The sequence below is a fragment of the Oncorhynchus nerka genome, linkage group LG14 (genome assembly GCF_034236695.1).
Source record: "Oncorhynchus nerka isolate Pitt River linkage group LG14, Oner_Uvic_2.0, whole genome shotgun sequence".
Lineage (NCBI taxonomy): Eukaryota > Metazoa > Chordata > Actinopteri > Salmoniformes > Salmonidae > Oncorhynchus > Oncorhynchus nerka.
In genome coordinates, this window is record NC_088409.1 from 60,234,803 (window position 1) to 60,344,499 (window position 109,697).

General features: G+C 44.1%; 5 protein-coding genes, 1 long non-coding RNA gene and 1 pseudogene across 9 annotated transcripts; 5 read left to right on the top strand and 2 right to left on the bottom strand.

The window, feature by feature from the left end:
- Positions 1–14,166: 14,166 nt before the first annotated feature.
- Positions 14,167–35,507, top strand: LOC115141583 (smoothelin-like protein 2). 2 transcript variants are annotated; one of them, XM_029680595.2, is made up of 10 exons: positions 14,167–14,485; positions 15,000–15,786; positions 30,899–30,980; positions 31,096–31,338; positions 31,419–31,481; positions 31,593–31,659; positions 31,803–31,946; positions 32,246–32,366; positions 33,546–33,697; positions 34,497–35,507. In XM_029680595.2, the coding sequence occupies exons 2-10, from the start codon at positions 15,256–15,258 to the stop codon at positions 34,621–34,623; spliced, it is 1,530 nt and encodes a 509-aa protein (XP_029536455.1). In that variant the 5' UTR covers positions 14,167–14,485; positions 15,000–15,255; the 3' UTR covers positions 34,624–35,507. The 2 variants fall into 2 exon arrangements, with proteins under 2 accessions (XP_029536455.1, XP_029536451.1); XM_029680591.2 differs by having other exon boundaries at positions 14,170–14,485; positions 32,243–32,366.
- Positions 35,508–36,963: 1,456 nt separating this feature from the next.
- Positions 36,964–38,450, top strand: LOC135575000 (homeobox protein SEBOX-like). Its single transcript, XM_065027135.1, has 3 exons — positions 36,964–37,063; positions 37,514–37,716; positions 37,824–38,450. Exons 1-3 carry the CDS (start codon positions 36,964–36,966, stop codon positions 38,448–38,450), a joined length of 930 nt encoding a protein of 309 aa, XP_064883207.1.
- A 3,439-nt stretch (positions 38,451–41,889) lies between these two features.
- Positions 41,890–44,266, bottom strand: LOC115141584 (transmembrane protein 199-like). Of its 2 annotated transcripts, XM_029680597.2 has the most exons (6): positions 43,687–44,265; positions 43,520–43,593; positions 43,360–43,449; positions 43,180–43,222; positions 42,930–43,042; positions 41,890–42,685 (listed from the first exon to the last, which is right to left on the bottom strand). In XM_029680597.2, exons 1-6 carry the CDS (start codon positions 43,868–43,870, stop codon positions 42,590–42,592), a joined length of 600 nt encoding a protein of 199 aa, XP_029536457.2. In that variant the 5' UTR covers positions 43,871–44,265; the 3' UTR covers positions 41,890–42,589. The 2 variants fall into 2 exon arrangements, with proteins under 2 accessions (XP_029536457.2, XP_029536456.2); XM_029680596.2 differs by having other exon boundaries at positions 43,520–44,266.
- Positions 44,267–46,302: 2,036 nt separating this feature from the next.
- Positions 46,303–50,867, top strand: LOC135575056 (putative nuclease HARBI1; annotated as a pseudogene).
- Positions 50,868–53,262: 2,395 nt separating this feature from the next.
- On the bottom strand, positions 53,263–56,291 carry LOC115141587 (uncharacterized). Its single transcript, XR_003865384.2, has 3 exons — positions 55,977–56,291; positions 53,916–53,980; positions 53,263–53,646 (listed from the first exon to the last, which is right to left on the bottom strand). It is a non-coding gene; the product is annotated as an uncharacterized LOC115141587 (long non-coding RNA).
- On the top strand, positions 55,221–70,521 carry LOC115141586 (polymerase delta-interacting protein 2-like). 2 transcript variants are annotated; one of them, XM_029680598.2, is made up of 11 exons: positions 55,221–55,609; positions 65,340–65,421; positions 65,555–65,652; positions 65,750–65,849; positions 65,965–66,040; positions 66,305–66,412; positions 67,172–67,317; positions 68,148–68,174; positions 68,335–68,460; positions 68,739–68,818; positions 69,193–70,521. In XM_029680598.2, the coding sequence occupies exons 1-11, from the start codon at positions 55,428–55,430 to the stop codon at positions 69,305–69,307; spliced, it is 1,140 nt and encodes a 379-aa protein (XP_029536458.1). In that variant the 5' UTR covers positions 55,221–55,427; the 3' UTR covers positions 69,308–70,521. The 2 variants fall into 2 exon arrangements, with proteins under 2 accessions (XP_029536458.1, XP_029536459.1); XM_029680599.2 differs by having other exon boundaries at positions 55,222–55,609; positions 65,346–65,421.
- A 1,210-nt stretch (positions 70,522–71,731) lies between these two features.
- On the top strand, positions 71,732–107,228 carry LOC115141589 (leucine-rich repeat-containing protein 75A-like). Its single transcript, XM_029680601.2, is given in 5 exon segments — positions 71,732–73,292; positions 81,838–81,975; positions 91,235–91,347; positions 100,934–101,130; positions 101,133–107,228. Coding segments are annotated over 5 exon segments (1,335 nt in total). The 5' UTR covers positions 71,732–73,037; the 3' UTR covers positions 101,765–107,228.
- The last annotated feature ends 2,469 nt before the right edge of the window (positions 107,229–109,697 follow it).

Consider the following 109,697-nt stretch of genomic DNA (forward strand, 5'->3'; position numbering starts at 1 on the left):
AGGATTATCACCACAGCAAACAAGGTGATGAGATCTTTAAAGTCAGTGCCCTCAGCAAGACTCACAAAATAATTTTAGACCAAAGCCACCCCCTGTACCTGAACTTTGAACTACTCCCCTCTGGGTGCAGGTAGGAAAGCTGCTAGGAAAGCTGCCGTTAGGAAAGCTGCCGTTACCGTCAATATTACTCGCCAACATGCAATCATTGGACAATAAACTAGACGAGGTACGATCACAAACATCCTACCAAAGGACATCAAACTGTAATATCCTATGTTTCGCGGAATCGTGGCTGAATGACGACATGGATATTCAGCTAGCAGGATACACTCTGCACCGGCAGGATAGAACAGCACACTCCGGTAAGACGAGGGGGGGTGGTCTGTGCATATTTGTAAACAACAGCTGGTGCACAACATCTAAGGAAGTCTCTAGATTTTGCTCGCCTGAAGTTGAGTATATTGTGATAAACTGCAGGCCACACTACTTGCCGGGAGAGTTCTCAGCTATACTTTTCGTGGCTGTTTATTTACCACCACAGACAGATGCTGGCAATAAGACCACACTCAGTCAGCTGTATAAGGAAATAAGCAAACAGGAAACCACCCACCCAGAGGCGGCGCTCCTAGTGGCCGGAGACTTTAATGCAGGGAAACTTAAATCAGTTCTACCAAATCTCTATCAACATGTTAAATGTGCAACCAGAGGGGAAAAAAATCTAGATCACCTGTACGCCACACACAGAGACGTGTACAAAGCTCTCCCTCTCCCCCCATTTGGTAAATCCGACCACAACTCTATCCTCCTGATTCCTGCTTACAAGCAAAAATTAAAGCAGGAAGTACCAGTGACTCGGTCTATAAAAAAATGGTCAGATGAAGCAGATGCTAAACTACAGGACTGCTTTGCTATCACAGACTCGAACATGTTCCGGGATTCTTCCAATGACATTGAGGAATACACCACATCAGTCACTGACTTGATCAATAAGTGCATTGAGGACGTCGTCCTCACAGTGACTGTACGTACATACCCCAACCAGAAGCCATGGATTACAGGCAACATTCTCACTGAGCTAAAGGGTAGAGCTGTCGCTTTCAAGGTGCGGGACTCTAACCCGGAAGCTTACAAGAAATCCCGCTATGCCCTGCGACGAACCATCAAACAGGCAAAGTGTCAATACGGGGCTAAGATTGAATCATACTACACCGGCTCCGACGCTCATCAGATGTGGCAGGGCTTGCAAACTATTACAGACTACAAAGGGAAGCACAGCCGCGAGCTGCCCAGTGACACGAGCCTACCAGACGAGCTAAATAACTTCTATGCTCGCTTCGAGGCAAGCAATACTGAGGCATGCATGAAAGCATTAGCTGTTCCAGACGACTCTGTGATCACGCTCTCCATAGCCGACGTGAGTAAGACCTTTAAGGTCAACATACACAAGGCTGCGGGGCCAGACGGATTACCAGGACGTATGCTCCGTGTGCTGACCAACTGGCAGGTGTCTTTACTGACATTTGAACATGTCCCTGATTTGAGTCTGTAATACCAACATGCTTCAAGCAGGCCACCATAGTCCCAGTGCCCAAGAACACAAAGGCAACCTGCCTAAATGACTACAGACCCGTAGCACTCACGTCCGTAGCCATGAAGTGCTTTGAAAGGCTGGTAATGGCTCACATCAACACCATTATCCCAGAAACCCTAGACCCACTCCAATTTGCATACCGCCCAAATAGATCCACAGATGATGCAATCTCTATTGCACTCCACACTGCCCTTTCCCACCTGGACAAAAGGAACACCTATGTGAGAATGCTGTTCATTGACTACAGCTCAGCGTTCAACACCATAGGTACCCTCTAAGGCACATATGTCAGAGTCAAGGCCCGCGGGCCACATCCGGCCCGCAAGAAGGTTTTTTACGGCCCCTGGGATGATCTTGATTTATTATTAGAACCGGCCCGCAGCAAGCCGGCAGCCCGCAGATCTTTTACACGCACCAATACTACATTTCCCACAATGCAAAGGTGACGCACCGAGCAGTAGGCTGCTTCATTTCAATATTTATTGGCACAGCAGTCGTCAGCATCACAGTAAAATTAACTTTCAGATACCCATCAAAAATGGCAAAACGGAAGGTGGATACTGAGAACCGGGGTTTCAAACAAGGTGGGAGTCGGAGTATATGTTCACGAAGGTAGCTGGAAAACCTGTGTGTCTTCTGTGTGGAGAAAGTGTGGCGGTACTGAAAGAGTATAATCTGAGACGACATTATGAAACGAAACACGCGGACAAAAACAAGAATATGGACATGGAACAAAGGCTACAAAAGGCAGAGGAATTAAAACGAGGCCTCAAATCTCGACAGGCTCTGTTCAAAAAAGCCAAATCACAAGGCCAGGCTGCTGTCAAGGCCAGTTTTATTTTGGCAGAAGAGATCGCTAAATCAGCCCGGCCATTTACGGAGGGGGATTTCATCAAAAACTGCATGATTAAAGTTTGTGACGAAGTTTGCCCAGAAAAAGGCAACTCTTTTTAAATGTGAGTCTGAGCAGAAACACCATTGCCGAGAGAGTAGACCAGTTGTCCATCAATCTAAAAGAGCAGCTTGTGAAAAAGGGAAAAGATTTTATTGCATATTCCTTGGCTGTGGATGAGAGCACCGACATTTCTGACATTGCCCAGTTGTCAATTTTCATCCGCGGAGTGGACTCCAACCTAAGCGTGACAGAGGAGTTTTTGGCTTTACGTCCTATGCATGGCACAACTACGGGGCATGATTTGTATGAAGAGGTGTCAAGATGTGTAAATGAGATGGAGCTGCCTTTGGGAAAAACTCGTGGGTTTGACAACCGACGGAGCACCTGCGATGTGTGGACACAGGAGCGGACTGGTGGCGAAGATACGGGAAAGATGCAAGAGGAAAACGCGACAGGTGAGCTGACAGCTTATCATTGTATCATACACCAGGAAGCGTTGTGCGGTAAAGCCTTGAAAATGGAGCATGTAATGAGCATCATCACGCGCAGTTAACTTTATCAGAGCCAAAGGTTTGAATCACCGCCAGTTCAAGGCATTTCTGACAGTTAGAAACGGAGCATGGTGATTTGCCTTATCACACAGAGGTGCGATGGCTAAGCCAGGGAAAGGTGCTTCAAAGATGTTTCGAGCTTCGTGAGGAGATTTGTCTGTTCTTGGACAGCAAAGGGAAAGACACAACACAACTCCGAGACAAATGTTTCTGTGTGAAATGGCTTTTCTGTGTGACATTACGAGTCATCTGAATGCAATAAACTTGCAGCTGCAGGGTTCGTGTCATCTCTGATATGTACAGTACAGTGAAGGCATTTAAAACCAAACTGACTCTGTGGGAGACGAGATGCGGAAAGAAAATTTGAGCCACTTTCCCAGCTGCCAGACCATGAAAGAGAAGCTCTCTACCAGTGCGTTCCAGCACACAGTTGGCTGATAAAATAGGTATGCTTGCCGCTGACTTTCGCCTGCACTTTGAAGCACAAAAAGCAGGTTGGAACTGCTCGGTAACCCATTTGCTGTTGACGTGGAAAGCTCACCACCAAACCTCCAAATGGAGTTGATTGACCTCCAATGCAATGATGCACTGAGGGCAAAATATGCGGCAGTGGGTGCTGCGGAGTTCGCCCGTTTCCTCCCGGCACAATGCCCCAGCTGCGCATCCAGGCTGCTCAAACGTTGTCTATGTTTGGCAGCACATACCTGTGTGAACAACTGTTTTCTTTGATGAACCTGAACAAAACATCACACAGAAGTCGACTTACTGCTGAACACCTCCACTCAATTCTGAGGATTTCTTCAGCTCAGAGCCTTACCCCGAACATTGATGAACTTGTGGAAAAGATGGGACACCACCAAGTATCACCCTCAACCTCAAACAAGTGAACATTACTGTGCAATCACATATTTAGAGTTTTTACTCAGTTCAAGTTTAAAAGTTAAAATTTAATATTTGTTTTCACTGCATGTTACTTCTCCTTAAACAAAGTGTTGTTTTTGATTAATAGATTTTGCACTTTATTTTTTTGTATTTCAATCCAATTATATTTTAAAAATATTTCAGTTGAGTGGATGATAGAAAATTGCTATTATTGTTTTTTCTTTGAAGTAAATTTAGCCCACTTTTGCTAAAATAGAAAATATAGTCTACTGATGGTGCCTTGAATACCGGTTTCTTTCATTTAATGTTCATGTTATGGGGATATTTATATAAAGGAAATTTGTCTTTTGTGTCTGTTGAAAATTAAAGATTACTGACAGAGCCATAAGAAAATATTGCTTTATTTATCTGATCATATTGTAATATATTTGTTAGGTTTTCAGTAGGTTCAATTAGGTTCACTAGACTATATGCGTCATTTAAAAAATTTTCAATGAACATTCGAACAGTCCGGCCCTCGTCTTGTAGCTGATTTTTTTATTTGGCCCTCCGTCCATTTGACTTTGACACCCCTGCTCTAAGGTCATCACCAAGCTAAGGATCCTGGGACTAAACACCTCCCTCTGCAACTGGATCCTGGACTACCTGACAGGCCGCCCCCAGGTGGTGAAGGTAGGTAGAAACACATCTGCTACGCCGATCCTCAACACTGCAGCTCCCCAGGGGTGCGTGCTCAGTCCCCTCCTGTACTCCCTGTTCACCCACGACTGCATGGCCAGGCGTGACTCCAACACCATCATTAAGTTTGCTGACGACACAACAGTGGTAGGCCTGATCACCGACAACGACAAGACAGCCTATAGGTCAGAGACCTGGCCGGGTGGTGCCAGAATAACAACCTATCCCTCAATGTAACCAAGACTAAAGAGATGATTGTGGACTACAGGAAAAGGAGCACCAAGCACGTCCCCATTCTCATCGACGGGGCTGTAGTGGAGCAGGTTGAGAGCTTCAAATTCCTTGGTGTCCACATCAACAACAAACTAGATTGGTCCAAACACACCGAGACAGTCGTGAAGAGGGCACGACAAAGCCTATTCCCCCTCAGGAAACTAAAAAGATTTGTCATGTGTCCTGAGATCCTCAAAAGGTTCTACAGCTGCAACATCGAGAGCATCCTGACCGGTTGCATCACTGCCTGGTACGCAATTGCTCGGCCTCCGACCGCAAGGCACTTCAGAGGGTAGTGCGTACGGCCCAGTACATCACTGGGGCAAAGCTGCCTGCCACCCAGGACCTCTATACCAGGCGGTGTCAGAGGAAGGCCATAAAATTGTCAAAGACCCCAGCCACCCCAGTCATAGACTGTTCTCTCTACTACCGCATGGCAAGCGGTACCGGAGTGCTCCCGCACATTGGCTAACCGGGCTATCTGCATTGTGTCCCACCACCCGCCAACCCCTCTTTTACGCTTCTGCTACTCACTGTTCATCATATATGCACAGTCACTTTAACGATACCTACATGCACATACTACCTCAGTAAGCCTGACTAACAGGTGTCTGTATATAGCATTGCTACTCTTTTTTTCAAATGTCTTTCTACTGTTGTTTTATTTATTTTACTTACCCACACACACACACACACACACACACATACCTTTTTTGGCACCGTTGGTTAGAGCCTGTAAGTAAGCATTTCACTGTAAGGTTTACACCTGTTGTATTCGGCGCATGTGACAAATAAACTTTTTGATTTGATTTGAGGTATAGAACACTCCCTGGCAGGTAAAACAGAATTAGATAATCATTTCTGCCAGGTGTGATATCCCTCCTAAACAGTTCGGGCTAATATTCCTATCCACCAGTAAAGCCAGCAGGCTAGTCTCTTTCATTGGTATATACTGTATGTAACATTATGAATTTTGTATTGTCAATTTTTTTGTCTTTAAAAATGTACGATGGGCCCCCCGAGAGGCGCAGCGGTCTAAGGCACTGCATCGCGGTGCTTGAGGCGTCACTACAGACCCAGGTTCGATCCCAGGCTGTGCCGCGACCAGGAGACCCGTAAGGCGGCGCACAATTGGCCCAGCGTCATCCGGGTTAGAGGAGGGTTTGGCTGGCCGGGGTGTCCTTGTCCCATCTCGCTTTAGCGACTCCTTGTGGCGGGCCGGGCACATGCATGCTGACTTCGGGTGCCAGTTGTACGGTGTTTCCTCAGACACATTGGTGGGTTAAGCAAACAGTGTTTAGAGAAGCAGTGCGGCTTGGCATGGTCGTGTTTCGGAGGATGCACGTACGGGAGTTGCAGCGATGGGACAAAGCTATAACTACCAATTTGGATATCACGAAAGGGGTAAAAAGTACCAAAAAATGTAATGATAATGGGGACAATAAAGGCAGTGAGATTCTCAGTGTGTTTCATGCTTAACAGACCCACCATAGACACAGTGTCAACACCGCTGTCTGACCACTCAGCTTCATCTCTGTAGAAACATCTCATTCAGACCTAAGACATGGGCAGTGTTCATATACTCATACTAACCATACTAACCGTACTATTTGTGACGTAAATTGAGTATATAGTATGCTTATTGGTCATAGTATGGATATAGTTAGTATGCCAACAGTTCCCGGATGTCTCCCCACATTCGACTAAATATGAAGTATACAAACAGTGGACATTATTTTTGTGGTTTTAGGGCCCATCATGCAATACTTCGTGGCTTCACATTTTCAGATTTGAAGAAAATGGCGGAAAATATGCAGCCGAAGTCCGAGAGCGGATACAAATTCATTGCTTTAACTAATTATGACAAATGTTAAGAAAATGTTGAGCAATGTAATAAAGTAATTACTTTTCAAATAACTTGCCTTACACATTATGCTGGCTGACAATTTGTTAGCAACGCTATCCTTACAAACCACATAGCATATCATTACAGCAGTTTGTACAGGTTTGTTAGCTAACTATCTAACATTAGTTGGCTACTAATACATCAAACTTGCCAGTATATTAGCTATATGCTATCTAACTAAACCCCCAACTTTTATTGACTTGATTATTCCTGTCATTCTTAGCTAAGTGGTATAGTTGTTGTGTGTTCTCAATGGGCATTGTTTATTCTGGCTATCTACTCCGATTTCAGAGCACTCTGGTCTCTCTGTCTGCCGGAGCACAGAATAACTGATACATTTACGCTCAAAACCAACAAAATATCTGCGTAATTAAATTGTTGCGCACTCCAGATTGAAATGATGAACCCACCCAAAATCGTAAAATGTCTAGCTAGTCATTTGTTATGCTAACAAACAAGCGAGAGGTTGCATATAGCAACAGCATCAACTGTAGACCGGTGAAGCGCTAGTACGCTCAACTGAAACGTTCATTTACAGTATAGTAAAATGAACTAATAGTATGTAGATTGTGGTATATACTCATTAAGTATGTAGTATACGGTATGTTAGTATGGGTATTCGAACAAACACAGCTATGTAGAAAGCTCAGTGATGTGGCAGTAACCGGTAAAAACACATTCCTGTATTTCATTACAAACTGTAGTTTATTGTAAAATTTCAGCAGGAGCTCTCACCTGTGCCACAGACATATGTCATATGTTCACCATACCCCCTCCCACACCACACACACACAAGCACACAGGTAAGCTGAGGCACATCTGTCTTACAGTAATCAATCTCCTCCTCAGCAACACTCATTAGGAGTTGGCAGAGGCAGTCTGCCTCATGTGCGAACACACACACACACAAACCGCTGGATTCACAGCAAATCAAAAGCCTTTTTTGGGGGTGTGAGTGAGGAGGGATCTTTGGGTTCTTTGCCTCTCCTAGCAGCCTGTCATTCATCACTCAAGCTGTTTCCTGACTCTACTTCATGCATTGCCAAAAGAAGTAGCTATGTTTGTGCTCAGACAATCCTACATTTCACTCACACACACACACACACACACACACACACACACACACCACTCACCTGCACTGCACAGGCCCCAGAAGCACTGAGAATACTGAGCCTCAATGGGCTCTGAGTCACTGCAGCAAATAGCTAACGCCATAATGAAAGGTTTTTCATTTGAGTAGCTGTTTCCCCCTGATGTAGCTTTGTCAAACTGTGGAAGTTTATTTCAATCATTTTAAGGTTCAACTGCCTCGGTAACGAACCAGCTTCTCTATGGTGAAGGGGTGTTTTATAATGACACCATCCGTTATATGGTGTGCAAGGACTGAACGCACGTTGGTGCACTTCAGAAATGGACCGAGATAAAAAGAGAGATTGTGGGTGTCTTTATGCCAACAAGGGTGTGATTCCAGAGTTTCTACAGGGGTAAGTAGCCTTAGATAGGTCCTTAAAAGAACCGTTCTTGTGCATCCTTGCCACAGCGCTACTGTGTCCTCAAGCAACTCCGAGAGAGGGAAAGTGGACAACTTCAACTAACCCCCCCCGTGAATGCCCCAGTAGACAGACCTTCATTGCCAGGACAAATAGTGATGTTGTTTCCAAACCTCACTTCAGGGTCTTTAAGTGAAAAAAGTTAGTCTTTGACAGACGGACAACCTTTTATTGTCCTGCTCATCTTCTCTCTATGTCCGTGTGTGTGTGTGTGTGTGTGTGTGTGTGTGTGTGTTCTTAAGGGCCCTGTGGTCACAGAAAGGAGAGGGTGATGTCATGCTGAATCAGGGCCTGTCTGGCTGCCAGAGAGAGGCCTGGGAGAAGGTTGTGAGGTTTCGATATAGGAGAGGAGATTGTGGGGAACAATTGATGGATATGACAGAGATGTGTTTTGGCTCGGCCTGGGAGTATGACATCAGCACTGCTCACTTCCTTGACAATCCATCATCACTGAAGTATCCGTTTTTGTTGAAGCTGCACACAGACTGATAGCGTTTCAGCATGTGTGTTCCTGTGCGTGTGTTCCCTTGTGTGTATCGTGGTCTTTCATATGCACTCCAGCTCTCACAATTGCATCCAGCCTCTTGGAGACAGTACACTGTGTGTTGATAGTAGGGTTTAGTCTGTTTCCCCTTGTGCAGGCCCAAGGAGGTGACATTCATGATTTTCCACTGAGCCTGTGTGTCTGGTCATTGTCTTTTCCTGTCTCTGAGGATGTCTTAACCGTGATGTGTATTTGTATTAATTGTGCGTATGACAGAGCGACGTGTGTGTGTGTGTGTGTGTGTGTGTGTGTGTGTGTGTGTGTGTGTGTGTGTGTAATGGACGTTGAGCTGACTGCTTAGCGAGTACCACTTCCTCCTGATTCAGCTCACATCAAGGCTTGAACTCCCAGACCTCTGCCTTGCACTTCCGAAGCATTTTACCAGTCAGCCCCACTGAAAACGTAACAATTCAGCTGTGCAAGTGGCGACACTTCAAGCTGAGGAGTACGTTTTACACATCCCCATGCGCTACACGTGCATGTGTGCAATCTTGTGTTTTTGCTAACATGTCAAATCAAATGAAATTTGTATTTGTCACCTGTGCCGAATGCAAGTGTAGACATTTTCTTGCGTGTGTGTTTGCGAGCATGTGTTTGCGTCAATGTGTGTGTCTGCATGTGTGTGGATACGGGCTCAGTCCATCCTGACTCTGGGAGCAGGGGGGAGCTGTAATTATCCAGAGTCAGTGATCTCAGGAGGTTGGCTGGGGTTTGTGCCCCCCCCCACTTCTTTCTCTCCTCCACACCTCCTCCACTTCTCATGGCGTTTCTCTATGCTCAAGTTCTCCCAGACCACCGGTATCTCTCTGCTAGCATATAAGACAGTACTAGCCCACTTATCTTTAGGCTATGTATGGCGGATATGTGACAATATTTGCTATTTTAGAGTAAGTTAAACTCCCCTATAGGGATCTGATTCTATTTGTCACCTTCTCATGCATTGCATACGGGGATGTTCAGTGTAGAGGTGTTTTACAAGGTTGGAGTTATGCATCCCATGCCGTATAATGGTAATCAGCCAACCTCTCAATCCAACTCATCACGGGATGTCTCTGCACCTAGCTCAGAAACCGTGCAATAAACATTCAACATGAAATACATTTTATTAGCATACTTCTCTCTCTCTCTTTCTCACTCTTTCTATCTCTTTCTCTCTTCTCTACACTCTTAGAAAAAAGGGTTCCAAATGTGTTTTTTTTGTTGCTGTCCCCATAGGAGAACCCTTTTTGGTTCCAGGTAGAACCAAAAAAGGGTTATTCAAATGGGAACAGCAAAATAACCCTTTAAGGTTCTAGATAGCATCTTTTTCTGAGTGCATCTTTCTCTCTCTCTTTCTCTCTCTCGCTCTCTGTCTTGGCTCCATGTGCACTTAATTACATTTACTTTGATGTGACGATGACATCATCAGCTGCCTGTTATTCTTTTTGGGCTGCAGGGTTCCCATGGAAACTCTGATGTCATCACATCCATGCAGGCTTGTTTTCGGGGAAACATGGTAAAGAGAGAGGGCTTTTGTTTTGGAAGGATCAGCAGGATCAACGGACCGTCTCTGTGGTCAAAATGCCAGCAGGTATTTTATCTTTTCCCAGGAGACAGGAGAGGCAGCCGGGACATTCCTTCAGTCTCTTCCTCCCTACCTAGTGAGATTGCCCTGTCCATCCCTCAGTCAGACGTCTGGGGCACGTTCAGTAGGCAAATGTTATGGAACATTTGCCGATTTAGAAATATCATGAATAGAGCTGACGTGATCCCTTGCATATCAGAGAGGCATGTTTGTTCATATACAGTATTTCGGTCCGAACGTTCCACAATGTTGTGCCGTGCTGAGTGCATGCACCTCTGGGCCTGTATTCACAAAGCATCTCAGAGTAGGAATGCTGATCTAGCATCTGTTTTGCTTTGTAAATCATAATGAATAAAGGCTCTTGAGTGGCGCAGCGGTCTAAGGCACTGCGTCTCAGTGCTAGAGGTCACTACAGACACCCTGGTTCGAATCCAGGCTGTATCACAACCGGCTGTGATTGGGAGTCCCATAGGGAGGCGCACAATTGGCCCGGGTTTGGCCGGGGTGGGCCGTCATTGTAAATAAGAATTTGTTCTTAACTGACTTGCATAGTTAAATAAAGGTTACATTTATTTTTTTTAAATAAGAGGGGGGACCTGATTCTAGATCAGCACTCCTACCCTGAGACACTTCGTAAATACATGAAGACAAAGGGGTGCTTGCATGGCATTTTCTCTGGCTGAGGAGGGCTTGTCTAGTTCAGGGACTAGTGCTAGCCTCCATGTGGGCACTGGGAGTTTTAACGGGAGGTTGAGTGGAGGAAGAAAGAGAGAGAGTGGACAGACATGTTTGTGTACAGTTTTAATGGCGTAGTGACGCAGCCCTGCTCTGTGGGCAAGCTTCAGCGGTCCTCGTTAATGTTTACAGCTCAAAACCATCACTTAGAGGGGCGGGGGGAGGAGAAGGGAGGAGAAGTTACAGGGGACATAGGAATGGGGTTTAGCCTGGCACCCTCTGAAGAGATTAATAATGTTGACACTACACGCCAATTACTATACTTACTAACCTCATCTTAATGGGCAGACTACGTAATCATAAATGGTGCTGATAGCTAACGAGCAGCAATAGTTAATTGAGCAGCTGCCGAATCACCTGAGACTTTAGTTATGGGTTAACCCGAGGTTATGACTAACTTAATGAATCGACCGTTGTGATATGTTGACTGATACATTGACGTGGTGATGTCAAGAATAGAATAAGCAAAGGTACTGTAGAAACTGACCTGCTTCCAGTACTCTGAGGTCAAAGATCATCATACTTTACCCCTCGAAACTCACAACCTCTTTCCTCTGTCCTCTCTCACGGATCCCCAGACTGACATGGAAATCGAAATCTTGACTGTTTCCGCTCATGCTACTGAATCCATGTTATGTTTCACTATTGTTACCCTAATAGTGTGGACTCGGTTAGGATTCCAAGGCTAACAGAAACTCTGTATAAGACAGCGTGCAGCACAGACACTCTCTCTGGATCCCACCGTCTGGATAGCATCACCAGGAGTTGGTCATGAATGACACACGTTATACAGCAAGTGTCATCATGTCACATGGGGCCCAACATGATTCCCTGAAATGAAGCCAGTGTAGACTGTAGGAACAGGCGTGTGACTATGCATGCGTCACGTTTTTTTTTTTTTGTCTCTCTGACTTCCTGCTTTTGTCTCAGTACTACTGGATTGCGCAATACTGCTGGTTATCGCTATCGGGGATCTCGGTTTTACATCAAAGAGCCCTTTCTTCAGCAGCCCGGTGAGGTCCAGAGCTGAACCACAAACATCCGTGAGTTCATTTCGTCAAGCGCCATGCACCACTCGCAATGACTTCATTGGGCCCCTCTCTCTCTCCATACTACACTGATACGGCTGAAAGCAAGCAGAAGCACAGCAGACTAGAGGGTTAGGGGGATTCAGGTACGATAACAAACACTTGTCGTGGATAAGCAGAGCACAACAAAGTTTGTGAACTCACCTGGTTCATCCCACTAGTCCCGTCTGACATTTACGACCTGAGCAGAGCCGAGCGGCGCTGCAACAGGGTTGACGTCCCCCCAGGAGCTCAGTCATATTTAGTCATTATGAAAACACCGTAAGAAACAGCTGCTCTTGGCCCAGCGACTCAGGGAATGAGACACATTGTTTGGAGAATGGCAAGTGGATTTTGCTCATTAAATCAAATCAAATGTTATTTGTCAAATGCGTGGAATACAACAGGTGTGGACCTCAAAGTGAAATGCTTACTTACAAGCCCTTAACCAACAGTGCTTTAATAAGTTAAGAAAAAGAATAATAAGTGTTAAGTTAAAAATAGATAAAAAGAAAATAGAAAATAAAAGTAACAAATAATTCAACAGCAGCAGTAAAATAATAAGTGAGGCTATATACAGGGGGTACTGGTACACAGTCAATGTGGAGGCATATACTGGTTCAATGTGGAGGCTATATACAGGGGGTACCGGTACACAGTCAATTGAGGTAATATGTACATGTAGGTAGAGTTAAAGTGACTATGCATAAATTATAAACAGAGAGTAGCAGCAGCGTAAAAGAGGGGTCTGGGTAGCCCTTTGATTAGCTGTTCAGGAGTCTTATGGCCAACTATGGAAGCTGTTAAGAAGCCTTTTTCGACCTCGACTTGGCGCTCTGGTAACTCTTGCCGTGCAAAGCAGCCCACTAATTCATTTTAAAGGATCGGTGAAGTAAATGTATTTGCCATGATTTATCCAGATATTCAATTAACACACATTGACAGAACAGGAGTTGTTGGGAGTTCTCTTCTTTCTCACCCCTGCAGATCTAGCCTGGATAAAGCACCCTGAATGCAGCACTCAAATGAAACAATGGTGAGCACCACATTCAGTCGTCTGGTTTAACCAGGCTACAGTAGACTGTGGTCCCTGTGGTGGCTGGCTGTTGTGTCTCAGCCAAGCAGACTTACATACGACTTTGGGTATGAAGGAGGGATGGAATTAGGGATGGAGGGATGTCCAGGGTGGACAGTCAGTCTGCCATCGTAAATCACCCCCCTCCCAAGCCACCTCTCCAACCCCCCCTGTGTTTACAGTAAACAGTGGGGTGGAATGTAAAGTTATTTGTGTCTGTTCGTCTGCTCTCTTTGTGATGGTGGTGCAGGGCAGTGTTCGTCCCAGCCACCCATCCAGCCAGACCCCCACTCACTCACTCACTCACTCTCCAATCTGATATGGAATGTTTGCTCTGCTAGGGTCCTGTTACGTGGGGGAGGGGAAGAGAAGAGGGGTGCAGCCCTTCACCCTTCACTCACCAGGCTCAAACCCAGTTACCCACTTTGACAATACAATTTCAGCAATAATTGTTCACACCACAATACAATGGAATACTGACAGAGACAGGCATTTTCCACTACTTGGATGTTCTGTTTCACAGATTACCTGAAGTCAATCATTATCTTGCCCGTCAATCTCTCTCTCATTAAAGGTAATCTCACAAATTTACTTGTCCTGTCTTATCTCTCTTATTTTGTCCACCCACCTATAATGATACAATTAGAGAGAGAGAGAGAGAGAGGGGAAGGGAAGACAGAGGCATGGGGGGGGGTGTCAGTTTCCCCCTGATGTATGACAGCACTGCTAAAAGGGGGAGACAGCCGGCGTGATTGACAAGACTTGGAACCGAAAGAAATTAGGACAGAGAGAAAGATGGAGAGAGAGAGAGAATGCTGCTTGAACGTCCTGCTGTTAAAAGTTCACTCGTGAGAGAATGACACAAATACACGAGGAGGAGGAGAGGTGGGAAAGGCAACATCAACACAGATGATTCCTTCCAACAGTTCACCGAGTGCTGGGAGGGATAAAGAGGAAATCTAGCCCGCCTCCGTCTCTCTCTCTCCCTCCCTCCCTCTCACTTTCCCTCCCTCCTCTCTCCTCTGTGTGCCTGCTCCCTCCCCCTGACCAGTGGAGAAGAGGGAGATTAACCTGAGTGAGTGTGAGAGAGAGGAGTGTTTAAAGCCGGGCAGAGCAGAGCAGACGCTCATAGTTGGCCAGCGCTGAGGGGGAATACTATATTGGAGCTCGAGAGGTGAACTTACGTATGGGTTACTACTATCTCTCTCTGTCTCTGTCTGTCTGTCTCTCTCTCTGTCTCTCTGTCTCTCTGTCTCTCTGTTTCTCTGTCTGTCTGTCTCTCTGTTTCTCTGTTTCTCTGTCTGTCTCTCTCTCTGTCTGTCTGTCTGTCTGTCTGTCTGTCTGTCTGTCTGTCTGTCTGTCTGTCTGTGTCTACTATCTCTCTTACTACTATCTGTCTCGGTCTCTCTCTCTCTCTCTTTGTGTCTCTCGCTCTCAGACATACACACACACACACACACACTGTACACTCACGGAAACTAAGTTACAATTACCTCACTGGTTTAATTCTCAACAGCCTTGTCACATGCCTGGCTTCAACACAGATTGTGTCTTTTTACTTTTCTACTGATTCACTTCACGTCTTTCAGAGTCTTTCATGTTTGAGTAGTGTTTGCTTTTTGAGAGACCTCCGTATGGTCATCCAGTGTGTCGGAGCAGGCTGATAAATGTGAGCTTTGACTCGGCAGGATAGAGGACACCCTGAGGAACCTCCTGGTGCGCATGGGACCTGACGGTTCAACTGCAGCTCACAAGACTGACTCCTCCCCAATCGCCATTCAAAGTGCGTGTATCTGGGACACTCAGACAGGAGGAGGGAGCAGCCCCAGAGAGAGCAGAGAAGACCCAGTGAGAGCAGAGAAGACCCAGTGAGAGCAGAGAAGACCCAGTGAGAGCAGAGAAGACCCAGTAAGGAACACAGCGACTGGAGGCAGTGGAGCAGAGATGGACGCAGGTCCTCTGACAGCCGAGGGAGAGGGCTCCTCTCCGGAGGGCGAGACGGTGTGCTCCGCGCTCGCCCGCTACGAGGCCACACTGAGGGATGCCGTGCGTGAGATCCACGTGGACGTAAGCGCCTTCAAGCAGGGCGTGGAGCGCCGTCTGGTGGAGGCGACGGCCCACGCCAGCGAAGGCCCCCTAGGCCTGGCTGTGGCCCAGCTGCAGCAGGAGAACCGGCAGCTCCGGAGCCAGCTGGAGGCCCTTAAACATCAGGTGGAGCTCCTCACTGGGATAGTGTGCGACAGAGGCGCCCTGATGACCAACAACAACCAGCACCAGCCAGCGTCCTTCCAGGCCCAGACACACACCAGCAGCCAGGAGAGGGTGAGCCCCCAGTCCCCCTCCACATCCCCCACCTGCCCTGCTGGTGGCCCCAGTATGGGAGCCCTGACCGGGTCAGCCTTGGGCTCGGCCTCCAGCCCCACTGCCACCCGCTTCTCCAGCCGAGCTACCTTCGCTGTGTCCAGCAAGACTAACGTGAGTTTTTTTTAAAATTATTTTTTATTTCACCTTTATTTAACCAGGTAGGCCAGTTGAGAACAAGTTCTCATTTACAACTGTGACCTGGCCAAGATAAAGCAAAGCAGTGTGACAAATACAACACAGTTGCACATGGGCTCAACAAACGTACAGTCAATAACACAATATAAAAATCTGCATACAGTGTGGGCAAATGAAGTAAGGAAGTAAGGCAATAAATAGGCCAATAATGGTGAAGTAATTACAATTGAGCAATTTACACTGGAATGATATGTGCAGATGAGGATGTGCAAGTAGAAATACTGGTGTGCAAAAGAGCAGAAAAACAAAAACAAATATGGGGATGAGGTAGGTAGTTGGTTGGATGGATGGGCTATTTACAGATGGGCTGTGTACAGCTGCAGCGATCGGTAAGCTGATCTGACAGCTGACGCTTAAAGTTAGTGAGGGAGATTTAAATCTCCAACTTCAGTGATTTTTACAATTCGTTCCAGTCATTGGCAGCAGAGAACTGGAAGAAAAGGCGGCCAAAGAGGTGTTGGCTTTGGGGATGACCAGTGAAATATACCTGCTGCAGCGCATGCTACGGGTGGGTGTTGCTATGGTGAACAGTGAGGCGGAGCTTTACCTAGCAAAGGCTTATAGATGACCTGGAGCCAGTGGGTTTGGCGATGAATATGTAGCGAAGACGAGCCAACAAGAGCATACAGGTCGCAGTGTTGGGTAGTATATGGGGTAGTATATGGCACTGTGATAGACTGTATCCAATTTGCTGAGTAGTGTTGGAGGGTATTTTGTAAATGACATCGCCGAAGTCAAGGATCGGTAGGATAGTCAGTTTATGAGTGTATGTTTGGTAGCATGAGTGAAGGAGGCTTTGTTGCGAAATAGGAAGCTGATTCTAGATTTAACTTTTGGATTGGAGATGTTTAATATGAGTCTGGAAGGTGAGCTTACAGTCTAGCCAGACAGCTAGGTACTTATAGTTGTCCATATATTCTAAGTCAGAACCGTCCAGTGTAGTAATGCTAGTCGGGCAGGCGGGTGCGGGCAGCGATCGGTTGAAGACCGTGCATTTAGTTTTACTATCATTTAAGAACAGTTGCAGGCAACGGAAGGAGTGTTGTATGTTGTTGAAGCTCGTTTGGAGGTTTGCTAACACAGTGTCCAAAGAAGGGCCAGAAGTATACAGAATGGTGTCGTCTGCGTAGAGGTGGATCAGAGACTCGCCAGCAGCAAGAGCGACATCATTGATATATACAGAGAAGAGAGTCGGCCCGAGAATTGAACCCTGTGGCACCCCCATAGAGACTGCCAGAGGTCCGGAAACAACAGGCCCTCCGATTTGACACACTGAACTCTCTCTGAAAAGTGGTCATTCAGCTTTATACACTGGGGAGACTGGGTTGGGGTTATGGCGAACATAGAGATACATTAGAGCAGTAGATTATTTGCGAACCTCCAGAAATCTAGCATGGGCTAATAATGGCAGCCATCTTGGCAGGGATAAATGAAAGGGTTGTATTTAATTATGTGGTGGTGACAGTATGTGGTTCTGAGAGGCTGTCAAGATTGTGCAATGATTCATCCAGACTCCAGAGTGTGTTTATACTAAATCATGATATTGGGGGTTGAACAGACTTTCTTGGCCACTTCACTGAGATGATGTCAGAGCTTTGACAGCAGTGGGGAAACTCGGGTCATATTCAACTTAATATTTAAACACGCAAGCGGAGTAGATACCAGATGAAAGCAATCAGGATCATTTCCCATCGCTGAACATTTTTGGTAGAAGTAATTGCTTATTTTAATGTCCGTCCAGCCTCTGCAGTCTGAGAAAGAAGCTGTTCTTGTAGCGTTAGATCTTCTCTTTCCTGGGAGTGATAGATCATCGGAAGAATCTCTCTCTCCCTTTCTCTCTCTCTCTCTCTCTCTCTCTCTCTCTCTGTGTGATGAATGGTTCTTTTGCGCTCATATACTGCTATCATGCTGCTGACAACATGTCGCTGGAGAATCTTGTCCGGCTATTCTCTTTGTTGAGCTTGCGCAACCTTTTTGAATGGACTCCATCGTGTCCTTCAGCTTTACGAGCAACAATAAACACAGTACATTGTTTCTCACTTACACATATCCAGACATTCATTGGGACATTTGAGGGATTGAAAGACAAAACACGTGTACTTTGTTACAGTTGATGAAAAGCTAACGCTGTGGTAGTTGGTCAGTTCTAAGGTGATGAGGTTTGGGTGGGAACTCAGTGATAAGTCTGGGAAAGTTACCATCTTAGTCCTTGGTGTATTGTAAACCACAGTAGTGTCTGTTTGAAAAGTCTGAGGTTTCTCTTTTACATTTACATTTACATTTAAGTCATTTAGCAGACGCTCTTATCCAGAGCGACTTACAAATTGGTGCTTTCACCTTATGACATCCAGTGGAACAGCCACTTTACAATAGTGCATCTAGGTCTTTTAAGGGGGGGGAGAAGGATTACTTTATCCTATCCTAGGTATTCCTTAAAGAGGTGGGGTTTCAGGTGTCTCCGGAAGGTGGTGATTGACTCCGCTGTCCTGGCGTCGTGAGGGAGTTTGTTCCACCATTGGGGGGCCAGAGCAGCGAACAGTTTTGACTGGGCTGAGCGGGAACTGTACTTCCTCAGTGGTAGGGAGGCGAGCAGGCCAGAGGTGGATGAACGCAGTGCCCTTGTTTGGGTGTAGGGCCTGATCAGAGCCTGGAGGTAGTGAGGTGCCGTTCCCTCACAGCTCCGTAGGCAAGCACCATGGTCTTGTAGCGGATGCGAGCTTCAACTGGAAGCCAGTGGAGAGAGCGGAGGAGCGGGGTGACGTGAGAGAACTTGGGAAGGTTGAACACCAGACGGGCTGCGGCGTTCTGGATGAGTTGTAGGGGTTTAATGGCACAGGCAGGGAGCCCAGCCAACAGCGAGTTGCAGTAATCCAGACGGGAGATGACAAGTGCCTGGATTAGGACCTGCGCCGCTTCCTGTGTGAGGCAGGGTCGTACTCTGCGGATGTTGTAGAGCATGAACCTACAGGAACGGGCCACCGCCTTGATGTTATTTGAGAACGACAGGGTGTTGTCCAGGATCACGCCAAGGTTCTTAGCGCTCTGGGACGAGGACACAATGGAGTTGTCAACCGTGATGGCGAGATCATGGAACGGGCAGTCCTTCCCGGGAGGAAGAGCAGCTCCGTCTTGCCGAGGTTCAGCTTGAGGTGATGATCCGTCATCCACACTGATATGTCTGCCAGACATGCAGAGATGCGATTCGCCACCTGGTCGTCAGAAGGGGAAAGGAGAAGATTAATTGTGTGTCGTCTGCATAGCAATGATAGGAGAGACCATGTGAGGTTATGACAGAGCCAAGTGACTTGGTGTATAGCGAGAATAGGAGAGGGCCTAGAACAGAGCCCTGGGGACACCAGTGGTGAGAGCACGTGGTGAGGAGACGGATTCTCGCCACGCCACCTGGTAGGAGCGACCTGTCAGGTAGGACGCAATCCAAGCGTGGGCCGCGCCGGAGATGCCCAACTCGGAGAGGGTGGAGAGGAGGATCTGATGGTTCACAGTATCGAAGGCAGCCGATAGGTCTAGAAGGATGAGAGCAGAGGAGAGAGAGTTAGCTTTAGCAGTGCGGAGCGCCTCCGTGATACAGAGAAGAGCAGTCTCAGTTGAATGACTAGTCTTGAAACCTGACTGATTTGGATCAAGAAGGTCATTCTGAGAGAGATAGCGGGAGAGCTGGCCAAGGACGGCACGTTCAAGAGTTTTGGAGAGAAAAGAAAGAAGGGATACTGGTCTGTAGTTGTTGACATCGGAGGGATCGAGTGTAGGTTTTTTCAGAAGGGGTGCAACTCTCGCTCTCTTGAAGACGGGAGGGACGTAGCCAGCGGTCAGGGATGAGTTGATGAGCGAGGTGAGGTAAGGGAGAAGGTCACCGGAGATGGTCTGGAGAAGAGAGGAGGGGATAGGGTCAAGCGGGCAGGTTGTTGGGCGGCCGGCCGTCACAAGACGTGAGATGTCATCTGGAGAGAGAGGGGAGAAAGAGGTCAGAGCACAGGGTAGGGCAGTGTGAGCAGAACCAGCGGTGTCGTTTGACTTAGCAAACGAGGATCGGATGTCGTCGACCTTCTTTTCAAAATGGTTGACGAAGTCATCTGCAGAGAGGGAGGAGGGGGGGGGAGGGGGAGGAGGATTCAAGAGGGAGGAGAAGGTGGCAAAGAGCTTCCTAGGGTTAGAGGCAGATGCTTGGAATTTAGAGTGGTAGAAAGTGGCTTTAGCAGCAGAGACAGAGGAGGAAAATGTAGAGAGGAGGGAGTGAAAGGATGCCAGGTCTGCAGGGAGGCGAGTTTTCCTCCATTTCCGCTCGGCTGCCCGGAGCCCTGTTCTTGACTGTATCCCAACACAAGGCCCTAAGGCTACACTGCTTTGGAAACTACAACGGTAACATTCACCCTTTTATAAGGTCAATATTTAGATTTTCTCTTTTATTTGATTCCAAATCTTTCCTCTTGGCTCAGAGGTTCTTTGTTGTGTCTTGGTTGTAAACTCACAGCTGCTTTCTGCAAACTAACCCTTGACTGTCTGGCACGGAGGTTGACTGTTAACTGTGACTGCTCACCCACGCAACAAACACACACAAGTACACAGCGTGTATGCAAACGACTGATGTCATGCACCTCATCTTAACAAAGCATGTTGTAAAGCATCGGAGGATTCTTATCTAATGTAAATATGTCGCTTAGTATGAAACAGAGGTTCTTTGTTTCTCATAACAGATTGTTGGAGATCCCCCTTTTTGTGGCCAAAACCTTTTTCTTCAAATTTCCAAACAACCAGACAGAGATTGGATCATAACACTGTAGAAAACTAATGTGAGTTCCTCATCTATTGATCCAATAGTTGTTGTTGTTGTGTAATCAGATTTAGCCTGTTCCGCCATTTGCAGAATGCAAACTGCATTTGAATATAGTGTGGGAAAAGGGAATCCGGACACAATGTGGACACAGTAGACACATTTAAATGTAGGTGTAGACGTGTTTGGAATTCCATGACCAGAACTCCATGATCAGAATACAAAAGCTGCATGAACTGTCAAGTCTAGACACAGCCAATGAGAGTAGAGAAAGACTGTACAGTATGTTGACTTCGTAAAGTCCGATGGAGCTGTTTCAGCAGGTCTGAGGGAGGGAGCTGATTGCGCTGGGGACCTCCAGGCACATCTGAAGATGGTTTTGCAGCCCTGGAGTTAAGCTTCGCCCCACTTAGAGAGCACAGCCAATTGGGATGTACTTTCACTATAGGATTGGTTACAGTACATCTCCCCCTGTGCTTGACTGTGCCTTGGACACCTGACACTCTGATGCAGATAGATATGAGTCTCTCTCTCTCTCTCTCTCTCTCTTTCTGTGTTTTTATGCAGTCTTACGTGGCTGAACACAGTTCATCAGAAGTTCCCCTCAGTCCCTTTGAGCACACACCAGCTCCCCCAGAGTCTGAGGAGGACAGGCAGTGGGTTTAACTGGGATCATTTGATACTCCTCTCAATAGAGAAACTATGAGCCTCTACCACTGTGCTGGTCAAGGCTGCTGCTCTGACAATACTAGACAGGAATCCTCCTCCTCCCTCCTCCTGCTCATCCTCCACGGCCACCTACGTCAGTCAGTCTGTCCGGTCTCTGCCGAGGAGTCACACAATGCTGCCTGTCGCCAATTACTCCACCATAGCTGCTGTCTGAAAGGGCTATTGTGTCGACATTCTGCCTCATTTGAAGTACATTGACCGAGGAGGGGATTTAGAGGAGAGGGTCACCCAGGACCCAGCCACCCCCAGACTCCACACTCTAGGCTTCAGGAATGAGTCAGTGCCCCCTCCAACACTCCCCCATTCCCTCCTCCCTTCCTCCCCTTCTCTCACAGACCTCTTCACCTCTGCTCCACTTGCAGCAGGCATCAGAATTCACTCAAGTACTCAGACACAGGCATGCTTTCACAGACAGACCACACCTGCACACCTCCAACCTCACATTCGCTACATTCCTCAGTGTACTCCCTTTGAGGAGAGAGCTCCTGTTCCCTAATAGAAGATGATCTGGATAAATTCCGCCCAGGTCACAACGTTATCTTTGACAGTTAACGTAACTACATAACACAGGACCACAGTGTGAATCCTTAGGTCCTCGCTGGGCTGGGCTGGGCTGGGCATGTGTGTGTGTGTGTGTTTGTGTGTGTGTGTGCCTGGTTGCATGCATGTGTTTGTCTTCTCTCAGACTGAGGCATCTTCAGGGCATGTGAACCGACGAGGGGGGGTGAGACTTTATCAGTGGAAACTCCGTCAGAGCACGCTCACACTGTCACCGTGAGCAAACACAGACACACACCGCGCACGTACTCTACAAACAACCCCCACAGCGTCCTGCCCTCAACACACCTCCAACGGTAGGATCCCATTGCATACACTAAACACACTCGGTACTATTATACAGCACACATGGAGAGGACTTCTAAAGAGGAGCAGAGCACAGGTTGTATTATCAAAACGCCTCAAATCAGCTGAAAGCCAACGCTCCCTGTCCCTGCTACACACACACACACACACACGCAATACACCACCATCATATACTCTCTCCGCTCCTTACAATACAGGACCCCCCACAGGCACTTGTCATCTCCCGTCTGGATTACTGCAACTCGCTGTTGGCTGGGCTCCCTGCCTGTGCCATTAAACCCCTACAACTCATCCAGAACGCCGCAGCCCGTCTGGTGTTCAACCTTCCCAAGTTCTCTCACGTCACCCCGCTCCTCCGCTCTCTCCATTGGCTTCCAGTTGAAGCTCGCATCCGCTACAAGACCATGGTGCTTGCCTACGGAGCTGTGAGGGGAACGGCACCTCAGTACCTCCAGGCTCTGATCAGGCCCTACACCCAAACAAGGGCACTGCGTTCATCCACCTCTGGCCTGCTCGCCTCCCTACCACTGAGGAAGTACAGTTCCCGCTCAGCCCAGTCAAAACTGTTCGCTGCTCTGGCCCCCCAATGGTGGAACAAACTCCCTCACGACGCCAGGACAGCGGAGTCAATCACCACCTTCCGGAGACACCTGAAACCCCACCTCTTTAAGGAATACCTAGGATAGGATAAAGTAATCCTTCTCACCCCCCCTTAAAAGACCTAGATGCACTATTGTAAAGTGGCTGTTCCACTGGATGTCATAAGGTGAAAGCACCAATTTGTAAGTCGCTCTGGATAAGAGCGTCTGCTAAATGACTTAAATGTAAATGTAAACATTACTCAACCACCGTCTTCTGCACTGCTGCTCAAACATGCATTTACTAATGGACTGCTTGGTTTACCTTGCAGTGCCATAGGTGCGTGTGTTCGTCACAGTCTAGTATAGTCTGATGGATAGATTGTTTGTGATGGTTGGCACACGATGTGCACCTATGCACACAGCAGTGAAGACTGCTGAGGGGAAGAAGGCTCATAATAATGGAATTGGCATCAAACACATGGTAACCATGTGTTTCATGTATTTGATACCATTCCTCTCCACCTCACATCTCACACTCCTCACATCGATTTGGTGCGTGTTGTTCTCCTGATGAAGATCTGTGGACAATCGCAGGAGGTTGGTGGCACCTTAATTGGGGAGGACGGGCCCGTGGTAATGGCTGGAGTGGAATGGTATCAAACACGTGGTTTCCATGGTTTCTATGTGTTTGATGCCATTCCATTCGCTCCATTCCAGCCATTATTATGAGCCGTCCTCCCCTCAGCTACACTTCAACTATGACAGACAAAATGAGAGAAAAAAATCCAGATAATCACATTGTAGGATTTTTTATGAATTTATTTGCAAATTATGGTGGAAAATAAGTATTTGGTCACCTACAAACAAGCAAGACCTGTAACTTCTTCTTTAAGAGGCACCTCTGTCCTCCACTCGTTACCTGTATTAATGGCACCTGTTTGAACTTGTTATCAGTATAAAAGACACCTGTCCACAACCTCAGTCACACTCCAAACTCCACTATGGCCAAGACCAAAGAGCTGTCAAAGGACACCAGAAACAGAATTGTAGACCTGCACCAGGCTGGGAAGAGTGAATCTGCAATAGGTAAGCAGCTTGGTTTCAAGAAATCAACTGTGGGAGCAATTATTAGGAAATGGAAGACATACAAGACCACTGATAATCTCCCTCGATCTGGGGCTCCACGCAAGATCTCACCCCGTGGGGTCAAAATGATCACAAGAACGGTGAGCAAAAATCCCAGAACCACACGGGGGGACCTAGTGAATGACCTGCAGAGAGCTGGGACCAAAGTAACTAAGCCTACCATCAGTAACACACTACGCCGCCAGGGACTCAAATCCTGCAGTGCCAGACGTGTCCCCCTGCTTAAGCCAGTACATGTCCAGGCCCGTCTGAAGTTTGCTAGAGAGCATTTGGATGATCCAGAAGAAGATTGGGAGAATGTCATATGGTCAGATGAAACCAAAATATAACTTTTTGGTAAAAACTCAACTCATCGTGTTTGGAGGACAAAGAATGCTGAGTTGCATCCAAAGAACACCATACCTACTGTGAAGCATGGAGGTGGAAACATCATGCTTGGGGGCTGTTTTTCTGCAAAGGGACCAGGACGACTGATCCGTGTAAAGGAAAGAATGAATGGGGCCATGTATCGTGAGATTTTCGTGAGATCAGCAAGGGCATTGAAGATGAAACTTGGCTGGGTCTTTCAGCATGACAATGATCCCAAACACACCGCCCGGGCAACGAAGGAGTGGCTTCGTAAGAAGCATTTCAAGGTCCTGGAGTGGCCTAGCCAGTCTCCAGATCTCAACCCCATAGAAAATCTTTGGAGGGAGTTGAAAGTCCGTGTTGCCCAACAACAGCCCCAAAACATCACTGCTCTAGAGGAGATCTGCATGGAGGAATGGGCCAAAATACCAGCAACAGTGTGTGAAAACCTTGTGAAGACTTACAGAAAACGTTTGACCTCTGTCATTGCCAATAAAGGGTATATAACAAAGTATTGAGATAAACTTTTGTTATTGACCAAATACTTATTTTCCACCATAATATGCAAATAAATTCATTAAAAATCCGTCAATGTGATTTTCAGGATTTTTTTTTCTCCTTTTGTCTGTCATAGTTGAAGTGTACCTATGATGAAAATTACAGGCCTTTTAAGTGGGAGAACTAGCACAATTGGTGGCTGACTAAATACTTTTTTGCCCCACTGTATATAGCAACGAATTGGCGAGGGCACTAGAACAGTCTGCAGCACTCGGCCTCAGCCTACTAGAATCTGAAGTCAAATGTATACTGTTTGCTGATGATCTGGTGCTTCTGTCCCCAACCAAGGAGGGCCTACAGCAGCACCTAGATCTTCTGCACTGTCAAAACTTGGGCCCTGGCAGTAAATCTCAGTAAGACAAAAATAATGGTGTTCCAAAAAAAGGTCCAGTTGCCAGGACCACAAATACAAATTCCATCTAGACACCGTTGCCCTAGAGCACACAAACTATTCATACCTCGGCTTTCTATGCCATCAAAAGGAACATAAAATTTGACATACCAATTAAGATCTGGCTAAAAAATACTTGAATCAGTTATAGAACTCATTGCCCTTTATGGTTGTGAGGTCTGGGGTCCGCTCACCAACCAGGAATTCCCAAAATGGGACAAACACCAAACTGAGACTGCATGCAGAATTCTGCAAAAATATAAAACGTAAAACACCAAATAATGCATGCAGAGCAGAATTAGGCCGATAACCGTTAATGATCAAAATCATGAAAAGAGACGTTAAATTCTACAACCACATAAAAGGAAGCGATTCCCAAACCTTCCATAACAAAGCCATCACCTACAGAGAGATGAACCTGTAGAAGAGTCCCCTAAGCAAACTGGTCCTGGGGCTCTGTTCACAAACAGACCCTACACAGCAACACCATTAGACCCAACCAAATCATGAGAAAACAAAAAGATAATTACTTGACACAATGGAAAGAATTAATAAAAGAACTGAGCAAACTAGAATGCTATTTGGCTCTAAACAGAGAGTACACAGTGGCAGAATACCTGACCACTGTGACTGACCCAAACTTCTCAAGAGAAGACAGGCTATGTGTACACTGCCCACAAAATGAGGTGGAAACTGAGATGCACTTCCTAACCACTTGTCAAATGTATGACCATATTAGACACATATTCCCTCCGATTACCAAGATACGCAAAGAATTTGAAAACAAACCAAATTTTGATCAACTCGCATATATATATATATATATATCCTCTCCCCCCCAATAGAGAGAGATATATATATCTCTATTGGAGAGAGAGAGAGAGAGAGAGAGAGAGAGAGAGAGAGAGAGAGAGAGAGAGAGAGAGAGAGAGAGAGAGAGAGAGAGAGAGAGAGAGAGAGAGAGAGAGAGAGAGAGAGAGAGAGAGAGAGAGAGAGAGAGAGAGAGAGAGAGAGAGAGAGAGAGAGAGAGAGAGAGAGAGAGAGAGAGAAGAGAGAGAGGTCAGGGGTGAAGGGGGCTTGAGAAAGGCATGCGAGCAGGGCTGGGCTGGCTTGACTGGCCGGCCGCTCCCCTCCCAGGCTGCCCCTGGCTCTCCTAATTACTTCCAGACAATGCCCTGTATTTCCCATCGCTGTGGTTACAGGTTCCACCGCCCTCTACATTCATTGTTGGCCGTGGGTCCCGTGGGGAGAGGGAGGGAGGACTCTGAGGGAGGGAGGGAGGGAGGGAGCGAGCGAGCGAGGGAGGGGGAGGACTCGGAAAGAGAGAGGGAGAGAGAGGGAGGGAGAGAGGGAGTACTCGGAGGGAGGGAGGACTCAGAGAGGGGGAGGGAGGACTCAGAGGCAGGGAGAGGAAGGGAGGACTCAGCGAGAGGGAGGGAGGGAAAGGGAGGACTCGGAAAGAAGGAGGGAGGGAGAATGAGGTAGGATTCGGAGAGAGAGGGAGGGAGGACTCGGAGGGAGGGAGGGAGGGAGAGGACTCGGGAGGGAGGGAGAGAGAGGGAGGACTCGGAGAGAGGGAGAGAGAGGGAGGACTCGGAGGGAGGGAGAGGGAGGGAGGACTCGGAGGGAGGGAGATGGAGGGAGGGAGGACTCGGAGGGAGGGAGAGAGAGGGAGGACTCGGGGGGAGGGAGAGAGAGGGAGGCCTCGGAGAGAGAGGGAGGACTTGGAGAGAGGTAGGGAGGGAGAGAGAGAGAGGGAGGACTTGGCGAGAGAGAGAGGGAAATAGTGTTTGTTTTGTTATTATTATTTATTATATATATATATATTATATTTTTACATTTTCAAACAGACAGACAACAACAGCAAAAGTTTAGTGGGAATTAGTGTTTGCATTAGACTTGTTTGCACTGGTTTGACTCAACACTTTTCATGCAGCCATACTGTACGGACTAGAGGGTGTGCTGTTTTTCGGAGCACGTGTCCTCGCACCTCCTAACTTAGCTGATTGAATCGTCAGACAGTCATGTCATATCACCAGGTTTTATCGATTTGTTTTGGTGTCGGGAGGCTGGGACACCGATGTCTTGCACAGCTGGTGCCTTGTAACCCGAGAGCGGACTACTAAACCTCTTGGATCTTGGAGATGTCGAAGTTATTGGGTGCCAACTGCTGTCCTGGGGAGTCGGTCCCATCTCCCTTCCCTCCCCTTACGCTCTCTCAATCTTACATGACCTTCCGCATCACACACACACACATCCTACATGTCTTTCTGCGGCACGCACGCACAATCTTACATGACCTTCCGCATCACACACACACACATCCTACATGTCTTTCTGCGGCACGCACGCACAATCTTACATGACCTTCCGCAACACACACACACACATCCTACATGTCTTTCTGCGGCACGCACGCACAATCTTACATGACCTTCCGCATCACACCCACACACGTCCTACATGTCTTTCTGCGGCACGCACGCACAATCTTACATGACCTTCCGCATCACACACACACACATCCTACATGTCTTTCTGCGGCACGCACGCACAATCTTACATTGCCGCATGCGTCACACTCTCAACGGTACATGGTCTTCCGGGACATCCAGCCCCTGACCGGAACATAAGGTTATCTTATTTGTACGCCGGGTACGCCGGTGACATTGGGGTATATATATTCTAAACCTTTGACAGTGTTTTATGGACCCTGCCTTGTGACTGAAACCCTGGAAAATCCCAGTGAAAGAGGAGAGATCCTGAAGCAGGTTTATAGGGGGATTAGAGGTGGGAGGCTCTCTGAAGCCCTTGTGAAGGGTATGCGTGCCCAGTTAGTTTAATACAAGGGTGTGTGTGTGTGTGTGTGTGTGTGTGTGTGTGTGTGTGTGTGTGTGTGTGTGTGTGTGTGTGTGTGCTCGGCCAAACAGCCTCGCTCCCACTAACACCCATCAGATAAGGCAGGGGCCCCTGTAGTCAGGTGATGTAAAGAAAGTGTTCAAAGGGCCCCCTCGTTTCTGTAGGACCAAGGCGCCGACCAGTTAAATTGCAGGCTTTGTGGGTCTTTTGAAATAACAGGTGGTTTTGTGTGTCTCTCCCTCCGTGAGGACTTCCCTGTTCTACAAGGAAATTACAGAGCAAAGACCCCTTTTATAGACCTGTGATGAGAGGCCCACTATAACTCTACTGTCTGCTTGCTCTGAACAGCTCTGATGGCTGTGTGTGTGTGTGTGTGTGTGTGTGTGTGTGTGTGTGTGTGTGTGTGTGCGCGTGCGTGTGCGTGTGTGTGTGTGTGTTGTTAATTTGACATTAGAAGGAGGTGCAGAGTTAGTTAACATGTGATAATGTACTGTACCCACCTGGATGAGTAATGTACCTTTTAGGCCCAATATATTTCTATCCCTCTAATTGTCTTATTAAATTATCATGGTGGTACATTGGAAGCGGGTGTTTGCATGCTGTTCGCCATAGTCGACTGTAGCATTGTTTATTACATATATATTTCCTCCTTATTGTGTTAAGAAACCGAGACCGCTATGCTGTTCATAGAACAACGTCCTGTATTGGAAAGGATTGGTATGTGATCAATGGAAAATGTCAATATTCCTATTAGTGAGGCTTATTGTATGGAAGGGTGGTGTTGTCCAGAAGAGCTGGCTATCTTTGTTTCTGTGCCCAACACTGTGCCCAAAATCCCGAGTGACAGGATTTTGTCATACCCCCACCCCACTCAACCCCCCCAGCCCAGTTCTCTCACAACATGCCCCCCATTGTCTTCATGTTCCATTCCGCAACCACTCAATACGCTGCACCACTTCATTGAAACGTAATCGAAACGGCAAGACTCGCAATAAAACAATCCACTTAGATTATCTTGTGTTTGCACATCAACATTTCAATGGCATGTTGCCAGGAGGGACATGGGAAAGCTGTGATATTTACACCCACATGAAAGTGCCATGTGCCTGGGAGAACCCACTGTCCCACCACCTGTTACCATCTGTATTCAGCCTCATACCCTTGAATGCTGTGTTGGCCCTGATGCTTTTTGTCCGTACGCTGCTGAACCAGGTCGGAGAGAGGGAGAGGGGGAGGGGAGGGGGGGGCGTTTAGGAGTGGGGTTACAGTCCTGCTGAATGGGGAGATTCTAATGTAGTTATCCACTCTCAGGTCAGGTGTGCCTCCGCAGGGAGAAGAGAGAGTGGAGGCTCCTAGAAAGGCTACATTGTTGATCCAGTGTGCCCACTAGCTCTGCTTCTAAGACAATAAGGACATAGAGACTGAGGAACTGAACACACAGGACAGGGGGTTTCATCTTAGCCCTGCAGGCTAAGACTGACCAAACCCCCCCCCCCCTTTTCTCTCGTGAGTCTGTGTAGCAGACTGAGGGCTTTTCCACATTCCCTACATCATTTCACGATTTCCTCCAAATATTTTATAGTTCCCCACTGATAATTCAATGACGCACTCCCAGGGACCGGGGGATTTGTTGTTCCAGTGTGGCGGAGAGAGGTCCTGCCTGTGTTGTTTGGAGAATTGGTGTGCGTGTGTTGCTCTGTGGGGTGTCCCTTGATTCCTGGTCATCCTCTTAAATATAGATTTGAAAAGGGCCTTCCTACTATTTGACATTAACTTTGGTCCGAGATCAGATCAAACCGAGGGTACCCTCTACGTTCAATCGCTACTATCCTAAAAGATTTGCCTACTTTTATCTTCAGGCCCAGAGCACCACAGTCTCACACACACACACGTGTCTGGTGGCCCATTCAGACAGGAGGAGAAGCGTGGCGTAGTACAGAACGTTTCCAGGGCTGGGACACACCAAGACAGGAGGAGCTTGGGTTTCAGCCAGAGCATCAGGGTTGATCAGGGGCTTCCATGGTTGACTGGGGGAAATTTGTCTCCCCCCCATCACCTTCTCCCAGTGGGACAGTCAGCTGTTCCCAGCTCCCTTCGGCCCTTCTTAATGCAGTCTCTCTCTCACTCTCTCTCTCACTCTCACTCTCACTCTCACACACACACACAACCCAGCAGCAGCAGCATTCCTCTCTGCTGAGGTCACCTGGCTCCTTTCTCTCCTACAGCTCAATTACTGACTTTATTTTCACTGGGAGGAATGTACCCTTTCTTTGATAATAACTGTATACAATAACTTGTATTGTATGTGAATACATGCATGTGTGAGAGCAAGAAAGAGCAAGTCAGAAACATTACACATCCTCCACAGACAAATCACACAGCCCTCAGTCACTTCCTGGTTGTCTTCCTGAAAGGCTCCTCTGTGGATTGGCTGGTTAGTCAGGCACACAGTGTACTGAGCCCAGTCACGTACTAAGGAAAGTAGTAGATGTGGTGCGGTAGTAACGTTGTGTAGGGGGGGGGGGGATTTAACGAGATAAAAATGGAACAATAATGTTCCTTGGCCATGGATAGGATGGGAACTTGAAACATGTCAGCACTCTGAAATGACTGGATCTGACCATGTATCGGATAACATGCTTATTTTGGCATCCAAAAGTTGTTCACATGTTTTAAAGGGCCTGTCATCAAAATAGAAGACACTGTGACACCTGAGTAGTCTGGGGTGGGGTGTTCATGTGAATCTATCTCTGTGTCCTGTAGAGTATTGAACGTGAGGAGCCAATAGAGGTGGATCCAGCCCCTGTATCCCCTGCACTGGAGAATGGACACTCTACTACCCCAGGTAATGACTGTTCTATTCTTTACCATCTCAGCTACAGTAGAAATACAGCCATACTTACCATCCCATGTACTGTATGAGGGGATGTACTGCATTTTCTCAATGCTTGTCCAATCAGAAAACTCGACTGTGTCACATGGAAAAAGCTCGCCAGCCAATAACAACGTCCCGTATGAAAGCACGGCCCCTGTTGCCATGCGGATGCCCCACCTACCCATCACCGCCACAACCAAAACGGCTGACCCCTCAGTTATGAAGAGCGAATCTCCCACCAGTCCCGTACGTTCTCTGCCCTCGCCTGTATCAGAGCCTACTGACAATAACCAGCCTCAAACCATCCCAGAATCCCCCATTCAACCAGGTAAGTGGCACCAGACATCAGCTAAAAGCTCCGTAAGCCATAATATCCTTTGAAACACCCTTTGTCTTTTTGCTGTTTAGTGTCTTCTATGAAGACATGGACCCCCAGTCTCAGCCGAGGTCTGGGCTCTCCTCGCCTGTCAGGTAAGAGGGATCTATCAACTCGGGCCTGTTACTAGAACATGAACTAACCAGACTCACACAATGTTTTATTCCCACAGTTTCCTTATCTGTTCTTTGATTTGTTATTTGCAGAAAAGTCCTTGTCCGCTCCCCCGAAGTCAGTGACTTACTCTGGCCTCATCCAACACAACACAGACGGGTGAGTGAACTATTCTTTACTCAGTCCTAGAGAAGTGAGATAGTCCATGCTTTAACCCTCATGCCATAACCCACTTGCCATTTCGAATGTCCTCATTGTGGCCCAAGTTGATGTGTGACACTCCTCTGTCCTCCGACCCGCAGGGTGGAAGATGTGGGCGGGGTCCTGCCCTTTGGGAGGGGAGTTGAGCGGAGGCGGGAGCTGGTGAGGTCACAGACGTTGCCGCGCAACATTGGCGCTCAGGCCCGCTGGTCCATCTTTGAAAAGCTGGATTCTGAAGCCAGCAGGTACCACCGTCTCTCTTTCTATGCCACCCGTCCCTAAACTGATAGGTCCTCTCCTTTTCCCTTGTATTATCCCTCCTTTCTCCTGGGTAATTCTTAACTCATACTTTGGTTGCGTCCCAATTCTCTACACACTCTCATTCTCTCTCTCTCTCTCTCTCTATCTCATTTAACAATGGTGGAAAAACACCACTCAAACACGGGAAGTGTGCAAGTGTACACTTCGGGAGAGAATAGGGACACGATCTCTGTCATGTTTGCTGGCTCATCGTGTTGACCCCTGTCCCCGTTCCTCTCAGTAGGTCCAAGCCCATGGACTCCAAGCCCAAGCTGAAGCGTTCTCAGAGCTTTGGTGTGTCCAGTGCCAGCAGCATCAAGCAGATTCTTCTGGAGTGGTGCCGTTCCAAAACCATAGGATACCAGGTGAGACCGTGATGACAGAACACGGCTACACACCGGAACAGAGTCCTGGGCCGTATTCACAAAGCAAACTCAGAGTAGAGGCTGATCTAGGATCAGGTTCACCTGTTATGAATACACCTCTATAGTAGCCAGTAACAAAGATGATGAATATGGAACTGTCATCTGGTCACCTGAAATGGATCCACTACACAGGAGCAGTCTTTTGTCATTTTTGCTAGCTCCTGAAGAGGGCATTAAAATAACTCTCCTGGTTTCTCCATGGGTTAAACCATTAGCACATAGCGGAGCGTTGATGTGTTAATGAGAAGCAACTTGCCATGGTTATGCTGCATACTGAACTAAGCGTACTATTGTAGTATAGTGTGTGTGTGTGTGTGTGTGTGTGTGTGTGTGTGTGTGTGTGTGTGTGTGTGTGTGTGTGTGTGTGTGTGTGTGTGTGTGTGTGTGTGTGTGTGTGTGTGTGTGTGTGTGTGTGTGTGTGTGTGTGTGTGTGTGTGTGCGCGCGTGTGTGTGAGAACATGCATATCCGTGTGTGTTTGAGTTACGGCTCATTGCTTGGGCTGTTGGCTTCACTCTGCCATGCACTCTGCAGCAGCTGTGCCAGTCTGTCCATGTGGCTCTGGTTAAACAGAGAGCTGTCACGGGCCAAGGCCGGCCCTGCAGAGCAAACAGCACCAGCCGATTCCCGCAGGCAGCTCCTCCTCACACTCAAATTAGAGACCTGACTGGCACTCAACAAACATGACTAGTTGTATTTTCCCACCGACACACTGAGATTTTTATAGGCTAAAGGACACAAAAACCGTGAAATTACAGAGTTCTGAAATCATGTCCAATTGGAGAGAAACTGAGCGAGACGCAGGTAGAGGAATTGAGGATAAAGAACCATTCAGGATTCCTCCTCTGTTTTCCACATTATGACAGTGGGACCGACAGAGAAACCTGGGAGAGGTAATTTCATAAAGTTAGAATAGGTAGCCAATCATTTTTCAAGTTTTTTTTTTGTCTGTCTTGGTTTATTCTTACGTCTCTTTTACGGTACCTCCGTATCCCCCCACCCCCCACCCCCCACCCCCACCCGCTAAACACATGTGCAAATACACCACGCACACTCAGAGACATTTACAGTCCAGACACACACACAACCACACACTCCTAACTCTGTCTCTCCGTCCCCAGAACATAGACATCCAGAACTTCTCGTCCAGTTGGAGTGACGGCATGGCCTTCTGTGCCCTGGTCCATTCCTTCTTCCCCACTGAGTTTGACTACAACGTGCTGACGCCTGCCGACCGCAAACACAACTTTGAGCTTGCCTTCGGGACAGCAGAGTACGTGACTTTTACATTGTAATACGCGTTATGTATACGTTATGTATTTCTGAGCGTTGTACACACACCCATATGCACCTCTGTCTTGAATTACGCTGGAACGATTCATCCATTCATTATGTCGGAACGTTGTAAGATCATATCAGTGGGACAACGCTTTATGTATCGGGCCTATTCGTGTGCATTTCCAATGTCGCTCTCCTCTTGGTTTGGTGAAGCTATGGACACTACAGTGCTGTGCTTGATATGAAGGCGATCCCAAGTTACCTGTGTAGACACATTTAGAGTCCCAGTGTCCCTGGCCACCACACAAGGAGAAATAACATGAATGGAATCACCTTCAGATTCCATTAATAGCGTTGATACGTGGAACATTGTAGCACTGAGATGACCTTACAATGTTTCTGTTGCATCTTGGTAAATAGTGTCTCCAGCCCACACGTTGAGGCAGCCGCTGCCAGAGAATACCCTCTCCCCTCCCCGGGTCCCCGCAGTAACCTCCTCTTCCCTCTGCTCTGCTTCCATCCGCTCCTCTCACATTCCTCCAGCCTGACCTCCCCACTGAGAACACAGCTGCTGCAGCACAGCGTCTCGTAGTCCTGCTGACACATGGATGCATGCAGAACACTGACACAGTATAGATCAAAACCATGTGTGCCTCTAGCCACATACAGAGAGAGTTCTAACACATGAGCTTCTGTACAATACCACATAATTAGTCAACATTGTTCCATGTGATCTATTCTATAAATAGCCCTAGTCTCCTCCTTACTTGTGCCGTGCTCTCTGTCTGATTCAGGGAGAAGGCGGGCTGTGACCGACTCATCGAGGTGGACGATATGATGGTGATGGGGCGCAAGCCTGACCCCATGTGTGTCTTTACCTACGTCCAGTCCATGTACAACCACCTGCGCAAGTTTGAGTGATGAACGAGGACCTGGCAGCTACTCGACAACATCACTGCCCCACCACCACTACCACCACTCTCTTGCCTTCAGCGACAGCAGCAATGCACACTGAGATACGACACTTCCCCCTGCTGTAACAGACAGAGTATTACATGTATTTCTCCAGTTTGAGAGATGTTTCCATGTTGAGTGCTCACAGCTATTCACAAGTACAAACGGCTGTGTTATCTCTGTTTATGTATGAGTGGCTGGGTGATTATTCGCTGAAAGTTCTGTGTTATGTTTCAGAGAGGGGGGAAGGATCTTCCCCCCCCCCCCCCTTTTTTTGGTGACCGACCATGTTTAATGCTTATATTGGCACAGTTGCTGTTTGAGAGAATGGGACAGGTTGCTGAATCAACTCTTCGCTGGGGAGAAAACCTAGTCCCTTTTGAAGAAGCTGCAAGAGGACTTGAACAGTGGGCCTATAACACTGGACAAAGGACTGAGGATCCAGAGGATTGACCCTGTGGATCAGTCTACATCCGATGTTATCATCATTTGGTTCCTTCTAGAGTTGTATTTGTTCAGGCCTCATTTACTTTATTGTCCCACTGTGGTTTCTCAGACCTGAATGTGTCTACAAAAGGCCTTACATTGCAGCACAATAGAGAAGCTATACCAAAGTGTGCCTTTACATCAGCCGAACAGAGGAACTAAAGTACACTCACTATAAAGTTGAAGGGTATGCCATTTAACGAGCTAGAACTGCAAAGATTAACTGCACATATGTACCCACTAGATGCAAATGTAAAACGGCCTATGTTCATAGTGTTGTTGCTATGGTTGTGATTATTATTTTATTTTCATAGACAAAAAAAAGGACAAAGAAATCCTGAATAAATTGTTACTTGTTTCACACACACCTTTGTCAGTTAATTAATTAACTTGAGTTAACTTTTTGTAATTTTAGTGCACCCCAAAAAATTATCGTGATTATTAGTCTGAAAACATCCAAAATACATCATCTATACAGGTTAAAGAAAGTGTGTTTTATCAATTTACCAGATTTTGAATACCATTACTTTGGACAAAATCAAGACCTTAAAATTGTCAGCTGACGTGAATGCAACTTGAACTCAACAAAACTTTTCACCATTCGTTGGATTTAGGTTAAAAGTTAGGTGGAAAAAAATATGAAATGCCCTTACATTGATGACTTTTTGCAAATCCAGTCAGTTTTGCACAATATCATCACAGATTTTTGGGGTTTGAAATGACTTGGTAACAACGTTGGTTCAACCACTTTTTGCCCAGTAGGTTGTAATGCTTTTTGTATGAATACAAATCTTAAATTAGAGCTCCAATTAAGAAAATGTGGCATTTGTGATTAATCGACAAATCCTGCAATTAACTTCATTAAATGTTTTTATTGTTTGACAGCCCTATTTAATATTATATATATATATATAAAGGTTTTAGCAATACTTTAGCAATAAATGCACACATTTGAGGACCAAAATATGATTTGATTATTTTGCATGATCCCTTCACATAAAGGGAAAAAAGGAATGGGGTGGGCAAGTCAATTGAAATCATTACTAATTGGCTCATTAAAAAAGAAGATCTGGAGTTGTTTTTTTGTACAATGTGTATTCCTCTAGTCTAAACCCTTCCAGCTTCGTTCAGAAATGTACATTTTAGGATTTGTGTACGTTGGTGTATTTAGAGTTTTTCTCAGAAGTTGTACGGCTGTTAATGGGAATGGAAAACGATCACTAGGCTAATTGACTTCAATACACAGGAAGAGAAAGTGTGAAACCAGCCTTTGAAGTTGCTACGCTTTTTTCCTGTATAAAATAATAGTTAGGCTATAGTAAACTACTTACTTTTACTTTTCGTTCATCCTAACAGCAAATGGAGGGCTAAATAACAAATATGACTCTCGCAGTGAACACGGTAGAATACATTAGGCCTATGCAGATTGACTCTGCTTGGTGCGTCCAACAAGGTCTGCCTGCCCTGCGGCTCCAACCTCCACGGGGTTCCTCTTTGCAGTCGATTGCCCTGGGATGAGATCTGACAGTCTGACACAGGGAGTGTCAGACAATAGCGACAGCGGAAACAGCGGGTTTTATACACCATTGCTGCTTTCATCTGTTTCTTGTCAATTCGTGGCAACGTCACCATCTGCAATTCAGGATTAGAGAGGTGGGCACTAGGCTCCACTATAGGCCTATAACACCTGAACGTGCCCAGATTAATTTGGAGTGGACCGTGGGCGGTTTGTGATTGAGATGGGAGTTCCCGCTATAAGAGGGCACCGCTACCCAGCAGTGAGCGCATCATTTACGTATCAACAGACCGAGCTGTAGAATTATGTCTCTCTTCATCAATCATGAATTCACTGCACACAGACTGACTGACCAGAAACAGATGGATTTTACAGCACATTTTGGAGACCAAGGTCAGTGTAAAGGTAGGCTATGTAAATAGTTTTCAAATGTTCAGGCTGTAGGCCTATGCGTAAAAGCTTACCATCAACGTAAAGAAATATGTTACAATAGTGACAGTTATATTTGTTTATCGACTTTTATAGTGTCCTTTAGGATTATTTTATTATGAATAGCATTTATTAATTAAATTGTCAATATTCTGTCTAGATTTAGCCTAAAATAAATAGAGCACAAAGAAACAAACAAAAACAAAGTCATAATATATAGAAAGATATCCATTGACATGAACAGGAATGCAGATGAAAAGAAAACGAAAACATACGGTACATTTCTTTTAATACTTGTCTTGAATAATTTTATAACACTATACCGGTATTTTGGACTACTTAAATAATCATCTATGAACCATATGTTTGGCCAAATTTTTATTTCAATTTTCAATTCTCACATTTTTTGTTTTTGTTCTTGTTAAGACGTGAGGAATGACAATGGACTTTCATCACCTGAACCTGAGAGAAGCGGGTGTACAGAGGGCCAAAGGAAGCGCAAAAGAACCATCTTCAGCCACGCACAATTGTCTGAGTTGGAACAAGCTTTCGCGCTGACGCCGTACCCAGACATCACTCTCCGTGAACGCTTGGCCGCACATACGCATCTACTTGAAAGCAAGATACAGGTTTGTGCAGTGATTATAACTAAAAGTTAGTTATTGACAATTTCTGTATATATCTATGCATTTAGGCTAGAACAACATATTTACCTGACTCTACTCATTGTTCATAGGTGTGGTTCCAAAACAGACGGGCAAGAAGTATCAAGAGTGGAAGACTCACCAAATCAACTAAGCCTACTTCTGGAAGAGGAGGTGCAACATGCCAACCTCTCCCAGTGGTTCCCTCCCCTGGTCCCTCCTTCACTCCAACCACAATGGGGGAGATGTTCCGACCAGACCAGATTCAGTGTGACGATGGTCAGCAGTTCTACTCCGACTGGATCCGTCTCTACAGCAACCCTGTCTCTCATCAGCCTACACCCGTCTCCCCAAACCTGGCAGAATCCCTACTGTGGGAGGAAGACCGCCGATCTCACCTGGGATCTCTTGCTACTACCACTGCACCCATTGGAAGGCAAGCACACGCCACACGGCCATACCGGGATGGGTTCAACCAGCCCTGTGTGGGCACCTCAGGGTATAGGAACTTTAATCTACAGACTCTAGCTGTCTCACAGGAAAGATATAGTCATCAAACCTCAGTGGACCAGGTTGTCACCTCCCATCCACAGCAGATGTATTGGGATGTGACTCAAGGACAGGGTCATCATCCTCAGGTGGGCCCCCAGACCTCCATCGGATACATCTCAGACCTGATCTATAATGCTGCTATTGTCACCAACTTCCTGGAGTTCTGATGTCCTGTCCCTGCTTACCTATAGCCTGGTTGTCCCAGCTCTGGTGGTGCTGTCTTGCCATGAGGTGGCAAGACAACACAAACAGATGTGGGACCACTAGGCTATACCGCTTGCCCAATACAGTACCTTCTGAAAGTATTCACACCCCTTGACTTTTTCCACATTTTGTGTTTCAGCCTGAATTCAAAATGGATTCAATATTATTTTTCTCATCCATCTACACACGATACCCCACAATGACAAAGTGAAAACATGTTTTTAGACATTTAAGCAATTTTATTGAAAATGAAATACAGAAATATAACATTTACATAAGTATTCACACCCCTGAGTCAAAATACTGTAAACTCACCTTTGGCAAGGATTACAGCTGTCTTTCTGGGTAAGTCTCTTGAGTTTTGCACACCTGGAAGGTACAATATTTGCACATTATTCTTTAAAAATCTTTAAACTCTGTTAAATTGGTTGTTGATCAATGCTAGACAGCCATTTTCAAGTCTTGCCATAGATTTTCAAGACAATTTAAGTCAAAACTGTATCTACTCCACTCAGGAACATTCAATGTCATCTTGATAAGCAACGTCAGTGTACATTTGGCCTTCTCCTGTGAATTTGTCTCCCGGGTCTGTTGGAAAGCAGACTGAACCAGGTTTCCCTTCAGGATTTTGCCTGTGCTTAACTCTATTTTGTTTAAAAAAAATCAAAAATAAAACTCCCTAGTCCTTGCCGATGACAAGCATACCCATAACATGATGAAGCCATCACCATGCTTCAAAATATGAAGAGTGGGACTGAGTGATGTGTTGTGTTGGATTTGACCCAAACATAACGCTTTGTATTCAGGACATAAAGTACATTTCTTTGCCACATTATTTGCAGTTTTACTTTAGTGCCTTATTGCAAACAAATTCATGTTTTGAAATATTTTTATTGTGTACTGGCTTCCTTCTTTTCACTGTCATTTAGGTTAGTATTGAAGAGTACCTACAATGTTGTTGATCCATCATCAGTTTTCTCCTATCACAGCCATTAAACTCTGTAACTGTTTTAAAGTCACCATTGGCTTCATGGTGAAATCCCTGAGCAGTTTCTTTCCTCTCCAGTAACTCAGTTAGGAAGGACACCTGTATCTTTGTTGTGACTGGGTCTATTGATACACCATCCAAAGTGTAATTAATAACTTCACCATGCTCAAAGTGATATTCAGTGGCCGCTTTTTTTTTTACCCATCTACCAATAGGTGCCCTTCTTTTCGAGGCATTGGAAAACCTCCCTGGTCTTTGTGGTTGAATCTGTGTTTGAAATTCACTGCTCAACTGAGGGACCTTACAGATAATTGTATGTGTGGTGTACAGAGATGAGGTAGTCCTTCAAAAATCATGTTAAACACTATTATTGCACACAGAGTGAGTCCATGCAACTTATTATGTGACTGTTAAGCACATTTTTACTCCTGAACTTGAGGCTTGCCATACATAACAAAGGGGTTAAATGACTCAAGACATTTCAGCTTTTCATTTTTAATGAATTTGTACAAATTTCTAAAAACATAAATCCACTTTGACATTATGGGGTATTGTGTGTAGGCTGTAACACAACAACATGTGGAAAAGATTAAGGGGTGTGAAAGCTTTCTGAAGGCACTGTATGTGTGTTGTCTGTCTCTCCACATTGGCAGAATCTATGACCAATTGAACAATTTTGTTTGTTTTTATTTTGTTGTTAAATGTGTGAATCTTATGTCTTCCATTAGCTTGTGAATAATCGTAATAATCGTTTAATTCATCCAAAGAGGAATATATTGATGTATTTCACCATAGTAATGATTGATTAGAAGTTTAATATGACCTTTTTTAAAAGAGTTAAATAATATAATATATGGTTACAGAGATAGGATTACCTATAGGATAGCCCTCTCGTAGTTTTATTTTCTAGGGTCTTTGATGGACAAGCAGCTTTCTGTGGAGGACAAGAGGACCCATATGCATTACATACTGTAATGTTACATAGTTGTCTACGGAGGTATTTGTATTCTACCTGACATAGAATCAGGTCTCATAGATCCATTTGGTCTGTTATTCATTCTAGGCGGATTTGATTCAACATTTAATGTTTCCGGGAGTATTATCTTTCAAAATATCCTGATTAAAATGATTTCTTGTGTCAAGATACCATGACAGAAATAATTATTTTCCAAATAAAAACTTTTTTTCCCTCCAATAATATGGGTTGGACAGAGAAAAAAGGAATAATAAGAAATAAATTAAAACTGAAGCTCAGCGTCTATCAGCTTACCAGCTCTTTAATTCTAGCTGGGTTTAAGGTCGCCAGTGAAGTATTACATGTGAGTAATACAGTCAAGATAGGACAAGAGCACTATGACAGTTCACCCCAGCCTGCTGGACAGTGATCTCTCAATATCATAATCATCTTTAATACCAAATAATCTTTCAATAAACCCTTAATCTGGGTGTCAAATCTCAGATCTTTGAGATACTTTTTTGTATTCCAGATGTAGTTACATCCTTTAATCTTTCAACCGATAGGAAAGGAAATTGTCCAGAGATACAGTATAGGTGGGGGAAAAGTCCTAACACAAGCCAAAGTCAGATATCGTAGTAAAATGGTTTTGAATCATGAAGAGATAAGTGTTGTCATGGAACAGATTTAAGTACTACACAGCTCCCAGGGTAACTATAATTGGTTTGTTTGTTTGTGGCCTGTAAAATCCATCTTGCGCTCTAGTTCCCCTCGAAACAGATAAGTGCCGATCGGTAGTTGAAGACAATACTGTCTGCCACATCTGGAAGCAGGATGCTAAGTGCAGGGTTCCCCAAACTCGGTCCTGAGGCCTCCAGAGGGCACGTTTTGGTTTTTGCCCTAGTACTACACAGCTGATTCAAATAACCAACTCATCATCAATATTTGATTATTTGAATCAGCTTTGTAGTGCTAGGGCAAAAAAATTCACCCAGGGGGGCCCTGTGCTAGAGAGCTGGCTGGAATAATAACTTCACTAGTCATAAACAACTGTATTCTCCAAAGACACTGCCTGTGAGTTTTTCTAGCCCAATTATAGGCTACTACTGGCATGAATAAAAGTGATAAGCCTTTTCATAGTGTGAATGTGTTAACTGTACTCAGTCTGATGTGAGACAATTGTTACTCAAAGTTTCCCACTTGCCTCAATTTACTGTAAATGGACAGGTACAATGGACGGTCAATGTAAGGGTAGTGGGACTTATCAAGAATTGTTATGAAGCAGCTCAAAACTTCAAGCCTAACCATAGAGGGGGGTTTGTGTACACACACACACACGTTTTTCAGTCAAAATAAAGAAAAACCTTTGAATGAGTAGGTGTGTCCAAACTTTGGACTAGTACTGAATATATATATATATATATTTTTTTTTTACATTGAACCAAACTGATCTTAGAGGTTGTAATTACATGGACGCTAACTTTATTGAGTAGACAAACAAACAATATTGACTACACAGAAACACACTGAAGGAGTGTAAAGTACAGTATGAATAAACTATTGTATGAAAAAATCTGATACATCATAGTAGGAAATGATCCTACATTTTCTTTTAAATGGGGTTATTTTAACAGGCCCTATGAAAGCAAAATGGATGGAAATAAATAGCTAAATATCCCAACTTGTTTAGTGCACATTAGTAAATAAACGAGTTGGGAATCACAGCGTCAACGTCATCATGATAGAGAAGCGATGGTAAAACACAAGCAACTTTTACATCTGGGTCACATTCAAGATCTTCACACTGATCCGTTTTCAATTCATGAATAACGTGGGACAATTCTTATCACTCGTTTTGGGGTTAAGTCAAAGCTGTACATCGACTTCCACTCAGGTAGCCTAGCGGTTATGAGGTTGGACCAGCATCCGAAAGGTTGCTGGTTTCGAATCCCCGAGCTGACTAGGTGAAACATTTGTTGATGTGCCCTTGAGCAAGGCACTTAACCCGATCTGCTCCTGTAAGTCACTCTGGATAAGAGTGTCTGCTATGACTAAAATGTCATGGAAATTTAACCCCTTTGATTTCTGTTTTTGAAGTCGGTCAGGTAAGGGCATAGTTCTCCAGCAATGAGTTTTGTTGATAAGAACACTGACTGGTGCTATGGTTCTCCTAGCTCTCCCTCCATGGTCCGTACCAGAACATACAGCTCTGCCAGGCCGACGACGGACGCAGCAATCACTGCAGATATCACCCTCTGAAACACACATTCAAACATGTCAACAAAGATACTGATTCTTAAACAGGGTTTTGAAATGTACGTTTCTTCATGATTACAATTTCAAACAAGATTTTTGGTCATTTACAACACAATGCAGTACTAGCTTAATCATCGCTTATCACACAATCGAGGTTTAAGTGACACTATTAATCTCATCAGGCAATAGGGATGAACGCTTGCCCAGCTTGTACGAGTGAGGGATCTTCGTATGAATTCTTACCGCCGTTGTCTCTGTGAAGAGGTATTGACTTCCGAGATAGGAGCAGGCGAACGTCGCCACCACTGTCACTAGGAAGTTTAAGACCGTCACAACAGCAGCTTTGGCTGAGCGCACTAGAGACAGACCACACACACACACACACACACACACGTCAACATTAGAGGAGGGAGGATTGAGGAAAAGGTAGATGAGACGATAGTGACAATCTTAAGAGACTGATTGCATGCAAACGTTTGAAACCCATAGTAACCTTCTTTCCCAAAGTCTGCCAATGTCTCACGACGATTCATTTGCTGGGGGGGGAGAGAAGTACTCGCATGAATCAACAACAACCAAAACACTAAGCGCTATCATATATTTAAGCTGGTGGCCATATGTCAATCCAATACGTACAGTAGGCTACATGCAGAGTGTGGACTGTGCAATTCACCTGAGTGTTTACATTCCGTGTGATCCTGTTGTATTCTTCATTGGCCAACTTGGCTCTGATTCGCTCCAGACGAGCCACGAGCACAGGGTTCTGTCACAAAGAGGGCGTAACGCTTTAGTGTAGTGTGGGTGTCAAATTAAGGGGTCGAGATCTCACTTACTCTGGGGGGCGTTTCAACCTCAGGCAGGTGCAATGAGCTGTCCTCCAACAACTCATTAAGGTAGAAGGGTTGACCTGAGAGGAAGGTAAAGTACACATAGGCTAGTACTTCATTCGTGAAATGTAAGACCTGTGCCACTATGCTTCTAGAACTATGTTCGGACATACAATTGTCGAGCAGACATTTATGAAGTTTCCTTGCAGTTCTGAAAGACAGAGTTGATGGCTGTTCCCGTTGAAGAATATCTTCCAATTCTTTCTGTAGTTCTGTTGGAACTGAAGCCTCATCCTTCTCCAGCAAGTCTCTTACCCTCTCTCGAAATGTGTTTCCAATCACAAATGACGACGCCATTCTCTTTAGCTAACGTTAACTGTCAGACTTATGTAGTTAGTTACAATGAAATGTGCTGACAAGTGGCTGGATTAGCTAGCTGTTGTTCGCCCGTAGCTGGCCGGGCAGAGTTGGCCAGCTGATCTAGCTAACTACAAGAAAAGAATGCTCACAACGTTAGCTAGCAAACCTACGACCAGGAGCAAACGTTGGCAGTTTATAAAGATGATCCATTCCCAATTCTTCCCAAATGGATACATTTAGTATTAATCTAATCATCGTATCAAGTACCCATTTTAAATTGTTCCGATAACGATGAGAGTTTAGCTAATTTTACAAATCTAGAAATAAATACAACCGGCAGAGAAAGCTGTCTTGGAAGCGTCTATGTTCACCTTGTGACAGGATCTGACGTACGTAGCTACTTCCACTAAAACATAATAAAAAATACTGTGTTACTAAACCTTAATGCATCCAAAATATTCACTATCAACAGAAGTGTACGGCCTTTTATTCATTTTCGTAATGAAACGTGTATCTCTAGATATTCTGAATAATGTAAATCCACATGGCTTATCCATTTTTTAACAGAGAAATCAGAATGTCCCAACTGGCTGATGACACTACATTTTTTTTTAAAGACAAAAGACCAGGTCGTCCATGCCCTTAATGCTATAACTGCATTCTCTATTGCATCTGGATTAAAACGTTTCTAAATGTGAAATCGTATGTTTATATGATTCTGATGATAAAGAAATAGACAAATATTCCTGTACAGGACTGTGTTAAATATTTAGGAATACATTTGTCAAAAAAACACTTAGTCAGACAACGTATGAATTTCTCTCCTAAAATGAAGAAAACCAAAAATATATTTAATACTTGGCTACAAAGAGATCTTTCTATACTTGGGAAAGTACTTCTGTCCAAGGCATATGGACTGTCTCGCTTTGTGTACCCCTCATTATCTTTATTTGTAAATCCCTCTACCTGTAAAGAGATCAACAAGACCTTTGACTTCATCTGGAAAAATAAGTCAGTCCTCTCAAATAAAAGAGCTGAAGGAGGTCTGGAAGTGTTGGATTTTGTTGACAAGATCAATTGGTTGAAAAGATGTTTGATCAATACAAAATCAATTTGGTATTTCCTTCCAAACGATGTTTTTAATAAGTTGGGAGGTCTTCAATTTTTACTGAAACGTAGTTATATTCCTGAACGATTACCCACTAAATTGGCTAGGTTCCACCAACAAGCTTTAATGTCCTAGAAAATATGTTTCCTGCACATTTTTTTCCCCACATAAAGCTTTTTTGTGTAATAATTCAGATATAACTGTAAGGAATAAGTCATTGTTCTAGCAGGCATGAGAGGAATATTGACTTTGTTCTTGATGTTTTTGACAATGGGTAATATTCTTGCATATCAACATTTTATAACATTGAATGAGATTCCAATACCTTTCAAAGAGTTTATTTCTGTGATCAAAGCCATTCCCAGTCGTCTAACTACACTAATGAAAACTCATCTTAGCTTTGGTGATGATCATAGTTTGGAAGGCGTGGACTTACTTGAGAAATCTTGTTGTAATAAATACAAAATACAAATTTTCCATTCACGGAACCATCTGACATTGTCTGGAAAAAAGCTTGCTTGATGCCTTACAAATATTGTATATGAAGCAAATTTAAGGAAGTGCACTTTAATATATATCCATGTAATTCTATGTTGTCCAAATTTGTGGCTACTGATGATATCTGCGTTTTCTGCGAAAAAGAAGGCGAAAATCTGACTCATTTGTTCTATGAATGTCAATCTGTGATATATTTTGGGGAACATCTTGCAGAACACTACTCATGTTTTTAACATGAAGGATATCATATATGTTAATATTGCAATGATAACAAGACCATTGAAATGATTGTGATTTTTTTAAATTCTTGTTGCCAAATACTTTATACACAAACAAAAATTCCAGAATTCTATGCCAAATTACAAATATTTTTGATTGAATTTAATCATCTTGTTAAGACAATATCCTTAGTGAATAACAAAAATAATAACATCTTCCTAAATCATTTTTTCTGACTGAATAAAATTGCACTAGAATTGTCGTTATTTTTTACACTTATTTCTTATATATATTTTTGGGGTTATTTATATATTTAATTTTTTAATATGTATTTATTATTTTCTTGTTTATACCTGTGTTTTGTTTTGTTAGACATGTTTGATGTAGGAATGTCAGTTGTAGATAATTTCTAATTATAAACAATAAAACATATATATATATTATATAACAATAAAAAATAAAAATAAATATATATATATGTTTTTTTGCTGATCTTTACTGAAACCGGTCATATTCGACAGGTGTTCTGCGCTCAGTTATTCTGCGCTCTGGCACACTCAGACGAGATTGCGCTGAAATCGGAGTAGATAGCCAGAGTGAATTTATGAACGCACCCTTTACCAGGTAAGATGACTGAGAACACATTCTTATTTACAGCAACAACCTGGGGAATAGTTAAAGGGGGATGAATGAGCCAACTGGAAGCTGGGGATGGTTAGGTGGCCATGATGGTATGAGGGGCCAGATTTGGAATTTAGCCAAGACATCGTGGTTAACACCCCTAGAGTCCACAGAGATAAAGCTACTGTCCCCAATCACTACCCTGGTGCATTGGGATATTTTTTATTTTAGACCAGAGGAAAGATTGCCTGCTACTGGCCCTCCAACACCACTTCTGTTATGCGGGTGAGTGAGGACCCAAAAGCGGTTTAACAGAAACAGAGTCTTTTAATGTCCAAACACAGGGAAGACATAAATCCTCTTCAGATGTATCGGTTGACAAAATAGACAACCCGCAGAGAGGGCGACAAATAAATCATAAAGTCCTCTGATCTTTACAGGAGAGTCCCCTTCTAGCAGCAGAGGAGAATAGCAGGGTTAGCGGCAACAGACTGCTGGTCTCTCCGGGTAGGCGCGGGTTGTAGAGGACAGAGGTACCTGATCACACGTAGCATCTGATGAAGAGGCAGATTACGACAGGACGGGACAAGGGTGAAGCAAACGAGAATCTGACAAAGACAGAAGCAGAAACAGAGAGAGAAATAGAGACCTAATCAGAGGGAAAAAAGGGAACAGGTGGGAGAGAGTAAACGAGGTAGTTAGAGGAGATGAGGAACAGCTGGGGGAAGGAAAGGGAGAGAAGGTAACCTAATACGACCAGCAGGGGGAAACGAAGTGAAGAGAAAGAACAGGAACAAGACATAACATGACAATACATGACAACTTCAAGTATCATCTGGGGCCTGTTGCACAAAAGTAGAATTAAGACATCCGGGATAAATGACTCAGCTGAGCTCAATGAAGCCAAAACATGTGCGTCCAGGCTTAATTGGTTGCACAAAGACCAAGCCAGGATGAGCAGACACGGATTCATTAAGCCAGGTGAAACCAATCCTGGATAGGTGCGCGCTCACGGCTCACTCAAATAGACCCCGCCACAGATCACAGATTAACTGATTTACCATGGCAACTAGAGCCGCGTACTTTTCCCCGTCGGAAGCACAAATCCTCATGGAGGCATACGAGGAGGTAAAATATATAATTAAGAAGAAAGGCAACACCGCCACAGTGATAAAGCAAAGAGAAAAGCGTGGCAAAGTATTGCAGACCGCCTGAATGCGTAAGTAGTGCACAATTACACACTCACCGCTCCGCTGAAACATCACAATTACAATTCAAATATTTAATTCACATCTCCAAAAATGCAGTTGTACTGTAATTATGAAACGGTTAAATTTTTAATTGAAATGCACTGCAGATATGAGTGAAATTGTGTAAAGTAACTCCATCACACTGTATAAAGCTATGATACATTTTTTGATATTTTTACTGAAAACAAGACAAAAATACCAAGTAATTTTTTGCAGTGTGACTCCATTAAATGTGTGTGTGTGTGTGTAGATTAAACATGAACGGGCCAAAACGGACATGGCAGCAGGTCAAAATCAAATACAAGAACATTCTGCAGAATGGTATGGTCCCTGACTAATATTTAACAAAGCACAAGCATATATTGTACCCAGAAGGTGCCTGCTCACACATTGTCTGTACTGTTTTAGCAGTGAAAAAGAATACCCACAGACAAGGCACGGGTGGTGGGTCACCAAAGGCTGACCTTACCCCAGCAGAGGACATGGCCTTGGAGCTAAATAAAGGCAGGCCCGTCTTAGAGGGGATCCCTGGGGGGAAAGAGACGAGCATAGGTTCCTCCCAAGATGCCACCCGCTTCATTCAAGGTATGTCCTTCCATCTCTACATGGGATACAACCACATTCATATTGAATCAATTTGGACTGTCTGACTTTGGTTTACCTATTGCCTTGCAGTGCCTGGCAGCACTGTGTTCCTGTTAGAGCCACCAGCACAAGCACCAGACGATGCTGATCCAGTGAGTACTCCATCAAAGGCATACTGTAGGCCTGGCATGTCTTGTCTACTAGCTTCAATATGAATCCGATTAAATGTGATAGGGTGAAGGCCCCAGTGCAGCAGCAACAGCACATGATGGAGACGATGATGAGGAGGAGACCATCTCTGGATTCCAGAAGGCATGAGGTATCATGTTAAGACTGTGAAAGTACTATTTACTCTACAATGGTGAGGAGTCCTCATCAAAATCAAAAATCTAATTTCTTTTACAGGACCCAGATGCTATACAGTGGGAAAACCAGCCTGGCAACATAGTGCGTATTAATAAAAGGACACCACATCCTGCCAAATTCCAGCTGCGCTAATTGTATTGTGTTCACAGAGCTCACAAGCTATCAGAAAGTTGTATGGCAACCACCTCCGGCGCCAAATAGAACTGGCAGACATAGACATTCAGTACAAGAAGAAAAAGATGGAAAATCTTGCACTGGAGTCCGAAATAAAAAAGAGGACAATTAGGAAACTGGACCTTGAAATAAAAATACTTGAGAGGGAGGTGAGATATGCCTTCAATGTACACTGTATGCTAACTGTAACACAAATGTATTAATCATTATTTTTCTTTCCTCCCCCAGCTCCAAGAAGATGACACAGCTCAAAATAAAAATTAGGTATATTCTCGTAAAGTCAAGTGAGCCATGACATATGAGCTCTTATTGTGAGCACACAGGACGGTGGCATCTTTCTAAGGTTTTTTTTATTTTCCCAGCAATCAGTACAACCAAGTCATCGTTATAAGGCATCGCCCTCTTTTGCCCACCCCCCCAGCACCAGGTGTGGCCACTAGCCTATATGAAGGCCCAAAATTGTGTGTTCCTTTCTGCTCTGACAATGGCATGCCCATTCGTGCGAGATGTGGTGGATGAAGAAGCACTTGTGCTGAGGAGAGCCTTCAGGCGAGAAAGGGTCTTCAGGGACCGGTTGGACCCACTGGCCTTCCCTGATGACCATCTATATGAAAGATACAGGTTTTCTGCAGATGGCATCAGGTATCTATGCAGACTACTGGGTCCCAGGATTAAGCACCGCACTGCACGGAGCCATGCACTGAGTGTGGAGCAAATGGTTTGTGTGGCCTTGCGCTTTTTTGCTAGTGGAGCCTTCCTGTACTCAGTGGGGATGCAGAACAGCTGAACAAGGCCACAATTTGCCGCACAATAAGGAGTGTGTGTCTGGCTATCAAAGCATTAGCAGATGTCTTCATCTCCTTCCCTGGCCACAGAAGACTCTGTGACATCAAAGAGGAGTTCTATAGGATTGCAGGTAAGAGGATCTACAAATTACAGGACAACTGTTAACACATAGTAGGATACTCATTACTTTGTGTGACAGGTTTCCCAATGTCATTGGTGCAGTGGACTGCACACACATAAGGATAAAAGCCCCATCAGGTGCCCATGAGGCCGATTTTGTGAATAGGAAATCCTTTCACAGCATTAATGTTCAGGTGAACATAACTTTTGATATTGTCCATTGACGAACACTCTGCATTGCCAGTGATGTGCATTGATTGGTGTAATATTCCTCATCTTATGATTTCAGATGGTCTGCAATGCTGACTGTGTGATCAGCAATGTTGTGGCAAAATGGCCTGGCTCAGTCCATGACTCCAGAATCTTTCGGGCCTCTGAAATCTATCAGTGCCTATCACAAGGTAAGCCACACAACCCCTATTTATAACCATCATGGCTGTGTCAAGAATATCACTGTGTTTATGAGGTAGTAATGATGAGATTTTGTGTTGACAGGTGAATTCTCTGGTGTGTTGCTGGGAGACAGGGGTATGGCTGCCAGCCTTTTCTCCTGACACCTTTCACAGACCCCCAGGAAGCACAGCAGGCCTACAACCATGCCCATGCCAGGACCAGGGCCAGAGTTGAAATGACCTTTGGCCTCCTGAAGGCACGCTTTCACTGCCTTCACAAATTAAGGGTCAGCCCTGTTAGGACATGTGATATTACTGTGGCTTGTGCTGTCCTCCACAATGTGGCCTGCCTGAGGAAGGAGAGGGCCCCCAGAGTGCCACCAGCCATGGACTGGGACAATCCGGAAATCTTCCCTGATGACGACAGTGGTCGGCTGCTGAGGGACCAATATGTGTTGAATTATTTTAGTTAGTATGTGTGCTTTCAATTTTGGTTAAATATGTCCTGCGGTGGCAGAGGAATTTGGGTTTTTTTGGGTTCGTTTTTTGACGAATTTGGCCTCTTATGATGTTTGTGCGGTATACTGTGTGTAATACAAGGCTGCGGGGAGGCTACTGCATCCATTCATTTGTCTGTTCAGTTGATGTGTATGGATTTGTCCTGCATTTATTTTAGTGTGCAGACATGCAGGGTGTGTTATATACAGACCTTTGAATGTGTATGTATCATTTTGTATAATATGCTTGGATTCTGTGCTTTCCATCTTGTAGAGTCACTGTGACTTCAGTTTCGAAAGGAGCTGATGGTTTACCTGCTTTGTTTTGTCCTTATTCAATAAAGGAACATAATGTTACACATTGTGTTTTTATATTCATATGGAATGTGTATTTGTTTATATGACAGAGTACTAGGGCCACACTGAAGAAAAAGGATAAAGTCATAAATTTATGAGGCTGGTTCTTTCTGCAGAAAAGCTACATATTGTTTTTACAGTTTTGATACTTATGACAATGTGATACTTAATATTCTGGCACATCAGCATGTCTTTGTTTATGAAACCATACTGAAGTACAATTTCACGAAATGCCCCACATCTGTCCTCCTTTAAAACAACTGGTTACAATATTATGACTTGTGTTTTTTTTCCTCTGTAGCCCTAATATTCTATCATTTTATATATAGCCTTATAGTCTATGGGAAACTAAATTATCTAATGATAGCAACATCATCTAAAAATCATTTTTTATCCAAAATCATTGAAATTAATGATCACAAACGTTTAAATAATAACAGTGGGTCTAGTTATATGTGATAACAATGTATAGTGAGCAGTGAAATAACTATTGGTTTCCATTTGTGGTGACTGCTGACTGACATTAGGGATGAGATTAAATAGATCCTGGAATTTAGCCTGGTCTGGAGCAGGCTAGCTCCACAGAATAAATCTCCATGGTAATTTATACCATAACATATCCTCCTGCCCCCTATCCATCTTTAGTGCAACCGGATTACGGATCAATTGAGCCAGGATCACCAAGATATCCTGGCTTAATCCCTTATCCTAGTTTTGTGCAACAGGCCCCTGGTCTCCCATCCAGGGACTGACCAGGACCAATTTAGCTTCAAAGGCAAGCCAGCACTGGGGTGGTACATTCTGTTCTGACTGTTAAGAAAACTTTCTATTAAAAAAAACACAAGAAAACTTTAGTTAAGTTCAGAGAACATTCTAAATAATGTTATTTAAAAACATATAGATTTTATTCTCAGCATAAACAAAACTTTCTCTAGCCTCTTTCCTGTTAAGTGTTTTCAGGTGTGCGTGCTGGCCTCGCCACTAATTGGCTACACCTCATCTTAATAACTTATTGTTTCCTTTGAAAAGGGGTCTGTTGGACAGACTGAAATGAACAGCATTGAATGAGTAAAGAAACAAGGCATGCTAGCTCCATCTTGGTGCCGCAGTGGACTAATTCCCAGTGGTGTAAGTTATTTAAGTCAACATACTGAAGTAGTCTTGGGGGTATCTGTACTTGACTATTTATATTTTGGACAACTTTTACTTTACTACATTGCTAAAGACAATAATGTACTTTTCACTCCATACATTATCCCTGACACCCAAAAGTACTCGTTACATTTTGAATGCTAAGCAGGACTGGAAAATGGTCCAATTCACACACTTATCAAGAGAACATCCCTGGTCATCCCTATTGCCTTTGATCTGGCGGACTCACTAAACACAAATGCTTAGTTTGTAAATTATGTCTGAGTGTTAGAGTGTGCCCCTGGCTATCAGTAAATAAAATGGTACTGTCTGGTTTTCTTAATATTGGGAATTTGAAATGATTTACACTTCTACTTTCAATACGAAGTATATTTTAGCAATAACATTTACTTTTCATACTTGAGTATATTTAAAACCAAATACTTTTACTCAAGCAATATTTTACTGGGTGACTCACTTTTACTTGAGTAAAAGTAAACATACCTTAATTGAAAATTACTCAATTTGGTACTCAATTGGGTATGACAATTGGGTACTTTTTCCACAACTGCTAATTCCATGGATAGACAGAAGATTATAGGTTCAAATTTCACAGATGCTGTCAAAATAAACAAATGTATTTGTTTTCATGATTCATGTCTAAGGAAAATAATTTCCATGTGTCCTATCTGTGCTTGGAGAAAAAAGAAGAGTTTGCCCAGAATAAGCTAGCAGTGTTATTAAAATACTTTTTGAAACATTTAGTGAAAGTTAAGGAAGTTATTCAAAAAACAAATAACCTATAAATTTGTTCTCAGAGCGTTAATAAAACCTCCCAGGAAAATTTTAATAGAACCAGAGTAAAACATTTTCAGAACCTACCTGCAACCTAAAAATAAACGTTCCCAGAACAGGCAAAATGTTAACTTCTGTTCTTAGAACGTTCGGTTTTACTGGTACGGAAACTTCTGGCTTTGTTCCCAGAACCAATGGGAAACCAAAAACGTACATTCCCACAACTTCCAAGGAATCAAATTTGCTAGCTGTGTATCTTTTCAAGTTATTATTTTAGAACTCAAGCTCTGGAAGGTAGAACTTCTTCACATTAAAAGGTAGTTCTATTCTTATCCTTACAAAATATGGACTGATGTGACTGATGGTACTTTAAAAAAATTCTATGACATTTTCCATGATCAGACACTTTATCCAGATAGTAAATGAAACACATCTGCACCAAAAACAATTATCAATTACATATGATAAGGACAGACATACACAAGTAATATAATATTCATAAACAATAACTTTATTAAAATAATAAGGTTAGGGGAATATATTGTCTCATTCAAACCTGAAAACAAAGTGCATGTTAGGGCCTACATTACTATCATAACCATATCATACATTAGGAGTTAGCAAGCCCAGGCTAGAGGGATCTGGGACCAGGCTAGAGCATTTTTACGACCTGCACCACCAGTTTAGCATGTGCAGCAGCCACCTCTGTCAGCATCAAACTAGAAGGGCTAGGGGGGAACCAGTTCAGCTGCTTCTCTGCCAGTCGATGTTCACCTGCCTGTCCTGTGTATGTGTGTCTGTGTCTCAATCGCATACTCTTTGTCCTCAAGTATCTCCTCCTTGTCATTTTGCAGGCCTTTCATCAGCGATGACCCTTTAGCACATAAGAAATGGGATCATGAATGTAAGGGAAATGTGTAGCTACAAGTTATCAATCTGCTTGCAAGGTGACAAGGTTACTTTTTAACCCCCCCACCACACACACACCATGATTTTTGTTTTACATTTTAATATCCGACAGTCCATAACTTAAATATTTATGCTCATGTATGCCTGTAAGTAGTAAAGTCACAAACCAACCAGCTAGACCAGGCAGTCATGTGATCTATTATCATAGGATTAGGCAGTACAAAGACAAAATACCTGAAGTGCTGCCTGATTCACTGGTGAAGAAGAGGCAGGATATTTTTATGCTGAAAGATAAATTCCTGAAAAATAGGTTAGAGTTAAATATGTATTCATTCATTCATCTTCTGTAGCTAGTTATTGCCTGTTGACGGATGCAACAGTATTTCAATTGAGTATATGCTTAACTGAATGAACAACAGAAACAGAATACAATATGGACATGTCTTAATGGGGTATAGCCACGTCTCCGATGAATGCTGATGACAGATGCTGGTAACCCTTTGCTGGGACACAGAGTAAAACGCTTAAATTAAACGATTCAGTTAAATGACCTGCCTTCCTGATTGAACTTTCGTAAACTACATTAAAATTCACCAGCTGAAAAAACAAGTCACAGAGGTTGCCTGCTCAAGACGTAACCTGCTTCCAGCCGAACTAAGCACGGGCAATGCAGACACAACAAGATAACTAGCTAGATGAAAATAAAATAAATACATATAACTTCATAATTACCAGTTAGCTGGATTTGAGTTGACTCACTGAGTATTGTACTTTGTGAATACGGAGTTAGCGTAATTATGCGTTCAAACAGGGCTGAAATGAAAACGAATGGGCATACAATTAATTGTTAGCTTCAAGCTTTCAAGCAAGACATGGCAATGGACAAATAGTATCTGAGAAAAGCTGAAAGAACGGACCCCTTCTGGCGCAAACTTGATTTTGTTCCGTGTTACAACATATCGTACGTAGTTTAATATAGAAAAACAGCGACCTAGCTCTACTTACTGTGTAGCCAATGTAACGTTGGCTAGTTAACGTTACAGTAATAATAGCCTGTTTGCAGTGGTAGAAAAAGTACCCAATTGTAAAAGTAAAAATTAAAAACTAGTAAAAGTCTCCTAGCAAAATACTACTTGAGTAAAAGTCAAAAAGCACTTGGTTTTAAATATACTTACGTTTCAAAAGTAAATGTAATTCTCAAAATGAGTACATTGAGGTCGAAATAACACTGGAATTTTGTGACTGCACTGGGCCTTTAAATTGAGATTACTTTACATTTACATTTTAAACACAACAGAGTACCTGATGCTAAGGTTAAACTTTTTAGACCCAGTGCAGCCAAAAACATTATATGTATTAATATTTCCACACTGAGGTTGGCATAATACTGTGAAATTGCGAAAAGTATGATAGTGGTGGTATGGAGTTTTGGCCTGCCTGTTGACATCAATAGACCAATAAGAAAGATTTCCAAACCTCCGCCAAAAACAGCTAGTTTTCAAATTTTCCATCGCCACTCAGAACACTCCCAGACAATCCTAGCAACATTTTTGCTTGAGAAATTTCTCTTTGCTAGGAATATTTTTTGAACATTTTAATTGAAAATAATTACAGTAAGGTACTTTGTTACCCAGAAAGTATTTGATATTTAGATAAAAACGGCTACATTGGACCTTTAAATCAACTTTTTAATTCGCCCGCTTTTATACACGTCAGCCTCGGCGTGCTTGTGCAGAAGTAGAAAAGATGGCTGCTTGTGCAATACGACGAGGCTTTCTGACTACCGTCAGTAAATACAACAGGAAACACACACATAGAATATTGAGTATTATTGAAGGGAGTAGTGGACTTGAGGCGAAGAGACCCCGGTTGCCGTGTTTAGCATGTGGACTGCCCAACATTCAGCAGACGAGGTTTATGTCGTCACGGTAAGGGCTACCTTCTAAGGCTAAGCTAATGCGACCTAGCTAGCTAGCCAGTTCGCCCACTGTCTTGAATGCTGCCCAATGATGCATCAATAGCAGCCACGTTGTATTCCTTCTCGCTTCCATGCGCTCTCCTCCTCTCACCTCTTTCCTTCGCTTGTGGAGCTCTATGCATGTGACCAGGCGGGGGAAAAACAGCCTACATCGTTGTCACTATATTAGCTAAAGTAACGTCATAGTCAGCATAGCTAATATATAACTAACGCGTTAGTAAACCCGGTACAATCATACAGTAACGTTGGTGTACATTCAGTAAGCATTTACACCGATGGGCCCCGGTGGAAATACATTTGTAATACCAAAAGCTTACCTTGACTTGGAAGACTTCCAGTGTGGTGTTGGAAAGTCGCAGCCAGCTAGCTAACATAACGTCCCCCTGTTTCTGTAGGCTAAACCAGCTAGCTGCATTTGCTAAGTATGTGATGATTCTCCATCATTTTGGAAGTAATGTATTTGTTAAACTATTGTCTTTCTCTCTCTTTGAGTCAACTACTCAACATTTTATGCAGTGCTAGCTAGCTGTAGCTTATGCGTTTAGTACTAGGTTCATTCTCTGATCCTTTGTTTTGACGGACAAGTCAGTTCAGGCAGCAAGAGTTCTGATGGGCTGTAAGGATGTCCTCTGGAAGTTGTCATAATTATTGTGTAAGTCTATGGTAGGGGGTGAGAACCATGAGCCTCATATGTTTGGTATTGAAGTAAATGTACCCAGAGGACTGAAGCAAGCTGTCCTCAGGCTACATACACCATGGCGCTACCTAACAGAGTGCTGTTGAAGCTACTGTAGACCTTCTTTACAAAATAGTATGTTTTAATCAGTTATTTGGTGGTGTGATTATATGTAGTATAGTTTTATCTAGAAAGTATACATTTGAATATTTTAGCATTTTATTTTATGAAATTAGCTGAAGATGGTCCTCCCCATCCTCCTCTGAGGAGCCTCCACTGATATACACTACCATTCAAAAGTTTGTGGTCACTTAGAAATGTCCATGTTTTCCATGAAAACATACATGAAATGAGTTGCAAAATGAATAAGAAATATAGTCAAGATGTTGACAAAATTTATAAAGATTTTTAATTGAAATTATATTCCTTCAAACTTTTGCTTTCATTAAAGAATCCTCCATTTGTAGCAATTACAGCCTTGTAGAACTTTGGCATTCTAGTTGTCAATTAGTTGAGGTAATCTGAAGAGATTTCACCCCATGCTTCCTGAAGCACCTCCCACAAATTGGATTGCTTGATGGGCACTTCTTACGTACCATACGGTCAAGCTGCTCCCACAACTGCTCAAAAAGGTTGAGATCCGGTGACTGTGCTGGCCTCTCCATTATAGACAGAATACCAGCTGACTGCTTCTTCCCTAAATAGTTATTGCATAGTTTGGAGCTGTGCTTTGGGTCATTGTCTTGTTGTAGGAGGAAATTGGCTCCAATTAAGCGGTGTCCACAAGGTATGGCGTGGTGTTGCAAAATTAAGTAATAGCCTTTCTTCTTCAAGATCCCTTTTACCCTGTACAAATCTACCACTTTACCACCACCAAAGCACCCCCAGACCATCAGATTGCCGACACCATACTTGACAGATGGCATCAAACACTCCTCCAGCATCTTTGAATTTTTTCTGAGTCTAATGAATGTTGTTCTTTGTGAACCGAACACCTCAAACTTAGATTTGTCTGTCCATAACACCTTTTTCCAATCTTCCTCTGTCCAGTGTCTGTGTTCTTTAGCCCATCTTTTTTTTTTGTTGTATTGGCTAGTCTGAGTTATGGCTTTTTCTTTGCAACTCTGCCTAGAAGACCAGCATCCCGGAGTCACCTCTTCACTGTTGACGTTGAGACTGGTGTTTCGCGGGCACTATTTAATGAAGCTGCCAGTTGAGGACTTGTGAAGTGTCTGTCTCAAACTAGACACTAATGTACTTGTCCTCTTGCTCAGTTGTGCACCGGGGCCTCCCACTCTTTCTATTCTGGTTAGAGACAGTTTGCACTATTCTGTGAAGAGGGTAGTACACAGCGTTATATGAGATCTTCAGTTTTTTTGGCAATTTCTGGCATGGAATAGCCTTCATTTCTCAGAACAAGAATAGACTGACAAGTTTCAGAAGAACGGTCTTTATTTCTGGCCATTTTGAGCCTGTAATCAAATCCACAAATGCTGTTGCTCCAGATACTCAACTAGTCTAAGGAAGGCCAGTTTTATTGCTTCTTTAAATCACAAAGCCCTGACCTCAATCCTATAGAAAATTTGTGGGCAGAACTGAAAAAGCGTGTGCGAGCAAGGAGGCCTACAAACATGACTCAGTTACACCAGCTCTGTCAGGAGGAATGGGCCAAAATTCACTCAACTTATTGGGGGAAGCTTGTGGAAGGCTACCTGCAACGTTTGACCCAAGTTAAACAATTTATAGGCAATGCTACCAAATACTAATTGAGTGTACGTAAACTTCTGAACCACTGGGAATCTGATTTAAAGAAATACAATCTGAAAGAATTCTCAACTATTATTCTGACATTTCACATTTTTAAAATAAAGTGGTGATCCTTAAACAGGGAATTTTGACTTGGATTAAATGTCAGGAATTGTGAAACTGAGTTTAAATATATTTGGCTACGGTGTATGTAAACTTCCAACTTTAACCATACACGCACATACAGTCCCAGTCAAAAGTTTGGGCACCTCATTCAAGGGTTTTTCTTTATTTTTACTGTTTTTCTACATTGTAGAATAATCGTGAAGACAAACTGAAATAACGCCATGTAGTAACCCTAAAAAATGTAAACAAATAAAAAAATGTTTTTAGATTCTTCAAAGTAGCCCACTCTTGCCTTGCCAAGAGTGTACAAAGCTGTCATTCTCTCAACCAGCTTCACCTGGAATGCTTTTCCAACATTCTTGAAGGAGTTCCCACACATGCTGAGCACTTGTTGGCTTCTTTTCCCTCACTGCTTTCCAACTCATCCCAAATCATCTCAATTGGTATGAGGTTGACTGATTTGTGGAGGCCAGTTCATCTGATGCAGCTCGCCATCACTCTCCTTTGTCAAATAGCTCTTACACAGCCTGAAGGTGTGTTGGGTCATTGTCCTGTTGAAAAACAAATGATTGTCCCACTAATCGCAAACCAGATGGGATGGTGTATTGCTGCAGAATGCTGTGGTAGCCATGTTGGTTAAGTGTGCCTTGAATTCTAAATAAATCACACAGTGTCTCCAGCAAAGCACCATCACACCACCACGCTTCACGGTGGGAACCCACATGCAGCGATCATCTGTTCACCTACACTGTGTCTCACAAAGACATGGCGGTTGGAACTAAAAAATCTCAACTTTGGACTCATCGGACCAAAGGACAGATTTCCACCGGTCTAATGTCCATTGCTTGTGTTTCTTGGCTCAAGCAAGTCTCTTCTTCTTGTTTGTGTCCTTCTTGGTAGTGGTTTCTTTACAGCAGTTTGACCATGAAGGCCTGTTTCACACGGTCTCCTCTGAACTAGAGGTCGACCGATCAATCGGACCGGCCGATATCAAGTTTTCATAACAATCGGAAATCGGTATTTCTGGACACCTATTTATATATATCTATTTTTTTTACACCTTTATTTAACTAGGCTAGTCTGTTAACCCACCGTTCCTAGGCCGTCATTGAAAATAAGAATGTGTTAACAGACTTGTTCAGGGGCAGAACGACAGAGTTTCACCTTGTCAGCTAGGGGGATCCATTCATTCAAACAGCATATGTGTGCATTTTCCCAGCAGCTCTTCATTGTGCGTCAAGCATTGCGCAGTTTATGACTTCAAGCATATCAACTCCCGAGATGAGGCTGGTGTAACCGAAGTGAAATGGCTAGCTAGTTATCCCGCGCTAATAGTGTTTCAAACGTCACTCGCTCTGAGCCTTCTCGTAGTTGTTCCCCTTGCTCTGCATGGGTAACGCTGCTTCGATGGTGGCTGTTGTCGTTGTGTTGCTGGTTCCAGCCCAGGGAGGAGAGGGACGGTAGCTATACTGTTGCACTGGCAATACTAAAGTGCCTATAAGAACATCCAATAGTCAAAGGTTAATGAAATACAAATGGTATAGAGGGAAATAGTCCTATAACTACAACCTAAAACTTCTTACCTGGGAATATTGAAGATCAGTGTTAAAAGGAACCACCAGCTTTCATGTGTTCTGAGCAAGGAACTGAAACGTTAGCTTTCTTACATAGCACATATTGCACTTACTTTCTTCTCCAACACTTTTGTTTTTGCATTATTTAAACCAAATTGAAAATGTTTCATTATTTACTTGAGGCTAAATTGATTTTATTGTTGTATTATGTTAAGTTAAATTAAGTTCATTCAGTATTGTTGTAATTGTCATTATTACAAATACATTTAAAAAAATCTGCCTTTTATTTAAATTTTATCGGTATCGGCTGTTTTGGTCCTCCAATAATTAGTATTGGCGTTGAAAAATCATAATCTGTGGACCTATACTCTGAACAGTTGCTGTTAAGATGTTGGTTACTTGAACTTTATTTATTTGAGCTGCAATTTCTGAGGTGCAGTTAACTCTCGGCAGCAGAGGTAATTCTGGGTCTTCCTTTCCTGTGGCTGTCCTCATGAAAGCCAGTTTCATGATAGCGCTTGATGGTTTTTGCGACTGCAGGTGAAACTTTACAAGTTCTTGAAATTTTCCGAATTGACTGACCTCCATTACTTAAAGTCATGATGGACTGTCGTTTCTCTTTGGTTATTTGAGCTGTTCTTGCCACAATATGGGCTTAGCCCTATTTGGTAAGATACCATCTTCTGTATACCACCCCTTCCTTAGCCAATCAGTTGTGTTGTGACAAAACCCATGAAGAAGGAAAGATATTCCACAAATGAACTTTTAACAAGGCACACCTGTTCATTGAAATTCATTCCAGGTGACTACCTCATGAAGCTGGTTGAGAGAATGCCAGTAGTGTGCAAAGCTGTCAAGGAAAAGGGTGGCTACTTTGAAAAATCTAAAATATATTTGTATTAGTTTAACACTCTTTTTGGGTTACTACATGATTCCATATGTCTTCACTATTATTCTACAATGTAGAAAATAGTAAAAACTAAAGACTGAGTAGGTGTCAACTTTTGACTGGTCCTGCTAATATCTAGCTAATGTAGGACATTTAATTAGCAGAGCATTTATTTAATGTTGATTGCGCAACACGTGTCAAGATGTCAGCTTGGATAGAAACTTGCTGAACTTGCAGAAACAGGAAGGTTCCTAGCTATTATCTATGATTGGCAGATATTTTGTGAAGAGCTACAATGATTGGTACATTGCACAAGCTCCTGTTGTCAGACAAGTCAAGTTGTTTTTAGTATATCACAACTTACAAATCAAACAGTGCCATATGTTGGCACTTTGTTGCATTTGGTAACACACAGCTTATAGATGGAACTTAACTTCCAGGCAAATCTGTGCATATTTTCAGTATTCATAAGTAGACAGACATTTTCTAGTTACAAGCCATCAGACTGCTGAGCACTTGAACTGGACTGACCACCTGCTCTGACTCTGCACCTTAGCACACACAAACACATACTGTACATTCATGCTACACTCACATTGTGACTGTTCCTAAACAGACTCTTATTATACTGCTCAATTTATACCCCCCCCCTTCCCCAATACAAGTGTAAATATTGGATTCAAAATTGTGCCTTCCTGTATTATACGTATGCAAAAATGTTTATTTTATTTCTCGTTGCATTGTCGAAGGACCCTGCAAGTAAGAATTTCGTTGGACGACGTATCCCCTACATACAACTAATAAAACTTGAAACGAGTGTTTTCAATATCCAGGCAAGACATGGAAACTAGCCAAAGAAAATAACAAAGTGGAATGTTACTATGTGCTGCAAGTAGGGCTGTCCCTGACAAAAAAAATCTTAGTCAATCCGAGAGTCATCTGTAGATTGGTCTAAATTTGTAAAGATGTCTTTCCATATATAGACACATCCTATGTGTGTAAATCAAATAAACGATATGTACTGAGCTTCTCTGGTTCTTTCTTAAGCACAGTTTGAAATGAAGACACAAATGACTAGAGGGAGTCTGACCGCAATTGATTTGATTGTGCCAGGCCGGGCTCAGACTGCGCTGTGTAAAATGACCGGTTGACTGCGTGACTATCGCCCGTTGGTCTCTCCTCCATGCTGCAAGGACCACCACAGAACAGCAACAGTGTCTGTTGCTGAAGCTGCAACATAATTACAGCCATTTCTGACTGAAAAGTGCTGTTACCGAAACCCCTCATTTGTTTAGGGAAAAACATTCCAGATTCCCTCGCAAGCAAAGATTAAATACGTCTGAATTTGAGAAATTGTTTGTCCGACTTGTTGTGAGGCTTGGTGCTCACGGAATCAGTAGGCTATTTAACAAACACTCACAGGCAACAGAAGCAGGATCTGTTTTATTTCTGTAAATGTATATGGATGATTTATAAAGCCAGGCACATTTTAACGTTAGACTATTGGTTATAGATCTCTCCTCACCTTTCTTAGACAATGAAGGCAAGGGCTGTTTTCTTGTCTCTAACTCCGCTCCTGCCTCCACCGCATTGTTCTCAACACCAATATGCTGGTTAACTTTGCTTCTATGGACATGGCAACATGGTCTAGGAAAAGGTGCCAATTCAACAGCGCACTGATGGGTTTCAGAACCACGGACAGCAACCGCTATCCAATGTGTGAGAGTGCATTTGTTAAATATTATTTGCACCATTTGTTCATATAACCATATACAATTTCACGAGCACGTCTTAGCTTAACCTCTTGCCTCTACTTGGGACGCAAGCGTCCCAACTAGAGCTCTGGAAATGCAAATGCGCTACGCTAAATGCTAATAGTATTAGTTAAAACTCAAAAGTTCATTAAAATACACATGCAGGGTATCAAATTAAAGCTACACTCGTTGTGAATCCAGGCAACAAGTCAGATTTTTAAAATGCTTTTCGGCGACAGCATGAGAAGCTATTATCTGATAGCATGCACCAATACACTACAACAGAAAAGCACAGCAGGGGACGTAAACAAAATAATTAGCATTTCGGCGTTACACAAACCGCACAATAAAATAGAAAACAGTCATTACCTTTCACCATCTTCTTTGTTGGCACTCCTAGATGTCCCATAAACACTATTGGGTCTTTATTTCGATTAAATCGGGCCATATAAAGCCAAGATATCGTTATATGTAGACTGTGTGATAAACGAAAAAAACAGCGATTTCACAACGTAACGTCATTTTTTTAATTCAAAAAGTAGACGATAAACTTTCACAAAACACTTCGAAATACGTTTGTAATGCTACTTTAGGTATTAGTAAACGTTAATAAGCGATAAAAATCATCCGTAGGCGATGTAAATATCATTAGCTGTCGTCTTGGAAAAAATTTCAGGAGAGAGCTCTTCCGGAATGATCTGGGCGGAGACCGGAGGTAAGTCGTGCCCCTCTTTCGGTTCAACCAAGAATCAAAGATGATTCAATTCACAAGACTCTAGACAACATGGGGATGCTGTGGGAGTTGAATGCTCGGTCTTATCTAATTCGGCTCACTGTTAACAATTGCTGGAAGTGGCGCAAGGATATTTATTTCCATTTTCTGTGATCAGGTTTTCCTGCGCTTTCCGATGTAACGCACGTTATGTAATAGCCACAGTCGTGATTTAACCAGTTTTAAAAACGTCCGAGGGTTTCCTATCCACACATTCTAACCATATGAACGTACTATATTCCTGGCATGAGTAGCAGGGCGCTGAAATGTTGCGCGATTTTTAACAAAATGTTCAAAAAAGTAGAGGGTCGACTGAAGAGGTTAATGGACCGTGCCATCCTCACGGCCCCAAACAATGGATCAGTCCACTCAGACCGATGTCTTGTATACCATGATTTATTTTTTGTTATTGCTCGCCTAAAGAAATCTCGGTCAACCAACAGCCTAAATGGGGTCAGCCCTAGCTGCAAGCCTGGTTGTTTTCAGACCGGTCAAAGTGGGAGTTGTAGTAGAGGTCTTCTCATGTCCTAAAAGTTGGCCCCGGGACCCGAGAGCAATCGCACCCAAACTTGGAATGCACCCGACCCGTACCCATATGGGTCCGAGCCTAGACCAGACCCAATTACATTTATCAGCCCTGTTGCTTTTCTGGTTAATGAATAGATATTTTATGTTGGCTAGGCTTTCTATAAGTCAAATGAACTTTTATTAGTGTAAAATACATATGCTATAGGCTATATATCAGCTGTAGATCCATAGACCTAATGACAATCAAACAGGACCCGAGGGGAAAAATTAGACTTTTGGACCCGGGTGTTCGGGTGAACCTGTGAAGACTTCTAGAGTGTCGACTTACATAGACACTAAGCCACCTATCGAGGAAAAAGTGACATTGAAACACTAGTAGGAAGTTGGCAACATATTTGACCTATATTAGCTAGTTCACTTTTTGTCTGAGTGGAAGAACGTAGAGCACTTTGGACCCATCTACAAAGCCTGATCTGCTGTTGATTACATAAGGGTGCAGGTTGGCTTGAGCCAGCACAGAGTAATGACTCCTATTTATTTGCCTCCCTCGTGCCAAGGGAATAAATGTAGAGGGGGTGGAGGGCTTGGGTTGACATGGACCCCACGATGTTAGCAATTGGAAGACCGATCCAGCACCAGCTTGTAATCCTGTCTATACTTTATGTAAATCTTGTAATGTATTGCTGTCCTGTTCTTTCTCTCTCAATGATAACCTCCATGAAATGAGGAAACATTGTTACCGATCTGACTCTCCGTTTTTAACAATGTATTTGTTCTGGTATTTCACCAGCCTGGTTGTTGTTTTCTTGTCAGCGACCGTATGATAATCCAAGGGTCAACCTCTGCCAGTAATCCCCAACATAGCTGATGAACACGCAAGCCTTTGGTCAGATCTCTTCCATATCATCTGCCAATAATATGGATATTTAGAGGAGCCACGCAAAACTAAATCCCCCATCAATATCACCCCCCCCATGTTTTGAAAAATAGATCTGTCCAAGTATGAGTGACTTGAACACAGCCAGCTGTTGTTCACAATACCTTGTTGATATAATACTGCAAAGGGATTGACAAAGATTAGACTTTAGAATTTTTGTTTGTTGAACTTTGATAAATCTAGGTGTTTTATTCAATTTGTCTGATTTGAGGTGAAGCTTTAGTCCAAGGGGGATGACTATGAGATGACATGTCATCTCAGTGCTCATGTTGCGTATTGTGTGCACTAGGTTCCATTTCCAAGCTGCTACAACAGTTGGCTAGGTGAGACTAATGTAGTTCTACAGTGAGATGTAGAGGTCTTCTTGGCTCCAAAAAGTTGGACCCGAAGACAATCCGACCCGAACCCGAATGGACCCGTTCATAATAAAATAAAAATATTTAAAATAGGGGGACCCGAGAACAATCGGACCCGACTACAACCATACCTAGACCCAACCCATACACCAACGGGTCCACGTTTACACCAAACCCAATTGGACCCGAGTGAGAAAATGTTTGTCAGCCAAGTTGCTGTTCTGGTTAACAAATAGGATCTGGGTCGGATCTCAGGTGTTCGGGTGGACCCGTGAAGACCTTTTTGTTCCTGGTTGTCATAGTGTGGCCTGTGTTTTGGCAGGAACAGGCCAGAGGGGAAGGTTCTGGAGACGGTGGGAGTGTTTGAGGCGCTGAAGCAGCATGGCAAATATGAAACAGGCCAGGTAAGCTGGGCAGCGCCGTGCGGTTTACCCACCCAGACCAGAACTATTGGTCCTGCCCCCTAGCCTATACTGTAGTTGCCCTTGTCACAAAGGCTGTTTCCAACCTCAAGTCTGTTTCTCCATGTTCTCTCAGCTCTTCCTTCATAGTGTGTTTGGCTACAGAGGGATCGTGTTGTTCCCCTGGCACGCCCGTATCTATGACCGAGACGTCATTCCTCCCATGTCTGACAGGTGCATATTACATCTTAGTTTGTTTTTAATGGTTATATATATATATATATATCTTTTTTTTTTAAATATATATTTTACACCCATGTCCCGTCCTCAGCAAGCCAGAGCCTCCTGGTTCACACGGGTCAAAAGAGGTGAAGGGGAAAACTCATACCTACTACCAGGTCCTCATCGACACGCGGGATTGCCCTCATATAGTACGTGACCTCTGAACACAACCAATGTTATGCCATTGTTCTTACTGACTAGGCCTAAATGATGACATATACCAGACTGCCAGTCTTCTAGTTGTTTCTCCTATTGTGTTGACAGTCTCAGAGGTCTCAGACAGAAGCAGTGACGTTCCTGGCGAACCATGACGACAGCAGAGCCCTCTATGCCATCCCAGGTAAACAACACATGATCCGCTGCTCCCTGTGTAGTAAATGGCTACGTGCTTTGATTTCTTTTCAAACGGACCATTTGAATTTTCCCACCACCCACAAAAATGCATTGAGTTCTTATCAGGAAATGGTACTGTCCGTGTGCGAATAATCTTGGCTGCCACGTGATTTTGTATAACTAACCTAGTTACTTCCTTGTACTTTTTCTGTCACTGTCATCCTCCTGACTGACTGGGCATTTTGCCTGGCTGTCAATGTGTGTGTTTCAGGTCTGGACTATGTGAGTCATGAAGACATCCTGCCCTACAACTCCACAGAGCAGGTCCCCATCCAGCACGAGCTGTTTGAGCGCTTCCTCATGTTCAACCCTGACAAAAGTAAGCGCCAGCCACTCGCTGCTTTCCACTTTCCATGTGTCATTTCATTGTACAGCATAGTACACACTGAGTGTACAAAACATTAAGGACACCTTCCTTATATTGAGTTGCACCCCCCTTTGCCCTCAGAACAGCCCCTGTTGTTCGTGGCATGGAGTCTACAAGGTGTTGAAAGCGTTCCACATGGATGCTGACCCATGTTGACTCCAATGATTCCCACAGTTGTCAGGTTGTCTGGATGTCCTTTGGGTGGTGCACCATTCTTGATACACAAGGGAAACGGTTGAGCGTGAAAAATCCAGTAGCGTTGCAGTTCTTGACACAAACCGGTGCGCCTGATACCTACTGCAATACCCTGTTGAAAGGCACTTAAATCTTTTGTCATGCCTATTCAACCTCTGAATGGCACACATACACAACAAAAATCATTCTTTAACCTGTCTCCTCCCCTTCATATACACGGATTGATGTGGATTTAAGAAGTGACATCAATAAGGGATCATAGCTTTCACCTGGTCAGTCTGTCGTGGATAAGAGCCGGTGTCCTTTGTTTTCTACACTCTGTACATTTCCAGCCATTTTTTGGAACATTCACAAATTCCAACTTCTTCCAACTTAAACATTCAGTAGTACTATAAAGTGTTCAAAGATTTTTTTTAAATTCACAGGTACTGTAAAGTATACAATATATCCAGTTACTTTGTGGGCATTCACGTGTGTGTGTTACAACTGTGTAAACTGAGTATCCTGTGTGTCTAGCCACCCAAGCTCCCCCGTTCAGTGCGAGGGACACTCTGAAGGCATGGCAGGAGAAGAACCATCCCTGGCTGGAGCTGTCAGACGTGCACAGAGAGACGACTGAGAACATCAGGGTCACCGTCATCCCCTTCTACATGGGCATGAGGGTAAGGATAATGTCGCTGTTTGGACTATGAGGCTCTTTCTCAAAAATCTGCCCTCCTTGTAGCTTCTTCTTATTTGTTATTTTGTGATATCCAATTGGTAGTTAGTCTTGTCCCATCGCTGCAAATCGTGTACGGACTCAGGAGAGGCGAAGGTCAAGATCCATGCGTCCTCCGAAACACGACCCCGCCAAGCCGCACTTGACCTTCACACACTGCCCACTTAACCCGGAAGCCACCAGCACCAATGAGTTGGAGGAAACACCATACAACTGGCGAGTGAGGTCAGCTTGCAGGCGCCCGGCCCACCACAAGGATTCGCTAGAACGTGATGGGACAAGGACATCCCAGATGGCCAAACCCTCCCCTAACCCGGACAACGCTGGGCCAATTGTGCGCCACCTCATGGGTCTCCTGGTCGCGGCCGGCTGCGTCACAGCCCGGGATTCAACCCGGGTCTGTAGTGACGCTTTTAGCGCTGCAGTGTCTTAGACCGCTGCGCCACTCTGGAGCTCCCCTTGTAGCTTATTTTTTAGTGCTCTGATCTGAAAGAACTGACCAGGTTCTTCCACCATATTGTTTTCACCTCAAGTCTTTTTCAATCAGTGCAGATGAAGGGGAGAACAGGTTAAGACATTGAGAGAGCCTCTGTTTTTAATTGTCAGTTGCTATCAAATAAATATTATACAAGATACTATTGAGCTCTTTCCATAACTCCACCCTTTCAATAATGTTCTGCTCGTCCCTGAGTCCTCCCACTCTGTCGTGTGATACTTATGATGATCTTGAATCTGCCCGAGCACAAAAAATAAATACAGTATTTTCTTTCTCAGGATGCTCAAAATTCTCATGTGTACTGGGTAAGTAGCATTTACTTTTTACAATTCCCTGAAAAAGGACAAATAATTAGAACTTTTACCAATATATGATGTAGGCCTCGTCTATCCAGTCAAGGGTACGAATGTAGACTGTAAGAACGGCAACATAATGTGTACCCGATGCTTATATGGCGTGTGTCAGTGGCGGTACTGCATCCGCCTGGAGAACATGGGCAGTGAGGTGGTGCAACTGAGGGAGAGACACTGGAGGATCTTCAGCCTGTCAGGCACCCTGGAGACGGTCCGAGGCCGGGGGGTCGTAGGTCGGGTCAGTAGTACAACCGCCACCACACAACGGAATTACAAACTCTCAATGCCTGTGTCCTGTGAACCTTAATGCCTGTGAACCTTAATGCCTCAATGCCTGTGAACCTTACTAAATGCCAAAACACTTAATTCCTCTGTCCTTGTATCCTCAATTCCTCTCTGTGCTCATTGGCTGAGAGGATCTATGGTCAGAGGAAGCATGTATTTGACACAGCCACTCATACAGTATGTTACTTCCACGACTGAGTCGAGGCTATAACCTATGGTTTTTGTCTCCAGGAGCCAGTCTTGTCCAAAGAGCAGCCAGCCTTCCAGTACAGCAGCCATGTTTCCCTTCAAGCACCCAGTGGACACATGTGGTAACTACTTCTACACAGAGTAACATGACGTTGGAGCTGTGTTATTAACATGAGTTAAGAGTATTGCAGCAGACACAGCAGTACCTGAAATGCAGGTTTATGGATGTTCTGGTCTGAGAATTACTTAATAAACTGTTTTTTCTATTTGAACCTGGTCCTTGCCCGTGAACATAAGCTGGGGAAACATAAAAATATTAATTGACGTTTGAGTGAATCTTGCACAGATTTACAGGCAAGTAATCAAACGATCGAAAACAGACGGAAACGCAAGAGTAACTCAAGCTTTCCAATATCAAAAAAATAACATCAACCTTTCTCCCATTTTAGTACAGAGGTGTGATGGTCAAGATTCTAATGATGCTCTCTCTGTGCAGGGGGACGTTCCGCATCGAGAGGACGGACGGCTCCCACTTTGATGTTCGCATCCCCCCGTTCTCCCTGGAGAGCAACAAGGACGACAAGGCTCCCCCTGCTGGCTACACCTTCTGAAGCAACGCAGCAGCAGGGCCACGTCCATCAGCGCAGTCGAACAGCCAAAAGCCATCCTTAGGAACGGATCAAAACCCTTCCTCTGCTACTTTTCCTCATTTGAGATTAAGAAACCTATTTAATCGAGCACATTGAAGTTAGATTTTCAATGAAAGGGGACAAAACATGTCCTCCCAACACTGTTGTAGCTAATGAAAACTTCAGCTTTTTAGTGGAAAGGAGAAGGACAAGCGATCCGTCACAGAGCTTGTTGATTGAGATCGTTCTGCGTAGGCAGAATGGCTCGGTGAGCACTGATGGTATTAGCTTGTATTGTTATGAGTGGGAATAAAATATGCCAATTGTTTGTCTCAGCTGTAGTTGCTTGACCCAGAGGTAGACGTCTGAAGCCAGTCTCCCTTGTATTTTATTGGTGTTTTTTAAGTAGCTCAAATTAGCGGACCCGGTGGGAAACCATTTGGAAGGACTTTACTAAATCCAAATAGAACGTGTCCAATAGTAGCCCTACTCTTTAAGAGTCCTCAGTCAAGTCTAGACCTCATGTTGCTCTCTGATCTATAGTGTTCTGCAAATTCCTCTGAGTGTTTGGCTTGTCTGTCACTTCTGTGAGCCTCCGGGATGGGGCCTGTGGTGAAACTTAGAAAAGGGAAAGAACCTGTGGCCGTGTCTCACATGGCACCCTATTCCCTATAAAGTGCACAGGCCCTGGTCAAAGTGGTGCACTGTATAGGGAATAGGTTGCGGTTTGGGATGAAACCTTTGAATGTAATAAGAAAGTGAATACAGGAGAAATAGTGACCCACATTGATGTTACCAACTGTAGGTTTGGCTGATGCGAGGGCTGGGTTCAGAAGGGTGGCAATGTTCTGTTTCAGATAGAAATGTCATGCATAGAGCAGACATGGTTCCTCATTCTACATGAGAGAATCATGTCTGTTCCACACAATGCATTTATCGGAACATTTCATGTTGCACCCTACTGAATTTCACCATGGCGAGGAAGGTGTCTGGGAGACTGACTGGCTGCGATGCTGTCCTAGTCTGTAGTATCCATCCCTTGAGTCAGTTCTGTGGGTTGAAGTCTCAAACTTAGATTTTGCCTTGTTAAAGGAGGAAACCAACTTTTGGATGGGTGTTGTGAAATTACTGTCTAATGATTGAATGATGATCTGTAAAATAAAGTTGTAAAGAAAAATAAACATCAATTTCAAAGAGATTGTCCATTTGCTGCTTGAGACCATGACTGTGTAGTCTACCCCAGGTTTTTATTTTTTACTTGGTGCACGTTTAGTTTTTTGCCCTAGCACTACACAGCTGATTCAAATAATCAACTACTCATCAAGCTTTGAAAAGTTGAATAAGCTGAATAGCGTTGAGCAAAAACCAAAACGTGCACCCCTTTGGGACCCAAGGACAGAGTTTGGGAAATGCTGGTCTATCCTTGCAGGAGAGTGGGGCATTCGGCTGACGCTGCAGCTGAGACATCGAGCTGTGCGCACTCAGCGTGTTAGGATAGCACAAGGTCATACGTCTCCGTCCCCCCCCCACCCCTCTTGCTGTTCATCTAGAAACCTCATGTCAGAAATCTAGTTCCATAGTAACCAGTGGCAATCACTCTGATTTGAGGTCGAAGTCATCATGGGTCGACACAATGAAAGTTAATTTAATAGTTTCTAATGCATTTGAGTAGGGCAACTAGCTCAGCTGACTTATCACACATACTGTTGCTATACTTGTAGTTGCTTTCAAGGGAAGGTTCGAGTATACAGCTGGTGAATATTATTAGATTATGCTGAACGGAGCGCACACTGCTAGACCAAACCCCTACAAACATGCCCCTATCTTTCCTGTTGTATCTGACCTGTAATTTTGTTCTTGCGCATCTCAATCATTATTGTGAGATCCGTTTTAATGACAAACATGAAATGACAATGTCATTTGATAATCAATATACTATTTTTACTCTCATTTCAAATCTAACTGATGACAGTGAGTATTATATTTTTAAATCTGAGAAATAGTCTACTTACATATTTACAGAAAAAAATACTATACTATTCTATAGTTTAATATTACACTATAATGCTATAAAACAACACTGGCCCTAAAATAAAGTATGTCAATCCACGCCGCCAACACCAGAGGTCAATATAATGCAATTCAATGATTTGCACTTCCCGTGAACAGTCCAATGCAGCAGATTTATGTCATTTGAAATACTGCAATTACGAGACTAAAAGTTGCTGTTGAACTCGTTTTTGCAATGTGGTTAACGTACAAGCCAAGGTCATAATATTATCTAAGTATTTGCATGTCATAGTACTGTGTTATTGAAGTGTTATTATAGGTTATTGTAGACTGCCTCTAAATTAGCCTACCCAATCCCCATTCACCGTTCAGAAGAAAAGGCAAAGGATGTTGACCTAGCTATAGTCCTTGCGATATCCTCTTAGCAGGACGTATTTGTAGTGGGGAGCAGCCTGCCCAACCCATTCTCAGTGCGAGGACTTGAGGAGAGAAGCGCTGTACACACCGCGCCTGCTCTGGTCGGCTCCTCCGACAGTGCGCAGCCTATATTCAGTCCCAACAAGAACAAGAGACACCTTCAACCAGGTCGCGGACTCTACCTCGGCCACCGCCGAGGCCGTTCTAACAGGACGTGCCTCGAAGAGCGAATCATAGAATATAGGAACAACGAAGCCAATATCTTGCCAAGGAAAAGGTTGACATCACGTGTGAATGATTTGGAGAGGCAGAGGTGAATAAACAAACGGAGCAGATAAAGACGTAAACATTACCATGTCCTGTCTCCATCGCCACCACCACATACGTTTATCTTCCCCTTCTTTTTCTGCACAGACGCAGAATGCGTGGCATTATTGATTAAACGGGAAGAGGAAGAGGAATCCAATGTGGACGGGAGGAGAGGAGGCACTCGCAACACTGACAGTCACATCAATTTAGTAGCGGCCCTTCAGAGGATAACTGTTCATATTTGAAGGACAGAAATGAAGTCGTCTCCAGGATAGCGCTGTGAGCGAGTGCATCCGACCAGGAGTTTGCTGGCGATCTGCGCGACTGCTGCTCCCCGTATTTGCGGCCATGCTGCGGGAATCATCCTCCGAGCTCTTCCCGACTTGAGAGGCTTTTACCAGCCGATTGTTAAAACAGTGCAGTCGTTAAAATGATTTCGTTGTCTAGAAGACGGATAACCCCGAGGCTTTTTTGCAACGTTTGTTTCATATTTTGCTAAAGAAACCTGCGCAGAGATAGCTGATCATATTTCACTTAGCTCTTTAGCTCTGACAATTTTATCCTAACAAAATTCTGTGGAAAACATTTAATTATTTATAGGCTATGTTCCGCGAATTGCATAACAAAAGTTTTGGGTTGTGTCCCGGGTTGAGTGCGTGTCTGTTTGTGTTTATAGTAGCACACGTAGCAGCCAATTAGCTCAAGCTTATTGTGCGAATTAGACATTTTATTCAAATCTGAACGCATGTGTTGGAGGTTGTTTCCCCGACTGGTACCATTCACTAGAGGACAGGTGTGTTGTCCAACTGGTCAGGTGGGGAACGAACCCAGAGGTCCTACCCACTTTAAGGCCTCTTGATTTCGTGTATAAGGTTTTAATGTTTAGTTAAAAAGACAAATATTTTTATGCAAGTCAGCCTTGCATGACTGCCTGGGGGACCAAGTCATTTCTTACAGCAGATTCTAACATCCAAACATGGGCACCAAACAGACCAAAGGTGTTGGGGGCCAAGAGGCTGGGCCCAGCCCACAGCACGGGTGGAAACGGACCCCTACCAAGGAGAGGGGTGACCTCTTCACCTCCTTCATGTTGAGGTCAGGGGACCGGCTGAGTCGTGGAGGGTCCCCTCCGCCCTACCAGCGCCGGATAGGCATGATCCAGGAGATGATGCTGATGGCCAAGCAAGGCAAACAGGACAAGGCCACAGAGATGCTGCAGACACTCCGGCAGGTGTGTGTATGTGTGTGTGTGTTTATATGTAAGTGTGTGTGTGTGCGCGCGTTAATGTGCGTGTTCTTGACTGTGTGTGTGTGTGTTTGTTTGTGCACCTGTGTGCTCGTGTTCATGTGTGTGTTTGCCTGTGTGTGCGTGTATTTGTGTATGTGCATGCACAGGTGTGTTTAATCTACTATAACCCCAAATCCCATGTCAGTTCACTGCAAATCCTAGTCTGAGTCTAGATTACATCAACTCTGATAGAAGTCCTTCACTAGGCCAGGAAGACACAGCTGGGAGGGAGGTGAGCTTCAGAGGACAGAGGAGGTGAGCTTCAGAGGACAGAGGAGGTGAGCTTCAGAGGACAGAGGAGGTGAGCTTGAGAGGAGAGAGGAGGTGAGCTTCAGAGGACAGGGGAGGGTAGACAGATGGACTGATGCAGAGACAGACAGATGGACTGAGGCAGAGACAGACAGACGGACTGAGGCAGAGACAGACAGACAGACGGACTGAGGCAGAGACAGACAGACGGACGGACTGAGGCAGAGACAGACAGACGGACTGAGGCAGAGACAGACAGACGGACTGAGGCAGAGACAGACAGACGGACTGAGGCAGAGACAGACAGACGGACTGAGGCAGAGACAGACAGACGGACTGAGGCAGAGACAGACAGACGGACTGAGGCAGAGACAGACAGACAGGACTGAGGCAGAGACAGACAGACGGACTGGCCGAGACAGACAGACGGACTGATGCAGAGACAGACAGACGGACTGATGCAGAGACAGACAGACGGACTGAGAGACAGACAGAGACAGACAGACAGGACTGAGGCAGAGACAGACAGACGGACTGAGGCAGAGACAGACAGACGGACTGAGGCAGAGACAGACAGACGGACTGAGGCAGAGACAGACAGACGGACTGAGGCAGAGACAGACAGACGGACTGATGCCGAGACAGACAGACGGACTGATGCCGAGACAGACAGACGGACTGATGCAGAGACAGACAGACGGACTGATGCAGAGACAGACAGACGGACTGAGGCAGAGACGGACAGACGGACTGAGGCAGAGACGGACTGAGGCAGAGACAGACAGACGGACTGATGCCGAGACAGACAGACGGACTGATGCCGAGACAGACAGGTGGACTGAGGCAGAGACAGACAGATGGACTGAGGCAGAGACAGACAGATGGACTGAGGCAGAGACAGACAGACGGACTGAGGCAGAGACAGACAGACGGACTGAGGCAGAGACAGACAGACGGACTGAGGCAGAGACAGACAGACGGACTGAGGCAGAGACAGACAGACGGACTGAGGCAGAGACAGACAGACGGACTGAGGCAGAGACAGACAGACGGACTGATGCCGAGACAGACAGACGGACTGATGCCGAGACAGACAGACGGACTGATGCCGAGACAGACAGATGGACTGATGCAGAGACAGGTAGAGAGGTGTGGTCATCAGAAAGCTGGTTGTGCGTTCTCTCAATTAGTTTGTGATTAGCTCGACCACGGACACACTGACACCGTCTGCCCCAGCACACCTCACTTTAAGGGACATACATAACTCGAGGGACTGGCTGTCTGAGTGAGGAGAGGATGTGAATACTAAGGAAGACCAACTCAAACTACACCTCCATTCTATGTCACTCCAGGGTTGTGTTCACTAGGCACGAAAATGAAGAAAATAGGAAGAAACAGGGAGGTGTGACCTGAACTTGTCCAATATGAAACAGTCCAATATGAAGTGTTTTTCTACGGTGTGCCCTGATGAATAGGACCCAGCATTCGAATACAGTCAAATGACCAAAGGATGTTAGATCAACTTAGATAGACAGACAGACATTTACACCAACAGCTATCTACAGTATCTGCTGTTGTTGTAATACCATAACAAGCAGATGAGATGCATCCTGCAACTCTACCGTGTCCCGCACCTCCTTTGCCCCTCTGTCCATGGTTTTTGTGAGAAAGTATAACTCATCCTGGGCTGTGTCATGTTGTTGAAACAGATGCCCAGAGGCTCGGCTCGCCTTCACTGTTGCTGTAATTAGAGGAGTGGCAACAATTTATGGCACCTCGGTGATGCCATTCAGCCTGGCTCGATCGGCCTGTGGGAGGATGGAGAGAGAGGAGGAAAGAGAGGTGAGGAAAGGAGGGAGAGAGAGGAGGAAAGGAGGGAGAGAGAGGAGGAAAGGAGGGAGAGAGAGGAGGAAAGTAGTGAGAGGATGAAACAAGGGGGGGAGTGGAGGAAATGAGGGGAAGAGAGGAGAAAGGAGAGAGATGAGGAAAGGAAGGAAAGAGAGAGAGGAAAGGGGGTAGAGTGGAGTAAAGAATAGCTAGAGAGGAGAAAAGAGGGAGGGAGGGAGGGAGAGAGTTTGGAACAAGAGCTACTCCTACTAATGTACTTTTACCTCATAACATTTATCTCCAGACCAAATTGAGAACGAGAACTTAACTATGCATGCAACTTTGCGATGTAGTTTAGGCCCACATGAAGCTATATCCACCAGATATATACACTTTATATTGAATATCGGACATGATTTCATCGATTGGTTCATTCCTTTTGTTGATATCACTCTCAAGGGTTATCGATTTTCATTACTAGGTATAATTTGTTACGATCAAATTAGTCTGTCATATTGTCACATTCCCTGTATACATTTTGAGCTTAGCCAAAATAGAAGCCTGGACATAGAGGCTATGTTCCAATCAATCCATCCTTAAAGGATGGAGGTTCCAGGCGCCGGCTGTGGAAGCTTAAATCTTAAGGGTTATCCTGTGGGTCATATAGTGGTGAGGTCAGACAATCCTCACCCTTTAATTTTTTCCATTATTTTACCAGGTAAGTTGACTGAGAACACGTTCTCATTTACAGCAACGACCTGGGGAATAGTTACAGGGGAGAGGAGGAGGGATGAATGAGCCAATTGTAAACTGGGGATTATTAGGTGACCGTGATGGTTTGAGGGCCAGATTGGGAATTTAGCCAGGATACTGGGGTTAACACCCTTACTCTTACAACAAGTGCCATGGGATCTTTAATGACCTCAGAGTCAGGACACCCGTTTAACGTCCCATCCGAAAGACGGCACCCTATACAGGGCAGTGTCCCCAATCACTGCCCTGGGGCATTGGGATATTTCTTAGACCAGAGGAAAGAGTGCCTCCTACTGGCCCTCCAACACCACTTCCAGCAGCACCTGGTCACCCATCCAGGAACTGACCAGGACCAACCCTGCTTAGCTTCGGAAGCAAGCCAGCAGTGGTATGCTGTTGGCTTAATGTTGTTTGCTGCCCTCATTGATCGTGTCCCCGCTTATAAATATCTTGTCATCTGGATGGACAAAAAGCTATCTTTCAAAAAGCATGTTGATGAGTTAGAAATTAAGAACTAAAATAGGCTTCCTCTTTAGGAACAAGTCTTTGATTAAATAGCAGAAAACATATAATTCAGTCAACATTCATTCCGCTTATTGACCATACCTTGACGAGTTTAATAAAGGTTAAATCATAAGTAAAATATTGACTATGGCAATACAGTCTATGTGAATGCAGCTGCCACTGTATTGAAGCCATTGGCTGCAGTTCATCATAGCGCCTTGTGCTTTATTACGGGCGATAGGTTGCGTACACATCCTTGCATTTTGTATCAGAAAGTAGCCCGGCCCTCTTTGAAGTCTCCTATATCGATGCATTGAGCTCTTTTTTGTCTATAAAGCCCTCTTGCATAAACTTTCACCATACCTTACCCCATTGTTAACCTTCAGACGTATAAGTTACCAGACCCAGACTCAGGGATGGCTAACCCGGAGATCCCCTTCCTTCTCTAACGAGTTAAGTAAATCTGCTTTGAGTTTTTTTGCGCCTCATGTGGAATGATACCCACAATTCCTTAAATATGTATAGTGTAATTGATGTGTATATAGATATGTATAGTGTAATTGATGTGTATATAGATATGTATAGTGTAATTGATGTGTATATAGATATGTATAGTGTAATTGATGTGTTTATAGATATGTATAGTGTAATTGTTGTGTTTATAGATATGTATAGTGTAATTGATGTGTATATAGATATGTATAGTGTAATTAATGTGTATATAGATATGTATAGTATAATTGATGTGTATATAGATATGTATAGTGTAATTGATGTGTTTATAGATATGTATAGTGTAATTGATGTGTATATACATATGTATAGTGTAATTGATGTGTTTATAGATATGTATAGTGTAATTGATGTGTTTATAGATATGTATAGTGTAATTGATGTGTATATAGATATGTATAGTGTAATTGATGTGTATATAGATATGTATAGTGTAATTGATGTGTATATAAATATGTATAGTGTAATTGTTGTGTTTATAGATATGTATAGTGTAATTGATGTGTATATAGATATGTATAGTGTAATTGATGTGTTTATAGATATGTATAGTGTAATTGATGTGTTTATAGATATGTATAGTGTAATTGTTGTGTTTATAGATATGTATAGTGTAATTGATGTGTATATAGATATGTATAGTGTAATTGTTGTGTTTATAGATATGTATAGTGTAATTGATGTGTTTATAGATATGTATAGTATAATTGATGTGTTTATAGATATGTATAGTGTAATTGATGTGTATATAGATATGTATAGTGTAATTGTTGTGTTTATAGATATGTATAGTGTAATTGATGTGTATATAGATATGTATAGTGTAATTGTTGTGTTTATAGATATGTATAGTGTAATTGTTGTGTTTATAGATATGTATAGTGTAATTGATGTGTTTATAGATATGTATAGTATAATTGATGTGTTTATAGATATGTATAGTGTAATTGTTGTGTTTATAGATATGTATAGTGTAATTGATGTGTATATAGATATGTATAGTGTAATTGATGTGTATATAGATATGTATAGTGTAATTGATGTGTTTATAGATATGTATAGTGTAATTGATGTGTTTATAGATATGTATAGTGTAATTGATGTGTATATAGATATGTATAGTGTAATTGATGTGTATATAGATATGTATAGTGTAATTGATGTGTTTATAGATATGTATAGTGTAATTGATGTGTTTATAGATATGTATAGTGTAATTGATGTGTATATAGATATGTATAGTGTAATTGATGTGTTTATAGATATGTATAGTGTAATTGATGTGTATATAGATATGTATAGTGTAAATGATGTGTATATAGATATGTATAGTGTCATTGATGTGTTTATAGATATGTATAGTGTAATTGTTGTTTATTGATGTGTTCTGCGAAAGAGACTGGTCTCAGCATGACTCCCTGCTTAAATGTTTTTAAAAATCCCTGTTGGTTGTTGTTCTGAGATCAGAGCCTCTGTTTACAAAGCATCTCATAGTAGGAGTGCTGATCTAGAATCAGTTTTGTATTTTCGACCAGACTGAATTAGATTATATGGACAGGGGGGACCTGATTCTAGATCAGCACTCCTACTCTGAGACACTTTGTAAGTTTAGCCACTGGCTGAGCTTAGCTGAGATGAGGCCAGGGAGGGACAAACAGTGTATTATCATGTCATTATCAATCTTCTAGCTCTGGCTCTGCACTCTCAGAAAAAAATTGTTCCAAAACAGTTCCTCGGCTGTCCCCATAGGAGAACCCTTTTTGGTTCTCGATAGAACTCTTTTGGGTGCCTTTTTTTTCTCAGAGTGCAGAGGGTTCTCCTAAGGGGACAGCCGAAAAACCTATTTAGGTTCTAGATATCGCCTTTTTTCTAAGAGTTTGGCCCTCAGTTTCAACACACACCTGCACCACTTAGGTGATAATTCCCTCGAAACCGGTGTTTGGAGCATATACAGTATTGGCACGGGTGTTGTTAGGCCCGAGACGAAGTCCAACTGTGCCAATATATCCTCCAAACGCCGGCTTCGGGGGCATTATCACTTTTACACAACGGGTTACCAACATATTCAAATAATGATTGACATATTTTTTATTAAAAAAAACACTTTTTATGAATTTATTCATACTGTTTCATCCTTCCGTGAGATATAGTCCCGACATAAATCTAGGGTTGCTACCCAAGCCGGCTAGTCGTTCGTTCTATTGGTTCGGTTGCCAGAGATGCGACCCTATCGTTAAGAAATTTTTTTCTGTATCTATGGATGCGACCCAGTTGTTTGTTCTAAGTTGTCTACTGCCATACTGGCTGGCAACATTCTTATCCCTTGCTTGCTAGCTAGCCAACTACGGCTAACTTACAGTCACGTCAAACAGTGCAGACAGAATAACAGCAAAGTAGCTGCATTTGCGTTTGTTTAAGCTGTTTTCTAGTGACATTTATTTGGATACATCCATGACAAGGAGCTAATGAGGTGCGATTTCGCCTGGTATAGAAAATGTGCTCACTAGTCAGGACACTGTTGTTCAAACTGAAGCTGGAAAGACTGCATCTCGCTACATTTCATTTAGTTTGACCTATATTCTATTGACATTCCTTGCTATATATATCCATAAAAATGATGCCAGCTGATTCATGATTTCGAATGGCTGAGAAAAGCTCTCTGCCTTTCTGTCTCGTTCCGACACGTTCATTACTATGGGACAGCTGGAGATCTAATTTCTATATTGAAACAATGTTGCAAAATGTCTGCGAAAAAGTCAGAAAGGTTTATACAAATCTCTGAGTATACAAATCATGCCCTGAGTCCACACAGCAACAGGTTGATTAGAAACTAAACTGTTAGTTCTGATACTGTTTGTCCTGCTAGTTGATTTGGGGGTAGAAGACGGAATGAGAGAAAGAGATGTGGGGGGTAGACAGAGAGAGTGCCTGTTCTTCGAAAAAGACGGACAGACTGAGAGAAGCATCTCAGTTCTCTGGCAACCAGGTGCACCCCGTTGTTGCCCGGATACCATGAAAATTGACATTAAATTGGAATTGATGAATGAAGGGGCAGCTCTATTAACACCTAATGTATCCGAAAAACTCTTCATTTCTCCTCCTGAGTCCATATTCAGTTTTTTATTTTACATGGAGCACACTGCTTTGATGTTGAATGTGGCTGATTTATGTGGGAGGAATACTCCAGATAAATTGTCCTCACAACCCTCCCACTCACCGCCATCATCACCAGCACTTTACAGTTCAAATAATTTTGGGACTTTAGTTGTCATAGTCATTCATTTTTAATAACAGACTACTGACATGAAGAAATGCATGGCCTTTTCTTTACTAGAGGATATTGCTCCTCAAGTCGTTTATTTTTCCTGTCCTTTCTCTCTCTCCACCTCAAAGTGTCGTTCTGCCTTCACTATGGTGTTTTTACCTTGGCTCGAACCACCGCCCCTATCCCCCGCCAATTAGTGACCAATCTGGAACTGCTGTGCCGAAGATAACACACAGAGACGGCAGATACATTTCCATTGAGGGGTTATCTATTTGCATAGCGGCTTGATTTCTCAAAGCTCGCTCGCCGGGCACGGGGAGAATTGGATCCCTCATGTCCTGTGACTCATCCAGCTGTCACGGACGCACACACATGTTAGGGAACCTATAGGCAAATTCAAGGTCTTTGCATGAGTTGACAAAGACTTCCTGTGTCTGATGGAAAAGCTTCAGGCTTCTGACATACAGCAAGCACAGTCTCTTCCCAGGTGCCGAAATCTACTAGCTGTTAGTATTTGAGTCAACGCTACTGGATGAGCAGATTTAAGTGTTACGTTTGCTTTAGCAGTGGTGCATTTGTGAGTGTTGACACTTCTGCTCATCCCACCTCTGAGTACAAGTCAATAAGGATGTGTGCTAGTGTCCTGTATGTCTGTCAGTCACTGTCACATAAACTAATGCAATGTTGATATATTATGCAGGATATTAATTATGTGTATTATGTAGAGTTTGCCCTGACAACGTGTTATAACCTGGGTAAAACCCAGGGCCTGAGTTATAGGCGATAAGTAGGAGGCAGAGTTTTTCCTGGTCCGGGTCACATGGTTGGTGAAAACCGCTGGCTCTAATCATGTAACCCGGTTCCACATCTCTCCTGTCTCTCTCTCTGTGTGTGTGTGTGTGTGTAGGACTTGGGGATGGAGTCCACATCTCTCTCTCTCTCTCTCTCTCTCTCTCTCTCTCTCTCTCTCTGTGTGTAGGACTTGGGGATGGAGTCCACATCTCTCTCTCTCTCTCTCTCTCTCTCTCTCTGTGTGTGTAGGACTTGGGGATGGAGTCTACATCTCTCTCTCTCTCTCTCTCTCTCTCTCTGTGTAGGACTTGGGGATGGAGTCCACATCTCTCTCTCTCTCTCTCTCTCTGTGTGTAGGACTTGGGGATGGAGTCCACATCTCCCTCTCTCTCTCTCTCTCTCTCTCTCTCTCTGTGTGTGTAGGACTTGGGGATGGAGTCCACATCTCTCTCTCTCTCCCTCTCTCTCTCTCTCTGTGTGTAGGACTTGGGGAGGGAGTCCACATCTCTCTCTCTCTCTCTGTGTGTGTGTAGGACTTGGGGATGGAGTCCACATTTCTCTCTCTCTCTCTCTCTGTGTGTGTAGGACTTGGGGATGGAGTCCACGTCTCTGGATGACGTGCTGTACCGCTACGCCAGCTTCAGGAACCTGGTGGACCCCATCACCCACGACCTCGTCATCAGCCTGGCCAGATACATCCAGTGCCCCCCCAAGACAGGCCCGGTAGGACACCGAAACACTCCAATGGGCACATCAACGTGTTAACACAACACGTGCAAGTACACATGTGTACACGCGGACACACACGTACGTGGGCACACACACGTATACGCACACGCGCATGTGAAGTGCGTTGAGACCCAGTAAAAAGCTAATGTAAACGCAATGTATTATTACATGCTACTCACAGATACGCTGCCCCATCACAATATTACCTCTCTGCCTGATTTACTTCAGTGTGTTGGTGCAATGAGACCAGATCCTATCCTCCAGTCTTTGGCCGGGAAATTCGGTTATAAATGTGCTCGAAGTGTGGTTGTGTATGTAATGGTGTGCATCTCGGTGTGTGTATATCATATTCGTGTGTGTGTGTCTGAGAGAGAGAGAGACACTATATATACAAAGTATGTGGACACCCCTTCAAATTAGTGGATTTGGGAGCTTCGTGAAATGGGTTTCCATGGCCGAGCAGCCCCACACAAGCCTAAGATCACCAATGCCAAGCGTTGGCTGGAGTAGTGTAAAGCTCACTCTGGACTCTGGAGCAGTGGAAATTTGGGTTTGGCAGATGCCAGGAGAACGCCACCTGATGCCAGGAGAACGCCACCTGCCCCAATGCATATAGTGCCATCTCTAAAGTTTGGTGGAGTAGGAATAATGGTCTGGTGCTGTTTTCCGTGGTTCTTGGCCAATCTGTAACTGCAGGTACCTAAACCTGCTGTGTCCTGAAGATAACACACAGAGATGGCAGATACATTTCCATTGAGGGGTTATCTATTTGCATAGTGGCTTGAGTTCTTAAAGCTCGCTCACCGGGCACGGGGAGAATTGGATCCCTCATGTCCTGTGACTCATCCAGCTGTCACGAACACATACACATGTTATTCGATGATTAAATTTCTCTAAAACAGGTTATAGGCTACATGTGCACCACCAAGTCAGAACAGTAGGTGAGATTAAGAGTTGAAAATAGACCAAATTATTAGGGTGAGGCACATGGGCTACTAACAGCTATACAACATACACTTAGTATTACTTTCTTAGCTACAGTATACAGTGCCTTCGGAAACTATTCAGACCCCTTGACTTTTTCCACATTTTGTTACGTTACAGCCTTATTCTAAAATGGATTATTCTAAAATGGATTAGAAACTCTTCCTTGTGCTGGCCACCTGGCCAAACTGAGCTATCAGGGGGGAGAAGGGCCTTGGTCAGGGAGGTGACAAAAAACCTGATGGTCACTCTGGTCACTCTCTAGTGTTCCTCTGTCGAGTTGGGAGAAACTTCCAGAAGGACAGCCATCTCTGCCGCACTCCACCAATCAGGCCTTTATGGTAGAGTGGCCAGACGGAAGTCACTCCTCAGTACATGCCAGCCCGTTTGGAGTTTGCCAAAAGGCACCTAAAGGATTCTCAGACCATGAGAAACAAGATTCTCTGGTCTGATGAAACCAAGATGGAACTCTTTGTCCTGAATGCCAAGCGTCACGCATGGAGGAAACCTGGCACCATCCCTACGGTGAAGCATGGTGTTTGCAGCATCATGCTGTGGGGATGTTTTTCAGCGACAGGGACTGGGAGACTAGTCAGGATCGAGGCAAAGATGAAAGGAGCAAAGTACAGGGAGATCCTTGATGAAAACTTGCTCCAGAGCGCTCAGGGCCTCAGACCGGGGCGAAGGTTCCCCTTCCAACAGGACCACGGCCCTAAGCACACAGCCAAGACAACGCAGGCGTGGCTTCGGGACAAGTCTGTGAATGTCCTTGAATGGCCCAGCCAGAGCCCGGACTTGAACCCGATCGAACATCTCAGGAGAGACCTGAAAATAACTGTGCAGCAACGCACCACATCCAACCTGACAGAGCTTGAGAGGAAGTGCACAGAAGAATGGGATATATTCCCCAAATACAGGTATGCCAAGCTTGTAGAATCATACCCAAGAAGACTCGACGCTGTAGTCGCTGCCAAAGGTGCTTCAACAAAGTACTGAGTAAAGGGTCTGAATACGTATGTAAATGTGATATTTCAGTTTCAACATTTTTATAAATTAGCAATAATTACTAAAAACCTCTTTTTGCTTTGTCATTATGAGGTATTGTGTGTAGGTTGATGAGGTAAAAACAATTGAATACATTGTTAGAAGGCTGTAATGTAAACATCAAGTCAAGGGGACTGAATGCTTTCCGAAGGCACGGTACATATTTCCCTGGCATATTAAATCATTTATGCAGAAGCATACAATTCATTTTTGGACTCACCTTGTTGTGTTTGTTGTCACGGCCGTTGAGGGAAGTGGACCAAGGTGCTGCGTGGTGAGCGTACATATTCCCTTTTATTTATATGACGCCGACAAAAACAATAAACAACCCGAAAACCAACCGTGAACATAGAATTCCCACCCAAATCACACCCTGACCAAACCAAAATAGAGACATAAAAAGCTCTCTGCGATCAGGGCGTGACAGTTGTGCTCTCTTGAACAGGAAGGTGGCGCGGCGGTCCTCCCTTGACATCAAACTTTGTCATCAAAGTCTGACATTCTCTGTATTTATGGTGCTTTCAAGACAACTGGGAACTCGTTAAAAAAAACAAGGTTGAATCACGATGATGTTTGATCTTTGATCTTCTGGTGGTAGTGTGTAGTGTTTTTTTTCCAGAGTTCCCAGTTATCTTGAACTCAAGTCAGATTTCCCAGCTCTGAGTTTCCAGTTGTTTTGAGCGAGGCAGAAATCATGCTGGATTGACAGCATGGCCAATGTTGAATGTTTATCATTTTAAGCTTGGAAAAGAGAACCTTAAACCCAGACTTGGATCACACACCCATTTCACTGAATAGCAGGCTAATGATTGCGTTACAATGCTTGCAGTTAGCCACTGATTCCTTCCAAACCACTCATTGTTACATTTGTGATTTCCAACTTGTCCTATAATGTTTATGTCCAATGGCCGATGAGCACCGATACATTTTATCTATAGTTTCTCTTCAATATTTCTCTCCATATGACAAGGATTAAAAAGGATTTGCCAGTAGATTGTCGACTTGATTCATGACAATGACTGCTAGCTAAGATTTTGAAAATTGTGATGTTGACATGATCAGTCCAATCAAAGTTACTGTAGATATAATGTGATTTGACGTTGTTTTATCTGTGGCCAATGACCTGGAGCCATTACCAACCCCTACGCTCCTTATTTTCCACTGGCTGCCCCACCACCACAGAAAGCACTGAGCTTGGTTGCATTTTGGAGCTGCCTTTCTCAAGAAAGCAAAAGAGACCATGTTTGTATGGAGGCTTTATTAAACTCAATTATTTTATTTTTCTTACATTGTTTGCAAACTGATATGTGACACGTATTAATGCCAAAATAACATGCAAAACAGGCTACCCCCTTTTTTTGCAAAAAATGTGATCCTCAAAACAAGTGGGGCTCTGCCCCACCAGCCCTGACTGACGGGTCGCCACTGAGTACAGTGTATTGATGATCAGCTGGTGAGATGCTGTGACTGAAATCTAAATGCACTCACATGAATGCCTGTAGGGATGTGAGGAGGGTCTCTCTCTCTCTCTCTCTCTCTCTCTCTCTCTCTCTCTCATCCACCTGTTCCTCAGTGAGTCTCATTAACAGCCTTAAGTCAGAGATTGAATTAGACCGTCTCAAAACTCCACATGGCATGAATAACATATCATCTCTGCATTTACCCACATACTGTATGTGATTAATAACAACACAATCATGCCCAGGAGGATTCAAATGACCTACCGTTGAAAAACAGCCTCCCATAAGGATTTCAATCTGTTTTAGTTGAATCTATATATTATTATATTGAGATAGTTATGATGGATAAAGAAGGATTACACCTTTTGATTACACCCATGCCTAATCCTAAACTTTTTCTAACAATCATGCTTCGGTCTTGCTCACTGAGCGAGATGATGAAAGGAGTTAGCGGTGGAGAGATGGATGTGGCAACCAGGAAAGAGAGACAGATTTCACTAGTCATTATGGAAGGAGAGACGCATGTCTTGCAGGGAGTGATAGAGAGAGATGGAGGGAAAGACAGTGGGAGGAACGACAGACATACAGGCAGGCAGACAGACAGACAGCAGGGGGAACGGCAGACAGACAGCGGGGGGAACGACAAACAGACAGACAGACAGACAGCGGGGGAACGACGGACAGACAGACCGAGGGGGGAATGACAGACAGACAGCGGGGGGAAGGACAGACAGACAGACCAGCGGTGCCTTGTTCTCCTGTATGAGTCACACACTGAAAATACTGGCAGCCTTCCAAGCCTCAGTGCTGCTGCTACTGCTCACAATGGAGCGAGTCCAGCATAATATTACCACACACACACAGACGGTAAACATCTCTATTTGTGTCGTAACCAGTGGTCTTTATTTTTCTATATAGTACTACTATATTGATTACTGCATTGTTGGGAAAGAGCTTGGAAGAAAGTCCTTTCACTGTAATTGTGCGCTTGATAATACAACTTTAAAGTTGTAGAAAATGTGTCTGAAAGACTGATTCAGCCCACATTCCTCCTATTGCTGCTCTGCTTGGCCACAATTTGAACCCAAACCTTTCAAAAAAATAGCTTGGCAGATTGTGAACCCAGGTGTTTATTGTCAACTTCTCTTCTTCTTTCCCACACTGCTGCCGTTTTCAGCCCTGTAACAATTGACCAAATTCAATTCAATTCAAAGAACTGTGTTTGTACTGTGAGGGAACTGCTTGTGCTGAGTGGTTCATGCAAGAAAACACAGTTAGGCTTTGTGGTGAACAGTAAGGATGAGCGATGGAAGGTTGTTATTGATAACACCATGACGACGCGTAACACCATGGGGAAACTAGTAGTCCACCTGCACTACAAAGAGACCATTTTGTTTCTGGGTACAGATGAGAGAAACAGATTTATGTGTTGGTGTAGTGTAGTGAGTGAGAGAGTGAGAGAGAGAGAGAGAGAGAGATCCTGTGGAGGGGTGGTGCAGGGGGAGGGAGGGAGAAGAGGGAGAGAGAGAGGGAAGAAAAGCAAGAAAGCACAGAAGGTAGGAAAAGGGAGGGAGAAGAGGAAGAGGGAGAGGGAGAGAGAGTAGCTGAGAGATCAATCCTGTGGAGGGGTGGTACAGGGGGAGGGAGAAGAGGGAGAGGGAGAGAGAGTAGCTGAGATCAATCCTGTGGAGGGGTGGTACAGGGGGAGGGAGGGAGAAGAGGGAGAGGGAGAGAGAGTAGCTGAGATCAATCCTGTGGAGGGGTGGTACAGGGGGAGGGAGGGAGAAGAGGGAGAGGGAGAGAGAGTGTGTCTTAGTGTACACTGTAAAAATAGAAAGTCTCAAAACGCCATGATTGTGTAATGAAACCATGAAAAGTAGTGCACCTAAGCTGAGATCTGGTGTTTGGAGGGTGTTTGAATATAAACCCAATGGAAGTGTTCTGATACACTGAATGGGTTTTAAAACAGAGCTGTCTCAATAAAGTGTCAAAATACCCCCAAATATCTTTAAAAAAAAAGAAAAAATTATGTGTGCAAGTCGTGTCAATGATTTGTTCATTTCATTTGACCAAAATAATATGTTTCTCAAAATGTAAGTATATTTCATGAGGGTAACAAAAGAGAGAGACAAGGGAGTGATTGAAGTCCCTGGAAAACGTTGGTTTTAATTAACATGCATTTCCTATCTTGCCACATCACTCTGTTTTTAGAGGATTGTGGCCCCCAATTTTTTGGAGGACTTTATGATTCTTTTACACAATGTTGTATTCATGTTTGAAGAAAGAAAAGTATATTTCTATATTCGTATTAAGCTTGTTGTGCCATGAGGTGTAATGGATCAGAGCTGTCAAAGTCGTCAGGCAAACTGAGGTTCAGTGAGGACAGCACCCAGTCCCACATTCAAGATTGTCAATGGAAGAGGCAAGTGCAGAATCCTCAGTTCTTGCAGTTCAACCTCCAGTTACTGCTGGTGGTTTGAATACTGTGCTTGACAATGCCTGCCGAAAGGTATGTAATGGCAAATGATCAAATATATAAAATGATATTAAACATGAAAACACTTCAGAAAAAGTATGTCCTTCTCCACTAAACGGGATTTAAAACATCATAATGATGTTGAGAAGCATTAGAGAAAGGAAACAGCACCAAAAGAGAAGGTATCTAATTCTGCACAAAACACGGAACACCAAAATAGTGTTTTCTACCTTTTCTGTTGGTGCTCCCAGTCCCTGGCAAGGTGTTGCACAATACTTGATGAAGTGGTCTATGTAATGTACTGTAATGTTTCAAAACATCTCAGGATGATGTGTTTCAATACTCCAGCAGAGTTGGTGGCAGCTCAGTTGCCACAGTGTAGAGAGGAGAGGAGTGTAGAGAGGAGAGGAGTGTAGAGAGGAGAGGAGTGTAGAGAGGAGAGGAGTGGAGAGAGGAGTGGAGAGAGGAGAGGAGTGGAGAGAGGAGAGGAGTGGGGAGAGGAGAGGAGTGTGGAGAGGAGAGAGGAGAGGTGTGGAGAGGAGAGGAGTGTAGAGAGGAGAGGAGTGTAGAGAGGAGAGGAGTGTAGAGAGGAGAGGAGTGTAGAGAGGAGAGGAGTGTAGAGAGGAGAGGAGTGTAGAGAGGAGGAGTGGAGAGTGGAGAGGAGTGCAGAGTGGAGAGGAGTGGAGAGTGGAGAGGAGTGGAGAGTGGAGAGGAGGAGAGGAGTGGAGAGAGGAGAGGAGTGGAGAGAGGAGAGGAGTGGAGAGAGGAGAGAGGAGAGGAGTGGAGAGTGCTGTGAGGCCCAATGGTGAGGTGCTGAGTTTCTGATGCCTCTGTCAGTAGGGGACTGCAGCCTGTCTGCAGGGACAGAGAGCAGAGCAGCTCTGCCCCGTGTCACAGTGACACTCACGCACACACAGACACACACACAGTTATATATATACACTCACACAGCCAGCCATACCACACAGGGGAATGCATACTGACCGTACTGCACTTCCTTTGAGATGGTTTTGATTGGGTCTTAGGAGAGGAGACAGTGGGGAGTCGGTAGGTATTGAATTCATTATCTATCCTTGTCATGTTTATTGTGAAGGTCAGGTAGTCAAATAGAACAGAACCGGGAGAGAGGTTTACAGTGCAGATTGCATCCCAAGGTGTGTGTGTGTGTGTGCGACGTTTCATTTTGATAGAGTGCTATACAACTGGCTGATAGCAACATGACTGAAGGAAAACCAGAGCCCCATATATATGTAAATATATGTCTCTGAGGAAAAGCATAGCCTCTCCCTTCCCTACTACCAGAACAGTGTTGTTCTACAGTACAGTGTCATCCTGTACATGTCTATCTGTCTGTCTGTCTGTCCTGTCCTGTCCTGTCTGAGACAGAGTCTGTTGGTTGCTGTAGATATATCTAGGCCAGTGGACACAGCGTGGAGAGGAATCCCTCGGTAGCCCAGCATATGCTGCTAGCCTGCTGCTGCCTGTATCAGATCAGTGGGGAGAGGCCGCATCCCAAATGGCACCCGGTTCCCTAAGTAGTGCACTACTTTTGACCAGATCCCTATGGGCCCAGGTCAAAAGGAGTGCACTATGTAGGGAATAGGTTGCCATTTGGGACATAGTGAGTTAGTGCAGAGTATTGATGATCAGTAACAGACTGGTCGATACCTCCTGTTCCCCTTCTCCCACAGACTACTGTTCAGACAGAGAGACACCACAAACAGGTTTATCACACAGCCAAATTGAGATAGATACTTTGAACGGCTACTAACGAATGACTGTAAATATCTCATATTTGATCAATATGTGCAACCATATTGTTACAGCTAGCACTTGTGGGACCACATCTGCTCAAAGGAAATTGGAAGAGCTATAAAATCCTGTGTTACTGTACTACAGGCATCCACACACAATCATATAATCCACAAGATGCGTATTTGGCGGTACACATGCTTGGTATAGTTACCACGTCAGTAGGGCTCGCTGAACTAGTGGAGGAGAAAGTGGAGACATTAATAATGTAATATGTCTTACCTCCAGAGGACACAGGCAGGGAGCTGGAAACAATAAACACGCACACACACACACACATAGAAACACACACACACACGCTGGGAACAAAGCAGCAACAGGGCAGACCCTTGAACCTCTTACCAATCTCTCCCTGAATAAGAAACCTAAGTGGCCTCATATAATGGCTTCGTTTTCATGCCTAGGGATCTTACCACCAACAGCACGTACTGGCCTTCTGGGACGATGACCTAGGCGCAGAATAGCAGAGATTAACCAATAGCGCGTCGATGTGACCTCACAGACAATAATGACCTGTATAATATCTTTGCATACCCGTGCCACCCTTCACTTTCTTCCTCTGGCGGCCATGGTAAGAGCATTCCATGTTCTCCGTAAAATGTGTCATATATCTCTGTGGGTTGTGTTTACCTGTGTAGCTGTTGTGAAAACCTGGCGTCGATACGTAGTGCTTCTGAAGAGAGGGAGGAAGGGAGGGAGGGAGAGGAGGGAGGGAGGGAGGGGGAGGAGGGAGGGAGGGAGGGAGGGGGGAGAGAGAGAGAGAGAACATGGTATATATAACCCAGGGCCTGAGCTATAAATCAAATCAAATGTATTTATAAAGCCCTTCTTACATCAGCTGATATCTCAAAGTGCTCTACAAAAACCCAGCCTAAAACACCAAACAGCAAGCAATGCAGGTGTTGAAGCACGTTGGCTAGGAAAAACTCCCTAGAAAGGCCAAAACCTAGGAAGAAACCTAGAGAGGAACCAGGCTATGGGGGGTGGCCAGTCCTCTTTTGGCTATGCCGGGTGGAGATTATAACAGAACATGACCAAGATGTTCAAATGTTCATAAATGACCAGCATGGTCAAATAATAGGTCTGGGACAGGTAGCACGTCCGGTGAACAGGTCAGGATTCCATAATCGCAGGCAGAACAGTTGAAACTGGAGCAGCAGCATGGCCAGGTGGACTGAGGACAGCAAGGAGTCATCATTCCAGGTCTCCGCCACGGCACAACCCAAGGGAGGACGCCAACCCAGACAGGAAGATCACATCAGTGACTCAACCCACTCAAGTGACGCACCCCTCCTAGGGACAGCATGAAAGATATAACCCAGTCCCTCAGCTCCTCTCCTGTCATCACAGACGAAGGAAGAAGTGTTTGTGTGCTACAACTCAGCTTCTCTGCTCCCCTGTCAGCCAATATTAACCTACGCTGTCTGTTTTTCTCTCTTTCCCTCTTACGTTCTTTCTTTCCTTCTCTCTCTGTCAGGGGGAGGATTCTCTGGGTGCCATGGAGAAGGTGTGTCGCCAGCTGACCTATCACCTGAGCCCACACTCACAGTGGAGACGGCAGGGCATACTGAAGAGGAAGCCGCAGGCATGGTGAGGAGACAGGGGACATGTTGTGCGTGCGCACCTACGTGTGTGTGTGTGTGTGTATCACATGGGTATGTGGTACCCTCTGATGGGTCACTAGAGCTAGAGAGAAAGTTTGGTCAAAGGCAGCATGCACACACAGAAGAAGCTATGATTATTTATTTATATGTGAGAAGGTTTGTCAAATGTACGTTTCTCATTTCCTAATGTAATTCTGGGTCAGTGTGGACTGGCGCACTCTTTGGCCTACACGCAAGAACTGCAGGCTTGCAGGGGGCAGGCCTTTTTTGTTGTTAATCAATGCGATTAGTTTGTGCAAATAAAAGGCTTGACGTGGCGTCTTGGGCCGACGTATCGGACTGAATCATCGTTTCACCTGGCATCCTCCCTGATTTCCCAGTTCCTTCCTCAGTGGTCAATGCAGAGGAAGTCACGAAAATGCCACATAATCTGGTGTATGTGTCTGGCTTGGTCCAGTCTAACTCGACTAAAACAAGACATCCTATGTGCCTGGCTTGGTCCAGTCTAATTCGACTAAAACAAGACATGCTATGTGTCTGGCTTGGTCCAGTCTAACTCAACTAAAACAAGACATCGTGTGTGTGTGTGTGTGTGTGTGTGTGTGTGTGTGTGTGTGTGTGTGTGTGTGTGTTTCTGTATAAACCTAATCTAGAGCAAATCTGTGTACACGCGCGCTTTATCTCGTCTTTTTCATTCATCATGTACTCCCAGAAGCCTTCACTCTGCCCCTAGCTCTAACTGTTCTACCCGTGAGTACATTGATGAATGGGAGTCATATTTACTCAGCTAAGTGAGTCAGTGAATGACAGCGCCACAGATGGGGGTGTGTGTGTGCTGCACCCTCCCCATCAGTGCTGCAGATCTTCTAACTGTCATAGCTGTGCTGTATACGGCGCAGCTGCTGCACAGTATACAACTGATGATGTAGTGTGTGTGCATGTGTGTGTGTGTGTGTGCATGTGTGTGTGTGCGTGCATGTGTGTATGTGTGTATATTCCTGTGTAACAACTTCCAAAGTGTGTTATGGTGTAACTGTTTCCATAAAGCGTGTAATGGGTCCGTTGACCCCGGAGGTGGTTATTACAGGGGCCCAGCGGTGGTGTTTATATCCCCAGAGCTCTTGCCTGAGCCTGTTCTCTCAGTGCCACACCACACTCACCACACACACCACACTCACCACACACCACACACACTGGGGTACAGATGTTCCTCAGCTCTCTCTCAGTCTCCAGTCTAGTCTCTTTACCTTTACAGCTCTGAGCTCAACTATCGCCTGCTATTGTTCCACAGCGTAATCACCATAGAAATAGGATCCGTAGAAGGGACAATACTACGCCTACGCAGTAGCCCAGACAACAGGGTTCTAATCACGTTAGCACTGTACACGGCTCTGACCATAGAAATATAATTATATTTATATGGCTCTGACAGGACAGTGCAATTACCATATCATTAAAATGATGCCTGTTCTGGTCATTGTACTTCTACGGCAATCACAATGGACTTTGGAGATTTATGTACAGTTCTGTGATTAACACCCCTGCTTCTGTGACCTACCTCGTGGGCGTCCTTCCTCTGTACGGTGTCTGTGTGTCTCTCTCTCTCTCAGGAGAGATGCGTTCTATTTGTCCGTTCTACTGTTTGTCAGATCGAGTCTGATGTCGTTGATTATGGACTGGGTTTTGGACTGGGTGCATAGACCACTAAGGCCAGTTTACTGTCACCCACCGGTATGTTATTTGAGAAGGTTATTGTGACACGGTTTGCTAGTGATGAAAACTCCTTCTTGTCACGTAGTCTGAAGTGCCTGGGTTCTATTGTAGAGTAACACTGTGCATGTCAGTGCCTGGGTTCTATTGTAGAGTAACACTGGTCATGTCAGTGCCTGGGTTCTATTGTAGAGTAACACTGTGCATGTCAGTGCCTGGGTTCTATTGTAGAGTAACACTGGTCATGTCAGTGCCTGGGTTCTATTGTAGAGTAACACTGTGCATGTCAGTGCCTGGGTTCTATTGTAGAGTAACACTGTGCATGTCAGTGCCTGGGTTCTATTGTAGAGTAACACTGTGCATGTCAGTGCCTGGGTCCTATTGTAGAGTAACACTGTGCATGTCAGTGCCTGGGTGCTATTGTAGAGTAACACTGTGCATGTCAGTGCCTGGGTTCTATTGTAGAGTAACACTGTGCATGTCAGTGCCTGGGTCCTATTGTAGAGTAACACTGTGCATGTCAGTGCCTGGGTTCTATTGTAGAGTAACACTGTGCACGTCAGTGCCTGGGTCCTATTGTAGAGTAACACTGTGCATGTCAGTGCCTGGGTGCTATTGTAGAGTAACACTGTGCATGTCAGTGCCTGGGTTCTATTGTAGAGTAACACTGTGCATGTCAGTGCCTGCCGGGTCCTATTGTAGAGTAACACTGTGCATGTCAGTGCCTGGGTCCTATTGTAGAGTAACACTGTGCATGTCAGTGCCTGGGTTCTATTGTAGAGTAACACTGTGCACGTCAGTGCCTGGGTCCTATTGTAGAGTAACACTGTGCATGTCAGTGCCTGGGTGCTATTGTAGAGTAACACTGTGCATGTCAGTGCCTGGGTTCTATTGTAGAGTAACACTGTGCATGTCAGTGCCTGGGTTCTATTGTAGAGTAACACTGTGCATGTCAGTGCCTGGGTTCTATTGTAGAGTAACACTGTGCATGTCAGTGCCTGGGTTCTATTGTAGAGTAACACTGTGCATGTCAGTGCCTAGGTCCTATTGTAGAGTAACACTGGTCATGTCAGTGCCTGGGTTCTATTGTAACACTGTGCAGTGCCTGCCGGTCCTATTGTAGAGTAACACTGTGCATGTCAGTGCCTGGGTTCTATTGTGAGTAACACTGTGCATGTCAGTGCCTGGGTCCTATTGTAGAGTAACACTGTGCATGTCAGTGCCTGGGTCCTATTGTAGAGTAACACTGTGCATGTCAGTGCCTGGGTCCTATTGTAGAGTAACACTGGTCATGTCAGTGCCTGTGTTCTATTGTAGAGTAACACTGTGCATGTCAGTGCCTGGGTCCTATTGTAGAGTAACACTGTGCATGTCAGTGCCTGGGTCCTATTCACTGTGCATGTCAGTAATTGTAGAGTAACACTGTGCATGTCAGTGCCTGGGTCCTATTGTGAGTAACACTGGCATGTCAGTGCCTGGGTCCTATTGTAGAGTAACACTGTGCATGTCAGTGCCTGGGTTCTATTGTAGAGTAACACTGTGCATGTCAGTGCCTGGGTTGTGCATGTCAGTGCCTGGGTTCTATTGTAGAGTAACACTGTGCATGTCAGTGCCTGGGTCCTATTGTAGAGTAACACTGTGCATGTCAGTGCCTGGGTTCTATTGTAGAGTAACACTGGTCATGTCAGTGCCTGCCGGGTCCTAATTGACTCCACCATTCCATCCGTAATTACAGAGGTAACTAGAGGAAACCTCTTTCATATCTCCACCTCACTGCATATAATCAGACCAAGGCTTTAAATACTTTGACTGTTTGCTTTAGTCTGCCTGGACTGACAGGTGGTGGGATTTTGGGACAATTGGGACTATTCCATTGGCTCTATTGCGCAAGGCAAACTCAAAGCGAGCCTAGCTAAAATATTTGAAATGATTGCAAATAGTATTTGAACCCAGGTCTGCATATAATGTGTTCTGTGGATCACTTTAGCTTTATCTCCGTGACCCTGTCTCCGTGACCCTGTCTCCGTGACCCTGTCTCCGTGACCCTGTCTCTGTGGTGGAGGAGTCGGGGCCATTAATGCCTTTTGCCATGGGTTACATTAGCCGCTAGCTAATTAGCATGGGGGACAGGAGCACTGGAGGAGAGGGCTCATCTCCTCCTCCTCCTCCTTCTCCTCCTCTGCCGTTGCTGTCTCATACACTCTGCCTCAGCTCTGGACTGGTCGTGACCTCGGCACCCACCGTGCACACACAAACACACGAAAGGACACACACACGTTTAGATGGACATTACATTTACATTTAAGTCATTTAGCAGACGCTCTTATCCAGAGCGACTTACAAATTGGTGCTTTCACCTTATGACATCCAGTGGAACAGCCACTTTACAATAGTGCATCTAAGTCTTTTAAGGGGGGGGGGGGGGGGGGTTGCTTCTTGCAGGGGGAACTGCTTGACTGAGTTGTGCCAGCCCCTAAGCCCCATTTCCAGTTCAAGTGGTTATTGGTTAAAAGAAAAAGTACTAGGAAACCTAATGAGTGAACTTCCCCTAGTTAGATACTGAACCATAGTCTTGATGAATGTTGAGGAAGGCTTTGTAATTGGGCAGTGGCTGACTCAGCCTTACACAGGAAATATAATTTGTCCTAGGGGCCTCCCGAGTGGTGCAGCGGCCTAAGGCGTTACTACAGACCCGGGTTCATTCCAGGGCTGTGGAACACAACCGGCCGTGGCCGGGAGTCCCATAGGACGGCACACAATTGGCCTCAGTTGCAGCAATGAGACAAGATCGAAAATTGAGGAGATTTAAAAAATATATATATATTGGAACGGATAAAGAATGTCAAGGTATGAAATGTTGAAAGAGGACTCTAATAAATAGAAACGAGATGTGGTTGTGCGTGTACATTACCCTCCTTAAGGTCCCGTGTGGCTTTGTTGGTAGAGCATGGCGCTTGCAATGCCAGGGTTGTGGGTTCAATTCCCACAGGGGACCGGTACGCAACGGTACAATATGATATGCTCTCACTACTGTAAGTCCCTGTAGTCCCTTACAGTAGTATGCTAATTGATAATGTTCTTATATGAAGAAAAAAAAGGATACTAGCTGTTGTTCTTTAGAATTTAAAGGCTTTAAGCAGTCTATGCATTGGAGTGAGGATCAGCTAACTAGAAATAACAGCGCCGTTCCCTGCAGCAAGACTGTGTGAACTGACAGTGATGAGAGAACAGATGCTTAGCCGCCAAGTAAGCAACTGTCAAATTAAGACTGTGTGTGTGTGTGTGTGTGTGTGTGTGTGTGTGTGTGTGTGTGTGTGTGTGTGTGTGTGTGTGTGTGTCAGGCCTACACAAAACAATGAGTGGCCACTGTAATGATCTGAGAAGTAGAGTTGAATGTGGTGATAGAGATAATGACGCAGTAATGGGGGGCCAACCGTAGCTCTGCCCGTCTCCCATAGAGACAGATGACCAGGATAAGGTGAGACACACACACACACACACACACACACACACAGGGAAAAGTGATGCTGCCAATGGACTAGCTGACACCTAAAGTGTCATTTAATACCACACTCATTATATTGCAATGGCACTGTGCTGTCACTAGGGTTGCGTTATGTCACTGAACAATGGTGTCACCAGGTCAGTGATTTGTGTGAAGCTCACTCGACAGGGATTTTAGGGTGGATCTGCAGACTGGAGCTACTATACAAGGGATCATCTTTAATAATGAAACACTAGTCACTGAAATAATGTTTACGTAATGTTTACATACTGCTTTACTCAACTCATATGTATATACTGTATTCTGCTCAATGTAATATTTATATCCTAATTCAATTTTTTTTACTTCTAGATTTGTGTGTGTTGTTGTGAATCGTTTTTAGATACTACTACACTGTTAGATACTACTGCGCTGTTGGAGCTAGGAACACAAGCATTTCGATACGCCCGCAATAACATCTGCTAAATATGTCTATCTGACCAATAAAATGTGATTTTGATTTGAGATATAATCTATTGTCTCTCCTTGAGGGGTAAACAGTGATTTACTCTTATTATCATAAACACACATTCATGTGATATAGTTTGTTTGTTATTGGGGTTTTAAACAGATGAAGTGTGTTTTTACATTTTGAAACTAGGTTCAAATGAAAAGAAAGGATAAAACTGTGAGCAAAATGTCTTTGGTTGGCTAGATCGGTCCCCGTGTGGTATGTAGTATGTGGTACAAGCATTTGGTTGGCTAGATCGGTCCCCGTGTGGTATGTAGTATGTGGTACAAGCATTTGGTTGGCTAGATCGGTCCCCGTGTGGTATGTAGTATGTGGTACAAGCATTTGGTTGGCTAGATCGGTCCCCGTGTGGTATGTAGTATGTGGTACAAGCATTTGGTTGGCTAGATCGGTCCCCGTGTGGTATGTAGTATGTGGTACAAGCATTTGGTTGGCTAGATCGGTCCCCGTGTGGTATGTAGTATGTGGTACAAGCATTTGGTTGGCTAGATCGGTCCCCGTGTGGTATGTAGTATGGGGTACAAGCATTTCGCTACACCCGCAATAATACCTGCTACATATGTGTATGTGACCAGTAACATTTGATTTGATCTAAGCCCTAAGGACTCCTGTGTCTGAGAGGAAGAGATCTCGACTCTTGCGTTGCTCTAGCATAAAGCGTGGGATTATAATGTGTGTTGTTAGTCGGATCTTCCCGAGAAAGGTCCCCATTGCGGTATGTAGTATCTGAGCCCTGAGGTCCTGACTCCCGTGTCTGAGGAGAGAACTCGGCTCAGCGTTGCTCCAGTCTAAAGCGTGGGATTCTGGTCGGGAGCCAGGCTGATAGTGTGGGATTGATGTTCTGTACACCGGTTTCATCTGTTTCTATTTACGTTCTGCTCTGCTTTAAAAAAAAAAAAAATTGTTAGTTAAAACTATCAGGGGAGAAGTCACAGGGAGAATGCTGAAAGGGAGCCAGAGATTCATCATGAGGTCATAACCCAGGGACCATTGACTTCGACTCATAGACAAATAATAAATGGAACGGATATTTCAGTCAACGCTCCGTGTTGGGTGGGCCGTCAGCCATATTGAGTGTAGACATGACTGTACTGTCAATTGTACACTGTCTGAAAGATGTTCCCATTCCAGTAATTCCATTTGTTTGCTACTACGACCCAATTCCCATAAAAATCCATTAGCTTGAGAGAAGTTATAAAACTTTTAATTTTAAGTAATTAATACCAAAACAAGATCTGGACTGATTTAGCAGCATAAGTGGGACTACACCATGTCTCAATGTTGTTGACTGATTTGAGCGGAGTGCTTGACCCCATAGAATTAGAATTATAACGGATATTCACATTCAAGTCAATGTTCTGTGATTAGGCCCTTCTTGTAATTCTACGCCTGGACCAACTAATAAATGGGTTTCTTTGGCTCACATCCTAGCACTACACAGCCATTAGGAGGGAGATAATAATAATAATTGGGGTCCAGACCTAATTCTGCCTCACATGCATTGTATTGTTTTCATTTGTACCTGGAAGATGTTCAAGTCTGATCTCACTTTAGCCTTTTTATGGCATAAAATGCAGAGCAGGCCTTTGTTCAGTTTAGTTTATTCACTGCCAAGCACAAGACTTCTGCTGTGCTGTGAGTGTATTTTCACTTTGGAACATGTTGTTTTTCTTCTTCTGTCCCCCCGAGGTCTGGATTATCTGGGACTCACTCCTTTCTTTCTATTTACCTCCACTTTCTTTCTATTTACCTCCACTTTCTTTCTATTTACCTCCACTTGCTTTCTATTCATCTCCACTTTCTTTATATTTACCTCCACTTTCTTTATATTTATCTCCACTTTCTTTCTATTTACCTCCACTTTCTTTCTATTTATCTCCACTTTCTTTCTATTTACCTCCACTTTCTTTCTATTTATCTCCACTTTCTTTCTATTTACCTCCACTTTCTTTCTATTTATCTCTTTCTATTTACTTTTCTTTCTTTACCTCCACTTTCTTTCTATTTACCTCCACTTTCTTTCTATTTACCTCCACTTTCTTTATATTTACCTCCACTTTCTTTATATTTACCTCCACTTATCTTTATATTTACCTCCACTTTTATTTATCTCCACTTCTTTATATTTACCTCCACTTTCTTTATATTTACCTCCACTTTCTTTATATTTACCTCCACTTTCTTTATATTTACCTCCACTTTCTTTATATTTACCTCCACTTTCTTTATATTTATCTCCACTTCTTTATATTTACCTCCACTTTCTTTATATTTACCTCCACTTTCTTTATATTTATCTCCACTTCTTTATATTTACCTCCACTTCTTTATATTTACCTCCACTTTCTTTATATTTACCTCCACTTTCTTTATATTTACCTCCACTTTCTTTATATTTATCTCCACTTTCTTTATATTTACCTCCACTTTCTTTCTATTTATCTCCACTTTCTTTCTATTTATCTCCACTTTCTTTCTATTTACCTCCACTTTCTTTCTATCTACCTCCACTTTCTTTCTATTTACCTCCACTTTCTTTCTATTTACCTCCACTTTCTTTCTATTTACCTCCACTTTCTTTATATTTACCTCCACTTTCTTTATTTCTTTATATTTACCTCCACTTTCTTTATATTTACCTCCACTTTCTTTATATTTACCTCCACTTTCTTTATATTTATCTTCACTTTCTTCCTAGTTTTCATTTCATTCTGTGGTGATTTTTAGGTTGAGAGTCTCCAAACTGAGCAAACAACATTGCCAATCAGCGTTTTACTTGTTGTTGTAAAGTAAGTTGCCTTGGCTTGTGCAAGCTGGAACAGCTCATAGGAGTGGCATCTCCTGTTTCTATAGCATGAGGCGGCTTGATGTACAAGTACACCCCCCTGGGCAGCGAACTAGTCTATCGCAGGGCCTTACCCCCAATCTATTTCCCTAATGCTGAGTGCCAAGCAGAGACGCATCAGGTTCCATTTTTACAGTCTTTGGTATGACTTGGCATTGAACTCCCAAACGTCCAATCTCTGGGCAAATACTCTAACCACAAGGCCACTGCATTGTCTACTGTTTGTTGACTGGTGTCAAAAAAAAAAACTGTATCTCCTCCGAAATCATCCAAACTCACATCATAGTGACCAAATTGAAAGACACTCCACACCTGAGTGTCAACCACAGTATTAAGACACAAGCTTATGCCAAAACGCGTGAAAACTCTAGCTGTGCCACAGAGAGCCACTTCTTTGTTTCGGTGAGGTCGGCAGAAAATCTCCCTCAGTTCACATCTCATCGCATTTGTTTGTTTGGATCATATGGACAGATTTGCAAACTGAAACGCAACACGGACGGGCAGACTACTAATTATGCAGAAACTTAAACATCTCTCTTTCTCTCTCCCCATCTCTCCTCCTCTTATCATCTCTCTGCTAACCTTCCCATGTAAGTGGGTGAACCCATTTCTCACCCCTCTGCCCCTCAGCACATGAAGTGTTAGGAAATGGTGAAAACAACCGTATTACAGATAGTAATGTAATTCATCTACCTATCTGTCGCTATGCCTGGGGCTCCATGCTCCTGCTGTCCTTGTCTCAACACAGGCTCTTCTAACGGTCTAGTAATGTAATATCCTTCCTGTCAGGGGGATGTTGCTCTCGGAGATAGCTCACCCTGATAGTTTTATTGACTGTATGATATGTGGACCTTTACCATGTTTTGTGCTTGGGAAAATTTCAAGTTGCATACACATTTTGCATTGGAGATATTAAATAGATTTACCTACAGTTTGGTCAACACGCATTGTGACATGTAACTACATGTAATTACTTCTCCCCCCCCCCCTTTCCCTCCCAGTCTCAAGGTGATGCTGTCGACACCTCCCCCTAACGGGGCACTGGACCTTTCGGGCATCCCCCTGACGGTGCGTGACATGGAGCGCCTGTGTGCCTACCTGCAGCGCCACGCGCCCATCATCTGCAGCCTGGAGCTGGGCTTCACCGAGCTCACCGACGACGCCTTCCTCCTCCTCCTGCCCACGCTGGGTGCGCTGCCCGGCTGGAGACCCTGGCCCTCAACGGCAACCGGCTGACCCGTGCCGTCCTCAAGGAGCTGACGGACAGCCTGAAGGACCCGGCCAGCTTCCCCAGTGTCACGTGGATCGACCTGGGCAACAACGTGGACATCTTCTCCCTGCCCCAGCCTTTCCTGGTGAGTCTGAGGAAGCGCTGTCCCAAGCAGGGCAACCTGCCCACCATCCTGGAGTTTGGTGAGAGCCAGGCCAGCGAGCCCGAGGGGAGGGTGGGGGATGATGACGATGACAAGGATGACATCAACAGGACAGAGAGCATGGATGAGCTGAGGTCGGAGGTGGAGGGGGAGATGGACGGAGAGACGGAGATTGAGGAGATGATGGAAGAGTTGTTGGACTTTGACCTGGAGGTGCAGGGGAAGGAGGACGAGATCGAGGACAGCATGTGGACAATGGAGGAGCAGAGGAGGGAGGAGACAAGGGGACAGGGAATTAAGAAGATGGTGGAGAGGGCGGAGCTAGAGGAGGAAGACACACAGAGTCAGTCTTCCCACTTGTCGTGCTCCAGCCAATCGCAGCATTCTTCTGGAGCGGTTGAACTGATGAAGGAGGAAGAAGGAGAGGAGGGGACTGATCACTTAGACCCCCTGACCTGAGCAAGAACCCCGGTCCACTCTGCTTGGAACTTCCCCTCCCACGTTTTGTCTAGAATGAGAAGAGAGCAGTACCAGCAAGCAGTGAACGTTCGTATAACGTTAGGTAACGTTCTTGGAATGCATAGGTAACCGGAAATTGTTTCCTGGGTTGGACATCTGGGGGAGGGGCTCTGTCATCTCAACCGACTGGAATGGTTCCGGAATAACCAACCGATCTGGGTGAACTGTTCGTCCACAGATGCACAGTTTAGGGAGATGACAATCCAGGTTGAAAGCGGACGTTTGTGATAACTCTTATTGTTGTTTCATTATGAATTAGGATTATAATCCTCTGTAGTAAAGAGTAATAGATATATTATATATCAAATGTAGAAAACAAATAAACATTTTCTAATGTACATGTGGCTATGTCATATCTGGCACGTATGAGATATTTCGTTCAGGTTTTACTCCCTGCTCACCCTGTCCTATAGATGGATGAATGCCTATGTGCCTGTCACTTGTTCCCCTCTTGGTGGAGAGACTGTATGTCAGAGAGAGAGACAGACAGATGGCTGACGGATGGACAGACAAACAGACTGGTAGAAAGACAGAAGAAGAGCGGTAATTCCCTCTGATACTACAGTACGTCTGTCTCTCTATCTCTCTGACCAGCGCTCTCTTCACCAATCCTACCTACCCAGTATTTTTTTATGCATATGCATGCTCCAGTGTGTCGATTTCCGATGTGATCTGAGTGCAGCGAGAGTACCTTTTAAACAAGTGCTATTGGCGGAAAGAATTGATGGAAACCAACAAAAAAAAGATTGGTTGAAAGGCGGGTTAAAAGATGCTGACTATAAGGCTCATGATTGTAAAGCATGTGAGGGAGGAGTCTGTTACTGTGACGAAAAGCACTGTTTAGGCTAAGGAAAAGGGCATAGGTGCTACGGTGACCGGCGCTACGGCGACAGGAGCTATAACAACCCATCTTTAGCAGCCTCACTTGTTCCCTTTATCCCTGCCAGTCATGTCGAGTGCACGTATCGCTTATAACCGTTGTATCAACACGTTTAATGGGATTCTGTTGTGTGGTTACGACAATGCCATCTAACATGGACTGTCTCTAGGCTACGGCTATAGAACATTCCCTCATTCTCAGTGAATATGGAGCTCTCGCACAGCGTATGTTTCCCCATTTGTAACAACGGTCGAATAAAACGCTTTGAGAATTAGGATTATGCGCTTCATCTCCTTTGTTAATTGTGTATGTGAGGTACCTTATGCCTTTAAGGGTTATGTGTCAGCCGAGGTGAATGCAATTGGGTCCAGATATTCAATGTCAGTTCTCAGAAGTGTAATTCCTCAAAAACTATTATCATCCCCCAAAACAGATAGACATTTGTGCTGATAATGTGGTTACTACACTGTAAATGAGAAGAGTGTGTATTCTGTTCACCCGGGCTACTCCTGTCTGAGACATGTCTTATTCATTCAAGTCTTTCTGATTTCAGGGAGAGTCCAGTTGAACACAACGTTGTGTGTATGTGGGCCTGTAGGAGATGTCATAGACAAGTTCACTGTCTGTGTTCCACTGTGTCTCCGATGAATTGCTCTGTGCGAGTGCTTTGTCTGTCGGGGTGCCGTCTCTTGTGTCTCGGTGGCTGGTTTTGGGAGTACAGACTCAACTGCTTCCTTAGGCCCCCCAGACGGTGTGTAACAGTCACCAGAGACACTGCTAACAGTGATGAGAATTGGAAGACGTTTCTCTGGAACTCAGTACATATTATCTGTCATACTGAGGAGATGTGATAATGCAGTTTCTTTGTATACTACCGGTAAAAACTTTTAGAACACCTACTCATTCAATTTTTGTATGTTTTTTTTGTGACTATTTTCTACATTGCAGAATAATAGTGAAGGCATCACACCTATGTAATAACACACATGGAATCATGTAGTAACCAAAAAAAGTGCTAAACAAATCCAAATATATTTTAGATTTGAGATTCTTTAAATAGCCACCCTTTGCCATGATTACATATTTGCACACTCTTGGCATTCTCTCAACCAGGTTCACTTGGAATGCTCTTCCAACATTCTTGAAGGAGTTCCCACATATGCTGAGCACTTGTTGGCTGCTTTTCCTTCCCTCTGCGGTCCGACTCATCCCAAACCATCTCAATTTGGTTGAAGTCGGGGGATTGTGGAGGCCAGGTCATCTGATGCAGCACTCCAACACTCTCCTTCTTGGTAAAATAGCCATTACACAGCCTGGAGGTGTGTTGGTTATTGTCCTGTTGAAAAACAAATGATAGTCCCACTAAGCCCAAACCAGATGGGATGGTGTATCGCTGGAAAATGCTGTGGTAGCCATGCTGGTAAAGTGTGCCTTGAATTCTAAATAGATCACAGTGTTAACAGCAAAGCACCCCCACACCATAACACCTCCTGCTCCATGCTTTACGGGGGGAAATACACATGTGGAGATCATCCATTCACCCACACCGTGTCTCACAAAGACACGGCATTTGGAACCAAAAATCTCTAATTTGGACTCCAGACTAAAGGACACATTTCTACCAGTATAATGTCCATTGCTCGTGTTTCTTGGCCCAAGCAAACCTCTTCTTATTATTGATGTCCTTTAGTAGTGGTTTCTTTGCAGCCTTTCGACCATGAAGGCCGGATTCACACAGCCCCCTTTGAACAGTTGATGTTGAGATGTGTCTGTTACTTGAACTCTGTGAAGCATTTATTTGGGCTGCAATTTCTGAGGCTGGTAACTCAAATGAACTTATCCTCTGCAGTAGAGGTCACTCTGGGGCAAACTACCTGCCCTCCAGGACACCTACAGCACCCGATGTCACAGGAAGGCCAAAAAGAGATCACCAAGGACAACAAACACCCGAGCCACTGCCTGTTCACCCTGCTATCATCCAGGAGGCGAGGTCAGTACAGGTGCATCAAAGCTGGGACCGAGAGACTGAAAAACAGCTTCTATCTCAAGGCCATCAGACTGTTAAACAGCCATCACTAACATATAGAGGCTGCTGCCAACATACACACTCAAATCTCTGGCCACTTTAACAAAGGTATAAAGGTATCACTAGTCACTTTAAATAACGGCACTTTAATAATGTCTACATACACTACATTACTCATCTCATATGTATATACTGTATTCTGTACCATCTACGGTATCTTGCCTATGCCGCACGGCCATCGCGCATTCATATATGTATACATACATATTCTTATTCATCCCTTTACACTTGTGTGTGTAAGGTAGTCGTTGTGAATTTGTTCGATTACTTGTTAAATATTACTGCACTGTCAACTAGAAGCACAAGCATTTCGCTACACTCACATTAACATCTGCTAACCATGTGTATGTGACCAATCAAATTTGATTTGATTTTGGGTCTTCCACTCCTGTGGCGGCCCTCATGAGAGCTAGTTTCATCATAGCGCTTGATGGTTTTTGCGACTGCACTTGAAGAAACCTCCAAATTTCTTGAACATTTTCCGTATCGACTGACTTTCATGTCTTAAAGTAATGATGGACTGTAGTTTCTCTTTGCTTTTTTGAGCTGTTCTTGCTATAATATGGAATTGGTCAATTACCAAAAAGTCTATCTTCTGTATGCCACCCCTACCTTGTCACAACACAACTGATAAGCTCAAATGCAATAAGAAGGAAAGGAAATTCCACAAATGAACTTTTAAGAAGGCACACCTGTTAACCTTTTGCGACGAGCAATCCCGGATCCGGGAGCGTAATCCTAGCCTCAAACGAATTAGCATAACGCAGCGGACATAAATACCCCTAGAAACTTTTCCTATTCATGAAAATCGCAAATGAAATGAAATAAATATATTCAAACACAAGCTTAGCCTTTTGTTAACAACACTGTCATCTCAGATTTTCAAAATATGCGTTACAGCCAACGCTAGACAAGCATTTGTGTAAGTTTATCATGTCATAATGCTATGCTAGGCTCTGCTGGCAGCAGGCAACATTTTCACGAAAATAAGAAAAGCAACCAAATTAAATAATTTACCTTTGAAGAACTTCAGATGCTTTCACTCAGGAGACTCCCAGTTAGATAGCAAATGTTCCTTTTTTCCAAAAATATTATTTTTTGTAGGCGAAATAGCTCCCGTTTCTACATCATGCTTGGCTGAGAAATCGCCCGGAAAATGCTACAACTATAACGCCAAACTTTTTTCAAAATTTGCTCCATGATATCGACAGAAACACGACAAACGTTGTTTAGGATCCATCCTCAAGGTGTTTTTAACATATATATTCGATAATATATCCGTCGAGGCAATTGGTTTCTCAGAAGAAGCGATTGGAAAAATGGCTACCTCAGTATTTTACGCAAGATTTTCTGCGGGAGACACCATGTGACCACTTCTTATATATGGTCCCTTACGGCTATTCTTCAATGGAAATGTGTAAAAAGACGTCACAATGCTGTAGACACCTTGGGGAATAAGTGGAAAACGTAAGCTCATTCGTAGCTCATTCACAGCCATATAAGGAGTCATTGGCATGAGGCGGTTTCAAAAAATGTGGCGCTTCCTGGTTGGATTTTTATCTGGGTTTCGCCTGTAACATCAGTTCTGTGGCACTCACAGACAATTTCTTTGCAGTTTTGGAAACATCAGTGTTTTCTTTCCAAAGCTGTCAATTATATGCATAGTCGAGCATCTTTTCGTGACAAAATATCTTGTTTAAAACATTTTTATCCAAAAATGAAAATACTGCCCCCTAGTTAGAAGAAGTTCATTGAAATGCATTCCAGGTGACTACCTCATAAAGCTGGTTGAGAGAATGCCAAGAGTGTGCAAAGCTGTCATCAAGGCAAAGGGTGGCTATTTGAACAATCTCAAATTTAATATATATTTAGAGTTGTTTAACACTTTTTTGGTTACTACATGATTCCATATGTGTTATTTCATAGTTGTGATGTCTTCACTATTATTATACAATGTAGAAAATAGTAAAAACCCTTGAATGAGTAGGCGTTCTAAAACTTTTGACCGGTAGTGTATACTTGTTTGTTTGGGAATCTTTGTTTGTTTGGGAATCTCTGGCAACTCTCTCCTAACTGTCCACAGTTACTGCCCACAGGACTGCAATTCCCCCTCCCAAACCAGTGGATGATTATTAGTGGAATATTAAATCAAAACAAGCAAAATGTGCCTGGGTTTAAAAAAAATCAAAAATACAAATAAACCAAAGGTGTGTACTGGAATTTCTAGACTTGTGTGTACTTGAATTTTTGAATTATCTCTCTCTCTCTCTCTCAAGGGAAAATGAGTTATTTTCTCTGTCTCTCTGTCTCGCTCTCTGTTCCTTGCTCTCTCAGTTTAGGTGATGAATTGTAAAGGAAACTTCTGTGTATTTCCATGAAATGAAAACCAAGTGACTTGCTGTCTTGCCAATGCGATGAAATAAAAACCTTAAATACTGTATTCTGGTAAACATATGTTTCTTCTTTTTCTGCATGTTTTCTTTATTATACTATCAGTCTTTCCCCTCTTCTTGGTCTCATTATATTGTAACAGATTATGAATAAAATGCCTGAGCAGTGAGCTGCAGTAAATAATCCCTAATTCTCTGCCTGAAAATATTTTGGAATGTTGCCTTGGACTTCAGCTCCAAATTTCCTCCCAAAGCACTTTTTTCTCAGAATAACTTAGCATTTTTCCCATATATGGAGTTCCAGTGCTATTTCTTGGATCAATAACTAGAGCAGTCTGTCTCTCCCACTCGCACAGACAATGAACAAACAAAGACTTAGACGCATTGAGTTGGTAACAGAGTTGGAGGTGGACACACAGATGGGGCGCGGGTGCTGCTTTGCTGACCCCCTAGCAGACCAGTTGTTCTGTGATTCTCTGCACGATCCATCCAGAGTCCAGAAGATGTAACACAGTGCTCCAGAGTCAGGGTTTTGCCAGGCAATCTGGGTCGTCTCACACTAGGTGGCCACAATAAATGTAGCTAGTTTCCATCGCATCAGACCAGATATGCAAATTCAGGAAAACCCCAGATGCCTAAGACATATATTCAGGAAAACCACAAATGCCTTCTTAATCTTTTTTTAGTGAGGAGCGAGGAAGAAAAGGTGGTTGGAAAGGATTTTCTTTTACTTAAAGAAGGTACTTCAAGGGACATTTGTGAGTGCCACTTCCTAGGGAGCTATTACTCCAACTGAACTACACCAGATCCAGTTTTGATTTTTCTAATGATACCATTGGAATGATGCCCAGAAAATTATATTGAAAACACATTTTTTTTGGCACTCTTTTGGGTCTCTAGTATTAGACTGACATCTGGTGGTCACTTTTGGAAACATCACAAAAGTGAAAACAAAGAGCGACTGCCTCCGGAAAGCAGCATCTTGTTTTGAAAATGTCCTGTGTGGCATCGACATGACTCAGAATCATGCTTTCTAGTGTCATTTATTATAGCTCTGCATGCGACCAAATCGTGATGCACATGGTCAACTTGGTTTGACATTTGATGACATCCCTATGGGGCAAGGTAAGGATTATCAGTCAATTATTTTAAAATGCCAACACCTCCAAATTTCAATGACAGAAAACCTCAAACCTACCATAAATTGTATAAATTCATAAACAAATATTGAATGCATTTAATGAAACAACTAAAAGGTGGGCAACTTGAAAATATTGTCCCATTTACACTTTGTAATATATTGACGTTGCCTAATTAGCCTCTGAGATAGGCTATCCAACGTCAAACCAACCTTATCATGGTTGCACACCAGCTGGTTGAATCTAATTGGCGAAAGAAGTTGGCTAGGCGACTTCAGGACACAAGACCTGGTGAGACTATTTCAAGTTATCTAGAAGGGTGACTGTGTACTGTTTTGGGAGAGTGAATGTACAAACCATAGGCTGCTTGCCACGTGCAGACACACACAAGAGACACGCACATTAAACCTCCCCCCAAGACAACTCTCGTTTCTTTACCATGACTGCTGCATTTCAGCTCCCTTTCAAGTGAAATAAAGTCAATTGAGACCAAGGGGCCAGAGTTCTGGTCTAGAAGCACAGTTTCGACTTCTCCTACAGACTTGCTTCGGTATTACAGTTAAACTGACACCCGGCCCAGAAAGACCATTTCCATAGACGGCCACATAGGGAAGTCAGATTATAAAATTCCTTAAGACACAGGAGCTGGTTGAAACACAGTGGTGGGAGTGGCGAGCTGTGGCTCCATGGCAGGAGCCGGTACAGTGGGCCCCACTACTAACTTGAGTACCATGGACTGAGCAGGCTGGATCTGAACGGCTGGAGCACAGTGGAGGGGTGCTCCATCAGCACAGTGGAGGGGTGCTCCATCATCGGTCCAAGTCATCAACTTCTTGGGCAGCTTGGTGGCACAGCTCCTCGTTCTCCCCCTCGGAGACATCTTTCAGTTGTAAGAGGAGACAGCTGTTGAAGGACTGTCTGTGACAGTCAGGTGACAACTGGCAGTGTCCATCAATTAAGTACTGGCGATGGTTGTCAGGTGGTCTGTAGGAACCTTCCGTTTTCCTGACTGCTTCAATTAGCTCATCAGTCTCGTCATTCTGGTTGTGTAAACGCAGTGAGCCTTCCAGTCGTCACTAGCGGTCCACGCTCAGGTCGATTCTGATCCCGGTGATCTCTGGTCGAGATTCGATGCTGATCTTGCCAGTCCCTGGTTGAGGTTAGCCTAAGGTGGGAACCTGGTGAATTAGCCGCCGGAAAAAAGTCTGAGTCTCTGTCCTCTATTCTGCTGGTCAGCCTGGGTGATGACTCGGGCCGGTGATGAGTCGTTGAAGGGGACTGCAGGATGTATTCCATCTCAAGTGCTCAAGAAAGCCCTCTAGCTGTTCCCCCTAGTAGGAGTGGTGTGCTGTTGTGTGTGGTGGTCTGTGCCTTGACT

What these genes read in the sequence shown, in the direction of transcription:
- LOC115141583 (XM_029680591.2), top strand. Translation starts at nt 15,256, where the DNA reads ATGGACGCAGGTCCTCTGACAGCCGAGGGAGAGGGCTCCTCTCCGGAG. An exon ending in AGAATCCCCCATTCAACCAG is followed by an intron (nt 31,339 to 31,418) that starts GTAAGTGGCACC and finishes TTTGCTGTTTAG; the next exon opens with TGTCTTCTATGAAGACATGG. An exon ending in CCAAAACCATAGGATACCAG is followed by an intron (nt 32,367 to 33,545) that starts GTGAGACCGTGA and finishes CTCCGTCCCCAG; the next exon opens with AACATAGACATCCAGAACTT.
- LOC135575000 (XM_065027135.1), top strand. Translation starts at nt 36,964, where the DNA reads ATGTCTCTCTTCATCAATCATGAATTCACTGCACACAGACTGACTGAC. An exon ending in AGACCAAGGTCAGTGTAAAG is followed by an intron (nt 37,064 to 37,513) that starts GTAGGCTATGTA and finishes GTTCTTGTTAAG; the next exon opens with ACGTGAGGAATGACAATGGA. An exon ending in TACTTGAAAGCAAGATACAG is followed by an intron (nt 37,717 to 37,823) that starts GTTTGTGCAGTG and finishes CATTGTTCATAG; the next exon opens with GTGTGGTTCCAAAACAGACG.
- LOC115141584 (XM_029680596.2), bottom strand. Translation starts at nt 43,870, where the DNA reads ATGGCGTCGTCATTTGTGATTGGAAACACATTTCGAGAGAGGGTAAGA. An exon ending in CACGGAATGTAAACACTCAG is followed by an intron (nt 43,223 to 43,359) that starts GTGAATTGCACA and finishes CTCCCCCCCCAG; the next exon opens with CAAATGAATCGTCGTGAGAC. An exon ending in GGCAGACTTTGGGAAAGAAG is followed by an intron (nt 43,043 to 43,179) that starts GTTACTATGGGT and finishes GTCTGTCTCTAG; the next exon opens with TGCGCTCAGCCAAAGCTGCT.
- LOC115141586 (XM_029680598.2), top strand. Translation starts at nt 55,428, where the DNA reads ATGGCTGCTTGTGCAATACGACGAGGCTTTCTGACTACCGTCAGTAAA. An exon ending in CGCGGGATTGCCCTCATATA is followed by an intron (nt 65,850 to 65,964) that starts GTACGTGACCTC and finishes TTGTGTTGACAG; the next exon opens with TCTCAGAGGTCTCAGACAGA. An exon ending in AAAATTCTCATGTGTACTGG is followed by an intron (nt 68,175 to 68,334) that starts GTAAGTAGCATT and finishes GGCGTGTGTCAG; the next exon opens with TGGCGGTACTGCATCCGCCT.